The sequence below is a fragment of the Eucalyptus grandis genome, chromosome 3 (genome assembly GCF_016545825.1).
Source record: "Eucalyptus grandis isolate ANBG69807.140 chromosome 3, ASM1654582v1, whole genome shotgun sequence".
Lineage (NCBI taxonomy): Eukaryota > Viridiplantae > Streptophyta > Magnoliopsida > Myrtales > Myrtaceae > Eucalyptus > Eucalyptus grandis.
In genome coordinates this window covers 54,125,841-54,270,019 of record NC_052614.1, presented here as the reverse complement: position 1 = coordinate 54,270,019, position 144,179 = coordinate 54,125,841, and the positions used below count along the sequence as shown (strand labels likewise).

Sequence of the window (144,179 nt, the reverse complement as noted above, 5' to 3'; positions counted from 1 at the left end):
CCAAAACTAACCTATTCAGTCCCATTCCGGGTTTAACTGGGATCAGTGCTCGCCCCTACTATCATGTGCATGTGTGCTCGAGCGGTGGTGACGTTGCCCGTGGGGTGGCCGTTAGATGCCGACGAGCAGCCGGCCGTCCTTGCCCGTTCCTTGGCGCCACCCACCCCAACCCTCCTTCCAGAGAAATGATTGAATATTTTTACAAAATATACTTAACTATCCGGAGAAACCAATTCTTGGATATGGTTCCATGATATAATCACATTTAGGAAAAGCGCCAGTGCGCTTCTTGGGTTGTAATTTTTTATTTTTGTTCGAATCTTGGGTTGTAATAAATAATAGGAAAATCAGTCTAGAAAAGGAACTCACATGATGACCAAAAGGCCTGGCGAGCCGATCGGTCTAAATTGGTTGGCGAGGCCCATGAAAATTTTCTTCATCCGAATTCACTTGGCCCAAAAACATAGGTTTTGAGATCATATCATCTATTTTTCAAAGCGGGAGTGTCATTATTCAATCAACATACTTTAGAGTTGAGCGATTCGTACACTTCCACGCACGCCAATGCCATAGTCTCGATGTTCATTTTGCTCACACACAGCCGTGAATAAATATTTTCTATTGAGAGTGCGTTTAATAGAGCCTTTCCATAAATATTACAATTGTAAAATAGGTTACTGTAGTAATTAGAGATGTCTCATAAAAATCTCATGCATTCAGCACCCACGCAGCGAAAGTACTTACAACAGCTTCCTTTGATAACTTTGAAATGCAGTAACTTTTAAACTTTTTGAAAATTATTGGAATAGGTGCATTAGAAGTTTTAAAATTTATCACAAAAATGCAATTAAATCCTAATATTTCAAATACAATCAAATTCTTCCGTTAATATCATCAATTTGACTAATAGAAAATGATGACGTGATATTTTTAAATTGAACTTCTCTCACCTACGTGGCATTTCTAAAAAGAATTTCAAACCTAAAACGGAAAAGCTAAAAATTATTTTAAATAACACAATTGAAAATAAAGAGAGAGAATGAAGCTTACTTATGGGACAACACTGCCGCCCATCATCGAAGGGGCTAACGAAGGTCACCAGCCATGGCTGAGAGTGTCTAGCCCTCTCCAAGTCAAGGTGAGGCCTCATCGACCCGATGCAAGGGTGCCTAGATCTAGGCAATGCCAGCCCACTCGAGCACCCTTAGGGCCAATGTGGTCATCAGCCCAAGCGAGGGGGCCGGCAACTCTGGCCAAGCTTGAGTGAGGTACCCTAATCTAGGCAATGACAACCCTCACTTGGGGCTGGTGAAGGTCACTAGCCCCTTTAGTAATGGGCAATAAAGGTGGCAACAACCCACCGATGAGCTTGTCATTTTCTTTCTTTATTTTTAGTTTCTTTAAAATAAAATTTTTAGCAGTTCTTTTTTAGTTTTTTAATCTAATTTATTTATGATTTAATAGAATATGCCATGTAGGAGAGAGAAATTAATTTTAAAATGTCACGTAGCATTTTTTTTTTTTTTATCAGTCAAATTGATGATATTAATGAAAGAATTTGATTACACATTTTGAAAGTTTTAAGACTTAACTGCAACTTTGCAACTATTTTTAAAACTTCCGAGACACTTATCCCAAAATTATTTTATTAGGATAAAATACACATACAATCAAGAACATTTCCAATTGCCTCATTACTTTTTCTTTTTAACCTGATAGAAAACTCTGCTATGTTGCAAGGGTGCAACAAAAGCCTTATACATTCTCTTAGTTATATTATTTAAAAGGGAACTCAAGTCCGAGTTGTCAACCTATCTAGTTGGACTCACTTTTATTCAAAAAGTTACGCTAAGGAGTTATGAGCCAAAACTAGGTTTGTCATCTGATTTATTCCTTAAGACATTCTACCATTGGCTTTAATAGCATTTGTTAGGAGTAAGCAGTAGAAATCCTATATCTTTGCCTAAAGAAATTGATAAGAATGAGCTCAAGTCCGAGACTGTCAACACACCCAGTTGGACCCACTTTCTTTGAAAGCTGAGCCAATGAGTTATAGGCAAGTTATGATATATTAACTGTTCCACACATACAAATTATATTATGTGGAATTTCTCTAACAAAAGCCTCATTACCTTTTATTTTCAACCCAATAGAGAACTTTGCTACGGTGGAAGTGCACAATAGACGTCTTATACATTTTCTTGGATAGATCAATAAAAGGAAACTCAAGTCTAAGCCGTCAACCTATCTAGTTGGACGTACCTTCACTCAAAATATTAAGGGTGCTCATGACAAAATTTCTATTTCTCGATTTCTCTGTTTCTCTGTTCCGGAACATGTTTGGAGCAATCCGTTTGGTAACGCAATTTGATTTCTCTATTTAAAAGCAGACTTCTCTTCCGAAACGAGAGAAATTGAAGAAATCGGAAACTGAAATTTTTAATTTCTTAGTTTAAAATAGAAATCGAAACTGAAATCAAACCATATAAAAAAAAAAACCTTGCGCTTTCTTGCTAATTTAATTCACTGATAACCACAACTTCACAAATTACTGCTAATTTTTTTTTCTTATTTTGCTTGTGTTTTTTTTTTCATTTTTTTTTTTTTTTTTTTTGATAACTTCCTCTTTAGGATGAAAGGCAATCGAATGGGTCTCCAATTTTCAAAAACGACCAAAATTCTTAAATGCTTACTTAAAAATAATATGGCTCTTTCCTCCTAGAAAGGGTACGCACATTGCCAATTGAAGAAAAAGTTCTTACGTAATAGATGAATAAAAAACGTGCCTAGAAATTTAACATTGTTTCTTTACGAATTCAAAATTCTTGTAAAATCAAAATAATTAAATTGTTACACAATCTTGAATTTTAATTCAAAGGCAAGAGATTCAAGAGAATCTCTCTCTTTGCTATGCAAGGGCCATTAAAGGTTCATTGAGCAACAATAAAGAAATTATGGATGAGCAACTACACTGATTCAATTCGATAATCAAAATAAACTGACATTCTCCCAATTAGTTCCTAACCATAAACGTTACTTCAAGGTAGAATTCTCACATATTCCTTTACACCATCAATTTTATTTTGTTGATAATATTGTATAATACTAGTCTTTGATAAAATGACAGGATTATATAGGCGCCATTAATGGCACCCATATTCATGCTTCCGTAGTACTTGTCTGAACCTACGCAGGATGAGCTTGTAAACAATATATTAACCGAAGAGAGAAACCAAATAAATACGCTTAGGAAAACCATTGCCAATAAAATGGCAATAGATAATAATATGCCGAAAATTCCATGAAATTGTATTTTCAACTTTTGTAATGTATTAGTATTATTTTGATTATTATTTTGTATTTGAGGATTTCCTATGTTGTTTTAATATTATTTCGACTATTATTTTGTATTTGAGGATGTCCTATGTTGTTATCTAATCAATTTTTATTCCTAGAAATAGAAATTTTATTATGTTATCAAACGGATTTCTGTTTCAGAAATATAAATTTTGAGTTGTTATTAAACAGGTTTCTTTGCTCAGAAACTTGTTCGGGGAATAGAAATTGAGAAATTAATTTATGGCTAGAAATCAATTTCTGTTTTAGAAATTTTGTCATGCACAGCCTAAGCTAATAAGTTATGAGCCTGTCGCGACCTTCCCGAATTTTTTTTGAATGTGAATTACCTAAAGAATACTAATGAATTATTAAGTCCTAAGACTTGGTACGGACCCTCCCAAGTCCTACCAATCGCGACTTGTTAAGAAATTAATCTATTTAAACATGCAATTGTATTCAATTTGGAGCCGCCACTAACCAATTAGGGTTGGTTAGAAACCTAAGTAAAGTATGGGAGAATACTTTACTTTTGCGAACTAGAGATTCAATAGGTCCAGGAACATGATTACGCTAGATTAGTCTAACGCCCTTTCGGTACCTTTTTATTTTAATTTTCAAAAATATTTTGCAGGCAATGTTGATTAATTTTAACTTAAGCTACTAACATACAAATGGTGGTCACGCGGGTACACAATCAATAAAATAACATTCAATAAAAAATGTTAATAAAAATGCATGCTCTAAACATGATTTCTAAATGACATGATACCTAGTTTTTATTATTATGCAATCTTAATCTAAATTTAATATGCATGAATTTTACTTTAATGATATATGAAATGCGATTTATATGGCATAATTTGAACTATCACCATATGTATGCAATCTAATTTATATAATCCTAAATATGCATATGCTACGTGATATGAGATGAATGACATGGTATTTCTACATGCATGCTCTTTTATGATTTTTTTTTATGATGATTTATTTTTTAATGCATATATGCAACCTATACTAAATGATGATATGAAATGAGATGAATTAACCTCTTAACTAACCAAGGAAATGATCTTTTTTTTTTGTTTTTAATTTTTTAATGACATAATGTTTTTTTATTGAAAAGAAAGTAACTTAATTGTACAATGATCATCTTTTAGCATTTTCCTTTTTATTAAAAAAAAAACAATTAAACTATAACTCACATGGCATACATAACATTTTTTGTTCCTCTTTTTTGTTTTACTAAATGAAAATTGACTTAATCTAAAAATATTTAGATGTGTTGCTTTAATATGAAATGTGTATGGACCTAAGTACCTAAGTTCTTGATATGACAATATTCTAATTAAACCTATTATGCAAGTTAATTAATATGTACCTAATATTTTTTGGATTCTTTTTATTGAAATTCGGAAACTTAAAAAAAAAAAAAACTAATTAGACTACCTAAAGTGAATGATATTCTAATCAATTAACTTAAACTATATCTTATCTTAAAAGCTATATAAAAAATCAAGACATGCCAACATTATTTAAAATTAGCCCTAACAAAAATCACACATCTAAAAGTATAATCTAAAAATTGTAATCCTATAAATGCAATTCTAATTTTACTAACCCTAAAAATACAGTCTTAATTTATTAAACCTAAATGCTCTAATGCAATATTTACTTTTTGATTTTTTTTAATCTTTCCAAACAAGTAATTATTTTAGAAGAATGAAGATAAGAATTAAAATAACCGAAAAAATAATTCGTTGTCTCACGGATTAAATTAACAATTATTTTAACTCTATAATGATTTAACAATTGAAATGCTATCAAAATTCCTAAAAATTAAAGTAATTAAAAAAAATGACCCGACATCTTACGGGTCAAATTAATAATTACCATAATTTGGGATAAAATACCTGCAATTAATGGCTATCAGATTTATAAAAGAAAAGCACATCTCAATATTCTAAATAGAACAATAATAACAAAATAAATAAAATGAGATAAAAGTTAGTGAAAAGTAAGAATAAAAATTAAACCACCTAAGGAAGGTGAAAAAAACAGCAACGTGGTAATCCGCTGAATGTCCGGCGAGGGGCGGCGGCGGGCGTCGGAGCTCTGGCGAGGGTGGACCGGCGGCGTTAGCAACCCGGCAGTAGGGGGCGTCGCTCGGACGTGCAGCAGCTCAGCTTCCGGTGGCGTCGCAGGTCAGTCGGAGTGGGGCGTCAAAGGGCCGTGCGACGAGGAGCTCCGGCGGCGAAGCTCGGGGGTCGGCGCTCGGATCTGGGCCGGCTACCGTCAGGGGCCACGAGCAGCGAATGAGGAGGCAGGGGCGGTGAGCCGGCTCGGGATGCGGCTGCTGCAGGGGATCACAGATCTGCTAGCGTCGGGGCTGAGTCGCGACGGCGGGGAGGGGGGCTAGACGCGAGCTCGCGGGAGGAAACCTCAGAGTGGCTGTGCGGCGGTCACAAGCGGTGCGGGGGGTCCTGATTCCGGGTGGATCGCGGACAGGGCAAGGAGAGCTGCGACGTCGCTGGTCGGCACAGCGGTGGTTTCGTCGGACTGGTGGAACGGCTCCTCAGTAGCGAGCACGGCGAAGGAACTCCGGCGCGGGCGGCAGAGCGGTGAAGGCACCGACGGGATCTGGTGGCGAGCGAGTTGCGGAGTCGTGGGGGCAGAAGCGAATGGGGGAAGAAGGTGAACAGTAGGGGTCTTGTCAACTTTTTTTTTCTTTGTTTTGTTTTTTCTTTTCTTTTTTCCTTCCCAAATTCCCAATGACCGGTCACTTCCTCGCTTTCTCCCCCTTTCTCTTTTGACTTTTCTTCTTTTCCCCTCAAAAACTGAAACTCTCTTCCCTGTTTTCTCTCTTTTCACTTTTGAATTTTTTTTTTTCCCTGAACCGAAGCTCCCTTTTCTCTATTTATAGAGAAAAGCTCCAATTTGTTTTTGCAGGTGAGATATTCACTCATCCGCTCAACAAATTAGCAGCTCCAAAATCACACGATTGTCGAACTTTTAAATTTTGAAATTTGGTTCAAATTTTTTTAAAAAAAATTTCCCTCCTCAACCAAATGCTCTATTATTATTTTCTAAAAGATAAATTAAATTTTAAAATAGGTGTCAACAGAGCCAGAATTAGGTTGACCATTTGATTTATTCCTTAAGATATTCCACCATCGACTCTAATACCATTTTTTAAAAGTGTGCGGAAGAAATCCTTGAATAGATCGATAAGAAAGACTCTAAGTCAAAGACTGTCAACACACCTTGGATCTACTTTTTTTCAAAGCTTAAGTTAACGAGTTATGAGCCAACTATCATATATTACCTATTCTAGACACACAAATTATCCGATATAGGATTTCTCTAACAATTTATAGGTGCAAAGCAACCACCTCCAATCTTTTTTGGTTCTAGTGTAGCTACAAAAATACCAAAAAGGTTTTAAAATTTGTTTTTTTTTCCCTCTAATATTTGAGCCATTTGGAGAACAACCTCGGGCAAATAACACATTTGCTATATTTCTCGACAAATCGGTCTTCCTTCGGCATTAATTACGAGGAGTCGGAAACCAGTTAATGCACCAACCGTATACTTTTCAATTGCATCGTGTTCCAGAGGGGGCCGCCAAGAAAAGCCTCCCCCAATCGTTATCCAGATGAGAAAGCAAAACAATTTTTGTTTTGTCTTGGTCAGGGTTCATTTGGCTTGCCTATGTTCTTTGGTCCCGGATCATTAGCATTGAAGAGTGAGTGATAGCGGGGGGACCAAACTAAGGTTTCTCCCCCATGATTTGCATGTAATGACTTATCTTCACCACTTTTCTTCATCGAAACATCGTCATCAACCCCCATCAATTTATTAAGTCTCCGTGTAGCGAACGACATCTAACTCCATCCACATCTCTATAGGTTTGTTTCATCAACTTCCTTAATTGGTAAAAACTTCATAGCAAGGACACCATCTATAGGCTTGATTTGACATGACAAATGCCGAGTGCGAATCCTATCGTCTGCAGCTCATGGTAACTTTGAGAGACATGCTTATCACCAGTACCTGTATATAGAGCACCGCTTGATGTACCATAGTCTTTTTATTTTTTTGGGGTCTGTGATGTACCAGTGTAGAGAGGGTAATTTATGTGTATTCGTAAGAGTCGGTGGTTTGACTACTACATGCATAAGTCAATGCTCAATGGAATCCACCAAAGAGATACATAGTTAAGTTGTGACTCTCATTCAAGAGTTCAATTTCAAAAATTCATTGAACACTCGATGACCCAGGAGATTTAGTTTATGCTGACACTTCTTGGAACAACCTTCAAAGCATGAGTAAATCCCAAGACAACCAACTTTTTATTTCCCTAGACAAAGACCAACAATCCCTAGAGAAGATATAAGTAACAACATCAACTCTCGATTCAAATGACCGTAGAAACAAAACAAAATGCAAAAGACTCAATAAGCACACAGAAGTACTAAAAGACCATTCCCGGATTTTCTGGGAAGCACTTTGTAATTTGAGCATTACTTTCTCTAAATACTCCAAATTGCTTGAAGACGATTTATAGAACCTAGACATATATGGCTTTCCATTCAAATATTATTGGCCTACATTGGAGCACGAAATCAATATGAAAACTCAGAAAAGAATTAACCTTGAAATTCTGCCCATAAAGATGAACTTCACCTCTCTAAACAATTTTTCATTAGGTGTTGAATAAGGTTTAGTCCTCTTTAAATGATCCTTCATCACTCTGGATGATTTCCCCAGATAAAGGTATTTAATTTTTGTTGAGTGTCCCATCAGTATTTAGTTTGGATGATGTTGATATATTATAATTCCACCAATCAAAAGTATGGTTAGAAGAAACTCGTTCCAACTAAAGATGGAGGAAAATATAGTCCCAATCAAACGTCCTTGTATTCAATCCTCAGATGTGGACAAATTGTCACTGGAGCATGAACACATTCTTTATAGTAGGGAGCTAAAGAAATGGTGATAATGTAGGTGAGGATCCTTTACCCCACATGGTATTTGTCATTGAGATGCCAATATGAGTTATATTATAAAAGTTCCTTATTGAAAAATTTGTGTGGTTTGAAATAATTAATATATTTTAGTTGTGATCTGTCAAGACAACAAGGGAAGGCTGTGTGGAATAGAGAATCTTGATCTTAACAACTCCACATGGATGATATTAGTTTGCATAAATTAGTCAAATTCATGTTGGTTATGTTCAAATTCGTATCATGCTTAGGAAAGTTTGATAACTCGTTGTCATGTGTCTATCTAGAAATTTACAAGCTTTTCGAGGAATACTACAAATCAAAACGTCTCATCATTTAGGTATAAGGCCCTCTATATTCCTTTTAATTAGACTATCTTATTAAGATCATAGTGTATAAAGTTCACTTATAGCCACCAAAATGTTGGTAGAACTTGCCATAAGATCTGTGGTGCGGGATTTAATCATTTAATGCACTGAATTTATTTTGTTCGGAAAAATGCATTCTAACCATTTTCAGAGCAATATTCTAGAAAAAAGCGACTGTTATATACTATGTGTTTCATCAACATTGCATTGATGTGGTAGCATCTAACTGCCATCTTGTTATCTGAAAAACCATTAAAAGAAGTTTCAAAATGGTTCTGAGGCCCTCTAGACTCTTTCTCTCCCCTTCCCCCCCCCCCCCCAATTTTTTTTTTTCTTCTTCTTCTTCTTAGATTTCTTCTTCGTTATTTTGTTTTATTATCATTGCTTATGTGGCGCGGATACGGCACTAAATGATCATCATAGATGTAGTTGGCTAGAAATTTGGTCCAGAGATAAGTACATTAATATGTAAAACTGAGAATATTATTTTATAGAGTGATTGAAACCAAATTTCAAAAAATTGATTGCAAATTGCATGAAAGTTTGAAGTGTTGCCTATGATGTTGGAAATTCCGAATTGGTTGGATTTAACGGTATGGATGTGCTTACATGGAAAACATGAATGGCATTAAACCACGTCGCTTACATGATCAGAAAAACAGTGGATAGAGTCAAGAGAGACATAAACCCCGTCCGGTTTTGGTAAGTATGAAACAGTGGGCTCAAATCAAAGGAGTGTAACGCATGCATGCATTACTGTGTGAAGCTGCACGTGAATGCTCACGAGTGCAAACCCTAAAGCGAAATTCTTCGCTTCTCTTTTGAACGCATCGATCGTCCTTCTCTGGTAAGCTTACGGGAGAGATCTGCCGTCTCACAACAAAAAGTGTCTGCAAATTGCAAAGAGAAAATTTACTTGTGGGTGGTGCAATTTGATCATTGAATGTCATACCAAGAAAGCAACCCTCATCTGTTAAAGCGTCCAGATTTTTTTTAGCCTGTAAAGGTTCAAATCCTAAGAGGAAAAAAGAAAGAAAGAGAAGAGACACATGATCAATGTCACATTATCAACTTTCGTGACCATCTTTTCGTCTGTTGATGTTATCTCCCTTGGAGATTCGCTTCACGGGAAGAAGAAAACCTTGTATATAAACCCTTCTTTCTTTACGTAGAAAACTGCATACTAGCAAAGGATCAGCTTCATATAAAAATGGCTGCTCATCGCCATCAATCATAATGAAAGCACAGAGGAACTTTGCTTAACACGAGGACTTGAGAACAAGAAGAAGTTGAGAAAGACTCAAGGAGAAGAAGAGCAAGCCAATAATCCTTCATCATGGTATGTAGCTCTGAGCTGTTGCATTGATTCATTTCTTCCTACTGATTACAATACTGAAATAATCAAAATTTAAAGTAATAAAAGTCGACCAAATGTTGGAAGGGAACTAATAGCTAAAGCTGCGCCCCATTTTAACTAATAGGGCTTGAATTTATATGGATAGACTTACCTTCCCAAGAGGTTGTGTGTAGAATATTTTGTCACTTCATTTGCTTTTTCGTCTAAAACCCATTGCACGTTCGCTGCTTGGGCCAAATTCTGGACTGTACTTGATGATTGATGAAGACGTTTCATACATATTTTAAGAAAAAATTACCCATCACGCTGCTTTACCATCTCTCAGGCATAAGTTCCACGAGAATCAATACTACACACATTGTTGGAGTTTCGAGGTCTGGATTCCAGATGTCAATACCAATTCCTTGTTATTCTGTACTCATGCTCTCCGGATTTGTCTCAGTAAAAACCAAGCTGAATGCGAATTAAAAACCCTACAGAACATGCTTTGAAACCTAATCTTGCTTTACTAAAGCATGTTGATCATGTCCAATGCACATTACGTGTTAAAGTTGTATTGTATATGTGCATTGCCAGTGTGTGTAAACTACATGATATGCATTTTTGTGGATGACTTGTGCATGTTTTACTTGCGATAGCTCCTTGATGTACGCATGATAGAAGGTCCATCGCTTTTTATATTTGCATTTGTGAAGAGTACTTTAGCGTCATTTGTAACAAAAATCCATATATAATTAGAGTCTCTCTCTCTGAGATGTATAAGTGTATATCACGTTAGGCTAAAACATCATAAATGTTACTTTTCCGTTCTCAATGCAGGATGAACAAAGGCTACGAAAGGCAATATCGGATGTGTCAATCCAAATAGACAACTTCTACAGGAGCGAATCAGACTTTACCATGGGAAAGATTGATGAAGTTGAGCAAGTAACTTGTGAATGCTGTGGCCTAAAAGAGGATTGCACTCCAACTTACATATCCCAAATTAAGAATTGTTATTCAGACAAATGGGTTTGTGGCCTTTGCTCAGAAGCAGTCAAAGAAAAGCTGGCACAAGCACCATGCATTGCAATACAAGAAGCTGTGAGCTCTCACAAGGAATTTTGCCAAAAGTTTAACAGCACAACCAGATCAAATCCAAAGCTTTCCTTGACATGTGCCATGAGGAACATTGCAAAAAGAAGCTGGGAAACTAGAAACTCCAGGACTTTGCCTACATCCAAGATCACCCGAAGCACAAGTTGTGTCCCGAGGATCACTCTCAACTAGTAGTTTTCCCTACCAAGATGACTTTAACTGATCGGGCACGCAGAATATCGCTTGACTGCAACATCACAAGAAAAAAAAAAAAAAAAAAAAAAAAAAAAACAGAAATTGCACATGCATACTCGGGAAGAAGAGTTGGGACTACGCTTCATACATGTTCTCTGTATACCTATGTTGTGATTGACCGAAATTCACCATCTGGGAGGAGATGAATATTCAGAAAGTAGGGATGTTGTTTCTTTTTTAGCATTTAGCGGATATCTTAGACCTGTTCAAACTAGATATATTGAGTATATGACTGAAATTATAACAGTTTATTGTTCTGTTGTATCAATAACACTTGATTTCTATACAAGGTTTATTTTTTCTACGTGCTCTTCAAAAGGTTTTGTTTCTGTTAACTACCCTTTGTTTCTTCATACTGGGTACAATCATTAGCTGAAGTCGAACGAAGTTTCGATCAAGTGGATCCAACATTTTATGATGTATCTTAATAGCACTAGCGTAATATATTTTATGATGTATCTTAATAGCTTGAGCTTTTGAGAAATAGATATGATTAGCTACCAGTGGAACCACTTCGTTATCATTTTGTGCTGGAGCTTGGTATATGGCATGCATGATAGAAGCTCGAGGCTGGGGTTGTTCTAGCATTGGCGACGAAGAGAAGTCGATAAAGCTCCCCTTCAAGTACGCAAAGGACATAAAAGAGATCAAGAATTGGTCCCGGCTATATAGACTCTAACCCTTCATTGGACAATTATATTTCCCTTCAAATCTCACAATCTTCTTCAGCTCATGGAACACGTACCAACTAATTGGATTCTTTTTAGTATACTTGCTATTGGGGCGAAATCGGATTAGCGTGTATAGAAAAACAAATCTCGCTAAGAACGCCACTAGTGACATGCCATAGGATGTTAAAAATGAATTAAATTAGTCTTTTGAAAGTTAACTCGAACAATCCCATAAGATCAGTTTAATGGTCAAAAGATCGATATTAATATAGAGATTACTTGCGCAATATGATGAATGAAAAACAATTATTAGACAATAAGGTGGATTTAATTTTTATCAGAAAGTTAAATGGCAAAGCGAAGGGAAAATCAAAACAACCATGACCCTTTACAACAATCACCCGTTAAAAAGAGAAGATGGATGAGCCTATATGGCCATACCCCCATATTGCTTGTGGTCCAAAGGCTTTTCCACTAGGGTTCATCTTTATCCTTGAAACGCAATAATTGCCTCAAAATGGTCCCAAAGTTCTCAGATCCCCATACAAATTCACTGTACCAATTCCTATTTTAACCAAAGGCAAAAACGCTAGCTGGTCCAAAATCTCACATAGCACGTGAGCTCCACACGTGCAGCACTCTTTAAACTCAAAAGATTTCAAAGGCCTGGACCAGCTGGTCCATCCTTTTGGCCACAAAACGGCATGCGAATTAAAAGAGACCCGTTTGATTGGATCACGGTGTCTCAACATTCAACCCAATCTTCTCCCCCATGACAAGGACATTTCCCTTTGAAACCTTTCATGTGATTGCATGCACTTTATGTGAATTTTCATTTTTAGGTTTATTTATAAGCATGGCCATGTTTGAGGGAAATGTTGCTAAAGTATCTTAAACATTAAACCTTGTCAACTTCTTCTGATAACTTAAATTTTTCATGAGAATAACGTGAAGTAGTCCCATAAATTTTCATAAATATGTAGGGCATAGAGGATGGTGGAAATATTGCATCTTACATAGTTAATTGCAAGATTTTTCATGATGAGACTCATACTTGCCACTCTCAAGAAAATCCAACCAAACCGCGCTAATCTCCAATTCTCCATCACGATCAAGCAATTTCAAAAAAGAAAAAGTAACCCAGTTTAAATGTATAAGAAATTGCACTCACACCAATATCTTATTTCTGATGTACTAATGTTGTCAAGCACGTCAGATCGTGCATCTACACGGCATGCTATCCCCCTAACCCTACTAGCCAACAATGCAACGCCATACACACCCTTGATTAAATTAGAGAAGAGGATACGAATCACTTGGAGTGGATTTTTTTTTTAGTGCGTTCTCTCGTATTGGTGAGACAAAATGCCCTCCGGCAGCCGTATCTGCTATTTATATAAATATATGATCGATGAAGATCATACAAGATATTTCGGCACTCTGACAAGGCACGTATTGTGGAAGAGAACATGTGGAATGAAAGCAACTCATTTATGGATGGCTCCATTAAGAACCCAAGTTAACAAGGACTATACTAATTAATCACCATTTTGCTCATTGACTGTACAACTTCCTTTTATTATTATTATTATTATTATTTTGGTATAGTTGGGGGTACTAACAACAATTTGCAAAATTAAATTATCAAATGTGTCAGTGAGAAGTGGGTCATATTTTAGCATTCCATATAAGTTTATTGCCTTGTTTGGAAAAATTGTTTACACTCGCAGTGTATGCTATAATTACTCACTTACTTTGTAGATTGATTCTATAAGCCCAAATTTTGTATCTATAGCTTTTAATGATAAATTGTGCAGGTACAATTTGATTGGTAGTGACTTTACATTATTGGCTTTTTTAATCAGGTCACTAAATATTTGTTAAACAATAGAGTTTTTTAAGGAATGAATTGTTTTGCCACGCCATGGATAGTTAAAAATTGCAATTTTAGGTCAAGTACCTCTTTTCATTACAGATGGACTGTTTTTTTTATTTTTATTTTCCTCGAGATTCTTTCGTGTAAGAATGCCTTCATTCGGTTAACCCCATAAACCTTCAAGTTTCTTACAAATTAGAGTGAGTTTGGAGAGAGAGAGAGAGAGAGAGAGAGAGAGATGGGCTTAATGAGGATGGCCAATATGTGATTCCACATCTCAATCTACGCTTAGAGGAATAATCAGTGTGCATGACACCATAGATTACGCCATGTGATGCACTCAATGCACCAAGATCCACTAATTGTTCCTATCACTGTGGACCCTCAAGCCCGACATTCATAGATCATAGTGCACTTCTAATTCGCTCTTTTTAAAGGGGGTGAACGTGGACATGTAAGGCGGTGCCTGCCATTTTTCTTTTTCTTTGCCAAACTTTCCTTTAATTAATCAACAGGATATCATTACAATATTAACCTCAATGATGGACCTTTATCAATTTATGAGCACGGATCCCCAAAAAGGGAATGAATGAATGAATTCTCCAACCCTTATTTTGAGGGAATTGGTTTGCCCCACGTCAATGGAGGGCTCACTAAGATGGCGATGGGGTACAATATAGAGTGAAAAGTGCAGAATTCTTTAGTATAAGTACAAATGGAGCACTAAACCTAGTTTTGGATGTAGATTCTTTTCACAGCATATTGGCATGAATGGACTTTTTTTTCTAGGGTTACTAAGAGATTCTGTAATCAAGGGGTAATATTATATTCAGGAATCCGGAAGCTGATAAAAGAGAAATTATTCCCCTAAAGTAATAGTTTTTCAAGATAATAAAGGTTCATATTTTCTTTCTCCCGTTTTGTCGCCCTAAAGAAAATTAGGAAAGAATGCTATGTGCCTTCCTACTCAATTCCTTTAAAAGCTTAGCTTACTACTTGAGCATTCTCATTAAGACTTATATACGATATATTTCGCCTCGGATTTTCACAGATGGAATCACAACGCACACCCATACAAGGTAGAGCCACTTAGGGTGTGTAGTTCATCTTGGCCTAATGAAATGGTGTATTGAGATTAGTGACAGTATGCATGATAGGTCTACTGTCCTCCCAAGACAACACCCATGGCAGTTGGTTATCATTTGTAGATGGATGTAAACTATAAAAGTTATACATTTATGTGGACTTCATATACTATGACGCATCAAAGCGATAGAAAACGCAGATTTGAATAATCCACAAACATGCTTATAAAGAGAGAAATATCTTCTGTATCGATAAAAGGTTGATTTACATAAGCAGTGAAGCAATATTCAAAAAAATAGAAATATAAAAAAACTATTCAAATGAGGAAACACATAATTATAAATCCAAATAAGATAAATCTGAGCCTAAATTAACAAATTCTAAATTGAAATAAACAATATCTCCAAGATCCTAAAAATCTTAAAAGATAAGACAATAAAATAAAAATCTCCTTCACAACAATGCTAATCGGCTAAACTTGCATTTGCGTGATTGCTCGTCTTTGGTCACTGACATTTACATCTTTCTTTCAGTAGAAGAGAGGAGAAGGGTGACCAGCGAACATCCCTTTTCAGCGTTTTCATAAAGTTTCACATTTGCTACTAAATGTTTAGATTGAGTCATATCTCTTCAATTTACTCATAAGGGTATGTACCCATCATCCCAGCACGACCAAATGGGTAAGAGGTCCCGAACCCATTCGCTAGCACAAGAATCGCCCACTGGTAATACTAATATCGTACCACTAAGCTAGCACCACCATGGTCACTGGCCTTTACATGGTTTGATATCAAAAAAGCATTTCTGCTAATGACTTACATGAGTACGTCATGATGAGCAACCAAATGGACCTTTTGATCATAGAGAGTAAATTAGGACTTCTCCTTCCTATGAAAGTGTTAATACAATAGGAGTTCCACGTAAGATAAGGTTGAGATATAAGGGTGGAATTAAGACACTAAGTCAGTTTTTAATCGATGTTTTAAGTTCTGAAGCAATTCTTAATCTAGCTAGGCCTTTTTCTTTTTGCCTAGCTAGGTATGTTAGTAATTTTGAACTTGGACTTCTTCTCAACTCTTCTATGAAGATATGCAGACCTCTACTACTATTCGCATCAAATGGTATAAAAAGCAACGATTGATTGTACGCCCCTCAACATGTATCGTGTTATCTTTTATGAATATAGTAAGGAAGAAACATCATAGATCATGGCATTGTCCTATTGATGATATGGCAAAAAAAAAAACATGAGTGAAGGCAGATGCTGTGATGTAAATTTTGCACCGTTGCGGTAAATTTTGGGGATACAAGTATGGTGGTTCGCAACCGATGGGGACAAATTTGGAGATTTGAGTTCAAATATATGTCAGTGAAAAAGGGTACTTGATTTAAGAGGAAGGTCAGTTAAGGTGCACATATTTGAGGTTGTTATTGCAATAAGAGCCTCACAATGGATAATTAATGTGGGGGAAAAGAACTAAAAACAAACTAAACATATTGTACCGATACCAATTCAATTTTAAATCTTTCAATTAGTTCAATTAGTTCTAAAGTTTTTCATATTTATAAATGGAGTCCGTCCAACCAACTTAGGTCAAAAAATTTTGATGTGAACGCTAATTGTTTGACGTGACACTACTACCACTAACATGGACAATTTAAAAAAAAAAAAATTCTTAACATTTTTTCAATTTTTTTTATTTTTACCTTATTTCCCTCCGCTGCTAGTAGCCCTTTGTGATAGTTGGCGGAGGTCGCCGATGAGGGCAAGGGGTAGCATATCCTCCACAGCCACAAGCGAGGGCGGCCAATGAGAGTTGGGCAAGGCTGCCCCTCACTAGATTCGACAAAGGGACCCTTGGCCAACCTTTGCCAAAGGCCAACAAGGGTCAAGAGACTATCATTGACCTCTAGTGAGGGCAACCTCACCCAACTATCATCCAAGGCCAAAGAGGTCGGCAAGGGGCCACCTTTCTAGATTTATCAAATGGACTCACTTAGTGAGGGCAACGTGTTAGGGAAATCCCTTATGATGTTTTGAAGATGACAAAATAAATCAAAGGCTACTAACATGTTTGATGGTTGAGTAATAGACCATGCAGATAATAGAACATGTAAAGGATATTATCAAAGTCGAAGACCGCCGAGACTCAAGACTCAAAGTCCAAGACTGCTAGACTCAAGACTCAAAGTCGAAGGCATCGTCGGACTCAAGACTCATATTGTAAAGTCTGGACCCAGTTGTAAAGTCTCAAGACTCATATCGTAAAGTCTAAAGACTCGAGACTTTACATCCAGTTCGATGAATCGTAACTCAAGCCCAATCATACAACGGCTAGTGATCCGGTTTGGATTCCACATCAAGATTGATTTGATTGAAGACAAGATCTTTCTATACGCTTTACTTATGGAAACCAAGATTTCGTTTGTATGGGCGATCGGAATCAATTTGGGATTTTACCTTTGTCACTCAACGGCTACCAAATCTTCTAAGATACGGAGAGCTGTCCAATGGGTATATTGGAAGACGATTCTCCGGGATCTTGTCCAACGGTAGTTTGGAAGTGGAGGAGTATTTAAGAAGATCATGGACCGATGAGCAAGTAAGAGACGGAGCGTAGAATTTATAATTCCAAAGTCTAAGCGACTTTAGATCATATACTTGTCTCTTGAGAGCTTAAACGTTTGTAATCGTGAGAGAAATACCAAGAGAGTGACTTAGTGAGATAGTGTGATCTACTAAGTGTTTGCACTCGGAGTTGTAATCTCTTGTTGATTGCATAGTGGAATCCAGCCAAGAAGGCTGTTATCGTGGGAGAGTGGACGTAGGCTTGGATTAAGCCGAACCACTATAAATCTCGTGTTCTTATTCTCTTCCCTAACTCCTTTATTTTGTTCATACTAGCACTCTCAATTGGTATCGAGCCAAGTGCTCGGTTTATAAAAGTGTTTTTACTTTTTGAGCTAAAGATTCTTTATGGCTAGTATGTTGGCACCAGGTCTTATGGAAGGGCAAAGCAACACAAGACCACCATATTTCGATGGAAGAAAATACAAGCGAGAATGGCCGAGAAAAGAACAAAAAGAAGAAGATGATGAGCAAGAAAATTTATGCTTGATGGAACATTCGGGAATCGAGTCTCACTCGGACGGAGACTCAGAATCGAGTCCGATTGAAAGCACTCGGGAATCTAATGAGGAAATCAAGGGGGAGAAATCAAATCCAAAAGAAAGGAAAAGAATCGTGATCACCTCAAAAGGCAACAAATTGAGGGGAGCTTTGATCAATTATGGAAAAATCTTTTTGATTGATCGTGATCTTTTTATGGATGGAAGGAAAGGTAATTGTGTCAGAATTTATTCTACAAAATCCGGTTAGTGCATCTCTTATTACCTTTTGTCATTAACAAATCTCATATTGATATTATCATGACAAAAATGGTACGTAAATTTTATGATGCATCCGTGATTTTTATTGGATATTTGCTGATATAATCAAAGCGAGCTATATTGCATATCTTTAATATTCGATAAAAGCTGATTTTCGAAATTGTGATTCATGCAAGATATTTGTTATCATTCTCTACGTGAATCCATTACTATCGCTTTTGATTATGACAAAAGGGGAGAAGATATGAATATGCATGTGTGTTGATTAGTTGATATTATTTATTGCATAATATTGAGCTGCGATTATTTTCTAAATATTATTATGCTCAATCTATTTGTTATCTTCGATATCCTTTGATTTAAATTAATAAAAGCATGTTTACAAATCTGCATATTCGAGAGATTGTTTTGTCATCATCAAAAGGGGAGATTGTTAGGGAAATCCCTTATGATGTTTTGAAGATGACAAAATAAATCAAAGGCTACTAACATGTTTGATGGTTGAGTAATAGACCATGCAGATAATAGAACATGTAAAGGATATTATCAAAGTCAAGACGGACTCAAGACTCAAAGCTGAAGACGGCGCTAGACTCAAGACTCAAAGTCCGAAGACCATCCGACTCAAGACTCATATTGTAAAGTCTACGAGACCCGGATTGTAAAGTCTCAAGACTCATATCGTAAAGTCTAAAGACTCGAGACTTTACATCCAGATTCGATGAATCGTAACTCAAGCCCAATCATACAACGGCTAGTGATCCGGTTTGGATTCCACATCAAGATTGATTTGATTGAAGACAAGATCTTTCTATACGAAGAAGCTTTACTTATGGAAACCAAGATTTCGTTTGTATGGGCGATCGGAATCAATTTGGGATTTTACCTTTGTCACTCAACGGCTACCAAATCTTCTAAGATACGGAGCTGTCCAATGGGTATATTGGAAGACGATTCTCCGGGATCTTTGTCCAACGGTAGTTTGGAAGTGGAGGAGTATTTAAGAAGATCATGGACCGATGAGCAAGTAAGAGACGGAGCGTAGAATTTATAATTCCAAAGTCTAAGCGACTTTAGATCATATACTTGTCTCTTGAGAGCTTAAACGTTTGTAATCGTGAGAGAAATACCAAGAGAGTGACTTAGTGAGATAGTGTGATCTACTAAGTGTTTGCACTCGGAGTTGTAATCTCTTGTTGATTGCATAGTGGAATCCAGCCAAGAAGGCTGTTATCGTGGGAGAGTGGACGTAGGCTTGGATTAAGCCGAACCACTATAAATCTCGTGTTCTTATTCTCTTCCCTAACTCCTTTATTTTGTTCATACTAGCACTCTCACAACGAAGGTGTCTTGACCCTCACCCATGTTGGCATTCACATAAGTGATTTCATCTAAATTGGTCAAATGAACTTAATTAGTATATATATATATAAAGATTTAGAACTAAATTGGTCAAATTGAAATGCTTAATACTAAATAGATACCAATATAATTGGTTTAGAACTTTTTTTGTCCTTTTCTCAATGTGGTGTGCAACCATACCAATTTATAGGGAACTAGACCATATTGCCCTAAAAAACAATCGGCTTCTAGATTTTCAATTATAAATTGTTGGAAGCGATGGATTTCATAAAGCCTAAAAATTTTAACTTTTCTCTTGACTTCTTTTTCTATGCTCTCTCTCTCTCTCTCTCTCTCTCTCTCTCTCTCTCTCTCTCTCTCTCTCCTCGCTCTGTAGCTCACCCTCGCTCATTCTTGACTCATCTTTGCTTGCTCACCTTCATTCTAATTATTTTGTTGCTTATATTATTTTTCTGTCAAAAACTAAACAAAAGAAAAACAAGTTCTCAAATAGACCCTAAAATCGAACCGAAAAAATAAGGTAGGTTACAAGGTTGGTTCAGGGCAAACAAGGTAGGTTCTAGATTCCAAAAACTATGAACCAATTTTAACATGGTAGGTTCCAAGTTTTAGGTCCGGAACCTACCTTGGAACCTACCATCTTGAAACCGATCATCTCTAATTCATGCGTCACAACTATTTAATTTAGTCTAGCAATTATTAATTTGATTGAAGAAAATAATATAATGCTAGCCTCACAAACGAAAAAAAATGAAAATAATCAATATCGAACCAGATACGGACTAATAGCATCATAGACAAGAACTTAAATAAGTGATGCTTTTTGGGGGGGTGATTTTACTATAGCCAACCGCATTGCATTTGAAATATATTAACATGTAAAAGTATCGTTTCTCTACACTTATCAGGTTTTTCTGTATAAGTAACATAAGATTCAATCAAACCTAATCACAAGCCTAGTATCCAAAAGTCAATCTAGATTTAATCCAAGCCATAAGTGCCCAAAAGGCATCCTCCAGCTATGGGTGTACAAAACAATCGAGATTGGCCTAGACTGCTCAAAACCGGACCAAACTTACCAGTTCTGGGCAATTTTCATGGGAAACAGTCCGGTTATCAATTTCAGGTGTAGAATCGCCTACTCGGACCTCTGAGACCGAACTAGTACATATATATAATTTAGTTTTAGCTCTCTCATGCCTTTTAGTAAAAGAAAACCCTAGCCCTTTCAACTCTCTCATCTCATTTCACTCTCCCTCTCGATCCATCAATCGCGTCGCCTCTCATTGAGTCAGCCAAGTTCTCAGTCTCGCCTCCATCCCTCTCTTAAGGCTTCACAGTTGTGGCCTCGCCTCCCTCTCAATTTTGCTCAGACTCACAAGTCCCATTCCTCTCGCAAGTCTCTCGCCTCCCTCCTGTTGCTTGATGTTCGCTTGCTCGTACTTCTCATTGTTGGTTGTCTTCGTTTGGTCAATTGGGAGTTCGTTTAAATTTTAGTTTAAGGTCAGCTCTCATTGCTACTTCGTTGCTCCTTGATTTATATTGTCGATCGTATTGAGCACTAGAAACACAAGAAACAACAAAAGGTGGATTGTATTAAAGCTAATGTTTCAAAGTATAGAAGATAGGGCCAATTTGGCCAACCATTTCAATGTAAACACTTCTCAAAAATCACAAAATCATCCTTGCAATGAAGTAGACTAGAGGTCTAGTTCTCATATAGGTTCATGAAACCACTAGATGGTTCCCATTTTGTGGGACCAATCCTTAGTGGGCGATTCCCGATTTCAAGATGGGAACCGCTCACCCTACTCACCTTAAAACCGATCACCCCTATCTCTAGCTAGTATGGCCAATGCCCTATAGTTATTGGATACAGGCCATCTCAGTTGGATCTGATTTAGCCACCCAGCCTATATATATATTCTTGTTGATGGGCAAGCTTGGGCTATAATTTTAGCCAAATTCGAGAGTCCGATCTAGTCCGCCCATTGATCTCCTCAAGTCCCGATCTCATAGCACATTTTTTTATATATATAATCCTGGAGAACGAGAGTAGATGCCTAATTACTTGGGTACTCATGGACTATCCACTACGTTACAACTTTTTTTCTCGTTTATGTCAAAGTGCTTTGTCGTCCAAAGCTTTGTCCAACTAGGGTATACTTTCCGCAGGTTTTTCACATCTCATGGACTCATTCATGTTATTTATCGTTTGCAGTGTAGAGTGGAAGACTCCGAAAGTCCACTTTATGTGGCACAACAACCCACCTAAGAGAAAAGCTAGCATGTACCTCTATAATACCAACTATGTACCGATATTACGAAATAAAATAATCGTGAGATACATCAGACATTCATTCTATCTAGGAGGACAAAGAGAAACGTTGAGTTCAATTAACTTTTTCTCTTTGGACATTATACTTAGAATTTAGTGGGGGAAAGGCAAAGACTTTTTGCGAGGAGATGTGGGGATTCTGACGGGGATGGGCGTGGAGGTGTAAAACCCTAGAAAATGGAGGATGAAGAAAGCATGCCGGAGTGACAAAGACCACTCACTGCATATTCCTTCGAGAAAGATGATCGGGTAGGTCCCTTCACATGAAGAGAGAGAGATGCGCACGAGAGCACTTTAATTTTTATTCCAAAGTTTCGCCAAGAAAAAGGTTTTTTGGCCCAAAGGCCTTCCACTTTTTTTCTTTTCTTTCTAAAATATGCTTTTCTCTGCTGTGGCAAAATTAGCAAAGACAGGTATGTACATGGCCTGTGTGAAGTTCTGTTTGAAATAGTATCCTTGATGAATGTCGTTTTGCATTCTTAGTTAAGGAAAAAATATTAGTTTGAAGACAAGGCACTTTGAAAATACAAGTGTTTAATTGGATAAAAAGAGCATGTTTTGCATTTAGATAAATGAAAGTTTACACTAGTTGCATATGTATGAAATGACAATCTAAAGAACATTAAACAGACATCGGTCCACCACTGAATCTCGCTGATTATTTAAAATGGGATCAACTCGATTTAATTGACTAATTTGAAAAACATGGTCTTCTTTTACTTTTCTTTTTCCTTTCGTCTCAACTAGCTTTTACTTTTTCTAAGCCTTCTGTGCCCCACCATTATTCTCATCCTCTTTGCCACCCTTCCATCTTCCCTGTCTCTGCCATCTCTCTCTCTCTCTCTCTCTCTCTCTCTCTCTCTCTCTCTCTCTCTCTGAGAGGGAGATTAGAACTGTTTCAGCATGTACAGCGTGGGAAACTGAGGGAGAATCCAAGATAATCATGTAAGTCCAAACAAAAGGGTCTCAAGAAAGATTGCTTTTTTGACATGCAAAGAGAACTTCATACTTACACCTTTGCACTATTCACTTACAAGAAAGCTGCAAGAAAATGTTCTGTAAAGTGGCCTGCGAAAATAATCAGACCCTCAAATCTTTTGTCATCATTTTTCCTTGGTCAAGAGCTCATTATTGGAAACATCCAATGACCGCACGAATCCATGTATTTGCTTCGGTCAAAGAAACAAGAAAACATTCCAGCTAATAAGCTGCCTACTAAAAGAATGAAGTCTGTGTTTTCTGTACTGATTCTCTCCAACCAGCCATTAATTTCTGTAAAGCACTATAGGAAACACCCATTATTTAGATCGTGCCTTCATCAATTATTGCTTGTCCATGCCCCAAAGAAATTGCTCAAAAATGCACATTTTAATTATCAGGGATGAAAAAAAATATAGCCCACATCTTTATGCTATGTAAGTTTTAGGCGATCAAAATACACTTAAGATCGAATGCAAGTCCTTATGCACATCAAAGTGTCGCCAAAAAAAAATTTATCGCGATTATCATTTAAATATAGTATATAACCACCACTAATGGTCGATCCAGTGGCTATAAGCATTGGGAAGAACAGGGGCGGCAGTGTACTCAGGAGGTATGGAATCCAAATCTCAAAATAGAATCAAAAATTTTCAATCAAATTTATGTGTGTCACATTTAGCAAACACTTAATAACATTCGTATATTAGCGGGAAGTTAGTACCACATTTGATTATAGTCAAATCAATTGATTGGAAGAATGTTTCACTGACAAGTTTAAATACTCAATTTTCACAATCATACATCATATTATACTTTCCATCTTAAAAGTTAATGTAGTTTTATCATACGTTGCTTGCAAAAAGAACATGAGTAAAGGCAAGGGCACGCAGGACATGCGCCAAACAAAGGCCCGTAAAAAACGTCGATACTCCTCTCTCTCTCTCTCTCTCTCAAAAACGGGTTGCTCAAAACTTTCTTTTGTCGCTATCCGAAATACGCGATGGTCACGCCAGTCAAAAAGAGCATTCTAGTGAGAACATACATCCGACAAAATCAGAGACTTTTTCCAACATCTGTCCCTGTTTCCCTTTCAACCGTTCGTGTTCAAATAAAACGTAGATTCAAAAGGCAGGTCAAGGTGCAATTTCGCAATTACTCACCAACTCCATGCCCCTTTTTCGAATCCCCCCTCCACCACAAACCCTCGCAATCTATTTAAGCACTCTATTCCTCACTGCTCTTTTTACACCCTACACTATCCACCGTCTCAGTAGTTTTCACCCGCACATAAACATGTCGTCTTCTCCTTCTTCTTCTTCTTCTTCACTCTTTGATCTCTCTGAAGTACTCTTCTCGAGCACACTGTGGTCCAATGACAATTATACTCAGGTGAGTCAAGAGCCTTTGACCTAATCTTATCTTTGAGCCTCAATTTTTCCTTCAGCTTTCGCCCTACGGCAATCATTTGGTGCCACCTATAGTTTTCTATTGACTTGTTACTGTTGTATGTGTTTCGCAGGATTTTAAGTTATGTTGCTTGATGCATTAATTCAAGCTATAGCTATTTGCTTCAATCATTACCCTTTTTTCTTAAACTGAGTTGGAAGAATATAACGGCAATGAGTGGTTCGACTCGACTGTTGTTTAATTAACGTCCTCTCTCTCTCTCTCTCTCTCTCTCTTTGGTCTTTCTTCCTTCATAGCTCAATCTGCAAAAGCTCGCGGATTGCTGCTGATCAGCTGAAAGGACTCTTGGGGTTCTTGAAATAGCCCAGTTCGCAGTTCATCTCTTTACCTGGGTGATTCATACACACCACAAGAGATGGCCAAGAACCGTGCGATTTCAATGTTGCCCATCTTGTCACTAGTCCTCTTCCTCATCTCACATGCTTCGGAGGGATCAGATGAATATGATGATCAAGGGCTTCTCTTGTCCTTTAGGGCCTCCATCGATGACCCACTGAGGTCTCTATCCAACTGGATCAATTCATCAGCTTCTCCTTATTCTTCCACTAGTTTCTGCAAGTGGAGTGGTGTGACCTGCGACAATTCATTGTCTCACGTGGCCAAGGTCAAGCTCTCTGGGAAGAACATGTCTGGCAAGATTGAGGGATCGATCTTTCAGATGGGTCACATACAAGAAATTGATTTCTCCAACAACAAGCTCTCTGGTGAGATCCCCCATAATGTCTTCTCTTGCCACTCCCTTAGGCATCTCAACCTGAGCAACAACAATCTCACTGGCCCGATCCCAAGCGGCTTGATCGCCCACCTGGAGACCTTGGACCTGTCAAACAACATGTTGTCAGGGAAAATCCCTGAAGATATTGGCCTGCTTTTTAGCCTAAAGGTCCTTGATCTCGGAGGCAACGTCCTGACGGGTCGAATCCCCGCGGGTATATCAAATATCTCGTTCTTAGAGGTCTTGACCTTGGCCTCGAACCAACTGGTTGGTGAAATCCCAAGAGAGCTAGGACAACTGAAGAACTTGAAGTGGCTATATTTGGGGTACAACAACCTCTCTGGCCAAATCCCGAGTGAGATTGGTGATTTGTCCTCTCTGAACCATCTTGACCTTGTCACCAACAACCTCACTGGTCCCATCCCATCATCCCTAGGAAACCTCAGTGATCTTGTGTACCTCTTCTTGTATCGGAACAGGCTCGCAGGTCCAATTCCTAGATCCATGTTTGGCCTCCAGAAGCTGATCTCTCTTGACCTGAGTCAAAACTCTCTCTCTAGTGATATCCCTGAGCTCATAATCCACATGCATAGCCTGCAGATTCTCCATCTTTTCTCAAACAACTTCACAGGGAAGATACCCAATGCTTTGTCTTCCTTGCCTAAGCTTCAAGTCCTCCAACTCTGGTCAAATCACCTGTCAGGCCCAATTCCTGAAGGCCTAGGGAAGCAGAACAACCTGAGTGTGCTTGACCTCTCGACTAATTCCCTCACAGGGAAGATCCCAGACAGCATCTGTGGTTCAGGCAATCTCTTCAAGCTCATCCTCTTCTCAAACTCACTTGAAGGAGAGATCCCCAAGTCTTTGAGCTCCTGCAAGAGCCTCCGGCGAGTCCGGCTCCAGAACAACTGCCTCAATGGTGAACTGCCCCCTGGGTTCACGAGACTGCCGCTCGTGTACTTCCTCGATGTATCGAGCAACAACCTGTCAGGCAAGATTGGGGAGCAGAGATGGGACATGCCCTCACTTCAGATGCTAAATTTGGCAAGGAATGGATTTTCAGGGAATTTGCCTGAGGACTTTGGGAGTGAAACTCTTGAGAATCTGGACTTGTCTGAAAATGGGTTCTCAGGGACAATTCCTAGGAGTTATGGGACAATATCAGAGTTGATGCAACTGAATCTGAACAACAACAAGCTCTTCGGCAATATCCCTGAAGAGTTGTCCTCATGCAAGAAGCTTGTAACCCTAGACTTGAGCTCCAACCAACTCAGCGGCCCAATCCCTGCGAGTATCTCCAACATGCCGGTCCTTGGTGACCTCGACCTCTCTGAGAATGGATTGTCCGGCAAGATCCCATCAAACTTAGGGAATGTCCAGTCACTTGTTCAGGTAAATATATCCCACAATCGCTTGCGTGGCAGCTTACCACCCACTGGAGCATTTCTCGCCATCAACCCAAGCGCCGTCGTAGGCAACGACCTGTGCAGCAGTGATGTGGCCACAGGCCTGCCACCATGCAAAGGTGCAAAGGGCTCTGCGCAGTGGTTCCTGGTTGTTTGTTCGCTCGCGGCCTTAATGGCGGCTGCTCTCTCTGCCTTTGCCTTTGTAGCCATTCGACGGAGAAGGCAGTTGGAAACGAAGAGAGTGGAGAGCAAGGATGGCGCGTGGGAAATGCACTGCTTCGACCCTGAGCTCTCAAGGTCGATAACGTTGGACGACGTCTTGAATTCGGCCAAGGAAGAGAACATCATCTCTAGAGGAAAAGAGGGGATCTCCTACCAAGGTAGATCAATCACAAAGGACATGAAATTCTTCATGAAGGAAATTAATGACATCAACATGTTGGACTCGCCGAATGTGAAGATGCAGGTTCTTGAACTTGGGAAGCTTAAGCATCCCAATATAGTGAAGCTCATGGGACTGTGCATCTCACATAAAAATGGCTTCTTCATTTATGAGCACGTTGATGGCAAGAGCTTGAGCGAAGCCCTGCGAGGACTAAGTTGGGAGAGGAGGGGTAAGATTGCAATCGGGGTAGCGAAAGCACTACGCTTCTTGCACCGCGACTGCTCGCCTTACATCGTCGGTGGCGACTTGCGGACGGAGAAGATTATGGTGGACAAGAAGGACGAGGCACGCATGAGGTTGAGCTTTCCCGGGATGCTTTGTACGGACAAGTATAAGTGCTTCGTTTCCTCTGTCCATGTTGCCCCAGGTAAATTTTTTTATGTTCATTTGAGAGTTTTTTGGTTAATTCATTTGGATACGGAATTGTTTGGTAAATTATCGTGAATTTCATCAGTTTACGGTCGCTGGAAAATGCTTGCAAAATTCCAAAACGCAGTGTCGCATGTCGACGTACTATGTGACAGCTTTAGCAAGAGTCGTTTCAGGAGAATTATTCATCACATGACAAAGATTTCACATGCATGGGTCAACATATATCACTATCAAAAGAACGAATCATTGCCACATAATTATTACTCCAAGAAATACAGCCCGCTATACCGGTTTTATCATTAGCTTAGATTAGCTAATAACTAAATATTATCAAGCTTGATTGATATGGTAACTAAGAAAACTCGTGAACTTTTTCTGGATAAAATTTGAAGATTGTGTTTTATCATTTCCTACGCAGAAACTGGAGAAACCAAAGAAATCACTGAGAAGAGTGATATCTATGCCTTTGGTCTCATCCTCATCGAAATGTTGACTGGAAAATCACCGGCCGATGCCGAACTCGGCGTGCACGAGAGCATCGTAGAGTGGGCTCGGTATTGCTACTCAGATTGTCATCTTGACACGTGGACCGATCCCATGATCAAAGGGACTACGTTGCATCGTCCGAACGAGATGGTGGAGACCATGAACTTGGCCCTTCAATGCACCGCAAGCGATCCCTCGGCAAGGCCATGCGCCAGCGATGTATACAGAACCCTAGCATCCGTACTGGGGAAGCGTTCTTGTGTTTCAGCCCTAAAATTTTCTTCACTTGCTTAGTTTTTTTTTTTTTTTTTTTTTTTTGCCTCCATGATTTTGGGTTCCTTTTCTGTTTATCTGCCAAATTATGGAAGATTTCTTCCTTTTCTGTTTTCTATTATTATTATTTTTTTTTTTTGGGGTCCAAAACTAGAGAAAGGGTTTGAGTATAGTCCTTATGACTCAAATGCTTTGTTTGATGGGATGTATTGACATGCACTACTGAGTGTAAAGGTGTAGATAGACTGATGCAATGTAATATTATAGACTATAGGTTTTTCTCTACGTGACGTCGAATTAGGTGTATGTCCATTCTCTCCCCATGGTTCGCTAGTTGTAGCTGAGAAATGATGGTCCGCAAGCTTCATCCCTAGTCTAACTTCTACTTTCTTCTTCCCAAGCCCTAAATAAACAAAGAAAAGGGGAAAAAAGAGAACAAAAAAGAGAGCAGAAGTTCTAAAAGATGGGATAGAGATATAAAAAGAAGAGATGAAGAGTTTTTCATAGCTGAGGACTTAATCATGGCGCTAGAGACAGATTTCTGGCTATGATGGATGAAGAAACTTAGCTCAATAGAGGCAAGATACAAAAGTTTTACATAAGATTTCAAGTCCTGTGGTATTTATTAAAATAACTACACCGAGTACCAAATGATCAAGAATGGCGATGGCCTCCACTAGCCCCTCCGTCCATCATTTACGCGACGGGGGCAGTTGTTTCCTTTACTTGGAGGATTAAGTCGATCATTGAAAGGAAGGGGTTTTAAAGGGTTCATCAGTAGAAGCTATAAACCATCCTCCTTTGTAAGTGGTAATTATGCTATGCAAGCACTTCGCTTGAAAAACTGAGAAGCACAAGTGAGTTTGTTTTATTTGTAAAAAGTCTTTGAAAGTAGAAAGTTACTCATAGATATTATAAAGAAATTCATCCTACTTTAAATAATTATTGGAAGAAATTCATGTTATTTCAAATGGCCTCGCATATTCCTATGCATGTACATATAGGTTTTGAAAGATCTGTCTTCGTTGTTCAATAAAAATCAAATAAAAAGAACAACAAAAGCTAAAATCAACTCTGAAAAACTCTCTCTCTCTCTCTCTCTCTCTCTCTCTCTCTCTCTCTCTCTCTCTCGAGTACTGTAGCCATATATAGAAGAAGAGAAAAGAGACCCTGAGAACATGCTGAATAGTCCTGCGTCAATGGCCTGATGCCCGACACAATACTGGTATTGGAGGGGACCAATGTCTTAAACCCAATGCTTTAATGATATTCCATGTTCCAGTACTGTCGGTCATTCTTTAGAATCTGAAGAAAAAAAAAAGATAGAACACAACAACCAAATGCCCAGCATGAAAAGGCTTTAGCCAGACAGTGAAGAAAATTTTAATTCCTTTTAATGCTTCTGCCTCACATATTTCAAGAAAAATCTTCCTTTTAACAAAGGCTGAGTCCATAACTACAGATGAGTAGCCAAAGGATTTAAATACCTTTTGGTCCTTTCGAGAATTATGTCTTCCATTGGTCGGAGTACTGAAGTATCAAATCATGCTTGCATTCATTTACAAAGTATAGAGAGAGGCGGATATGATAAAATGAGGTGGCTGGCCTGAATGTCTCTACTTACTATTTATGTTCCTTTTGCAAGATTTCCTCAAATTCATGATCAATTTATATAGATAACTTTCTAGATCATTATATAAGCTAATCAATTCCAAGTTTTAGCTTTCAATAATATGTAAGGACTTATTTTTTTTATATTGAACAGCCAACCTTACATGTATATATATGAATTTTCGCAACTTAATGAAGTAACGGATTTTTTACCAAAATGAGTGTATTATTCATTAAGGATCTCTCATTTTGCTTGATTTCTTACAAGAAGAAAATGTCTAAAAAGATTTTTTCTGAATTATTAAAAGAAAAAAAAACGAAGAACCAGAATCTCTTCTAACATTATGGCCGTAGGCTTCTCACTGTCATTATACCATATTGTTTGTAGTTTGTGTCAGCATTGCAGCAGCCATTAGGCAGAGTTAAGGTAAATCTTTGGGGGACAAAAGCCCTCCAAACTACAAGTTGGTATATATATTAACAAGCTTCTGAGACGACAAAGGTGTAAGAAATTAAATATTATTCTAATACTTAAAGGTAGCAGAGTAATGGGCAGGAAAGAAACAGAATATGTCAAAATTCAAACTCTCCACCCATACCTTTGACACCATTCATAACTTTTTACCATTTGACTGTCAAGACACGCACTCAACGTATATAAAGATTAAATCATTTGACATGATGTACTAATGTGAACAAGGCACTAATGGGAATTCCATCATCATAAGGTCAAAAGGACGAGAAACGTTTGAACGTGAGCTTGCCCCTTGAGCCCACAATCTTTAAAGTGGCCCATCTTCTTCCTCTCTTCAAATTCATGATGATAGTCCAATATCCTTTTTCTGTCATAAGGTTTCTTTCTCTTTCCCCTTCCATTCCCTTGTGCAATGATGGCTTTGAAAGAAACCCTTTTTTCTTATTCAAAATCCTCTTTGCCCCATCAGCACATCATGGGGCTTGCATAGTTAGAAGATTCCTCCACTCAAGATCGAAAGCGCCTTGTCTGTGTGAACATGATATTATCGGGCGACACAATGCTTGAACAGCTCATATCTGCTGGCGATCAGATGCCCTAGAGGCTTTCGAGTTGGTTTCATCTTAAAAGCCTCAAGATATCAATTATGGTTCTTGGAGACCATGCAGAAAAGGATCTCGTTCTCTCTTTTGCGACTTTGCTGTGGCTGTGCAGGCTTCAAGAATCAAGAGAGAGCAGTGTGAAAAGTGTTCTTTCTTTCATGATGGCTCGCCAATTTCTCTCCGAGCACTTCTTTCGGGTTGCTTTTTTTAGATCACACTGCAGACATTTTTCATGGATGTTTCTTCAAAGCTGCTGCTTTTTTCCGTCAATGCAGAGAATCATAATTGGTTACACGTGCATCCCAGTCCCATTTTTATATCTTGACATAACCAAACCGCTTTCATAGTTCATGATCATTATATCACTTTGACCACTCATTTAAAAAATTACTTCTTCAGATTGTATTATTTTGCTCAGTCAGGAAGGAGTGTAAGCATCGCATAGACAGCAGCAGCACCGTTATAAAGGTTTAAGTTATCCAGACGAACGGCTCTACGTATCAAGTCCGATTAATGTAAATATCTATAGGGCTTATGGAGTGGATGAATAAGAAAGATTCATGTAGAGAAGAGGAAGTCCAAGGTAGAAAAGTAAGATTGCACAACGCTGTTAATCAAATTCAACCGTTAAGTTAGATGATCATCATTTCAAAGTGGTGACTAGTCAAGCTAGGGAGCATGATTGAGGTGCACTTAGAAGATTGAGAAAGAGGGGCCCAGAAAGTAAAATTTGTCGTTCAAAGTACACGATCTTGGACCAACAGCAAATAAGTACAAACGCAAAGAAATCATTAGATCCCCCCCTAACTTTATTTTCGATGAGCGTGAGTGCATGAGTTATAATCATATTTTATTTATGTGTTCATATATGGACGGTGTTCAGTGTCGCCAAAAAGACTATTGGCAACTTGATTGATATGACACTGTTTTATGGCCTTTGATGAGGTAAGTCTAACAGGCCCTTGAAAGGGAAGTGTATTGACTTGAAAGGCTACAGTGCTTCACTTGATCTCCTGAAAAATTATCAAAAAATTCCTATATTTATTACGCTTAAAGTAATTCAATCATAACTCATTTAATTTGATCAATTTAGTTATAAATCTTTTGACAACATGTCAATATAATTCATCCAGTTAATTTTGATTGAAAATTGCTAACGTGAATGTTAACTATCCTATATGACACAGTCAACGCCAATGTGAAAATTTTTACAATTCAAAAAAAAAAAATTCTTTTCTTTTCTTTGTTTTTATTTTTTTTTCTCCTTCTTTCTCTACCGTTTGTTGGGCCTCTGCGATGCCTAGCGAATGGCAACAAGCAAGGGCTAGTGAGATTTGCCCTCGCTAAATCTAGCGAAGGCCAACCCCCCTCGCTCATCACACGAGGCTTGTCGTCACAGGGGCAAGGTTGCAAGAGGTTGTCAAGGTCACCTAATCGAAATATGGCGAGCCTCGGTTGGTGGGCAAGGTTAGCCCTCACTTGTAGCTAGTTGTTGGGCGTTGAAGGGGCCTAGTGAGTAGTGAAGGAAGAAGGACGAATAGAAAGAAAAAACAAAAATTAAAATTAAAATATATATATATATATATATATATATATATATAAAGTTAAAATTTACACGTCAATTATTTCCAACTAACATTGGCCATATATATTATATTGACAAATTGTTAAAAGGTTTATGACTAAATTAACTAAATAGAAAAGTTTGCAACTAAATAGAAAAGTGGACAACCAAATTGATACAAATACAGTAGATTTAATACTTTATTGATAATTATCCCGTGATCCCTCTCTCTCCAACCTTTATTTTATCTAAATTCAAAAGAAAAATAGAGAGGAAAAGAGGAATGTGGACAATATAGAAGAGACCGAGAAGTCGTTTCATAAGTTTTTCTTTTTATCGTGGTCAATTGATACTGACTTATATCACTTATCATGTGTCAAATCAAATTTGTATTTTGAGTTTGACCAAAAGTAGCCAATTTATGCCAAAAATCAAGAAACATTTAATTAATGAATAGTGCCACCTTGCCACGTACCGTTGCATTATTACCCCGTCATGACACTGGTCGAGAGATGTGATTTATGGATTAGTTTTAGATTTTATTATGGATGTCTTTATCTTTGACGCATTTTTTGCGTGATTTCTCTTTTGTTGCTTGTAATATATTAAATAATTGTAATATATTTCTTGTTCATAGTTTGAACTTTAAACATAATGGTTTCATTGTTTTTGAATATTTTGACATGGCTACTATTTAGGTTAAGAAAATCCGGTTTTCCTCTCTTTACTTGAGACTCCTTTGTCATAGATTTACAAAGCGACTGCGATGATTGATGTATGCAAGACAAAGATACGTGCGTCCACAAAACATTCCAATGGGGGACGGCCAACGGGCCATCCCGGCCCAAACACAACATGGCCCGACCCTCAATGTAAAAGGGACCAAGCAAGCCCAGATTTTAAAAAAGTTATATTCTACAGTATAAAAGTCAGGAAAATTCTAAATAAAGTATTCAAGTGTCATCAATTTCTTAAATAAGGACTTAAAATGGATCATATGTCAAATAAGAATATAAAGTGGCAATGTCAATTTCAAATAAGAGCTTAAAATGACCTTAGCAGCTTTAAATAAGGGTTTGACCTCGGCAATTGTCAACTAGCTAGATATTTCGACTAGTCAAGGGTATTTTCGTCAGAAGATAAATTTAATTTCAATTTTTTTTCTTTTCTTCTCTTTTCTCTCTTATTTTTTCCTTTTCCTTTCTAGCAAGCACCGATGAGGGCTCAACAACCCTCACCACCCGCTGGGTGAGGGCCTTCAAGCCCTCGCTAATTATTGGTGAGGGTCGCCTTGCCCAAGCCCTCGTTGGTCGCAAGCAAAGCAATCCTCACCCAAATCTAGCGAGGGCTAGCCTTACATGAGACTAGCAAAGACGGCTTGCCTGGGGTGTCACCTCTCCGATCGCTAGTGAGGCGACCCTCACCCAAATCCAACAAGTGTCAAAAAGTGGCCTCACCAAGGGTGAGGGTCACCTCACTAAGGTGAGGCCAACCTTTGCCAACAGCTAATTCACCTAGACTTGGTGAGGGTCGCCCTCACCTATGGCCAGTGAGGGCGACCTTACCCAGGGCGAGGGTCGCCTCGCCCAAGCAAGGCCATTCCTCGCCAAATCAAGTGAAAGCAACCCTTACCTAACCCTCTTCATTTGTCGCCGGTGGTTGACCATCGCTCGAGATTGGCCACTAGCGAAGAAGAAAGAGAAAACCAGAAAAAGGGAAACAAAAAAATTAGAGAGAAAAGGAAAAAAAAAATCAAAAAAAAAGGAAAAATGATGAAAATGCCCTTGACCAACTAAAAAGTTAAACCTTTTTTTTAAATCGACATAGCCAATTCATGCCTTATTTAAATAAAAATAATAATTTCATGTCACTAGTTGAGAAAATAATGGCACTTCAAACTCTTATTTATAATAAGGTTTACTTTAAACCTTTTTGTGAGAAAATGAAGACACTTCATATCCTTATTTGAAATTTCCCCAATAAATGTCCCTCCTCTTATTTTCACCTTCATCCATCTCTTACAAATTCTAAAAAATTCTTAATTTCAAACAAATTCCCACTTTGCACATGATTGCCCTCAATTTTTTTTTTTTTTTTAATCTTAAAGTGGATCACAATCACTATCTTACTCAGTTCCTAAATGGCAAGCACCTTCATCTAAGTAAACCCATTAAACGGGTGGGTCGGGTCGAGTTTGGGTCGGGTCATAAATGGTTAGACCCAAATCGACCCATTTAATCCATTTATAACCCATTTATTGCAATGCAAAAAATTTTACCCATACCCGACCCGACCTATACTCGACCCATATCTAACCCACTTAACTAAACTTAAGAAAGTTTATTTCTTATGTATGTATGTATGTATGTGTGTGTGTGTATATATATATATATATATATATATATATATATATATATATATATATATATATATATATATATATATTTTTTTTTTTTTTTTTTAAAATGATGTACCTACACAAAAGGAAAGATCGCTCACGCCACGAGAAATCAAATCGATACTTCATTTACAATAAGAAAGGACAATTACACAAATTTAAAGGACATTTTTTATAATTTTTAAAATAAATATTTTAAAAATTGAATTTTAATTATTTTTCTTTTTAAAAATTAAATTTTTAATTATTTTTATTTTTAAAGAATATAATTTTTAATTTTCTTTTTCTCTTTTCTTTTTTTCTTTTTCGTTCTTCTTCTTCTTTGGCTGGCCACCGGCCATGGCGACAACCAGCGACTAGCCATAGGCGAGCCTTGCGCTCACCGGCATCGGGTGAGCTTGAGGCTCGCTAAATTAGTGAGGCTCGAGCCTTGCCCAACACCAGCGAGTTCGAGTCTCGCCGAGCATCGACGAGGCCTCCACCTCGCTAGATCGGTGAGGCTCGCCTGGCTCATTGTCAGCCATCGCCATGTTGGCCACGGGAAAGAGGAGGAAGAAAGAAAAAGAAAAGAAAATTAAAATAAAAAATAATTATAATTTCAATTTTTATAAATATATATATTTGTAAAGTTAAAGTGAGAAGAGAGATTGTGAGATTTTGGTTAAAAGTGGATTCTAAATCTAACCCATTTAAGGCCCACTTAAGACTCACCTATCTTAAGACTTTGATTGTTAAACCCATTTAACTACTTTTTGTCAAAAAAATAAGTGACCCATATTCATATATGACCCATTTATAATTTAAATGGGTCATATATGGCTTTAAGACCCATTTTTCCACCTCTACGGCCCCATTTGATTCGGCTTTGGGAATGGGTTTTGGGACTCTAAAGTCACTTGGCCAAATGCAAACACGTTCGGTTCGATTTTTTGGGCAACTTTGACAAGATGCAATTGCATCTCCAAAGGATTCTAAGGACCCTTAGTCCAAAGTAAGTCTATAGGTCCTTTGGGAACTTGCATTTTCGAAATGCAAGTTTCGGTTACTATTCATCTTCTTCGGTGGAGAAACCGATCGAAGGCCAACGACCGCTGGCCAAGGGGTCGCACGCGCCGGCGACTGCAGCCTGAGGGTCACTCAACCTCGACAACCGTTACCGAACCTTAGACGACGCTTGGGTCGCACGATTCAAGCCACCGATGGCCTGAATCGACAACCCAAGATCGTGCGACCTCAAGCGGCCGTTGCCTAGGGTCGCCCGACCTCCCAGGTAGCCATTGCCTAGGGTCGCTCAACCTCAGTCGGCTATCACCTGGGTTACGCAACCCCAGGCGATGGTCGCTTGGGTCATGCGACCTCAAGCGATGGCCACCTGGGCCGTCGCCTAGGGTCGCCCAACCTCGACGGCTATCGCCTAGGGTCGCCCAACCCCGACAACCGTCCAAGGGCCAAATTTGGCCATCCGGCAATCCAATAGCCGGACTTCAAAAAAGAAAATACAATTTTTTTTTGTTTTTTTAATTTAATAAAAGTCATTTACAAATGCAAATTTTACCAAACGGTATTTTGGCTAAAGTTGTTTCTCAATGCAAATTTTACCAAACGTTATTTGCATTTCGAAAAATCCCCTTCACCCCAAGGTATTTGCATTTTTGCAAATGCATTCCCCAAAAGCCGAACCAAATGAGCCCTATATCTAAGCTAGCAATAGCCTAAATAGCACTAACATCGACACACGATATAACACGACATAACATGACACGCTAACACGTTGTTTCTAAAAAAATAGAAAATTCGACACGTTGAGATATGTTGTAAATTAAATATATATTTATATATATGCTAAATTATCATATTTATGAAATCAAATCAATTTGATTCAAATTTACAAATAAATAAATAAATAATAAAAAAGAACATAAAATGAATTTACACTAAATATATTAATTCACAATTTGTTAATATCATTGTTTTGATCTAACAAATTCAATTCCATTCCAATAATCCTTAAAAATTTGGAGAAAAAAAAAACAATCCACATTCTAGACTCGTGTGTTAGAGCATATCGGAAGAGGAGAGAAAAAACTTGAGGGGTAAATTGTGTGTAATCGGAAGTGAAAATCGAAAGAAAAGAGAAAACTAGATTTTTCTTCTTTCCCCTTTTATTATTTTTATGACCCTTCATTTAGTACATTTTTTTTAAAATTGACCTATGTATGTCGAAATTACGTATCAAAATTCCAAACTCACATGTAGGACTTTCAGACTCAAGTGTCGAAAAATGTTGAGAGAGTTAACCAGATATAGAATTTTGTGACACGTTTTGACCTAGTGTCAAAAAGTATTGGTGACGTGTCAAAATGTTTGATACAATACAAGCGCTCTCAAAAAGTGTTGGTGTTTTATAGGTAGTGGCACTTTTAAATCCTTTGCTCCCTTGGGATGCAAGGACCTCCCAACGTGCCCGCTCGACTCGAGCAACGATAAGGTTCCTTGACAACAATATCGAGGCACAGTAACTACATGATTATTCGGAAATTCAAGGACGGCGATGGGCCGCCTTCCCTATTAGAGGCGACCCCTATAATAAATGTCGTGGATCTGTGAGACCAAGTTATTCCTCAAGTCCAGAGGCAAGACGGTACCCCTGAGAAGACGCCAAGACAAACATAACGCTCAAATGTCCGGCCCTGGGAGAAGCTCAGCTAGTGCAAAGGGCCACAACGGCAACCCGTTCGAGTAAGACGAGTTGAGAGACCCCTTTATGCATTTTTGGCCATTTCTTAGAGGGTTGGATTAGAGACAACTTCAAAGCCAACTAACATTGGTGGGTTAAAGCGTTTCTACGAATCAGTGGGCTAAAATACAGATCTGTTTTTCATATATATGTTTTCGCTAGGCAGGGCTGAAACACAGTTAAATTTCTCCTTTTATGCTCACTTTATTCACGCTTTTGGAAGCTCTATAAGTCCTTATCATCAGGGATTTCTGGGAGAGAAAAAACGGAACAAACAGATCGATACATTCAAGGATACATTCAAAGAAACCTTGAGGTACGAGATACTCTATGATTAAGAGCGTGAAATTTTGAAAGCTCACCTCAATTTACGTTATTTGATACCACAATGATCGCTTCCATGCGCTCTTCCTTTTTTATGGCTCTCAATCATATTGCAGGCCATTTTAAAATTTACGCCGCGTAATATGCAATTCTCTCTCTCCCACCTCAGGTTAGGGCCTACGAAAGCTGATCCTAGCTAGGATGGGCTTGGACATGATTAGGCTGAAGCCCTTCCTTCGGCCGAATCGTAAGGGCAGGCCAGACCGAGCCTGAGGTCACGCCCTAGTCTCTGTTGCTCGAGTCGGCTTCATTAACTGCAAAACATCGACAAAGCCAAGAAGGCACATAGATAACTTCGTGCTTGAGCAGCCAAGTAAAGGTAATCACTGATTCGGACACACCTAGTCACGATCTCTAAATAAGGAGAACCCAGCGCAGCCAAGTCCAGCCCTACCTATCCTAGCGAATTCATATGCCGGCAAAGCCTACATGAATGGTGGACGGGTGTATCCGGCATGGTGATCAGCTCTAGATCAGAGTTGGTGGATTTCGTCCTCCACCAGCAGTTGCACCTCGTTCACGAGAGCAGGACCATTTTAATCGAGCCCCAGCCCCCAAGGGCCAAGCTCAGGGCAATGCAATATTTCCCTCTAATGAGTGACTGGCTAATTGCATCACTCACAACTTACACATTCAAGACCCTCAAGTATATACATTGAAGGAAGTACTTGTCAAAGCATATTTTCATATCAATTTCTAACCAACAGGTAGAAGTTTAAGTCGACTGGCTGTTACAAATTCATGTGCAGAAGAAAATGGTATGGACTGATGGAGGTTAGCCAAGACTCGTACTATCATGACCTATGCCAAATGCAACATGGATCAGAACCTCAAGACCATAATGGAGTGATGATCGAATCAGCCAATGAGTCAGAGAATTAGTCGTGCATGCCTTCGTTCTTCGGTACATCAAAGCAGGTGCAATTTTCCAGTAATCAAATCAACTGATGCCTTTGGTCCTGCTCAGACTCAGCAACAAATACACAGAGTGACAAAAAGGAAGAAAACAGGCTAGTCTCTGGAATCTTAACTTTTATCAATTCCACATTCTTGATTTTGAAATTTTAATCGTATGGAAAGTGGTCCCAATTGCTTCCTATGCCATATGCTCAGCATAAAAACAGCTTAGAATGCCATGGAAAAAGGAGAGCTTTAAGGATGGAATTGATGAGCATACCAGGTCCTATCGCAAGTAGAGTCCTTGAACCAGCGGCTACCTGAACAACATATGGTGATGAGGACCTGATTCCTATATCATCTTCGATGGAGATAAACTATAATCCAGTATGAAAATTAAGTTGCGAGCAACGCGATGTTATAAGCTTGAAGTAATTAGTTTAACCAACTTCAGAACATCAGAATCACAATAGAGACATGATATGTCCCAAATTAAAGTGCTTTTGCACGACCTTGTATTTGCTTCCTTTCTTCTATCGAGGATAAAAGGAATGGAACAATAATAGGCAACCTTCACTTCTATCGCCTATGTCCAAACTAGCAGATAAATTTGAAGGTATCTAGATTCAGCAACTCAGCTATATTCCTTAAAATGGAGGGCATTAGACTCCCAAAAAACAAGAAAAAACTTCAAGAAAAAATAAGCAAGAAATAAGAAAATCAAAATTCTCAACATAGAAGGGACAAATGCATAACGGTGAACTTGAACAACTCTGCTGGCCCACCATCACTTTCTAAGCAAGATCCTTTATATCAAATACCCTACCTGAGAAAACATCAAAAACTAAAAGGAATGGAAACTATCGAATAATATGACAGCAGTAGTACAATCTTTTGAGTACATCCATATGCTGACCCTGTCTTTCTAAATTTTTTGCAGTTGCCATCATGAAGCAGATTATTAAGAAAGGTTCTTAGATGTGCCATAAGCAAGGACATGCATATGCATACCTGAGTTCTTCCAGCATCAGTGACTACAAAAGTTGGAAGGCCGGTGCTCTCAGCAGCTTCTCTTAGCTGATTCCTGGTGAAGAGCAAACCTCAATATGGAATAGCTCCAGCTTATAAGTGCAGTCATTTCAGTATGAGAGAAAAATTTACCTGCTTACATTTCTTGTTGATTCTTGCATGTACAGACGATCTTGGGCTGCCCGCATTGCTCCCACTGTCTTAAAAGAAACTGATTGCTGCAGAAGAGAATGAATCAATAAACTCAACTCGCTCGCATTGAACAAAAATAGAGTTGTCATTTGGAAGCAATTCTCCACGAAGGAAATTCTTCACAACCAACCTCTGCATCAGTTCCGCATACATCCCCATGGCAGCATCTACAAATTAGTCAGAGAAACAAGAGAAACAACCGTATCAAAGTTTCAATAACATCATCTGAAGGAGCACAAGTCAATTTTTCCAGCATTCTGTGAAATTAAGGTTAACTCACGAGCACATTGAGATGCCACTTTTCCTGGTCCCATCTTCAAATCTTGCCTAACAACCAGAACCTACCACAAGCGTTTCATCCAAATCAGAGCAGACTATGTATAGACCAATCTCCGCGCTAAAATAAGTTCTCCCAGTATCTCCAATTTTCCTTTTCCTTCTTTGACAAACAAAAAAGAAGCAATTCCCTCACCTCCCTCCTTAAAAATAAAGTCAGGAAATTCTTCTAGTGAAATAATATGTTAAGCAGCAATTCTATATCTTTCAAGCTTGGTGACCAGGATGTCAGAATCTCCTTTAATTGACTTCCAGATGTATCGAAGACTTTGATAATCTTTAGCTTTAAGAGACTAAATTACTAGAATTTTTAGCCGAAACAAAAGAGAAGTGTTGCAACAACGGCTGATCACTAGAAAACCCAAATCGTTACCATCTAAAGCTCTTGCAGGCCGCCACTCGAGACCAAAGACACCTCCTTGTGCTTTCCGGGCAAAAGATTTCTCCTTCTAACAGGGTTTTTTCGCAGGCTTTGTCAAATCCACGACCCACCCAAGAATGAAACCAATCACAAGGCCTGGAATGTAATTCTGGGGTCTGAAACTCAATCCCAACCATTCTTCCCCTTGCTTCTGTTGCTGCTCCAACATGACAATTCTATAATCATTAATCACTGTCAGATACACCCAAAAAAATAAAAGAAGAAGAAACAAATTATAACCAAAAAAACGAAAGCTTTGTCCAATCTGCTAAGGATGTGCACGCAACCCAATTCAGTTTTGTCTAAAAAGTTTAATGCTTTTCGCTCCCTTGGAACTAATGAACGCTTGGTTATGAAGAAAGACACCATCTTTTTTGCGGGGACCGGCTCTTACTTTCACCTTCATGGAATTTCACAGGACCAAAAACACTTTGGATGTTTTACCTTTGGCTGAGGCTGAGCAGAAGAGCCCACCAATTGATTCCTCTTGCGAGGCTGTCGACAGTAATCAGCGACGGACAGTCAATGATCAAACCGAAAGTGGAAGAGATCGCAGGTCGAAGGTGAAGAAAGACTGAAGGTTTCTACGTGCCAACAATTCGTTTTTTCGGTTTCTACGTGCCCAGTAGAACTGGCGGGCCGACGGGCTTGGACAGTTCTCTCGAGCCCAATCCCGCCTACCATTACTTTTGAATAAATACAATTTCTCAACATTTTCCCTGATAATGGATGGCTTTCCATTTATATTTTGATATCTCCATAAGATTATATGTTTATGTACGTAAAAATGTATATCGCCCATGTTGGCAAATATCATCCATGCTTTCTCACTAGGCAAGCTTGAAAAGAACGTACAAATCTCGCGGTTTACTGGATTCAAAGATGCCCATCCACTGATTGGATATACATACTTTAAATTAGTACTGATAAATTTCATAATTTGATTGGTAACTTTTCGATTGCTCAATGCAAATTAGTAGAGACGTCAGCTTCAAAGGTCCTTAAGATGTCTAAGTCCGGATCGTGCGACTTAAGAGGCTCGGAAATGCTTTGATCACCTTTTAGTGTACTTGGTTGTGATTAGAAAATTTAATTCCACTCGGTGTTGCTGAATCAATTAACATGCGAATATTTTTCTCCATTTCACAAGCATTTAGTAGGTAGGTGCATCCAAGTTCAAGGACCAGCCATTTAATAAGAGTGAGACTGCAGTTAAACTCAATGTTATAATCACCTACTTCAAGGACCTGACCCTAAGATGATGAATATCATTTCAGGCAAGCAATTAGAATGCTTGGAATTCGGAGCAAAATCAATGTGAAATTCATGATCTTTTTTAACGTTAATAATCACACATAAGATACAACTAGGACAGCAAATTCAAATGTGTCATTTGAACATGAGTTTGAAAATAAAGGCATTCATATTTACTATCACCAAGTAAAATGTCTCTAGTCTTCACATCAAGGATATTCAAAAGCTGCTTTACATACACATCAGTAACAAGCACCTAATCCATACATGTCTTCATCTTATACAGGTAAAATGGCTTAACGCAGAAAATAAATGCTAAAATGGAGTAGGCTAGATAGAAAAGGGCACCAAAAGGATACAATTCTTTTTTTCTTTTTTAATTTAACTTACACAAGAATGAATATTAAAGAATAAGCCAACCCCACCTTCCATAGTAGCCTCCCCCAGGTCAGTCCTCAGTCCTCCCGGTTGAATTGCGCAAAACAGCCACCGCGCCTGAACAAGTGCACTTCATCTCTAACATACAAAGCTACCTTCAGAAAGTAACTCGTCTGCTTGCTCAAGCACGAAGGATGGGACTCGAGCCACGGTCAAGTGAAGCCATGATTGCAGAAATAGAGGCATGCTCTTCGGTCTGCCACCTGTTCAAAGAAAGACCGGGCTTAAACTTCTTGCACTGGACTTTTGGCGACTAGAGTTTCGTTGGAAGATTATAGGTTTTCTTCAGAAACTTGGCAGCTGCTTCATCGTTTCGGTAGCACAGAACACGAAGAATTGTGTTTGGTTCAGTGGGGTTCCACTGCCCTGATGTTGCTGGTAGTGGAAGCCTAGACTTAGCAGAAGACCCATAAGTCTCAAGAGTGGTGCGCCTGAAACGCTCAATAAGAGACTCTGTATCTGTTCGGAAAAGAGGTAGAATGCTTCTTGCAGTGGCAGAAGCCTTATCAATCAATTCAGCAGGTAAACCATCTCCGTTTGCCCAGAACAAGTCCTTCAGAGCTTTGAAATCGTCCTCTATTGTTGGTGACTCCTGCTTAGAGAAAGCACGAGATGGACCTCCAGCAAGCAATACTAACAAGAACCCATCAAAAGAAGCCTTCATAACACATGTTATAATGCGTGTCCGAACTCTTTCATGCACAGTGTCTGCAATGATCATCAAGTATTTCTCCAGCTCTTGAAGGAATGGCTCGATTCTAGAAGATGAAACTTCACCTAGATAAAGACCATCCCAAAGGACATGGCTTAGATCATGGAATACGATTTTGTAGGCAACCGCTTCACAAAGCTGTTGGATACCCTCCGAACAGGCAGGAGGCGAGAGTTCAAATTTCTTCCCTAGACCATTTGAAAAATCCTCTGTATTAGCGGACTCAGAGTTCCTCAGATGGGTGATTACTCTTTTTTCCACTACCTCCAACTCTAGCCATATTAGCTGCAAGGTGTTTACACGAAGACATAGCTGAGAAACTCCAAAAGATTTGTCACCATTCATTGTCGCGACCTGAGAGTTCCTCTTCTGGATACTCGGTGACTTGTCTTTCTTCTTGCCAAATCCTTGAAACTTGGATCCCACACTACATCTGGTTAGTGCTGGCATTGTGGGAACATATGTATTTCTCGATCCTAAGAAAAAATTGAAGACAGTGGTCATGTTATGATATATCCTAATAATAAAGAACAAGTTATTTGTGAACTTGAGGTTGACTGACCACATCCAGATTTTGCCTTGGTTACATAATACTGAAGACATTTGTCAAGGCCAGTCATCAAGTCAGGAAGCAGTGCCGGATGCATCGGTATTGGGAGCTGGAAATATGCATCTAAAGTTTCATCTATTATCCGCAGCACTTCAACAGCAGAAGGAGCCATTTCCTCTTTATTTGCTTGTGGAGTCCATGTCTTCATCATCATCAGAAAGCAAGGAAAAAAATGACATTAGAAGATGAAAAGTGCACGAGAATGAAAGAATGCCAATGTTGAAATTTCAATGTATAGCAGGAACCAATTAGTAGGGGAAAAATCTAATGCATGTATATGAGGTTTAAAATGCTTGTGATAACTCTGCGATAATAAAACACATGATTCTAACAGAGAAATAGACACATATCCATCAACACTTCATTGTTTCCCCTATTCTAGGTGCCAAATGGGAGGGTAGGCAAGGGAGTTAGTTTCATGACTCTTTTACTTTGTAAACTCTATACACACATATATGAGGTTCAAAATCCTTGTGATAATTCTACAATAATAGATCACATGATCCTAACAGTAATTAAACACATCCATCAACACTCCCTGTCTCCCCTTTTACGGGTATCAGAGAGAAGGGTTGGGAAGGGACTTAGGAAAGTTGTGATCACTTTGTAGTTATTATACATTTACGCTTCTAAGAGATTGACAAAACTATCAAATCTAACCACTCAAACGAGATTGAATTCTAAGGCAACGGCTGCACCTTTTCATAGGCCACCAACATGAGATTGACAAAACATATTAAAATGAACCTATATAGAGTAGGAGAAACATTAATGAAGTACTGCTTCACATAGCAACAGCATGTCATATCTTCTACCAAGCAGTGATCTCACAAGATTGCAGCAATATTTAAGTAAGCAGCATCTTGCCATTCAAAGAACATTGTAAAATCAAGATTTATCAATACTGATAGCAGACCTAGCATCCTACAAGATTGATCCAAACCGCAAAGCATACCTCTTGTTGCAAAGTCCTATCTACCCATTCCTTCAATCTGTCTATTCTTGTCTTCATCCATGCTTTAACCAGATTGGCTATTGCAGCCTCAGCCTCAAAAGGAGGCATCTCTCGGATTATTGCCTTCCCACCATCATCACAGTCCACAGAATCTTCAACAGCAATTTGCACCAGATCCTTTTCCAGCTTATCCGCTGCTCTCAGCACCAGAACAGCATCTGGTGTCAACTCAGTTAAACCAGATATGAATTGCTTTAGCTCATTTCCATAACAAGCATGAAGTGTGGCAACCGCAACCCCTGCTGCAAAAGGATGCCACTTCTTCAGTATGGGACTGAAAATCTCCTTCTCATTAACTGCCAGTTCACCCACATCTTTGCAAGGATAGCAAGCACTGGAAGAGGATTAGAATGCCCTTTTGAGGCTCTCCTGCTTGAATCTGCTTTCTCCATTCTCTGCAACAGAATCAACACGATTCATGTCACAGATGCACAAGAATATAGCCCTACAAGTCAAAAGATTATTATAAAGCTATACGAAGATTTTCTTTTGTCCTACTTTTTTTTTAAGCGATCAATATCTATTGCTTCTAAGGGACGGACAATTAGATTCTGTATAACTTCCTCTTATGATTGATACAATAAATTTCGTCGATATCAAACAGCCAGCATCTCAAGCATGTGTGGTAAAAGTATCCTGAACTTAAGTCCAATGTCTCCATGCCATGTCAAGTGACAATATAGTATAGCTTTAGAGCAATGAAAGATGATAGATTTTGATCAAATATCAGCCTTCTATATATTGGACATGCCCTGAAGCAAATTATAATTTATGAAACTTGCCTGAGCAAAAGCAGTGCGCAATGATGACCTAATGTAAGTATCGATCCTGCTGCGAGCTACATCAACTTCTGCTTTCCTCCTCCGGCGATACTCATTTGAAATATCTTCAACTAAAATTCTAGCTGCCACAACACCAAGAGAGACAATACCCTGCATCGCCTCAATGTTACCCCTATCAAATGTGTCATGATAAGCAAGAAGTCTTTTCTCTGCCCAGCCTAATATTGATGTCAATGTAGAGCTCAAAATCTTGGAATACTCCGGATCCTTTGTTGCTTTGGCATCTTTAGCAACTTCAGCAAGCTCAGTATCAGCAGCATAAAGCAAGTCAATTTCCACCTGTCCAGTTGCCACAAAACGGTGAAAAAGAACCCATGTAAAGCAAATATTGTGCAGCATTTGGTTGATTCCAAGGATTCCCCATGTCTTTTTTATCTGCTCCATAAGCTCATCAAATTCCTCGATGATAGAAGTTTCATCATTAACATCAAAGCAAGCTTCTAGAAGCATTTCATACAGTCGAAGATTTAGAGGAATCCCATCTGCCCAGTGACAAGAATCAAGAGACCCATCAACAGTTCTTGCAGCAAGAGAAGTCACAGCGCTACGAAGAACTTGCATAGATTCATTATTCCTCCCTGTTTCTAAGGGCCTATCAAATGCTGCATTAATTATTTGTCGGAGACGCTGTGCAGTCATGTTTGACTTGTCCAGTGGAACACGGGGATATATAAGGAGACCAGCCTCAAGAACTTTTAGGGTTCTCTTCTGCCAGGCATCATATTCTTGTTGATCAGTAAAATCCGAATTTTTGAGCTGCTGCAATAATTCTAACGGTACGACCACTGATTCAATCCGTCGTCCGACCTGCAACAGAAGTAGATGCTTGAATATATGAATTTGTTGCTGGTCACATCAAAATATGGATGGAAAAGAGTTGTCCCATATATCATTTGAAAAATAAGCCCTATAATCATAGATATGGATGTGCACGCATGTCCCTCCCAAGGAAAGGAAATCAAGATGAAAGGGATGGAAATAAATTGTCACCAAGTGACCAGAAATTATGAGCTATTATCATGCCCACAGAATCACACCATAACAGCCAAGCAACGGAAGCTAAACAATTGATCAATTACCAAAGGAGCACATGTGAAGCAAATTATCTTCCAATAAATAAATAAATAAATAAAAAGAGGACAAAGTCAAGACAGACTAGAAGCAAATAAGAAGGTATTTGGTAAACGCCACCACATAGGACAAGAATTTTCAACTCTTATTCGGTTAAACTATCTTCGTTTTTCCTTGAACAGTAGCTAAGCCTACATTACACAAAATAATAATTAGTACCTAAGTAAATGAAAAAGTAAGCAAGAATCTTCAGAGAAAACTGATGAAATACACGAATTCACAGTGAGGAAAAAAAAAACCGTCTTCTAGTTTGTCAAAATAGGATGCTTGCTGGAACCGAATACAGAACCAAGCCCGTCACACCATTCTGTCTTGTGCAAAATCGAGTCTTTCTGCGAAAACTCGATTCCCTTCAAAAGATCAAAGTACAAAAACCATCAAATCAAAATCCATGAACTCTCAAACCGACACTAGATCATCATATTCAATATTCGACAACTACATAAGTAGCATGGAATAGTGACCAACGATCTCCATTACGCCGAATTTGCTAATTCGAGATTATCACTGTGATTTGACCAAATCATACAAAAACCATCAAAATTCCAACCTACCACTAAAGACACCCAACACCAGATCAACCCAATTAAGCACAATCACACTCAAATCAGCCGCTGAAAAACGCAATTTGCACATCATTCATCAACCAGGAGCACACATTTAGAGGAAATCACCGAAATTTCGAAAAACCCAAAATTCACCTGCCCAGCTGATATCCTCAGAAGCGCTCTCCGGACCCTAGAATCCACGCTCTCCGGGACCCTCATCTGGTTCCTCATCAGCTCACCCACGGTCACCGGCTTCTTCGGCTTCCCGGGGCCCGAGCCCGACCCGGGGCTCCTCCTGGAGCCCGAGCCCGAGCCGGGGATTTCAGCCCCAGCGCCTTCTTCATCTTGCTCGCGGCCGCCGAGGTGATCGATCGCTGCAGCGCCGGGGAGCCCGGCGAGTTCGACGCGTTGCCGTGGGCCGCCGCCGGCGAGTCGGAGTGGGCCGCGGCGGCGGCGGCGGAGGCGTGGGCGTTGGCGAGGGGGCTTGGAGGAGGAGGTGCGGCACGCGGCGGCGAAGATCTCGAAGGCGGTGAGGCGGAGGTCGGCGTCGGTGAGGCGGGCGGCGTCGAGCTGACCGAGCGGGGAGGGCAATGCGGCGGCGGGGGCGGCGGCGGCGGAGGGGGCGGGGGCGGAGAGGGGAGGGGCTTGAATGGCTCCCTCTTGGACTGGCCCAGAGAGAGATCTCTGAAGAGGTGAGCCATTGCTGGATGCAGAGAGAGAGAGAGAGAGAAGGAAGGTGGACTATTTACACAGAGCAGAGCAGGTGTAGAGAGAGAAAGAAGGGGGAGGAAGATGGAGATCACGGAGGGCGTTATCGGAATTTCGCCCCTCGATATCAAATTTAGATTATTAGTTTAATTAAAAAAGTTTTTTTTTTTTTTTTTTTTTGGGGGTGGAAGGATAGGACAGATTGACTGATTGAGTCATACAGAAATTTGTTTATGAAGGGCTACCGTAAGAATTATATATATATATATATATCGAGGATGTTCAATTTCTTTTTTATCATTTACTCTCTTTCTCTTCTTCTTTTTTTCCAAATGTTGCGTTGGTCCAGTTTGACTTTTACATCTACAACTATTCAATATTTAATAGAGATATATATAAGACGATACATCAATTTTTGAATTCTTTTAAATTTTAAATAATAATATAGATTTCAGCAAAAGGTTGGTAATTTGATTTTCTCACATCGACTCATGGGAATTACACTTTTTTATTTTATTATTTTTAATTTTCATTAGATTGTTGAAATTGCATCTCTACCGCATTGAATTTTGACGTTTGACGTTGATTGAATGCCTATTTACCAAATAAGCCCCCACATCAATAACTCAAAGCGAACGGCCAAAAAGCAAAACGAGGTTGCTTTCAAGCTTGTCCAACTAATTCGTAAACTATTGATTGATAACTTGCATGAGATTTCTTTTCCGAGTGTAGGAAATTGGGATTTAAAAATAAAATTAAAAAAAGAGTGATTTGAACGGTGTTGATTGATTCCTCCAAGTTATTTTGAATTTTGATTTTGTCAAAATCCCAGTTATATTAATTTCCTTGGTGGTGAAAAGTTCCCACTTCAATTTTCCGTTTCACTCGAGATTAGGTTCCCATTCAATTTTCCATTTCACTTGAACATCGAAACTCATTTAGTACAGTGAAGTGTCGTATCATTAAAGTTACATTTAAATACGAAATAAATTTATAAATGAACTGCCTCACATCATCAAGAAACAAAAGCACCTCTCTTGACCCATTACCACACTGGATTAGGTAATAAATCACAGTCAAACACATCTCTTAATGAATTGCTTAATTTCCCTTAAACTCTTGTCTTTGTCAAGAAGCTGTCATCACCTCTCTCGCCAAGTAATACCTCCCATGAAAAAATTAATTTAATAGTCCCATCATGATGAGAGAGATGGTGCAGCTTCGAATACAAGGAAACAATACCACATTGAACGATTCATCTTCCTATATCCATCAAATTGGCCAAATTTATGGCAAGTGAATATGAAAATCAGGCACGCAATAAATATCCATTGAATATTGAACATCATAAATATTCGATCCAACATTCGTTCAGAAAAGATCATGTTGATCGCCGATATTTGCTCGAAAACGATTAATGATTGTCGAATCAGGAGCAACCAAGTGACTCTTGAATTACAAATTCGGCTAAAAGCGAGATAACACGTAATTTAAGATACCCGAAGAGTCTCTTATTTTTACTTAGGGCAATTACCAAGAATGGCGGTGATAACTGGTAAGGTGAAGAGAATGAGTGAAGTCACCAACTAACTCTCTCATGTGCAAGGACTTTTGGGGGCATCAAGAGTGGAATAAAAGCTGGAAAATCAGGGCTTTAGGCTGGTTTGGCAGTTGTAAAAAAAAAAAAAAACCCATGATTGGTGGGGACCAAAAGGCAAAGAACGCTAGAGCACACTCCATAAATTAATAAAAAATAAAGAATCATTCGAATTTAAATAAAAATTAATTAATGAAATGGAGTTGAAAGAGGGAGAGAGACAGGGATTAATTAAGAGACAAAGGGATGTATCAAAAGGTCAAGAGCCTTCGGCTCTAAGCAAAGCAAGAGGTCAAAGAAAGAAGCAAGAGAAACAGTCAATTTCCAGGGACATCATCAGCTCCTCTTTGATTTTTTTCTATTTTACGTAAAGAAATGGTAAAATCATTATTAAACTCATTCTAATCATTATATAAATATATATATGTATATGTATATTATGTATGCGTCCTATTCTCAGTTCTTGGACGCGACAAAAGAGGATGGGAAGCTTCCCCACTTTCACTGCTTTCACTGTAGTGTCGGCTCTCTTTGGCAAATAAAGTTCGTGGGTTATAGCAAAGGGGGATGGTACAATAAATAAAAAATAAATAAAAAATCCTGAAAACGTACTTCATGGCACATTTTTCTCCAACGAACCTCGTTCCCTAGGACAAATTTATTTTAAATTAATTTTTTCTTCACAGAAACTCTCAAACTTGTATTCACAACACATTTTCCCAACTAATTTTTGTCCTACTTAAAATTCAAACTGATGCTTCAATCCAAATTTGCCATTCATTAAAATGCGTATGCTTGAACACGTGTAAATTTTCTAATTGAATCCATCTTCCTCCACATCACATTATATTTATCTTATAGTTGTTGGGATATTTGATAGAATGCTAAGGATGGGTAAATTTGGGTTGGAGTACTAATTTCCGTGTTTTTGTGAGACAAAAAATAGTTCGAGGTAAATGTATTATAAGGTAGATATTGGAGATTTTGTGAGATAAGAAAATTGATTGAGAAAAATGTATCATGGAGATCCCAATTTGAGATTTTTTTTAGACAAAAATTATCTGTTGGGAAATTGTTTTTAATGAGAGTACGGATTTTGAATATTTAATGATATTAACTTTAAATGATATACTTTTGTTGATATTAGAAAAAGTTCATCATTTTTTTCTTTTCTTTTTTTCCCGATTAGTCAAAACTCTTGCTAAATAAATTTTAAAAGAAAGGGTCTCCCATCCGGAGAACGCCGATAGTTAATCACATGTTAATTTACATGTTCAATGACAATTAAACATTAACAAAACGAAACTTTCCACATATGGACAATTTCTCCATTCTTTCTAAATCTCAAGATGGGTTAATCCACTAAAATACTTCTAGACGAAGAGACTACTATTAATGCTATTAGCCATTATAAAACTACAAAAGAAAATAATAATGCAAGATAAATTAAATTAATTAAGGAACGAGTCCATGCTCAAATTTACTATTATACCACTGCCCATGTGGATGATGCACTCAATGGAATTTTTATATAATTTTTGAAAGCCAGCCGCGAGCCAGCAGGTGTATTATAATACAACAAAATTATATAGATTGACATTATTGGCGTAGATAGTTCTTTGCATTACACTGACAGTCGAATGATTTGGACAGCTGACTTTATTGTGGATTGGCTGTAATTTAATGCTTTGGAGATGGTGAAATCGAAGACAGCGCACACACCCCCACATGGTCGTGTCGTGACGACATTCGTTTTGGCCAAAAGCTCAAGGCGCGTGTCGGTTTTTGCCCCCCGATTTTTCGTTTGATTGTCGTCTTGGGGTTTCTCTCTAGTCGGATAAGAGATGGCGATCCGTGTTCGGACTCAATCGGGTAGTCAGGGGTGCCTCTGCATCCGGTCCATCACAATCGTGCTCGCCCAAATAAGTGCTTGATGGGGGCACGTCATTTTTTGCCCTAATTTTTCATTAATTGTCGTTATGGGCTTTCCCTTTGTCGTACAATAGATGGCGACCCGTGTCTGGACTCAATCCGGCGATCGAGAGCGGTCGTGCAATTGGGGTGCCTCTACATCCGGTCAATTGCAAACCCACTCGCCTAAGTAAGTGCTTGACGTGAGATCCATTTCGAAAGATTGTGCCGGTCCGTGTCAATTAAACTCAAGTTGCTTGTCATTTTTGTCCCGATTTTGTTTAATTGTTGTTTTGAGGTTTCCTCTTTGTTGTATAAGGGATTGCGACCCGTGTTCAGACTTAGTTAGTGATCAAGAGCGGTTGTGCGATCAGAGTGCATCTACATATGGTCCTTTTGCAATCCTACGCACCTAAGTAAGTGCTCTATGTGAGACCCACTCGGCCAGAAGATTGTGCCCAGTCCTTGTCAATTAAATTTGAGAGATAAAGAGGTTTTTTCTTCTTCTTTTTGTGAAAAGTAATTGTAGTGAGCTTTAACCAAAATATACAAATGAACGACACCAAAACTTACGCTCAAAATGAAACAGAGGCAGAATGAGTGGAAGAGTACCGAAAGAAAAAAAAAAAAAAAAACAGAAAAACCAACTAAGGCACAACAACATGACAAGGCCAAAACAACTAAGGCCACAACCAAAACAATGACCAACTAACAAAAAAAGGCCACCAGCCAGACAAACAATGGTAACCCACACCCAAAAGACCCTTGAGAAAGAGCACAGCCACCCTTCATGAATAGCAATCGGCGAAGTTTTCCGTGGCTGAAGCAAAGCGAACCGAGGCAATAGACCACCCAGAAGCAAGTTGACCACTCATGCCACAACCCCAGCGATCAAAAACTCAGCAGTGTCAAGCCATTCAGCCGTAAACCGCACCCACAGGCAGGAACACTAAGGAACAGCAGGAATAGAAGAGAAAATGCAAGGATCAATCTCCCATCTACATTGAAGTCTCATGTTCCTCAAGAGTCCTCCACTTTTTTTAACGTTAAGACCTTGTCCTTAAAAACTTTAATGAGATGGTTTTTCACGGCCTGGAATCGCCAAAGTATGGTCTCTAAATAGAATCTCGTTCCTGTACTTCCAAATGAGGTGGCAAAGAGCACCAAAAGAGAAGCGGGCAATAGAACAATAGAAATCTTTACCGGAAAGAAACTTCATAGCCTAGCGAAGATTCTTTGACCAAGCCCTGTTGCGCCAAGGGAGGTTGCATCTAGCAGCCCAAAAGAAAGCAAGTCTGGCTGTGATGCAACAATCAAAAAACAAATGATTGACGGAATCCAATGTCAGTTTGCAAAAGGCACAGAGCACCTCCCCAATCCTGCCATATGATAAGAGCAAGGCATGGGTGGGAAGACAGTTATTGATAATAAGCCAGATATTGAACTGATATCTCAGAACCATAACATTGTGAGATAAAAAGAGGTTTTATCTCACAATGTTAAAGTGATTGTACCGCATAAGCTCATGTGATCTAATGTTTCATTTGCAAAACCATTTTCATTTGCAAAACCATACCTTAATAAAAATTTCCTCAAGATAATAAATAATTCACATGAGTTAAGCTACCTACATTGCTCATATGTCTAACTTTTGTATTTTTGTATCTTCTTATTCTTCTTTTTTTTTTTGGGGGGGGGGTTGTAGTCAAATGATAAGCTGAGTCAACTTCTTTGTATTAGGTTAAGCCAATAAATAAGATCATAAAGGCAGACCATTAATAACTTGGGGGATTAATAAGGACTTACTTCATACAATTTGAGTAAAAAAGGAGTGTCAAACCATTGCTTAACTTAGAGTCCGCTTGTGTTGAAATAAAACTGTTTTTTGAAAAATTATTTTTGGATGTTTGAGAGATGAAAAACGCTATTTGATTTACTGAAATTTTTTTACATAGATTAAGGGAAAATGGCTTCTCTTTCTGGTGAAAAGGAAATCATTTTTCCTAAATTATTAAAGAAATGAAAACTATGCATTTTCCTTGGAAATGATTTCCGTTGAATATATTTTCCTTTTGAATGAAGTTTTCAGTGAAACATAATATGTTTGTTTCGAGGAAAACTTCATTACAAAGTAAGATACCTTTAAGAATTTTTTTTTAGGAAAATGTTTTTTTTTTTTTGGTGACCCGGGAACCCTCGAACAGCTGGCAATCGGCGGGGTAAACCCGGGGCGAATTGGGCCACCACCACAGATCCAGCCGTAGGTGAGTTACGCAATGGAGACGCGGGGTTTCGAACCCCTCCCCCCTCGGTGGGGGAGAAAGCGCGAAACCATTGTGGCCACCGTAGGCGGTGGTTTTTTAGGAAAATGTTTTTCATTATTTAGGTTAAGAAATTCATTTTCTTAATTTTAAGCATGCATATTTTCTTTAACAGTATATGGTCTTTTGTTTACTCATTATTTTAACAAATCAGACTCGCAAATATCTAGAGGATTTGCGAAAAACCATTTTACTCGAACAAACACACCCCATATTTGTTAAAGTTCAAAACCCTATCGTGTTATTATATGGTTACTCTTGGAATAATGATGTCATTATAATCTAAGTATCAAATAGAAGAGGACCGTGATTAGAACCAACTATGGAAAGGTTGAAGCCTTGCCCTTCATAACCGGTGTCCACAATTCCCATCTTAAAAATGAGCTTATGAATGTCTTTCCTCCAATCACTGAATTTGCCCCATTGGCTATCCCTCCTACATGGGAAGAGGGAGGTGGGGAGTTAGATTCCCCTCTTCTCAAGGGAGTTAGGGGTAGGGGCGTCTAGTTTTAGCCATGGGGTTCGACATATGGCAAAAATCTAAGAGTGAATAGATAATTAGAATAAGATAGACAAAAAAAAAATCTTCCATCATTTTCTAGTACAGTAGCTATCCTACCATTCTTCTTATCCAGCCCCTTAATATTCATAAAATCTCCAATGCACATCCTAAGGCAAGAAGCATTTATTGTGGCCATAGTTCTTAACTAATGCGAGAGTCTTCTTGAAGTTTCAAAGTTCGCATGCACCCCAGTAACTCTGAATTCAACAACATAGCCAAAGCTTTGTATGTAGGTGTCAATGAAACTTGGATCAACGCAAATGACTTCCACTTGTAAGTTAATATTCACCAAAGGACCAATCCTCAACTCAACCCAGTAGGATCAACATAAAGCATATTAGTGAATCTCATTCTCATTCTCACCATTTCCAACATTCTTTTGTTTTTTTTTTGTTACTAGCAAAAAAATGATGCTAGGATGATGTGTTTTGTTGAGATAAAAAAGGTACCAAACAACCAAGGACATCCCCAATCCTTGGCAGTTCCAATAGAGGCCTATTGTGGCCCTTGGGTGGCTATATTAGGCTAGCCACCAAACCCATTTTTGGCAAACATAACATTATATAGGATAGGTATATCAATCAAGTTCTCATTGTCCATCAATTGTAAAGGCTTCTTGTCTCTCCTCCTTTTAGTAGCCCAATATTCTCTAGCCCTCCTTACATACACTTTTCTTTCCACACTTTTACCTTTAAGCTCAACTTCCATATTTCTTCTTTTACAGCCTCCTTCAACAACCCTCTCTAGTTGTCTCAAGGATAGTCTCTGCATAGCTCTGATGAATAAGACAATGGCTCTATCCCCCCTTTCCTCCACTTCCTCCAACCCACCAACTTCCTCCTTAGGTGGGAACTCTACAATATACACTCAATCTACACTCTCTATGCCCCTAAAACTACCAGAAATTTTAGATGAATGACTAGATGAATGGATAGATTCATGAGCAGAAAGGCGAGACACTGAGGCATATACAAGATTTGGAAAGACGAAATGAGTGTGTAGGGATTGATCATAAGAGGAGCGATATTGGAATTGTGTTAAGTTTGTCATAAGGTGAGAGTTTATAGATTGAGTTTCAAGAGGAAGAGAAGAATAAGGAGAATCATAGTGAGAAGAACAACTAGAGTTTGTTTCACTAGAGATATGCTTAAGATTTAAGGGGCTAATAGGAGGGGAACGTTACTTTATGGACACTGAGCATGATGAGATTAATAGGGATAATTGATGTTTAGATTTGAGTTTTCTTTATCAAGAGACTAAAGTCAGAACTAGAAGAGAAAAAATCTCTAGACCCAACATCCTTATTTCTAGGGGTGTGCAACTAGATTGATACTATTCGGGAATTGGATTGAACTGCTCGAAAACCATGTCTAGGAACTGGTTTTCATTTGAACCGGTCTGGGAATTGGTTTTGAGTGAATACTTACCCCAGAATTGGATTGAACCACTTTGTTTTGGAATCAGTTTTGGAACTAATTTTATAAGTCATAAAGCCAAAACCCAAATTTTTTTCTCATAAATTCTAACCTTAACATTCCCTTTGTTCTTTCTCTCTTCATCTTCCTTGCACATCGCCAATCATCATCATCATTGTAGCACTGTTGATCAGTCCTCCCTTAGTCTCTAACTCTCCCAATTCCACCTGTGCTCGTAGTAACCCAAGCTCCTTCTCTCTTGTCGTCACCTCTCTCTCTCTCTCTCTCTCTCTCTCCTTGTAATAACCTTAGCTTGGTAGCTCCACCTCTCTCTTTCTTTTGAGGCTTGCCAACTCCAATTTGTGACTTATCTTTGTGTCGACATGCGTTGCTAGTTAATTCTCCATCGAAAATAAGGTGAGTATTACTATTAGTATCGACCTAACAAGAGAGAGAATTTAGTGGCAATGGATATGGGGATTGTAGAGGAGATGCTGGTGGTGGCAAGTCAGAGAGATGGTACATCGCCCATAGCCTTAAGCATAAATGAAAGCACAGAGATCTCAACCATCTTGTTAATCAATAATCGAGAAAATTGCCAAATAGGAGCTGAGAGAGACGAATTGTCCCTAGCTAAGGGAAACGACTAAATGGAAGTGAGCAATGGTAAGAGGGGACATGAATGGTCACCGAAAGAGTAAAGCAGTGGAGAGGGTGAAGGACGACGACACTTGAGTTACCAATAGAGAACAAGGGAACACAAAGCATATCTTGTGGCAGTAGGAGAGTAGCCCGTCGATGTGAGAGAGATAGGGTGTTCAAGTGGAGATTGGAGAGAGTGATGCAAAGAGTTGAATGAGAACAAACTGAGAGAGATTATACATAATTGAATTTCTAAGGAGAAAGTGCAAAAAAAAAAGATTCTTGGATAGACTTTGGAACTGAACTGACAGAGTAGGTTCCATAATAGGTTCCAAGAAAATAGGGTAGGTTCCGCGGTCCAAAAATTAGGAATCGGTTATAACAAAGTAAGTTCCAAATTCTAGGTTTAGACCTATCCACCTTGAAATTGATTACTCCTACTTAATTCTCCATGGCCTTTTCTTCCATTCCCCCTCCTTCTAACTTTCACCATTCACTTCTACAATTTACCGGTAGGAAATGTGCACATCTAGGGACCAAAACATAGAGTTGAGTCATCCATCAACTTTATAGTTTCGCAACAAGTACTGTCAACATATCCTAATCCATGTACTTTGCATTTGATTCCTTGATACGTAACCGTTGTATTATGTGAGTTGGCGATACATGAGGCTCAATTAGAAACGAATAACTTGTAGTTGAGTTGAATCATCAAATATGGATTCCTTTAGGTTTGCTCACATTGCAATTGAGATTGTCTACATACGTGTCTCTTTCTTGTCCACGTAGCCATATGGTAAAGTATAACTATACTTCGAGTGCCTCAAAATCCAATACAAGAAAGAATCATATGAGAATCTGCCTTTTGTAAGTAGAGTGCCCAGATTCATAGTATGTTATTCGCTCAATCCAACGGAACAGGTCGAATTAGTATCAATGTGTGGCAATTACCATGTTGCCAGATTACTTTTTTCAAACCGCTCACCGGTCAGAAAAGCAAGCCAAGTAAAACAGAAGGGACAGAGAGACAGAAACAAAGAGCAAAGTTTAGCCACGGCTAATAGAAAGGTCCCGGCCCTGAAGCTGCCGGTGCTCTTGGGCACATGGCACCCACAGTTCGCAGAGGAAGTGAAACACATTGCTGCTTATCTTCGTAAGGCCACTAGGAATCCGAAGATGAGCCCCACCGGGGCTGCGCGAGCTACATCCATATGAAAACACTCAGCCGCCGACGCAGAGTTTCACACCAGCAGGGGGACCAAATTTCATCCGGGCGATATGAAAGCAAGCCCACTTTCCCGAATGGAGCATGCACGAAGGGAGGCGGTCCGGAAAAGGGCTCGTGGGCGGTGGCGCCAAAAGGCAGAGCAACTTCCCGCACGCGCCAAAAATGACCAAATCCTTTTTCATCCAAGACGCGACCGATTTCACTTTTTTTTTCCTCTCGACGATGACGATGACGATGACGATCTACCCATTGCGGTAAACACTTTAACCAGGTACGCTGAATCGGAAAGAATAATCCGAGAAATGACGTCGGGGGTTCATCTTTCTAATCACGTACGGCTAAATCAGAAAAGAAAAATCCAATAAATGTTTTTGGTAACTTTTCAAATTACTACGAACGGGAAAGCAAGAGGTAACCCCACCTTCCTTCTTCTGGTATAAGAACCGAGCTCCTGCTCACCCTTGCTGCCATCAAGAATCCAAGAAAGAGCTGGTACAGTGCGGAGAGGAGAAACCCTCCGAGGATGTCCGTGCTGGGTTTCGACGAGTTGAGCCTGATCCTCCAAAGGGTCGCCAGCCCAGACCGGAAGTCGTTCTCCGAAGTCTGCAGGCAGTGGCTGCGGGTGGAGGGCCTGAGCCGGGAGGGGATTAGGGTTCTTGAGCCCGATCTGCTGCGTTGCTTCCTGCCCAGGTTCCCAAACTTGGCGAAGTTCGAGTGCTCCAAGGTGCTCACGGACGCCGAGGCCGATTTCGTGGCGAGGACGTGCCTGAAGATCGAATCTTTGAACCTCAGCCGCAAGCAGCCGCGCGACGCGTCCTGGGATTCCGGCGAGCGCTCGGACGCCGACGATTTGGGGAGCGATGGGCTGTGTGCGCTGGCGGGCGGGTGCCCGAGGTTGTCGGAGGTTCTGTTGAGGAGGAGGAAGAATGTTGAGGACGTGGGGGTTGTGTCACTGGTTGAGCGTGCCAAGAATTTGAGGACCTTGGATTTGGGTTGGTGCAGTTTGATTACTGATCAGTCTCTAGAGGCGATCGGGCGAGCGAATTGTGTTCGCACCTTGAATTTGGAAGGTTGCTCGAAGATTTCGGATGCCGGGTTGGCTTATTTGGCGAGCGGGTCTTTGGCAAGGACTCTGAAGAAGTTGGTTCTTGCGGAATGTGACCAGATTACGGACAGTGGGGCTTCGGTGTTGCAACGGTTCTGCTGTTTGGAGGAGTTGAATATTCGCAGACTGCGGGCCGAGGGTCACTGATAATGGAGGAATTGCAATTGCTGCTATTAAATCCTTGAGGAAGCTAAATTTGGCGTGGCTGATAAATCTATCTGACACCACTCTCTTTGCGGTTGCTGAGAAATGTGAAAATTTGGCGTCCATTGATTTAACTGGCTGTGAGCTGATTAGTGGAGCTGGAATTCGCGCTTTTGAGAATCATTCTTGTTTGGATACTCTAGTTTTGGCTAATTGTTACAGTGTTAATGTGCATGACCTAGAGCAGATGGTGCTTGGATGCCAATCTCTGCAAAATATGGTGCTTCCAAAAGGGTTGATAATGTGGATGCCAGAAGCAATGCGAGAGAACATCTGTAGACTATGTAGTGTTGATTGGAAATGATGGATCATGATTCCGTAGGTTAGCATAGTTGACTTGCTTATTTGCTAGTCCATATCGATGCTGATTTCTTTTTTGAAGTATCTGAGCAAGCAACTGTACCATATGCCAGACTTTTCCTCCTTGTCTGCAATATACCTGCATAAAGTGATACTAAATCTTTCCTATGTTAGTGCCCCCTGTCTTTTTGTGTGCTTGGGATGTATGAATTGTTTTCTGCGGTATAATGAAATGCTCCAAGACTTTGCAGAGTTGACAACTTTGTTGATAAAAGTTTTCGTTGAGCATTACATGGTTGAATTGCTAAAAAAAAAGATTAGCTGTTTGTCTTTTCAGTTACATGAGGAGTTTGAACATATGCCAACTCCTTTTTATTTTTCACCGAATTTCACAGTTTTTCTCTAGGCATGAGGTGGGAATTTTTAAGACTGTTTTTGTAGTATGATCTTAGCCAGTTTAAGAGTTTCTTTCAAAGAGTGTATATTAAATTTGAGGAAGTTCTTCCTTGAGTTTTCAGGGAACTTGTGACATTTCTTTACTTAAGCATTTAGTCATTTCTATCAACCAGATCAAGCATGTTACATCATACTGATTCATTTCATCTCTGATTCAATGGTAGAAACAATGACATAATGATACTGGCGATTGTGTCAGAGAAATTCCTGAGTCTTCGTTGTTCACGGACGTTATCATGCATCTATATCCTTTGAACAATGAAGTCCTAGAAAGCAAATTGGTAAATGTAGAATTTCTGTTTGTCTACCGCTTCAAACAGTTTTTTGATCTCCATGGATGTCCTTATATGTTATTACACGTTGGCTCTTTTGTCCTGTAAAGCTGTTGTAAATTGGTTCTTTCTTATCCTCATTTGATCAGTTCTTGTTTCACCTCTTTCTGGGTTGGCAATTAAATGAAGTAGTTCCTCAGAACACTTCCTAAATTCAAATTAGGAAAGAGCTCAAATCTTTCTTATTGGTAAAGAGAGTTTATGTCGGCAATGTATGAGAGCCTTGCGATTTGTCACTGACATGTGTACGTGCATCATTTTCTATGAACCAAAGCACAAGCAATTGACTCTATACATTTTTCCGATGGAAATAAGTTTTCTTGCCTCTGCTGTGTGATATTGGTACGAGAACTATCGTGATTCATAAATTTCCTTTTACGTGCTCTGTATCGCCTTTAGTTTTTCTAGAGCATCTCAAAATTGCCCCAGGTATAATCAAATTATGATGTACTTTGACATGGATGCCAGTCAGAAGAATCTTCTCTCTTTTTCCTTTTTCTTCTTCTGTTGAATATAACTAGAATGACGCTAGCACCAAAAGTTTTCATATTCAATAAGATGGTTATGATTATGGATCAGTAAGCATTAGGGTTGAGAAATGATTTGTTAATCATTGAAAGGTTGGATGAAAACCAAGAATGGCAATCTCGGTCTGTTGTCCAAGTTTCATTCACATTGTTAACAGTAACCATGATCAAGCCGATTACAGTTGCTTCAATTTATATAATAGTGCTGAAGATGTTGTGGCACCTCCTCCAATCTGAAGTTGGAGTCTGAAGATGGCAGAATTTGACCAATATTCAAGCTGGTCCTGTAATATTATTTCAAGCATGCACTTGAAGGTGCTGGCTTGATTTTATAGTAGCTTTTCATATTGTACTGCAGGCTGATGTACAATTCTTCCTGCTATTCTAGTAATCTCTCATAGATATGAGCTTTTCCTATTAATCTGATACTTTGGCTTTGAAGATGCAATTTATTGCATTCTTTTAAAGGAAATAGAAGTTGGAGCTGAAGGAGAGAATCACTGGACAATTCAATCGAAGCAGCCGGAGGAGAGAAGACTGACTGTAAATAATGGTATGGGTGAGTTAGCATTATTTTGTTTTTCCAGTTCTTTTCAGTTTCCTCTGCCTTTGGTGACTCCTTGCTTTGATTATTGTACTTTAATTGGATTGTCACCTGGACCCTGAGCTGTTGCGACTTTGAATTATCTGCCTTCATCAATTTAATTTGGACTGCCAGGTCAAGCATTGACATACTGGTGAATATGGCACAAGTTGGTGTTGGTAGCCTCAAGCATTTTGTTTTGCTTAAGGATCAGTGAAGGGGATAATTAGCTTAGAGGTCTCTGGATTGAAAAATCTGAGGCACGGTTGAATTAGGCACTTCCTAAATCTAGCGCCCCATCCCCCCCTCACCTTTCCCCCGCTGCTGACTTGACCAACCTCTTAGAGTCAATTTGTCTCCTCTTAAAAGCAGGAAACTTTTCCAGTTGAGACAGTGCCTTGTTTTTTTCAAAGTTACGATCAATTACTTTTTTCCTTTCATTGTATTGCACCATTTTTTACTAGAATATCAACCTGTGCATACTGTTGGGTTTCCAGTGCAGGTAGACGGTTAATAGACTCCAACAACAACAAACTCATGTCTGAATTTTCCTTGAATGAGATGACGCCAATTCGTTGTTCATGGACTGGAAGAGATGAAATCTGCATTTTTTCTGTACCTCCTCGGGATTTTCAGCATCAAATGGAGGATTTTGCAGGTGCAAAACTATTTCTCATATACCCAGTAAAATACTCGAGCCATCAATGCTGGTTTCACGCTTGCTCTGGTGAGGGAAACTGAGGCTAAAAGTTCAAGAGCGGAACTCGGCATAAGCTGGCCCACTTGAAGGTGAGCTCAAACTGCTCCATGTCAAGGCAAAGTCGTTACTGTTCTACAGTGTGGTATCAGCAAAAATAATAACCACAATCATCTCGCAACTATAATCTTGTACGTTGCTTTTTTTCATTTAATCGTTTTGCCTGAGAGAGATCCATTGCGTCTTGTTGGCACCATGACTGTTTCTTCTTTTATAATGTTTTGGGCTTCTTTCTTTGGGTTTATTCAGGGTTTTTCTCCTCTTTCTTTCTTGTCTCAGCGGAATTTTGAGAGTAAATTTGGTTGGTTTAAGGTCACATGGAGATGCTCCATTTCTGCCTTAGCACGCTTCATGCCTCATGCTCGATCCTCCATGTGATTCAGATCTTCGGCACCAAGTAAGTTACAGTATAGTCGAGTCTTTCCTAATTCTTCTGCAATATTATGTTCATGCGAGGGAGATCTTGCAGGTGAAATTTGCTGGAGACAGATGCTAGGAGTTGGCTCTCCATGGCCATGGGTTGAAGAAGATCTCGGAAAGCGATCTTTAAATGTTTGTCATCTTTCCTTCTTCTTTCACGAGAATTGATACTTTTAGAACAAGAATATGAGTCAAGGGATTCAAAGATTTGTATGAACACAGCTCAAATCTGCATCAACATCAGCAAGAATCATTTCCATAGATCTCAAGCTTTACGTGCATAGAACACCGATCACTCCCGCTTCATCCATGATCTTCGCTTCTCAGCCAACGCCCTCATGGAGATCTTTACTTCTTTGGGACCCAGCAACCATGGAAGCCATAAGGAAGGCTACAGGGGAACTTTGCTCCCTTGGCAATCTCCCTAAAAGTGGAGCCATCAAGCAGCAACGCATACCCACCTTCATTTTTTTTTCACTAATAATTGAGATCACCACACCTGCAAACGCAATCCCAGCACACCGTTCTTAGCAAAAGAGAATTGAGAAATTCTTTTTATCGCCAAAGTTTGCAAAATAGGAGTCAACTACAGTGTGGCCCTAGAAAGGCAATTATTCAAGAAAAATCATTTTCCACAATTGTGGGGTGATGGAATATTGTACATTGGTTAGCGAGATATTTCGACCGAGAGATGTTCATGCCATCTCTCACTTCAGAAGATGGAAAGACGTGTTGAATGTTTTGTCCTCGCAGAAGGCAGAACGAGCATGTGTTGCATTTGGATTTTCTAATTTCTTACCATCATCTTCCTCAGTCGCCCCTGGCCTAGCACTGAAGAATGGCTCCAAGGGCACTGCGCCATCTTCGTGCCAATTCTTCGCTTGTTCTCCACTAGATCGACCAGCGGAAACCTCTCACTTCATCAACGTCTCATCAAGAAAATCACTCCAAATCAACTTTCTACTTGCAAGTAAATTAAAGCAACAACTGTATCTCCCTAGCACTCTTACCACATCCTAATTTATGCTACAAAAGCATGAATTTTAGGGAGATGAATATAAACCTTGATGGGGGCGCTGGGGAAATTGCAAGGGCATTGGGCCCCACAAGCATAGACAAATCTGTATCTTTTGCCCGGGAAGGCTGGGCTGATTTTGCTGAAGTCGATGCCTCTCCCATGTTCACTTAGGTCCAATGCTGTCTTCGACTTCCCATGTGGAATGTGGATTCCCATCTGATGGTATGGCGAGCCTCCCAATCCTGCCCAAATCGACCATCATCATCATCATCATCACCATCGCCGCCATATCAAGGCTTACTTGAAAAGGAAAGTAAATATATTGATTCTGCAAAGTGGCCATTAGTGCACCCCTCTTCCTTTCTTAATCAAGCGGGGTTTTGGAAATTGGCCATTAGTTTGAAAAAGAACACTTGGATTCTGCTACAGAATGATTTTGAAGGTGATGGTGCAATTTCTATTTAATTTTTTTTTTTTCTGTTTGTGAGCTATGATTCTAGGGATAATGACACAAATCATTCCTAAACTTGGCCTAATGTATGATCCTTGAACTTTTAATTTATGCAATGTAGTTCTTGAACTTTTGATTTATTCACAATGATCTCTATATTAAATATTTTTATACAATTCAAAGACTACATTGAAAAGTTCAAGAACCGCCACATGTTGAGCTAAAGTCATTGGCCACATTGAATGAATTCAAAATTTAGGGAACACATTACGTATTATATCAAAGTTCATAAATCATCTGTGTCATTTTTCCATGATTTTATGCTCTTTCTTACATTTGCTCACAGTTTCGATTTTTCTTCTATGTATCCAATGTTTCCATTCTTTGTATATTTCAATAAATCGAACAATATAAAGATACCTCAATTTCACGAGTGCGCGTATTCCAAAGCCGTATACGAAAAAAGATGCCTAATTTGGGGAAGTACGTCTTGGCTCGCTCGTCTTCGTCCGTCTCTTCATATGCACTGATCAAGTGAACTGCCACGAACAGAGGAACCTCCACGCTCGTCACCTTTTTCATGCTACGGAAGTAACGGAACAGAAATTCTTGTTACATTGAGTCCGTTTATTTCACGGAAAATAATTAATTAAAAAAATATCTTTCTAAAAATGATTATTTGATTCGGTTGAAATAACTTGTTAATGAAAAATGTTATTATTAGCAACAATGACTTATGTTTAAACATTTTCATAGATAGTGAAAAAAATTATTCATTCATTTTTGTAAGTGATGTAAGTAATTATTTTTTTTTAAAAATATTTTTTAAATTAGTCATTTTTTGTGAAACAAACGGATTCTTATTTATATACAAGAAGAGCATGTTTGGACTGTTAAAATTAGTGAAAATGCTTGTCGATGATAATTGGAAAAGAACACGCTTTCAATAAAAATTGTATAAATCACTGGGATTTGCCTCACTACCCACCCTTCCCACATGAGAATGAGGTAATGGAAAGTTTGAATTCTGCATTTTCGAGAGATTGGGATGGGACGATTTAGCTTTAGGTGTAAGTTTTGATTCTCACGTCTTTTAAGGGATAACGACAAAAAGTCTAGAATGAGTATTAAAGTAAGAGTAGAGTATGACCGATAAAAAAAGTTTACATATTTCTAATAGAAATTCAGTTTTTTCAAAAGCACAACAATGTTCCTAAACTAGCGCCTCCACGGCACTCTTTAAGATTGTGCTACACGAAATGAATTTTGAGAGATAAAGAGAGCTTACGATTTTGCCACTGGCTTTACACATAACATGCGCGAACCCTGTGGATTTTTGTGCCACACGAACCTGTACAATGGATTGGGCTTGGCCTTAAGAATGCTTTTCACACCGTACCTCAAGGGCATCTCTGGCACGACGTAGTGCTCAGTAACGACGAACGAGGGGGACCCAACACTCCACCCTCTCGACCACCTTCCGCTTGGTCGATCCCCGCTCCGTTCTCACCACCAACTACCCGGGTCGATCAGGTCGGGTAACGCCGTCAGAAATTCGGTCTCAGTCACGATTGGATGAGCGAGATTGTAACGGACCCCCTACGGAGTCGGCGTACTCGAGCCTCCCTAAGGTCTCGAGCGTGCTCAGGTCGATCCTTATCGTCCCCTTTCGCATGTCGGCGAGGCAAATCACTCGTCCATCTCCGAGCTTGATGACTCCTATATTGGCATTATCAGTCAGACGCCCAAGAGATCAAGCTAGTAAGTTCGCCAATGTAGAATAGGAAATTGTCTGCCTTAGGGGCCTCGGAGGATTCTGGGTAGATCAGCTTACTATCCTTCATGGCGGCCTTGTCTGCTTCGGATTCGATCTGGCAGTGGCCAGCGGTTAATCTTCCCTTCTCAAACTGCAGCTTCGCCACCATGGCGTAGCCATCAAAGAGGTGGTGGAAGTTGTAGTCTCCGACATGCGTCATACCGGGACCATTTCTTAGATAAATTCCGTTCTACATGTGATTAAACCTACTGATTAAGACTCTCAAACCAATAGAAAACGCCGGACCTGATTCCAATGCATTTGTCATTTATAATAAGTATGCACGAGACTATATTGTCAACAATGATATTGTACTCCTTTCTGTATATAAAAAACCTTTAAACGTTGTATTTCTAATTATTTAATACGGTGGAATAGCTGAAAGAAGAATTTTTAAAGATATAAGACCGCGTGTAATCTTCATCTATTGGTACATTACAAATCACACTCTTTGAAGATTTTGTCTGGAAGGTATCCAGAGGTAGTCAAGATAAATCCCAATAATTTACAGTTCGTGACTTCTTCTTCTTTCCTTTTCTTATGTGCCATGTGAGTTCGCGACTTCTTTGCGAAAATGAAAAAATTTCTCCCCATATACTGTTTTCCAGGTGAAACCTCTTCAATTAAGTCAAAGGAAAATCATTCAAATGTTGAAGTAAATTCCAAAATTAGCACGCTATAAATGAAACTGGTGGATCTGTAATGACCCTATCTGATGAGGGCGGAGAGTGGTCATCAGGGTCAGAGGGTTCAAATAAGGAGTGATTCTTAGCAAATTTCTGTGATGGGCAATGTGATAGGATGAATTGAATTGCACACATAATAGGGGGAAAATGTGTTTGGGATATGTGCGCACGCACGTGAAAATTGGAGTGAATTCATGGAGGCACCTTTTGATGTAACAACAAATTTTGCTTTGAAATTCCAAAGTTAAGCATGCTCAGGGTAAAGCATTTCCAAAATGGGTGACCTTTAGGAAAGTGACAGCCTGTACACCAAAGGGATAATTCATGAGACTTGGTATAGGATGGGCAAAGCGAATAATACATTGAGTGATTAACTTAGGATGTCACATAGTATTAGGCAAAAAAATAGACTAGTGTGAGTGATAGAGTATTTATTTATTAAATTACTTTTTTTTAATAAGTTAAGGTTTTAGAATAGTTGGTAGTGGTTTGGTATCAGAGTCAATTGTAGATTGTAGATTAGTGGCCCCCAATTTAAATTATTCTAGTGTTTGGAAAATATCTTAAGGAATGAATCTAGTTACCAGTGTGGTTTTCAGGGGTGGACTTTGGCCTTAGTTTAAAGCATGGAAATATAAAAATTGGGAGACTAATAACGGTTTGAAAGATTTGAACTCGCGACTTCTCGTAGTTTTACCATTTGAGATTTTATGGAATCGCTATTAATTATTCTAAAAATTTTATTTTTAGATGAATGCATAATTTATTATTTGAATATTTTAACATGTTCTTGTTGTTCTTCCTTCTTGTTTCTTTTCTGGAAGCAAATGAAAATTGAATAAAGCTGCTCTTATTATTCAGCTAGTCTTCAAAACAAACAAAATAATTTCCTTTTTACCCTTTTCTCCCATATGGTAAGACGATAACAAGCAGAATGGACAGGAAATTTAATTGGGGGACGCAAAAGCATATGAATTTTATCTCATGCATGCGAAAACGTGGATGAGAGATTATAAAAAAATCACCCACAAACCCACCAGCCAGAGAGGTATCTCTCCTTCGACGACCAACTCGCCCTCCCGCCGGTTTTGCCGGACGCTTGCCCCGGCGACGTGATTCCGATCACTCACGGCTTCTTCCATTCAACGGTTGAGAAACCGGTGGGACCTGACTCGTAATGTTCCCAATCGTTTCTCGAAGATTGCCTCTCACATTCCTCCCAGATTCTTATTTCCAAGAGAAAACCCATTTTCCAAATGATCAAAGCTTTTGGAAGATGCTTTTATAGGGTGTGAAACATCGTTTGGACTAGCTATAAAGTTTATTGAAGCCATGGTAGAACAAACAGAGAGCAAAACGAGTTGAGGGATGGGGAGAAGAGGGGGTAAGGGGGAGAGAGAGAGAGAGAGAGAGGGAGAGAGATTATTGAATGGACTCTATACGCATTTATTGAAGAGTCAATCTTGAATGGTGCAATACCATTCCACTAGAGGACATGGACTTGCGCTAGGCAAACACACCCACATGTCACGGACAAAAGCTAACCGTGGCATCAATTCAAAGGATTGCCACATTACTGGTCCAAAGGGGTTTCTTAGAAATGTTAGATTGATAAGGGCATTTGATCTCTACCATCAAATTTGTTTGACAATGATTGATGCCTTTAATTGTTGAATAGATTCAACTTCCACCATTGGATTAATGTGATGAGAATCGATATCCACCACCATTAGATCATCTACATCTCTATCATCGGATCGATTAGACACATCCTCTATCATAAGTGTTTCTTGTATAAATATGGTATCCCTTCTCCTCACTTGTACCATCCACTTTCATTTAAACAACATTCTCTCTCTACTTTCTCTTTTAAGGATACCCTTCCTAGAAAGTGAGAGTGAGACTTAATTAAGCCAACCAAAATGATTTGAAGTCCAAGTGCCACATGGTTTGCGATTCATCCCATAACACACAGTTACCTATCTTTTAGGAAAGTTTTCATGGGTAATGCTGACACAACTTAATTCCTCGCCGAGTTGGCGGGGCTCACCCTCGCCGGCCATGGGTGAGGTCGAGCCTCGCCAAATTTGGCAAGGGCAAGCCTCGCCACCTAGGCCTCGAGGGTGGCCTTGCACCGGGCAAGCAAGGCTTGACCCTCGCTGCCTAGTGCGAGGCCGCCCTCGTGGCCACTGGCGAGGTGGCCGGCGAAGTCAACCTTGACCTCGCCGGCCATCACCTTTGGCCAGTCGCTGAGGTCCAGTGACCAGTTGGAGGAAGAAGGGAGAAGAAAAAAAGAAAAAAAATTCAAAAATATTAAAATATTATTAAAATTTGTCAAAGTCAGCGTCAATTAGGTCATGTCAGCTGGCCGGTGTCTAGTTAGCAAAATTGGCCGGAAATGATTGAATTGACACAACATAAAAAGATTTAGGACTAAATCGGTACCAAAAAAAGGTTTAGGACTAAATCAGCACAAAAACAAAAGATTTAAGACTTTTTTGGCACTTTTCCTCATATTCTCATATTGTGTCATAAAACCAAGCTTTGGCTTGGGGTAGTCTATTAACTAAGTGTGCACCTTCATACGCTTGACCCAAAACCATGGTAGAACTTTGTTAGCATAAGGCACATTCCTACATGTCTTTGCTAGATGCAGGTTCTTTCTCTTGGCAACTGCATTTTGTTGTGTTACATCGCCACCTTCCCTGAGGTGAACCACCAAGGGAAAGTTATGGATTACTATGTAGGCACGAATGGTTACTTATCAAAGAGATGGTGCTATCACCTAGAGCGAACTCTCCCAAGCCCTTATAAATCACAACTTGAGATTTTAACCAAATCATTTAAATACGAAATTCAAATTTATTTTGGAGTTGCCACAATTGGTTATGGGTTGATTAGACACCCATGTAAATTATAGGAGTATTTGTTATTTTTGTGAACCAGAGATTTATAGATACGGGAACTTGATTATTATTAATTAATCTGAGGTTATTTCAGTATATTTTTTCTTTATTTAAAATATGTTTTGCAAATAATCTTTATTAAATTTAATTCTAAATCACTAACATGTGATGGTTATTATGCGGGTATGTAAGCTATGTAGCACAGACACTCTCCGGAAGCCTTCGGGTCATATCTGACACTCCGACACGTGTCCGATACGCTCCAACACATCCCAACACGATCCGACACGCGGTCAACGAGTGTCGAAAAATCCAACACGTGGTCAACTCTCTCTGACACGCTCCGACACGTGAGTCCAGAATTCCGACACGCGATTCCGACACGCACATGGTTAATTTTAAAAATTTCTAATACTCGAGAGGTCAAAACATAAATATACACAAAAGAAGTAATAAAATTGCTATAAATATACACGCATGGGGTCAATTTTTTTTTTTTTTCAGTTTTGTTTTTTTTATAATTGTTTTAGTTTTTTTAAAAGTCTTTTACTATGAAAGAAGTAATAAAAAAAATGCTATATATGATAAATAAATAAATTTAAAAATATCATTTCAGCATTTTTCTTTAAACAATGTTTTTTTCCTCTAATTTTTATGTATTAATGTAACAAATTAAAATAATGAATGATATTATTTAATATTTTTCGTGTAAATTAATTCTAGGCTATTATTTATTATTTATTTATGTATTTATATATAAAAACATATTTAATATATAACGTGTCGGAACGTGTCGAAATTCTCTATTTTTAAAAAATGATGTGTCGGCGTGTTGTGTCGTGTCATGTCACGTGTTGCGTGTCCGTGTCGGTGCTACATAGTATGTAAGTAATAAATTAACACTCAAGAAATTGTAAATAATTTGCGAAAAATTAGAGAACTCAGAATAAATTAAGCAAGGTTAAGCAAAGCCTCATTATTGAGCCCGAAGACAGGTCCCCTCGTGAAAAGTATAAACAACAAGAAATTTAACTCATGGATATCTTAAGCACGAAATCTAAACGCGCTCGAAAAACAAAACATGATTAAACTCCTCTATAAAACATGAATGCAGTACAATGTGATCCAGAAAAATTTTACATACAAAGGACTAGTGAAGAGTATAATTAGCTAAGAGGTCTCTTGATTGAAAAATCTGAAGCGCGGTCGAATCGGGCCCTTCCTAAATCTGGCGTTCCATTCTCTCGTCCCTCACCACTATAGACTGACCTCTTAGGGTCCACTTGGCTCCTCTTAAAAGCAGGAAACTATCCAAATGAAACAGTGTCTCAATTTTTTAGTTACTGTCGATTAGTTCTTTCCTTCTGTTATGTTACAGCAGATCGAGTACAATATTACGATGTACGTACTGTTGGGTTCCGGTGCTGGCAGACGATTTGGTTAATGTATTCCAACCTTGAAATCATGTCCGATTTTTCTTTGGATGGGGGCGATGCCGGTTTGGTGTTCGTTGACTAGAAGAGATGAAATCTGCAGTTGCTCGTCACCTCCTCAAGACTCTCAGCGTTAAATGGAGTTTTTTGCAGGTTTGGAACTATTTCTTATATACTTGAATCATAGGCAAGCCATCCATGCTGATTTCACCCTCGCCCTCATGAACAAATCTGAGGCTATAGTCCAAGAGTGGAACTCGGCGTCAGATGGTGAATATCTGCATTAGTAATAACAAGAATTGTCATGCAACTATAATCTTGTATGCTTATATTTTCCTTTTAATCGTATTGCCTGAGAGAGATCCACTGCGTCTTGTTGACCCCATGACTTTCTATTTCTTCTTCTTCTTCTTCTTTTAAAATATGTTTTGAGCTCCTTTCTCTGGTTCATTATGGGTTTCTTCTCCTCTTTCTTTCTTGTCCTGCAGTACGAGAGAGAGAGAGAGAGAGAGAGAGAGAGAGAGAGAGAGAGAGAGAGAGAGAGAGAGAGAGAGTCAGTGTGGTTTAGAGAGTTGGGTTTAAGGTCGTCACAGAGATGATCCGCTTCAGCCTTAGTGAAGGCGCTTTGTGCTACATACTCGATCCTCCATGTGATTTAGGTCTTCGGCACCAAGTAAGTCACGATAAAGTGGAGTCTTTCTTAATTCTTCTGCAATATTATGTTCATGCGAGGAGATCATGCAGGTGAAATTTGCTGGAGATAAGATGCTAGCAGTTGGCTCTTCATGGCCATGGATTGAAGAAGATCTCGGAAAGTGATCTTTAAATGGAGACGATCTGCTTCAGCCTTAGTGAAGATGCTTCGTGCTGCATGCTCGATCCTCCATGTGATTTAGATCTTCGGCACCAAGTAAGTCACGATATAGTGGAGTCTTTCTTAATTCTTCTGCAATATAATTTTCATGCGAGGACATCTTGCAGGTGAAATTGCCGGAGAAAGATGCTAGCAGTTGGCTCTTCATGGCCATGGGTTGAGGACGATCTCGGAAAGTGATCTTTGAATGTTTGTCATCTTTCCTTTTTCACAAGAATCTATACTTTTAGAACAAGAGTCAAGGGTTTCAAAGATTTATTTGAACTTGACATAGTCCGGTTCACGACATAAAGAGGACATGACATATATTAACTCAAAGTCTTGAACCAAAAATACACAACTCAAACCTGCATCAATACTAGCAAGCATCATTTCCATAGGTCTCCAGCTTTGCATACATAAAATGAAGTCATTACTAAGCAAATTCTACTTGAACATATAGAACACCGACCACCACCATTCATCAATGATGTCATCTTATTAACGAATACCCTCATGGAAGATCTTTACTTCTTTGGGATTCCAGCAACCATGGAAACCATAAGGAAGGCCATAAGGGAACTTTGCTCTGGCAATCTCCTCAAAAGTGGAGCCATCAAGCAGCAACGCATACCCACCTCCATTTTTCTCACTAATCATTGAGATCACGACACCTGCAAATGCATCCCCAGCACACGCTTCTTCACAAAAGAGAATTGACAAATTCTTTTTATGGAAAAAGTTTGCAAAATAGGAAGGGTCAACACATTGTGTGGCATTAGAAAGGCAATTATTTCAGAAAAATTATTTTCCATAATTTTGGGGGGGGGTGATGGAATATTGTACATGTGTTAATGGAACATTTCCAGTAAGAGATATTAATGTCACTATAAGAGTTTTTTTTTTTTAATTGAGATTATAATTTATCATTATATGGGATTGATCTAGTAAGGTAAGATATAAAGATTATTATTATGTCTAATATGAGATTGAATAGTGTGGGTCAAGTAAAACAGGTCCCATGACCGAAAGTTTTACAAATAATGCTTAAATCTCTCGTTTAACCCTAAGGACACATATAACCTCACATAAAGAGAGAGTGAGGGGTTGTCTCATTGAAGCTAGTGTTAAGGAGTGCAATGGAGGAGAAGGCTAGAGCTAAGGGGCCATCGTCATTCCATATTAAGAATGATGAACTCCAAAATAGATGCGCAAGTCACTTCCTCTCCATTATTATGTTCTAGGATCCTGGATATAATGATCTTAGGGTGCTGATTTCAAGGCTTATATGTGGTATCTGAGCAACTATAGTCATAGGCTAGAACGTATTGTTTTTGCCTGCTTTCAGAGATTTTATTGCATGAAAATTGATTTTGATTGTATAAACAAAAATAGCTTGTTGAGACGAGCACGCAGTAGAACATTGTTTTTGCACGTGTGGCCACGTGTAGGGTCTCCCATGCACACACTACATCAACATGTGACACGGGTCGACCTGGATTGATTGAGCAACTAGACCCGGGATCCGACCCCTTGAACCGAATTGACCGGGTGACCCGATCCATTGATATAGATTGACCGGGTGGGTCCATTGATTGACCCGACCTGTGATCCGAGTCATTAACTCACCAACCTAGTTCATCATTGTTTTTTTTTTTTTTTTGATCAGAAAAGATCATATATATTGATAAAGAGTCACGAGGGAAATACAAAGAAACCCTGAGCAAGGGCATTTGAGGATATCGAGCATGACTTGGGGAGGAGAGACAAACCAAGCGGAAGAGAGGGATCCGCGGCCATGGGCCTTCGCTGCCCAATCCGCTAGGGTATTAGCCTCCCGACGGCAAAGTGCTGTACACGGATATGAGAGAATCGGCGAAGGAGATCAAAGCACTCGGCGAAGACTCCCACGTCGGCGGGCGACCCGATTTACCTCAAGAATCAGATCGTTAAGAGACAAAATTAACGCCGAGTGGTCGCGGGTCATACTAGCAGGGCTCGCCCAAGAGGAATGGCCTTTGGCGCGATAATCCGATGCGGGGACATCCGAAACGGCGAAAGATGCATTTCCCCGGTAACGTTTTGATTGAGGAAATTTGCTAACCATGAGTCCATTCGGGTAGGGGTATAAGCAAAAATATTGAGTTGTACTTTTGAATGAGTCCAAATGCGTTGAGTCCAAGGGCAATACAAGAAGAGGTGTTCGTTGTTTTGGGAGGCAAAGGAGACCACTGACCGGAGATGGAATGCAGGTTGTCCCGCTTTCCATATCTTTTTCCAAACAAGTTTGGGTGGTTGGTAGGAAGATGGCCACTGGTGTGTAGATTGATGAATAACGTTGTAGCCACTCTTGTGAGAATAGATGCCATCTTGTGTGCCTGTCCATATGAGTTTACTACATCAACACAAAGGTGGAGTCATGACGATATTCCATTCATTTGAAGAGGGGCATATCGACCACCTGGTAACCATCTATCCTCACGGACTTTTATTGAGCAGGTGTGGACTAATAGAACCAGATGGCCAATCCGACCTCTGTCAACATGCCATAAGGATTTGGAAGGAAAGTATAAACCCTTGAACGAAGGATCTTGAAACAATCTCCGGCCTGTTTGAGCCTTGTTAAAGGTGACCTCAAAAGTATCTTTTTTGGCTTTTAAGAGATTGTTTCCATGAATGATTTATTGTTGTTTGTTTGCCACCAAAAGAAATTTTTTGTTCAATGGACCGCAGATTGAGACGGAGATCTTAAATATAGACATAGCATACCGAGGTAGTGATTGAACAACCGATTTTAAAAGAACCTCCTTGCCCCTTTTGAAATGAAAGATTCTTTCCATCCCTCAGGTTTTGCATTAACCCCGTCAAAGAGCCAAGCAAACATATTCTTTGAAGAACCCCAATTGGAAGGTAAACCTAGGTTGAGTTCACTAGCCAAGTTAACTAGAAGAGGTTGAGGCATGATTTCCCCATAAAAGACCTGATTTGTTTTTTTTAATGGCTTGACCAAAGTGGCTAAGCATTATTGATTGAGGATGTTACCGAGATTTTGACATTCGCTAGTTGTACCCTCCACAAAAAGATAGAATCATCGGCGAAAAGTAGATGAGATAAAACAGACACCATCGATTGAGTCTTATACCCCTTAGAGAGCCCATGAGCTTGTAGGATCGTAGACCCCGAGTTTGAAAAGTAGGTAGCAGTTGGTCGTTAAATTTAACAAAGTGCATAATCCAGGAGATCCATTTACCTTTTAATATTCCTGAAACTTTTTCTTGTTTTTGCGATTCGATTTGATGTAGAACCTCCCGAACCTCGAGACGAAGGCACTCTGTTCTTGGGAGATTAGCTTAGGTAGGCAAGTTTTCAGGCGATTTGCTAAGATTTTTGATATGATTTTGTAACTAAAGTTACATAAACTAATCGGACGAAACTGATCTAACCTTTCAGGGTTTGGAGTCTTGGGAATTAGTGAGATGGAGGTCCTGTTGATTTTTGCGGGCAGCACTCCCCGAAGAAAGTGTGGTTGTTTACCTCTTCCCGAGAGCAAAGCATTCATGTCGTTTGTAACTACCGTAGGACTTCGGAAGTATACGGGTCCCTGAAAAATCAAAAGTCATCCGTTTAACAGTTCTCATTGCTGTCTTTCGGGGTACTAATAGTATTTCTTTTGCGTTGGATAGTCGTAGCATGAAAAATCTCATGTTTTTATCCCCACACGCAGCCATTTAATGCGAGACCGCATCACCCAAGAGTGCTCTTCTTCGAGAATTGATATACGGGTTGGTTGGTGCATTGCTGAAGTTGCTGCTGAAGGATAATAAGTTGACGATGGCCCACTTTGAACTTATTACTAGTCCACCGCAACAAGGCAGCCGATGTAGCCCGGAGTTTCTTGGAGATTGTGGCATTTTCGAGAGCGGAAGAAGACCAGGTGTCAGAAACCACCCTGTGGCAATCGGGATCTTGCAGCTAGAAAGATCTTATCTCTTCTTCTTGGCATTTAGTGCTGATTTCAAGGCTTATATGTGGTAGCTTTTCTTTGGTGATAGCAACTATATCCCTTTGACTCATATCCAACAAAGAGGCCAGAACGTATGATGTAAAACCTTTTTGCCTGCTTTCAAGGGAGTCTTTGGCTATTTTAGGTTGCATAGGGGAAAATTGACTTTGATTGTATAAATCTAAAAATAGCTTGTTGAGAGCCGATCTTGAGCATTTGAACTGCTCGGGGCGTCCCAGCAGTTCCTAATATCCTCATTTGTCCATAGGTGGCTTTTTCGGGCAAGAACACCTCAAAGTATGGGTGTATCAAGAGACGCCGAGAGTGATACAGCGCTTAGCCTTTTTGTGGGATTTGGTTTTGTAATCAAGTGTGAATGTTTTGATTTGCCTGTGGAATGTAAATAATCATATTCTTGTGCTGGTGCGGGGTGGGAGGGGAACAAGACCATAGGCTCGTGAGGAATGATGCATTGGAGGGGTTTGTGATGGATCTGGCAGGAGTAAGGGTTGACCTGATGGAGGAGTGTAGGGTCTCCCATGCCCGAAGCCACCACTGCTATCAAATTTAGCATCCTCATAGGGAATATCCTTCATGATGCATAGTGTGAATACAAGAGTGGGGTAAACAGGTCGAGCCTGGATTGATTGAGCAGTTCCACTCGCACAAGATTGGTGACTTATCCTTAGATTCGGGATCTAACGAGGCCCCTTAGAGGGAGGAACCAAAATGCACAATATGTGAAGTCCGTATTCGGGGTCCGGGGTCTAAGGATGACCCAGTATCTAGACGTTGTTTTGCTGCTTCGAGTTAAATTTGATAACACCTTCCTCCCGTGGTGATTCTCTTAGATTGACCAGGGATATTGGTGGGAATTTTCCATTAGAGCTTTTGTCATCCCAGACCCTTAGGACCTGTGATGCAAAGAGCGGCAAGTCGGGTCATTCCGAAGAGAAAACTCGAACCAAGTGAAAAGTCATCCATGCCGGGAAATGCATGGTGTTCAAAAATCAAGTTTTGAGACCAGAAACCAGAGGATGATTAAAGAGAAGAATAAAGATTCGACAGAAGTCTACATCTTCAAGTTCAGGCCATCGTCCGAAATTCCTTCCATTAGCTGAAGGAAATCAAGAAACCCAGAAGCAGAGATGGATAACGAAAACGGAGCTCGACACAAACGAGAGGAAAATTCTGGCTATGATGATTTAGTTCATCATTGTTTGATCTTCACAACAATTACGTTCTAGAATTCTGGCTATGATGATTTTAGGGTGCTGATTTTAAGACTTACAGTCACCTCCCACTTCCGATGATGCAAAGCATGCTGAATGTTTTGTCCTCACATGAGGATTAATGACATGTTGCGATTTGGATTTTCTGAATTCTTACCATCATCTTCCTCTGTCGCCCCAGGCCTTGCAATGAAGAATGGGTCTGACGGCACGACGCCATCTTCATGCCAATTCTTCGCCTTCTTCTCCACTAGATCGACCTACTGAAACCTCTTAAATTCATCAACTTCTCATAAAAAAAAAAAAAAACTTGAAGATCAACTTCTACTTGCAAGTAAATAATGCAACAAAGCGCTGGCACCACATCCTAATTTATGCTACAAAAGCAAGAATTTGAGGGGCATGAATATGGGCGTTGGGGAAATTGCAAGGGCGTTGGGCCCCACAAGCATAGGCAAATCTGTATCTTTTGCCCAAAAAGGCAGGGTTGATATTGCAAATGTCGATGCCTCTCCCATGTTCAATTGGGTCCAATGCTGTCTCCAGCTTCCCATATGGACTTCCATCTAATGGTATTGTGAACCTCCCAATCCTGCCCAAATTGACCATCATCATCATCATCACCATCGCCACCATCATCAAGGCTTACTTGAAAAGGAAAGTAAATATACTGATTCTGCAATTTGGCCTTTAGTTTACATCTCTTCCTTTGTTAGCTAGGTGGTATTTTGCAAATCGGGAGTTTGAAAGAGACCACTTGGTTTCTGCTACAGAATGATTTTTGAAGGTGATGGTGCAATTTGTAATTCTTTTATATGATCGTGAGCGATGATGATTCTATGCTCTTTATTGCATCGGACAGGCTTCTAAAATCATTGTGATGGATATAGTTACTATTTTTTTTTTCCAAATAATGTTTAGTTCGTCTTTAAAAAAATGCTCACAACTTTCCCTTAAAAACTTTGAAAGAAAATTAACAAAATTAAGTCTAATTTCTATAATTATGAAAGAACTATACAAATGATTCTGCATTTTATTATTTGGTTGTTTTCAAAAATATTTCGAGTGAATAAATAAAAGCCAAATATGGTGTGCTATAAAAAAGGAAAGAAAAAGGTAAAGTTGGTACTAAAAACAAAAGAACAACAGGTCAATGAAACTCGTCATATAAAAAAGGAATATATTTTGAAGAAGAACAGGGTTCTTTCTTTTAAAGAACAAAGGGTCATCTTGTGGGTACGTGAACAATAATTACGAAGATAAAAATTTGGCCTGAAATATCCCAATAATCACATATCTAATCGATCACTAAGTTCCTTACATCTGCTCACAGCTTCGATTTTCGTTCTATGTATCTAGTATTTTCATTCTTTATACCATTATCCTTATCTCAAAAATTGAATGAAGACAAATATATGGGCAATTTTAGGCGTGCGCGGATTCTAAAGTAGTATACAGAAAATACACCTAGCATCAGGAAGTACATCTTGGCCGGCGAAGGAGCGAAGGTTTTGGAGCCTGAGCTTCTCGAGGATGGTTGTGTCCCCATAATGCTCGCGACAATCGGCGATCACGGCCACGACTCGCCCATCTTCGTCCGTCTCTTCGTATGCATTGATGAAGTGAAACGTCATGTACAAGGGAACCTCCACACTTGCCACCTTACATGCAGCAGAAGAAAGAACAGAAACTCTTGTCATACTCACTCATTATTTATCTACAAAAAGGGCATGTTTGGTCCGTTAAAATTAGTTAAAACGCATATCAATGATCACTTAAAAAAGAACTATATTCCAGAAAGTTTAGAAATATTCATTTTTTCGAAAGCATGATAATGATTTTAAGTTACTGCCTCTATGGCACTCTTTAACATTTTGTCGCACAGAATGAATTTGAGAGATATAGAAAGCTTACGATTTTGCCGCTGGCTTTACACATAACATGCACGAACCCTTTGGATTCTGGGTGCCACTCAAACGCGTACAGCGGACCGAGCTCGGCCTTTAGGATGTTTTTTACGCTGTACCTCAAGGGCATCTCCGGCACGACGATGTAGTGCTCGGTAATGGCGAACGAATGGACCCAACCGGGTTTGGGGCCACCTTGACACTCCACTCTCCCAATCACCTTCCGCTCATTTGATCCCCGCTCCATCCTCACCACCAAGTACCTTGAGTTGATCAAGTCCGGCAACACCGTTAGAAATTCAGTATCAGTCACGATCGGATGAGCGGATTGTAACTGACCCCCTATGGAGTCGGTGTACTCGAACTTCCCTAAGGTCTCAAGCGTGGTTGGGTCGATGATTATCGACCCTTTTTGTGTCTCCGTGAGGCAAATCACTCGTCCATCTCCGAGCTTGAAGACTCCTGTATTGGCATTATCAGTCAAAGACGCCCCAGAGAACAAGCCAGCAAGTTCGCCGATATAGGATGGGAAATTGTCTGCCTTGGGGACCTCAGAGAATTCTCGGTAGATTAGCTTATTATGCTTCATTGCGGCCTTGTATGCTTCGGATTCGATCTGGCGGTGGCCAGCGATTATTCTTCCATTCTCGAACTGCAGCTTTACCACCATAGCGTAGCCATCAAAGAGGTGGCCGAAGTTGTGGTCTCCGACATGCCATAGACCGGGACCATTCCTTAGATAACTTCCGTTCTACATGTGATTAAATCAACTAATCAGATTCTCTAATCAATTGAAAACGCCGGAGCTAATTCCAATGCATTTGTCCTGGACAATAAAAGTATGCACGAGACTATAGTGTCAATGATAATCTACTTCTTTCAGTGTATAAATATCCTTTAAACGTTGTATTTTTAATTATTTTACACGATGGTAGCTTTTTAATTTTATTTTGTAATCTTTCTTCATTGGTAAATTACAAATCGCACTCTTTGAAGATTAACAGAGATCTCTTGATCATTTCTTCGCCGTTCTTCCCAGTCGTTTCTTTGATTGAAACAAAGAAGATTGGATAAAGCTGCCCTTATATTTAGCCAGACTTTAAACAGACAAATAATTTCTTTTCTTTCCTATTCTGGCACATGGCAAGATGAGAGCAGGCAGAATGGACACGAAATTTGATTAGGGGACGTGAAAAGATATGACTCTTGTCACATGCACGCAAAAACATGACTGAGATTACAGAAAATCGCACACAAACTCACCAGCCAGTGAGGTGTCTCTCCTTCGACTACCAACTCGCCGTGCCACCGGTGTTGCCGGACGCTCGTCCACGCGACGTGATTCTGGTCGCCCAAGGTTTCTTTCCCGAGACGACTGGGACGTCGTTTGCAACGTTCGCGATGGTCGGTTTTCGAAGGTTGCCTCGCGCGTTCATCCTGAACAAATTCTTATTTCTGAGGGGAAACCCATCTTTCAAATGATCAGAGCTCTTGGAAGATGCTTTAATAGAGTGCAAAGCATAGCTTGGACTAGCTAAAGCTTGGACTAGCTATGAGGTTTATCGATGCCATAGTAGAACAAACAGAGAGCAAAAGGAGCTGAGAGAGAGAGAGAGAGAGAGAGAGAGAGAGAGAGAGTTTATTGGATGGCTTATCTAAGAGAAGTGACTGCTAAGACGATATATATTGTGTATGGGTGTGTGAGTATATATATATAATATAGCATTATTGATGCAGGAATCTTGATCGATGGAATTTCATTTCACAAGATCACGTGGAGTTAAAGAAAATATCAGGTGGGTATGACTTTTCATATTAGTAATGAGACAGTTTACTCATTGTGCATCAAGTAGCTAATTGGACACACCTTGTCAGAATTTTTTTGAACTCTTTCCCTTTCGCGAAAGAGGGGAAGACCCTAACCTAGGCTGGTCAGACGAAGATGACAAATCGAAGCCGCTAATAAGGCTTTGGGATGCGACAGCAAAGGCGAAGGTGTAGGTGCAGGCTAAGGCGGAGGCAGAGGCATGCTTGAGATCAGAGGCATAGAGGGTTGTGAAGAGAGGTAGAGAGACAAAGCAAAGTGGAGGAGGGAGCGACAGAGTAGAGTGTGGTGCGTTTTGGTTGTGACAAATGGAGAGAGAGAGAGAGAGAGAGAGAGAGAGAGATTAAAGCGAAGGAGGGAAGGAGAGAGCAGAGCGGTCGTGAAGAGGAGGGACAGTGAGAAAGAAGAGTGAGACAGATTTTGTCAGTAAACGGAGTAAAACGACGAAGAAACAGAGAAAGAGAAAGGGAGGGAGTTCAAAAAATTCTAACAAGGTGGGTCCGACTAGCTATGTGACACGCAATAAGTGGACTGTCTTACCATTGACGTGAAAAGTCAGACCTACTTAATATTTTCTATGTGATCTGCGCTTTATTGGGTGGACACAATATCTTTTAATGCACACAGGGAGGAGGACCTAATACAAGAATCATCTCATGATTTAAACGCAGAAATGAGGAAAGACATTTGCATTAGCTGGCTAGTTTTATGATGACAAGGGCAATGGCACAACCCTAGAGGTACTGACTGTAAAAGGTCACGACATGAGATTTACAGAGGCGCCCCTCAGATCCAGTGGCGGTGGCTGAGAGAGAGAGAGAGAGAGAAATTGGCAGTCGAGATGGAGACGGCCTTGAGGGAATGAACGAGAAGGGTAGGGGGGCTCGGTGGTGGGATAAAGGAAGAGAAGGGCCAACGAGAAAGAGGTAAAGGGAAGTTTTGAAAGATAACTGGGTTTGATCTAGGACGCTTTAGGATACGACAATGTATCACACAATTGTTCAACCATTCATAAAAAATTCTCACTCCCATAATAAAAATTATTTCGATTCCGAGTCCTTGGTGAGACCACCACTCGGAATAGAAAATCTTCTGCTTGAAATCTCAGGTTCTTTTCATCCTACGGGTTCAGAGCACCAGCACGGAGGCTTGAATGGTTTCTTACGTTGTTTGGAATTTGATTAGATACTGTTTTGCTTGGATGGGCTTCGGGTTTGTTGCATCGCAACGTTATTTTCTCGAGCCAGACTCATTGTCCCAATTTCTCTGTAAAAATCATCGCCTCAAAGTTTTGTCAAACCTATCACTGTTATTGTCACGGGAATTAGGATTTCTTTGAATCTTTATTTTTTTTTTTTTCATATTCCATTATCTACAGGGCTTTCTTTTTGTGAGGTCCCATGCCTCGTGTCTTACGCTTGATCCTCCACGTGGGTTAGATTTTGGACACCAAATTTGTCAGGGACAACCCGCTAGAATTTGGCTCTTCATGGCTACGGATTTCCCATGATTTCTTTTTTATGGTTTATTTTGGAGAATATATACATATGTTTAGCATGTAGTGAAGTCAGGACATGCATCATCAGGTGAAATGTCCTTTCGACCTATACTATGTTTCATGGCGAATGAATCCAAATAGGACACATCATCGTTATGATTTCGAAACACACATATGGAACATGTGAACATATTTTAATGGTTTCATAACTCAAAAATCTTGCGAACCTGCACCTAAAATCAAAACTGTTCAAATGTCCAAATTGATTTAAAAAGAATTAATTGGCAATTGTGATTTTTTTTTTTTTTTTGATTTTTTGGCCATAGGTAGTGGTTGGTGAAGATCGCTAGGGCATTTGATCATAGGTAGTGGTAGGTGAAAAGGATGGAATCCCATCTTGTGGTTCGCTGGCAAGGGCCCCATTCAATTTAGGCTGGGCAGCCTCACCTTCATCTCAACATTTTCCCCCTTACTCTGCGATGGTGTTCCTTTAGAGCAAATTTACTGACCGTCCTTGCCGCCGTCGCTGGAGGCCCTTGCCGGTTTGGTTAATGGTTCTCAGTTAACCGATAAAAACCGAACCGATAAAAAGATTTCAATTTTTAATGAGAAGCCCAAGAATTTTTCGTTTATGTCGATCGGTGCTCAGCCTAGCCCAAAGATCAAAAGGGAAAAAAAGACTAATGGAATCCCATCTCTATGTCTCTAGTGCTTCCCTCTTTCCTCTTCAATAAGCTGCAGATACCACTCAAAATCAATCCACCGAATTTGTTGCTCCCTTCAAGCTTTATTTTTGCAAATGACCTTGATTTTAGCGTTTACAAATTGGTGAATCTTTTCCAACACCCCACGGAATTCTATTTCAAATCTATATTCGGCCTTCATTCGTCTCAACTTCAAGATTGACATTGGGGCCCATTATATTGAAACTCTTTTCACACACGGGCTGCCTATTGGATTGCTATAAGGCAAAGAGCCGGACTTAAATGCTACCAGTATGCGAATGCAATATTGGTATTTTGTTATATCATATTCTCTTTAGCTTTTCGACTTTTGGCTTTCTTCTCCTTTGTATAAGTTCCAAGGCATGTGTACTTACGGGAAGCATCTGATTTTCTTAGAAAACCATCACCTGAATTCATGACACAAAGCACCAGCATAGCTGCATACGTTTCTCAGATAGAAAAAGTTTTTTTGCTTCTGTTGTCGGATATCTCCATGAGTACTATCGTCAAGCAGAACTTTGTTCTCGTGCGATCCGTGTTGACTTTATGTTTTTTCTAGAGCATGTCGAAATTGTCCCAGATATAATCGAATTCTGATGTACTTTGACATGGACGTCAGCAAGAAGAATCTTCTCTCTTTTTCCTTTTTGTTCTTATGTTGAATATAATCAGATTTATGTTAGCACCAAAAATTTTCATCTTTATGGTTATGGTTATGGATTAGTGAAGAGGATAATTAGCTAAGAGGTCTCTGGATTGATGAATCGGAAGCATGGTCGAATCAGCACTTCCTAAATCTCTCACTCCATTGTCGCGGCATGAACTTCTCCAAGTGAAACCGTGCCTCGGTTTGTTGTAAGTTATTCTGTCAATCACTTTGTTACTTTCATTATATTGCACCAGTTTGAGCCAAATATGACGACTTGACTATTGTTGGGCTTCGGTGCAGGTAGACATTTTGGTTGATGGACTCCGACATCGAACTCATATCCGATTTCTTCTTGAATGAGAACATGCTGGTTTTGGTTTCCGTAGACTGGAAGATTTTAAATCTGCATTTCTCATCACATAATCTGCATTTTCTCATCCTCCTCAAGATTCTTAGCAATAAAATAGAGGCTTTTGCAGTTGTAGAACTTTTTCTTATATGCCCGCATCGTAGTCAAGCCATCCAATTGACCATTAGCAACAGTGATAACAGCAATTGTCATGCAACTGTAATCTTGTATGCCTCTTTTCATGGATGATCCGGTTCTTCCATAGCGAAGATGCCTTGTGCCTCATTGCTTGATCCTCCATGTGAGTTAAATCTTCGACACTAACCAAGTTACGACATAGCCAACAAAAGAAAAGGACAAAAAACTATAGCGGGCTCTTTCTTAATTCTTCTGCTATAGATGTTTATGCGAGGAGATCTTGCAGGTGACATTTGCTTGAGACAACCTGCTAGTAGTTGGCTCTGCATGGCCAAAGGTGGAGGAGGATCTTGGGGAGTAATCTTTAAATGTTTGTCATACTCCCTTCTTTCACGAGAATCAAATCTTTGAGGACAAGAATATGAGTCAATGATTCCAAGAATATGTTAAAAATCTTCATACGAGGTTTCCACATTCTGTCTGGTTTGTTTAGGTGACGTGAATGAGTTTTAGCTTGCATGTAGTATAGTAGGACATCCTCGTTGTAAAAAAAGAAAATGATAAAATATTAAGCTTAAACCAGGAATAAAGACTTTCCTGCTTCACCTAATCATTCAAATTTTCATTTAACCTTGATAGGAAGAATAACCACAAATTGTTCTCTTTTCCTTTTAAAGTTAATTTTTCCTATATAAATCCAATTTCACATCTGATATAAGCAGGAATTGCAACATTGAAGCTATTAAAATCATCATAGCACTATCAAGAATCATTTCACATATCTTAAGCTTTACATGCATAGAATGAATTTTACTTCTCTCACCACTAGCAATTCTACACAAACATATAGAACACTGACCACCACTACATCCATGGTCTTCATTATACCAGTGAGACTTATTCACCAACATTGTACCCACAGAGGGTAAACTACAAATGAACATATCCAGCATAGGGGAAGGCCCATAAAAATAAACTACATCATTTCTCAAATGCACAATTGTCAATATTAGGAATAGATAAATAACAATGTATCTCAATTTTATAGTGGTTTCAATATTTGAGCTTGAGCTTCAATTAAATTTACTTTCTAATCAAGTTTGGTTGACGTTCTTCTTAGACAATCGAATATAATTGAATTGAATAATTAACGTAATGACAATCGTTGTGATGGGAATGAGCAATTGTGCTATAATGTCATCAATCATTTTAAGTCGACAACTGCTCAACTTACTCCTTTTGGTCTTCGGGGCCTAATAACTCATGAATCATGACTAATAATGGATGATTCCAGTTAATAAATACACCTTAAATAGTCTAACAAGTAAAGTGCAGAGTGTTGAATCTGCTCTAAATTTGATATTTAGGAACAATCTCATTTTTTGTACATAGCAACAATGATAATATTAAATGATTTCACATAAATTAACCCTTTAATATATGTGACTAGTAATCAATCTTTGTCATTTCACCTTTTTATTATTGAGACGTTTTCCTTCTTCATTTAATTTGTTTATTCTTTTTTGTTCGAGTACCTCATTGAATATATTAAAGTGGCTATATTTATCAAATTTTATCAAATTATAGTTTAAAAATATTAGTACTATATAATTTTTTATTATCAGTAATTGAGTTAATTTAGTTTCACGTCATTTTCTATAACTTTTCATCTTTCACTAGTAATTAAGGGAAAAAGAAAGATTTCCTCTAAAAAAAGACGAGATTAAATTGTTGACACCCAAATTTTTGTCGACTTTTTAGGTATCCATTTTATTTTACAAAAATTTAAAAATACAAAAAAATGATGGATAAGATAAAAAAAAAAAAAAAAAAGAGAGATGCCAAAATTTTAATAAAAAATAAAATAAAATAAAATATTAAAAAATAAAAAAGAAAGAAAGGGGAATATAGAAATGAAATCGAGTGGGCTGGTTTCGTCCAGCCCACTTTGGCATTTTCCGCTTTCTAAGCCCCATCCGCCCCCCCAACTAGTCTTGTTCTTTCTTTTTGGGCCCATCTTTTGTTTTTCTTTAGCCCATATTTTTTGTTTCTCTTTAGCCCATCTTTTGTTTTCGAAGCCCACATCAATATTAAAAAGGAAAAAGAGCCCAGCCCACCCTCCTCCCAACCTTGCTCCAACGGGTGCTAGCACGCCTGAGGAAAGGTGAGAAAGACGCGACCGTGACCGTGACCGTGACCGTGAGCAAAGGGGCGCCTGTGACGCGAAGGAAAATAACAGCACCGTGACGTAAGCAAAACCTAGGTGTTCTAGGAGGGGACGACAGACAAGATTCAGAGGGAGGAGTGGGGGAGCGTGAACGACGTTTGGCCTTGGCCATGGAAGACAGAAAAGGAGCTTGGACTGAAGAAAAGACCAGAAAAGATTCGCAGGGCCGGAGGAGGGGCTGAGGAAACCCGGGAAAAAGAAGAGAGACCAGAAGAAGAAATCTGAGGGAGGAAGGTTTGAAGCTCCCTCTGCTCTGGCTCCTCTCGTCGGACCGGAGAGAGCCTCGCACGACCGCCGTGCCCTGCGAACGTAATCCGGCGGCGGTCTCATTCCCGGACCAGGTTGGTCCCTCGCTCCGAATGCCCTGCCTCACCTCTGTTTTTGGCCGAAATAGATACGCCCGAATCGATTGTTAGTTTCGAGGAAATTTGGATGATGCAAAGTTGGTGTTTTGCTAGCAACGGTGTTTTATAGTCTGTATGTATTGTTGCGAAGCTGAGAATCGCGTTGAAATCGACACGGAAAACCATTGTAGAATCTGCATAGCACATGTTCGCTAAAATGCCTATGGAAAAGACCGAATGCTAGTTTGCGATTAAGCTCAAGATCGATTTGTACTTGTTGTGATATTTGTTAAATCATGTCTGATCCTCATATTTTCTCGGTGTTTCTATGTGATTTGACGGAAAATCCTTCTTCGAGTCCAACGGCCTTGCAAATCTCCATGCTGGAAAGCTCTTCGTTGGGGACATCCCCTTGCCGGCAAACCTGGTTCAAGGTCACCCCAGTCAGTTTATATCGAAATTTAAATTTTAACGACCTGATCATTTATTTATTACATAAAAAATTATGAATTTATTTTAAACTCATAAATAAAAATATTGAAATTGAATTGCATAACATGTAGCTTTAGAAGCATTTATTATATAATTTAATTAATATTTTTTATTTATTGCATTATAATTGGACCGGTGGTAGATGGTCTCAAGTAGATGGTCTCAAGTAAATAGTTCTGAACTTAATGGGATTGATTGGACTGAGCCCGCAATGATAAAAATTTGAATCAAGCCCGTAGTCGAAAATTGCGTTGCACTTTGCATGTGTTGATCAAATTTTACGTGGGGTGCTTAGTTTAGAAAAAATAAATTCCATTATCAAAATTCTGGAAGCATGAGCAATCACCAGGGTCGTGTGTGAGACAAGGGAGTATTATTTGGATCTCGAGCTGCTCATCACGTCGCTGACGACACCAGCAAGCCATCTAAAATTTGAGACATCATTGTGTGAAGGTGTCTCTTGCAGGTCTTTCCAGCGAGTTTCCCACAACGAGCAACTTTGGTCGGGTCACATCAAGTTGCGGCAACGTGTTTGGTTCCACGCAATGGAGACCGATCCTCTGAAGTCCTGATTTTTATTATTCCTATAGGCTTTTTGGCGTGTTATCCCACGGTTTCATCACTCATTGCATGCAGAAGACGTCACATTCTTATTCCTTTTGAGACATAGAAGTGGCCTAAGAGCTAGGTCAAAGTCTTCATTGGGGGCTCAGACTCACGAAGAGATTTGTATATCAAGAGTTCTCACCTGATTTTGTGTCTCATTGGTAAAATCACAGTTCAATAGCCGCACTCTTTTACCGCCGTCCTCGCTCGAGTCATTATAAGCCATGCCATGAGCAGTAAAGAAAGTCCAGCCGCGCCTTGCTGTCCTAGTCCGTGCACCGTTCGTCGCTGCTGCCGCCAACCACACTGCCGTGAAGCATCGTCATTTCCAAACCAAAATCCGTTAGGTCCAACTTTGGAAGCAAATATTCGAGCTAGGTAAAAATCTTATCAAATTTAATATTCGAATATTTTGTTTTCTTGTTTGAAATATTGTGACATCGATTCAACTTAGAAATATATTACTGTATCCGAAATTTTCAGTAGCCTTCCCTAATTTCTCAACATGCATATGATTATTGGTCCAATTGCATGCCCGATATATGACTCGTAATTGCACGAATAGTTGCCAATCCGATTTTATGTCCAATGTATGATTTGCGATTTCATGAAAAATTGGCCAATCCAATCTTATACCTCATCGATTTTATTTGTTTATAAATTTAAATAAAATTTAAATAGAAATGGATGATATCTTGGGTGGTGGATTTTATCTTTTGTTTGATTTGATTTTATTCTTATAAATAAAAATCTCAAAAAGATGTAAATAAGATAGAGAAGGTTTTAATAGATAAATTGCATGCTAAGATAGAGTTTATTTAGTTAGAGATATTATCCAATTTAAACTAGGATTCGGTCTAGACTAATCCTTAAATTGAATTGGATAATTTCTAGAACTAGGTAATATATTTAATTATTCTTTTCATTTCGAATTTTCATGAAAAACACAAAAAAGAAATATCACATGCATGTCATGTAGTTTAGGTCACGGCATATTACTATATCATGCATGTGTGTCACGTGGAATTAGGTTGTCCCTTACACATCATTTAGTTATTGCATATTTAGGATCATTTAAACGTGTGACATTAAAATTTTTGCATAAATTTTTGCTCGTCATTAGGTTAGCTCAGAGTGAAATATAATTTGCATGTTAGGTTGTACGTTACATGTCATTTTCACTAGACAATTTTGTGCGTCATTGCAGCATTGCACATATTTTTTTTGGCTTCATTTAATGAGTGATTGCTTGTTAATTAAAAATCATATTTAGAATTGTTGATATGAATTCTAAACTAACACTGCAGCTGTTTTCGTAACTTCAAGGTGAGTAATTCTTCTATTTCCTCACAATTCATTTATTGCTTTGCTTTATTGAGTATTAAATAATGGTTGTACACCTACATGATCATGAGTAATTTAAAATCAATGCAAGTTGTTTGCAATATACTTTTTTTTTAAAAAAATTCAAAGAGAAAATGTACAGCAAATGCGTTAGAGAAATCTAGCGTAATGGTTCATAGGAGTAAAGTAACTTGGGTTTCTAATTGACTCATTAAAGAATAAATTAGTGGTGACTCATAATTAAAAAATCATTTGTAGGTTAAAAAGTTGAACTTTAAGTCGCAAATTGATATGGATTTGGGAGACTTTGAGCTAAGTTTAAACTTAATAATTCATTAGCCAAACTCTAACTAGTACACTTGAGGTTAGGTCATGATGGTTCATCTCTCTGATTTGTAGTGCATTGGTGATTATATGCTTGCTAGAAAGGCTAGGATGGAAGAAATTAATTTGGGGTGGATATTTTCCGTCAATTTTGCTATCGCCAAAGTAAGCGGCCGGAGTTGGTGGTCGTCAGTCAGAGTAGGTGACTGTCGGGTGGTGTTGGTTTGATGGTGATATGTAAGGGTAAGCATGGTTCCAAGGTAGAACGTGGAACTTGAGAACTTGACCTTTCCAGGTTCTAGGTTTCATGGTATATAGGATAGGGTTTCAGGTTCCAAAAAATAAGGAACTTGTTTCAACATATAGGTTCCGGGTTCTTAGTTGGAGGAATTTGGAACTTGGAACTTAAAACAAGTTTTAATATTTTTCTTGATCCATGTCTTCGTGTGTTCTTCCAATATTCCATATTGTTCGATGATGAATGTATGATCTGGAAGTATTAGTCTGAGTTTCCATTTTATAGCTAAGTTTTTTACTTTATTAATGTTCATATTTTAGATCTAAATATAACTTATGATTACTAAATTGTAATATTTCAATAATAACGTAAGTGGGACCTAGATATAATTTGAAACTTATAGGATAGGTTCTAAGTTCTAGGGTATACAATGTAGGTTTCAAATTCCAAAAAATAAAGAACCCGTTCCAACGGGTAGGTTCCAAGTTCCAGATAGAATTTGTAATGATTTTATAACTGCTCACCTACACTATTATCTAGTTAAATTCCTTGCAAAAAATTCATTTTCTTCTGTTGATAGTTTTGTTTATTTTGCATTCTCTTTGATGAATGACAAGCCTATTTATTATTATTACGTTAATTTTCGTTTTGTTTAACAAAAAAAAAAAAAAAATTTGTTGGACCCTAGAATCGATCCCGAAACCTGTGATAGAATAGGTTCTAACGGGTAGATTCCAAGTTCCAAAAAATGAGGAATCTGTACTTGATGGTAGGTTTTAGGTTCTAGGCGAAACTTGTAAAGAACTTAGAACCACTCGTGATATGTATGTCGGTGATGATGGGTAAAGAAGTCGATTCGTCGCTCATAATTCTGGCTCGGTTAAGTTGCAGGAGGAAAAATGATTGTGGAAGAAGAAGGTTCAAGGTTGAAGGAGAAGGGGAAAAAGACAAAACAAGGAAGAAGACAAAAGGAAGAGAATAAAAGAAATTAAGAAAATCATTAATAAAATAAAATAAAATAAAATAAAATAATAGAAAATTTTGGTTTTATAATTCGATGGTGGATCCAAGTAGATGGATCGGATAAATCCTGTCCGAACCTGTTCCGCAAATATAATAATAATAGTATTAATACTAATAATAAAAAAAATGAAAAATTTTGAAAAATAAAAAAATTCAGAAAATGATAAAAAAAATTTAAAATCTTTAGCAAATGATACAAAATTTTAGAAAATTCGGAAAATCATTAAAAAAATAAGAAAATAGAAAATCATTAAAAATCAGAAAATCCAAAAAAATAATAAAAAATAGAAAAATCATGAAAAAATTCAGAAAATTCTAAAAAATCAGAAAATTTTAGAAAAATTGGAAACCCTTTAAAAATATTAAAACCCAAAATTTGAACAAGTCTTTAGGGCTTTATAATAAGGTTCTTTGTTTTGGATTGTCTTTTTCTTTTAGGGACAATAATATTAGGATACTTATGTACTTTCATTTATGATTATACTTGGTTGTGCTTTTTAATATCTTGAATGTTATTTTCTGCTTTAAAATGGTTAGGACAATGCCTAGAATTCTTTAATAGGCGGCCATGGCATTAGTTAGTACATGATCAAGTTAGGTATTGAAAGGGCTTTAGTCTTAGGGCTAACATAAGTCCCCGAATTTAGTCTCTAACTGCGTAAATAATAAGATATCCTCTTGTATCTTTGTTGACACCTAAATTTTCCCATTTTTCATTTAGGATTTAATTGTCTACAGAATTAGGAATTAGTCGTTTAAAAAAAAGCGAAAACAAAACAAACAAAAAAAGAAAACAAAAAAAACAACAAAAAATAGAAAAAAGAAGACATGGAAGGGGCCGGGTCGGATTTCGCCTTGGCCCGGCCCATGCCGCTTTCTCCCTCCTCCATTTTCGGTGAAACCCTAGCAATAGTAGGGGGAGGGGGGATGGAGACAAAGGGGAGAAGACAGCAAGACAAGGGAGGCGGGGAAAAAAGAAAAAGGGACAGAGAGGGAACTGAAGAAGGGAGAGCTGGGCAGAGGGAGAGTGAGCTCGGCAGAGAGAAGAGAGAGAGAACACAGGGGAGAAACGAGGGAGGAAGGAGGAGGGGTCTCCGACGCCGTCCGAGCCTCCTCACGTCGTTGCCGCTCCACCCGAGTCGGCCGCCATCCCGCCAGCAACCGGAGTTCCTCCTCTCCCGCGAGCTCGCGCCCCTGCTTCACCTGCGAGCTCGCGCCGCCGTCCCTGACGATGTCGCCGTCGCTGCACCAAATCTCCGCCGAGTTGTTGTCGCCCACCACCATCTACTACAATGCAGTCCCGACGCCGACCAACCGAGAGAGGAAGGAGATCGAAGGAGGTCTAGACACCCGGATCGAGGGAATCGGGCGAGCGGAATCGATCGAGCTCCGTCGCCCCCCTCTGTCCCTGATGTTGTCCGAGTTGCTACCCTTCGAGCGACGCCGGGGACTCCACCACCATAGTTGCTGTTTTCGCGGTCGCCGGAGCTTCGGACGCTTGTCACCGTTGCAGCCCTCAACTAAGCCGACGCCCAGCCCTGTCGCCGAGCCACCGCACGCCTCCGCCTCTGGTCCAACACGCAACACCAGCCCCCGAGCTACCTCCCCGCTGCCCGACGCCGTCTGTGCCGCTGCCCTCCGAACGCCGCTTCCGCAGCCCGAAGCTGCGACACACTTGCCGTCGTAATTCTCGCCGCCTCAAACCGACGCCGTCCTCGCCGTCGCCCTCTAAGCTCGACGCCGTTCGAGCTCTCGCCGCTCGACGCCGCTCCTCAGCCGCAACCCAACGCAGCCCCTGCAGTGCCTCCGCCCGCGACGCAATCGCCGTCCCTGTTGCTGCTGCTGTCGTCCGCCGCCCATCGCGCCGCAGTCGCCGAGTCGTCGGCGTCCCGAGCATCCTCCTCCGGCGCCGCAAAACAGCGGGGGGTGAGAGGAGGCGAACCGGGTCTTGGCCGAGTCGGGCAAAGGTGAAACGGGTAGGGTTTTTGAACAATTTGGGCTGAGTTTAGGCTTTTTGCTTTTGGGCTTGGGCTATTTTTGCTTGCGGGCTTAGGGATTTAAGAACTTGTGGGCTTAGGGAGTTGTGGGCTTCATTTTTAAATAAAAGAGATTGGGCCCGCTGGTTGGGCCCGATCCGAACCAAAGAAAGGCTCGACCAAGGCCGGTCGGCCGCCCCCTATTTGGACCGAACCCGATCCGCGTTGACCAAGTCGGGTCGAGCCGAACCCGACCCGGTTCACTTTTTTTTTTTTTTTTTTTTAAATAAAAAATTAATTAAAAAAAAAAATTAAAATTAAAAAAAATTAAAAAAATTATTAAAAATATTAAAAAATTAATAAAAAATTTAAAAAAATTTAAAAATTTTGAAAATCCAAAATGATGGGGTTTGGTTAGGAATTGCTATGCTTTGCCTTTCTAGTATAATTAGACTTTTATTTGCTTGTATTTTGATTATATTGTATGCTTAATTTGCATATCTAATTATGTTTAATTGTACGTGTTTAATTTTTGCCGCAATTAAGATCTTAGTAGCTATGGTTGTTACTTTAATGGTTGTGCACTCACATTATCACCTCACATATTAGTGGATTGGTATAAAATCAATCCAAACTGTCTGCCAAATAATTATTTTGTTGAAATGAACAAGATTAGGTACCAAAAGGGCATTAATTGATCAATTAATGTAATCAAGTCCCCGGCCCTAGATTCTCTGGTTGCGTAGGAAGTGAGGTACACTCCCATACCTCACTTGGTTTCTAGCCGACCCCAATAGACTAGTGGCGACTCCTTTTGTACAAAAATTCTAAAGAATATCCCAATGTCACGCGGGGTATGGGCTTGGGAGAGCCCGCGCCTGATCATGAGCCTTAGGCCCGTCCTTTAGGCAATACCCCTAAACCTGTTCCCTCCCCCCGAGGGCAGGTCGCGACAGCTTGACGACTCCATTGGGGACTTGGTTTTGAACCTTAGAGGACTTAGGCCAAAATTAATCTTGTTCAAAAAAAAAATATTTGTTTGGCAGCAAGGATTCCAAGTACGTCCCTAACATTAAATGTTTTAAATGTTTTTGCAGAATGTGAGGTATAAGGGGAAGTGTTTGCTCATATTTGTCTTGCATGGAGGTGTTGGAATGTATGGTTTATTTTTTATATACGGAGTGTTGTTTGCCTATAAATTGTTGTGCATGTATATTTTGTATTGCACTACACCCTAGCACACACAATCTGCCGCCAAACCTGGGCCGCATAGGATCACTTAGGATGGTGTTGAGGTGGATACCACTCCGACTACAAGCATGTAGTACGAGTCGCCCATCTCAACCCCGAAATTTCTTTCTTGATGTCAGAGGTCCCCACCTTGGTTTGCGAGCATGTGACATGGGTTGGTCCTTTGACGAAGCCGGAGTCATGGGTAATACGACCTAGCCACGAGCTTGTTGGTTCAGTCCTGTGATCCCATGGCTCCATTTTGGGCTGTATAAAGTAGAATTCGAACCACATTCCATGTGCATGTCTATGTGATTGAAAAAAAAAAACAGCATGAGACAAATGTCGACACCCATTGTAAGTATCATTTCCCTTTTTATTTGCTCATTTTGTATTGCATTTTCATCTTGAAATTTGTGGAAATCAATCGAATGCCCTTGGTGATGTAAGCTTATGATTGAAAATTTGACAATCACTTTTGACAAGTGAGCATTTGAATGCAAGTTCTAAACATTTTGATTTGACCCTGTTGAATACATGGTTTTGTTTAAATTTCTAGTTATGGGCTCAAAATCATTTCGAAAAAAAAAAAAAACTTTCAAGTTGTGATTTTATGTTGGGGCACAAAAATTGAAATTGCATTTTTTATCAAATTTTCTCATTCTCATGTTTTGGGACTGTAATGCAAATCATTTTGTGTACAAATTCCTTAAAATAGAAATCACTTCATTTTTCTAGGAGTAAAATCACAAATCAATCTTTCAAAAATCAAAGACACTTTTGCATTAGGAAACTTTTGGAATAAAAGTGGACATTCGATTGATGGCCGTGGATTGATAATTTTAATGAAGTCTTCTCTTATGATAAAATCTTAGCGAAATACTAAAGTCTTGTAATAAGGATTGTGGGGCATGTATTGTCGCCTTGATTTTATTATAAGAAGTGACGTCATTAAAATATCATTTTCTCTCATACACATATTGACATTGTTGTCTTTTTTTTTGCAGATGTTGACATGACCATTCGAGAAAGTGAATTCTGATGCTCTTTTTGACAGTCTCTTGTATTTTATCAGTCTTTATTCTTGTTAAGAACCATGTTTTTCTTTTTGAACCTTTATTGCGAATCCAATAGTTGCTTTTGTAAATCGTGCAACTCAAATTTTTAATGATGGAATTCAATTTCATGAAAATCATCATTTAAAAAAAAACAAAAGATAAAAACAAAAACAAAAACAAAAACAAAAAAGAGCAAATTCAAAAGTGTTTTAAGTGAACTTATACGTTTACTTTCCAAAATGAATTTCACGAAAACGTTGCTTAATGCCCTCTCTTCACGTAGTCGTTTTCTTGGGCTCATTGAACTCGAAGAGCAAGCATGCGTTGAGGTTTCGTCGGTACCAATTTTCCATAGAGGCGGAACGAAGTTAAATTCCATTATGAGAAGTTTTGTTATTCGCAAATGCCTTAGATGCCAAAACAACCCATCAATCTCGTTCACTTTACATGATGAGACAAATGAAAGGAGTTGTCAAATATCCAAAAGAGCAAATTCAAAGGAAGAGTAAACTATATCGATTTCAATTATTCATTTTTTATACTGTTTTTGACTTGATTTTCTTTTCATTGTCAAGGAGACATCAAGAGTACCAAGTTTTGTAATGTTTCAACAAATGCAATGGAACATTATTAAGTCATGTTCATCTTAAACAAAGAAGGATTAAAATGAAACGGAGGCGCAATATTATTCCTTCCTCCATGAGAGATACATTGGGATGTTGATCGCTCGACTTTGTAAAGGATGTAACTCGTTCCTAAACTTGATTTCTCTTTAGTATAAAAAATGACATATCATTTTCTTTGGTACATGACAGACTCGAACGGAACATAGGTTTGTCATATAAAGAGTGGGAGAACAACGTTTGATTTAAAGAAAAATCTCTCATTCATCAAAAAGGATGTATCGTTCCTCATTTGAATCTAACTAAGAATGGAGATAACTCGTTTCATCTCTCCTTCTTACAAGGTGATATATAAAAAAAGTTGCACCTTAACCATAGAAGCAGCGCCTTCCACCAAGGAATCAGGAAGACATCAAGCACTTAAAGGCGAATGCAAGGGAATGGTATTGTCGAGTTACCAAATATCCACGAATGTGAATCCAAGAGATGTTAGTGCCCAAAAGATGAAAGCGAATGAAGGGTAATAATGTATCGTTTCCAACATTTCATTCCCTAAAGATTTTTGCACTAACATATTCTTTCACATTCTTTACAGGGTTACGGGTCACCATGCCGCAGGTAAGTACCCTTCTTCTCAATTTTTTTTTTAAAGTAAAAAAAAAAAGAGAAAAAAATGGAGAATTTCCATTACAAAAAAGAATCTTTTGCGCTTTCCTAGAGACAAAAAAAATGAAATGAATAATTGAGAAAAAAAATTACAAACCTTTTGAAGATCCTTTTTATCCCAAAATTGTTTTCTCGTTTTGTGAATTATTCATTTTGAATCAAATTCCCTATGGAGATTGATCTATTCAGATGATCTCAACAGAGTGAGATGGAGACGTTAACCATGCCAAACAAGAAGTGCTTAGGGTGAAGAAAGGCAAGCCCATTTCCAAACACGTCCTTTAAACACTTTTGAGAGTTGAGTGAAAAACAATATTCTCTTAGGACGAAAGATTCATTCGCGTTGAGCACAAAGATTGAAATGACAAAAGCGTTTCATTCATCAATCCCAAGTACCAAGCTGACATCTTGTTACCCTTTTGAGCCGAATAAAGATGATCCTTCAAAGTACCCCTATTGAGAATGACCCTACATTAGGGCAACATAGGAGGTTACGGTCGTGTTGTAAAGCGAAATGTTGAGAAAGATTCTATTTCTTTCACTTGCATCAATCTTCTGGTGATAGCTTCAAATGAATTCTCATTAGATCTCGACTTATCCCAAAGTGAAGAAGAGCATTTCCTTCTCTACCCAAACACGATATCCATTGCTTTAACCAATTTGGCCCCGATTATTCATTTCGAACCCCAAGCGGTGATCATCTCCCTTCAGGGCAAGGCATGAGAATTGACCAAATACAATTGAGAGTCACGAGAAAATGTGAAAAGCATCTCGAAAGTCATAAAAGCTCCAAGAGTTCAAAGAGCAAAAAGTTCTACAAACTAGGGGCATGAAAAGCGGTGTGCTGGTAAAAGCAAGGCCAATACCTGTTAAGAAAAAAAGAAGCCAAAAGCTGCATCTTATGTGGAAAAAAAATTATCAAGGTCCAAGTGCTTGCGCAAAAAAAAAAAAAAAAAAATTCATCACAAGAGCAAAGGACATTAGAGAAAGGAGCAAAGCTCCCATGCATAAAAGATTAGTTAAGGGACTTTCGAGATGCGTTGTATTTCAAAAGCCAAATGATTTGGAAATGTCAAGTGACCTGGTCATGATGTCATGATGATCACCAACTCTTAAAAACCCTCTTGAAAATTTTAAGCCTTTCGAGCCTCTCCTAAGCCAACATTACAACCCTCTTCCGAAGTCTCTTCTGATTGGGATGGTTTGAGTGAAAAGAGAATACCACCAAGAAGCTACTGCTTGAAGGAGTGGAAGTAATTTTATCTTGTCTCATCTTCCAAGCTCTCGACTTGTAAAGCCAATGAAGATAGTGACAGATGTTCCTTTGTTGGCCTCAAAGCAATAATTTCTTTGTGTAAGCCCTAATCGAGCCTATATTGCGGTCCTTTCAAAAGACCTTTTTGATCGATCAGATTGTGCTCATTGCGAATGTTTCCGGAAGCCTTTGACGTAGGTTATGTAAGATACCTTCAGCAACCAATTATCTCCCCACATGAATGGATGGGATCAAGTAGCCCTTTTATTGAGAGTGCGTGAGAAACCATTTCTGACTAAGAAGCTCTAGTTTGGCATGCTTCATGAACATTTTTCTCGAGTCGTAACCGTTCTGATAGTAACTTGTCTCCTAGAGAATTTGATGATTAATGATATATCCATGAGCAAGATGACAATTTTGCGTCACATGAGGTTGATGAACATCGAATGTTTTTCTAAAGCAGTCGGACTTAGCTTGATTATTTTGTTCAATTATTGCTGCAATATTACCAATACATCTCTTGATGACGTCTCTAATGACATTTGCTCAAGTTGTTTGATAGGATTCATCAGTGAAGCCATGCAGTTTTCCAAGGGTTTAGCGGGTGCTTCCATAAAAACCAAAGGTTGATGGTCAGCCTTAAACCATGTCGTCTCCAAAGGCTTATGGTTAACCTTAAACCATATCATCTCCAAGATTGGTGGGTTCATCCGTAAACCACGCTTGTCTGCCTCCTAGTCGAAACCCGTTCATGCACGGTGAGACTATCATACCCGGTCAAAACTCTTTTTACACGATGAGACTTCAGTCATATCATTTCTTATGACCCGGAGAGCTTTGTATCCTGGAGTTTTCATCACTTCTTATGACCCGGAGAGCTTTGTATCCTGGAGTCTTCATCACTTCTTATGACCCGGAGAGCCTCGTATCTTGGAGTCTTCCTCATTTCTCATGATCCGGAGAGCTTTGTATCCGGGAGTCTTCATCACTTCTCATGACCCGGAGAGCTTTGTATCCTGGAGTCTTCATCACTTCTTATGACCCGGAGAGCCTTGTATCCGGAGTCTTCCTCATTTCTCATGACAGGAGAGCTTTGTATCCGGGAGTCTTCATCACTTCTCATGACCCGAAGAGCTTTGTATTCTGGAGTCTTCATCACTTCTTATGACCCGGAGAATTTTGTATCCTGGAGTCTTCATCACTTCTTATGACCCGGAGAGTTTTGTATCCTGGAGTCTTCATCACTTCTTATGACCCGGAGAGCTTTGTATCCTGGAGTCTTCCTCATTTGTCATGACCCGGAGAGCCTTGTATCCTGGAGTCTTCCTCATTTCTCATGACCCGGAGAGCTTTGTATCCTGGAGTCTTCATCACTTCTCATGACTCGGAGAGCTTTGTATCCTGGAGTCTTCATCACTTCTGATGACCCGGAGAGTTTTGTATCCTGGAGTCTTCCTCATTTCTCATGACCCGGAGAGCCTTGTATCCTGGAGTCTTCCTCATTTCTCATGACCCGGAGAGCTTTGTATCTTGGAGTCTTCATCACTTCTTATGACCCGGAGAGCCTTGTATCCTAGAGTCTTCCTCATTTCTCATGACCCGGAGAGCTTTGTATCCTGGAGTCTTCCTCATTTCTCATGACCCGTATCCTGGAGTCTTCCTCCCTTCTCATGACCCGGAGAGCTTTGTATCCTGGAGTCTTCATCACTTCTTATGACCCGGAGAGCTTTGTATCCTGGAGTCTTCATCACTTCTTATGACCCGGCCTTGTATCCTGGAGTCTTCCTCATTTCTCATGACCCGGAGAGCTTTTGTAGCCCGGAGAGCTTTGTAGCCCGGAGTCATTCTTCCTATGACACGGTGTGCTTTGTAGCCCGGAGTCCTTCCTATGACACGGTGAGCTTTGTAGCCCGGAGAGCTTTTGTAGCCCGGAGAGCTTTGTAACCCGGAGTCCTTCTTATGACACGGTGAGATTTGTAGCCCGGAGAGCTTTTGTAGCCCGGAGAGCTTTGTAACCCGGAGTCCTTCTTATGACACGGTGAGATTTGTAGCCCGGAGAGCTTTTGTAGCCCGGAGAGCTTTGTAGCCTGGAGTCCTTCTTCTTATGACACGGTGAGATTTGTAGCCCGGAGAGCTTTTGTAGCTCGGAGAGCTTTGTAGCCCGGAGTCCTTCTTCCTATGACACGGTGAGCATTGTAGCCCGGAGAGCTTTTGTAACTCGGAGAGCTTTGTAGCCTGGAGTCCTTCTTCTTTTGACACGGTGAGCTTTGTAACTCGGAGAGCTTTTGTAGCCCGGAGAGGTTTGTAGCCTGAAGTCCTTTTATGACACATGATGAGCTTTGTAGCCCGGAGAGCTTTGTAGCCCGGAGTCCTTCTTCCTATGATACGGTGTGCTTTATAGCCCGGAGAGCTTTTGTAGCCCGAAGAGCTTTGTAGACCAGAGTCTTTCTTCCTCTTATTGACAAGACGCTCTTTCATAGTTATGAGTTCTTTCCATCAACCTAATACGTGCCTATGCACCTGGGTCTATCGTCAAAATAATTTAGGTGTCTTTTGTCTTTGAAAGAAACTTCTTCGAGCTCCCATTCAAAGAGGGGCAGCTGTTGACACCTAAATTTGCCCATTTTTCATTTAGGATTTAATTGTCTACAGAATTAGGAATTAGTCGTTTAAAAAAAACGAAAAAAAAACAAACAAAAAAAGAAAACAACAAAAACAACAAAAAATAGAAAAAAGAAGACATGGAAGGGGCCGGGCCGGATTTCGCCTTGGCCCGGCCCATGCCGCTTTCTCCCTCCTCCATTTTCGGTGAAACCTTAGCAATAGCAGGGGGGAGGGGGGATGGAGACAAAAGGGAGAAGACAACAAGACAGGGGAGGCGGGGAAAAAAGAAAAAGGGACAGAGAGGGAACTGAAGAAGGGAGAGCTAGGCAGAGGGAGAGTGAGCTCGGCAGAGAGAAGAGAGAGAGAGAACACAGGGGAGAAACGAGGGAGGAAGGAGGAGGGGTCTCCGACGCCGTCCGAGCCTCCTCACGTCGTTGCCGCTCCACCCGAGTCGACCGCCGTCCCGCCAGCAGCCGGAGTTCCTCCTCTCCCGCGAGCTCGCGCCCCTGCTTCACCTGCGAGCTCGCGCCGCCGTCCCCGACGTTGTCGCCGTCGCTGCACCAGATCTCCGCCGAGTCGTTGTCGCCCACCACCATCTGCTACAATGTAGTCCCGACGCTGACCAACCAAGAGAGGAAGGAGATCGGAGGAGGTCTAGACACCCAGATCTGAGGACGAGGGTCGGGCAAGGGCCAGATCTGGAATCGATCGAGCTCCGTCACCCCCCCTTATCCCTGATGTTGTCCGAGTTGCTACCCTTCGAGCGACGCCGGGGACTCCACCACCGTAGTTGCTGTTTTCGCGGTCGTCGGAGATTCGGACGCTTGTCGCCGTTGCAGCCCTCAGCCAAGTCGACGCCCAGCCTTGTCGCCAAGCCACCACACGCATCCGCATCTGGTCCAACACGCAGCACCAGCCCCCGAGCCGCCTCCCGCTGCCCGACGCCGTCTGCGCCGCTGCCCTCCGAATGCCGCTTCTTGCAGCCCAAAGCTGTGACGCTGCCGTTGTAATTCTCGCCGCCTCAAACCGACACCATCCTCGCCGTCGCCCTCTAAGCTCGACGCCGATCGAGCTCCCGCCGCCCGACGCCGTTCCTCAGCCGCAACCCAACGCAGCCCCTGCAGTGCCTCCGCCCACAACGCAATCGCCGTCCCTGTTGCTACTGCTGTCGTCCACTGCCTATTGCGCCGCAGTCGCTGAGTCGTCGGCGTCCCAAGCATCCTCCTCCGGCGCCGCAAAATAGCGGGGGGTGAGAGGAGGCGAATCGGGTCTTGGTCGGGTTGGGCAAAGGTGAAACGGGTAGGGTTTTGAACAATTTGGGCTGAGTTTAGGCTTTTGCTTTTGGGCTTGGGCTGTTTTTTGCTTGCGGGCTTAGGGATTTAAGAACTTGTGGGCTTAGGGAGTTGTGGGCTTCATTTTTAAATAAAAGAGATTGGGCCCGCTGGTTGGGCCCGATCCGAACCAAAGAAAGGCCCGACCAAGGCCGGTCGCCGCCCCTATTTGGACCGAACTCGATCCACGTTGACCGGGTCGGGTCGAGCCGAACCCAACCCAATTCACCTTTTTTAAAAAAAAAAAAAAATTAATTAAAAAAATTTAAAATTCAAAAATATTTTAAAAAAAAAATATTCAAAAAATAAAAAATATTAAAAATATTAAAAAATTAATAAAAAAATTAAAAATTTCGAAAATCAAAAAATGATCGGGTTTGGTTAGGAATTGCTATGTTTTGCCTTTCTAGTATAATTAGACTTTTATTTGCCTGTATTTTGATTATATTGTATGCTTAATTTGCATATCTAATTATGTTTAATTGTAAGTGTTTAATTTTTGCCACAATTAAGATCTTGGTAGCTATGGTTGTTACTTTAATGGTTGTGCACTTACATTATCACCTCATATGTTAGTGGATAGGCATAAAATCAATCTAAACTATCTGCCAAAGAATTATTTTGTTAAAATGAACAAGATTAGGTACCGAAATGGCATTAATTGATCAATTAATGTAATCAAGTTCCCGGCCCTAGATTCTCTGGTTGCGTAGGAAGTGAGGTACACTCCCATACCTCACTTGGTTTCTAGCCGACCCCAATAGGCTAGTGGCGACTCCTTTTGTACAAAAATTCTAAAGAATATCCCAATGTCACGCGAGGTATGGGCTTGGGAGAGCCCGCGCCTGATCATGGGCCTTAGGCCCGTCCTTTAGGCAATACCTCTAAACCTGTTCCCTCCCCCCGAGGGTAGGTCGCGACAATCTTATTAGGTTTATTGCCGACCCCACAGAAAGGCTAATGGTAACTCTTTAATCAAAATTTGCATAAGTTTAATTGATTAAAATTTTGAATGTCCGATGTCTTGCGAGGTATGGGTTTTGGAGAACTCGAATTAATGGAAAGCCATTAGCTCGAAGTTGACAATATTCCTAAACCTAACAGCTCTCCCTTGAGGAGTTAGATCACGACATATATATACTTTTACCCCCGCAAACTTGATATGCAATGTGACATCCCGATTTTCCAATTATATTTTCAATAAATTGAGACGGGCATTTCGTTGGCACGCATATAGTTCTTTTCCTTGAGTCGGCCACTCATGTGAAAGCTAGTCTATCGGGTGAAGCTGTTAAGAGTTTCTAATGCATCAGACTCGAGAATTTGACCAGGAAGCGATCTTTCGACCGAGTTAATCTGCAAGGGTCATTACGGCACAATTAAAATCGATTAGAGATCGGAGATAGGTCGACTCGACAGAGGCATGTGATCAGGTGTGGGTGATTCCACCAGATCGCACAATTCTTGTCGATCGGCACTGGACCGACTTTTCTGTCGATTGGGTACCCTGTGTTCGTATTTGAAACCTTGAGATTTCCCCGACAACCGAAAGTCGCCAATGTTTCAAAGATGTACATTGTGGCTTGAGATGATCAACCACAGGTCAAATGCATGAAAGTTTCTAAAGGCTACCCGGTAGGTTGGGCCGCGCTAGTATCGTGCCAAAGTGAAATTAACCGTAGAATTGATATCGAATTCAGAAATTGGAAGTCTGGGTGTGTCACAAATCGTTTTAGGATCATTAATTCATCTTCGGAAGATTTTTCATGCAAGCCGAGTTTTTCGGCAAATTAATCAAGGTATGGCTAGTTTGGCTCTAGAAATTAGTAGGCCCGCTTTTGGTCGTACTTTTGGGACTTAAGTTGGTTCTATGGACAAGCGAAGATGTGAATTGAAACGTGGTGACATTGGATTAATTTTATGGACTTCAATTTGATTCAATTGGAAGAGGATCAAGTGGAATTGAAGAAGTTGTTGTTCAAAGAATTGGACCCCGGCGGAAATTGCAAGTGAACCCATTGGAAAAGGTTGTGGGGGATTGGGTGAGTGGAGTGTGATGTCACCCATGAGGTCATGTGGTGGGCCAATTTGTTGGATTAAAAGAAAGAGAAAAAGAGAAAAGAAAAAGGGTCCCATCTCTCTCTCTCTTCCTTCTCTCTCCACCCTCTCCCAACCGTGCGACTCCTTCAGCTCTCTCCATCTTCATCTTCTTCTTCGAAAACCCAGCAGATCTGGGAAGACGACAAAGCAGCCATCTAGCTACTGGACCGCCGTCTCGCGCCTCCGCCCTCCGCCGTTCGCCGCCGGATCAGTGATTCGCCCGTCGTGCTCGGTGGCCAGCCCCGCGAGCTTCCTGCTCGTCTCGCGCCCGTCTTGAGTCCAGCAACGTCTCGAGCTTCCCGGCCGCTGTTCCTAGTCGTCCTCCGTCGTGAGCCGTCGTCTCGCCGCCGTGCGGAGCCGGAACCATCGCCCGGACCGCCGAAGCCCGCTTTGCCCGTTTCCGGCAAGCGGAGTCGCCGGTTCTTCTTCTCTGTTCCAGCGGCCATTTCAGATTTGGTGGAGCTCCGCCGGAGCCGTCCAGCCCACCTCTGGCCACCGTGAAGCCCCGCCTAGGTCCGGTTTGGTCTCCTCTGTCCATCTTGGCCCTTGTGCGCCTCAATCGGTGTCGGATCCGCCCTCAACCAGCAACGAGCAAAAGATTGCAGAAATGGGTGTGGCAGCCCATGTTTGGCCCGTTTTGGCCGCCTTCCCGAGCCCGGATGCTCGGCCCGCTTTGAGGAAAGTCGATCCTCGCGTCGTCCCCGTCGTTTTGGTTCGCTCGGCTCGCTAATCCGGTGAGTTTAGCTCACTAAACCTCGCTTAGAGGGTTAATTATGCTTAGGGAGGTTTAGTTTATGTTAAGCATTATTAGGTTGTTAGTTTAGGTTAATTAAGAGTAGACTTGATTAAGGTTGTGGTTTAATTTAAAGTGTGCTTAATTAAGGGTAAGTAGGTTTATTTAAAATAAGCCTTGATTTGACATAAATGAATTTACTTTTGATTTATTTAAATGTCTCGAAATTATTATATAATTTAATAATATATTTTATTCGAAATTAATAAAATATTATTATTAAATTATTTTCGGAATAAATTAAATTATTTATTAAATTCGAAAATTTTGTCGAGACCTTAAATTCTCGAATTTCGTGCCGGTCGTTCTGTGTAGTTGGATTTTGAAATTGATGATTGGATATTATAAATTGAGTGTGGATTTCGAAAACTATGGATATTATTATTTAATTATTTTCGGAATAAATTTAATTATTTATTAAATTCCGAAAATTTTCATTGGGACCTTATTTGCTCGAGAATTTCGTGCCGATCCTTGCTGTGCATTTAGAATTTGAAATTGATGATTGGTTGTGATGAATTGAGTGTGATTGTGATTTATAGGGATTCTTTATGAAATCCTAAGTGTAGAAATTGATGGGAGATCGATTTGTGAAATACCACCTATTAGAGGTCGTGCCCAGAGGCCGTGATAAACCACCTTGGAAAGGTCGTGCCCGATGAGGCCGTGAAAAACCACCTACAAGAGGTCGTGCCCGATGAGGCCGTGAAATACCACCTATTAGAGGTCGTGCCCAGAGAGGCCGTGATAAACCACCTGTGAAAGGTCGTGCCCAGAGAGGCCGTGATAAACCACCTGTGAAAGGTCGTGCCCAGAGAGGCCGTGATAAACCACCTCTGAGAGGTCGTGCCCAGAGAGGCCGTGATAAACCACCTTGGAAAGGTCGTGCCCGATGAGGCCGTGAAAAACCACCTACAAGAGGTCGTGCCCAGTGGGGCCGTGAATTGCCACCTGTTAAAGGTTGCGCCGAGTGGGGCCGTGATGCCACTGATTTAAATTTGCCAAGTAGGGCCGTAGTTGAGAGCAATGATTGATTTGCTAGAATGACATGTAATCGGCCGAGTCGATTGATCGAGAGACGATCCAAGTGGTTGAATTGTTTGATAATGTGATTGTGCCATGGTTGTTTGGTTATCATAATTGCACGTGGTTGGTTTATATAAATTGTGCTAACCTGCAGATAAGGGCTGAGGCGAGGTAAGTCTTCCGTGTGATGTGGCTAGGCCACCCGGGGCGTATTTTCTTTCTAATAGGGGTTTAGGGGGTTGAACTTGCTGAGACATCGTCTCATCCCGGTTGTGGGATTAAAATTTCAGGTCCCTGGTGGACGGAGCGGCCAGATAGCTTTGGTTGGCCTTGAGGAGTTGCAGAGGTGAAGTCATAAGGGTTGGAGAGCGTGTCCTGCTAGTTGGTTGTAGGATAGTTCCCATTTCGTCGAGCTGGTCTATTTTGTAGAAAGTCCAGTGTTGTATTTAAACCCTTTGTGTTTGTAAATGGGTGTTTGGTATTGCGATTGATTGCCTGCTTTTCTATCCCAAGTTAAATGTTGTCAGGGGATTTGTTTCGCTTCCGCATGCGTAAAGAAATTAATGGGTCGGCGACATTACCTGGGAATGTCGCATTTGATCGACCGTAGCGGGATGTGCGCGCGCTCAGGGTTCGGGGCGTGACATGCAATGCATATGCTAAACTAATAATAATAATAATAATAATGACGAAAGGTTACCAGTTATAATAAAATGAAAGGTTATAGGGGTATTTTGTAATAGGTGAAAATTTGGAGGTAATGAAACATTAAGTTTGTATTATGAAGGAATATAAATATGGTTGTTATACTTTTAAATCTATTATAGGAGTGGGAAACAAAATTGGAGTGGAACTTCTGTACATAAGATATCGACTAACATTCATTCAATAAGCATACAACATTAAAAGTATATAAAATATCGACTCCTACATACTTATCTCGACTTTTTGTTGAATGAGACGAAATACTATTTCTTATAAATTCACCTTAATCCATGGTGATGCCTTGACAAAACTCCATAGTTTCTTGAAGATTTTTTCATTAGTTGTAGCATTTATCTAAGATTTGGAATCCTTGGACAAAAAGGAATCTAGGGTTCTATGCTTGGCCTTTGTAGAGATTTTACATGACTTGCAATAATTCTGAATTTTTTTACAGTATAATGATATACACAGTCGTATAAGCAAAGGATACATAATAATGTGAAAATGCCACATATTACAGACCCATTTCAATTCTAATTGATCATCATCTTGAAGAAACACGATCAAACGATCTTTCAAAAAGCAATATATGTTACTCGGGCTAATTACATGTAGAGGATGTCGCTAACCCAATCTCGTCACCCTCGACTCTCTCACCATCACGAGGAGAGAAAAGGGGGAAATGTCGAGTTTAGGGGTACTTGATTATGACAGTTTCCTCACGGCTTGCATTCCAAAAGACATCATCATCTCGTCTTTCGGATTAAGCCTCTTGTGAGTTCTCTCCACGAGATCGTGAGCTCTCCCAAGCTCGTACCCTGTGTGACAACGGAGTGTCGTGATCCATACCCACATAGGCAACACACCTTATAAGAAGGGGTCGGGTGTAGATATCGGATTTAAGAGTACCTTTACCATAGTAGCCCTCTCGATAATACGCCTCGTCCATAAAGATGGCATCACTTCATCCTTTGGGGTACTCTCATATCGAGTATGCTAAACCATGGTGAATTTCATCGAAACTCGTACCTTGTGTGACGGGTTTATTTATATGGTCTAGTTGTTTATGACAACCTAGAAATAAGATGGGGGTTGCCATTGGCCTCATTTTGGAGGTCGGCTAGAAAATCCAATCGAGGGTCGGGAGTGTTCCCTCGATTCCTACGCAACCAAATATCTAGGTTCATGGACTTGGGTTACATTGATATTTCTATTAGCACCATTTCGGTACATAAACAATATGTTGTGTTTGCATTTCTTTTTACATTTTCGGGATTATTAGTCCTAAACTAAGTGATCATGCGTGGTTAGTCATTTTATTATATTATATTTTTAGAAAAACAAGAAAAGAAAGCAATCAATGGAATTGAAATTATAAGACAGTAAGTAAACAATCAAGGAAAGCAATAAATCTACCATACAATCCTAGAAAATATAAATGAGAAACACAATTGAAAAAGATGAGAGAAAGAGATAAAACCCACAACTCGTCGGGTTTTATACAACAAATGGAACCCGAGACATATGTCGGGGAAATGAATAGTACATGATAATGGTCGGAATGGACATCGATCTCCACCGTCTTCGCGCTTTCTCCATCTTCAGGGTCCAAATTTAAGCCTAATCTAAGAAACTTATAACTAGGTGTATATAATAGAAAGAAACAAGCATACATGTCAAAATAATCAAAAACAAGGCATCATGTTGAGATCAATCATTTAAAGGAAATGCAATACAAAAGTCAAATTTTGGGGCCTCGGGATTGGCTTTTGTCTTTCATGCGAGGGTCCCACTAAGACACCTACCCAATCTTTTTCTTTTTTTTGTGACTTATAGCATTTGTTAACCAATTGTATTCTTACATGGCCAATAACGTTTATAAGTCTCATAATTAAGTTATCTATGTGATCCTAAGGTTTTTCCTCGATATCATGTATCGACCCTATCATTTATTTAAAAATCACATGCATTGCAAAAATTTAAACATGCATGCAGGTCTCTTGAACCTTGTTTCACAACCAATCAAGCAAGAAAGTGAACCGTCGATGGGTCACTTATTACTAAGGGCATGTGTCAATCATAAACATAAGCAATTTCTAATTGATGATGGGATTATATGTATGAAGGGTACATGTGATATTTCAAAAAACATATCTTGAAATCATTCATGAAAAGTTTTAAGACAATGTGATGTCTCAGTTATGAAAGTCATTCAATTACCAAGGCTAGCCTAGGGCTCGCATAAATGCACTCACAAGTATTGCAGGCATTTTGAATACAATTCAAACTGTGACTTTCACGATGTCAAAACAGGATTTTAAAAATGTTTGAAAATATTTAGGATTAAGGAAAATCTAGACTATGGAATACATTCATTTGCCTAGGCTAGCCTTGCACTCACAAGCATCGCAGACATTTTGAATATGGTCCAAACCACGATTTTCCCTTAAGCTAAATCAAGTTTTAGAGAAAAACTTTATTTATAAATTATTTTTGAGAAATATTACATGTACTAGAGCATTTTTTGAAAAATGCAATTTGAAAAGACCGATTTTTTAACAATAAAGATCAAAGCATTTAAAACAATTTTCATGGAGATGGCATGGCCTAATTTCATGCACAAACTAACATAAAATGTATAACTAAACAATCACAATCATGTTTATATTTGGAAATTTTAGAACAAGCGCGTAAGGACAACAAAATTGGGCAATACCTAATGATAATTTGGCAATAACAAAAATTTTCTAACATGTATGACATGATGATGAACAACTTTTGTAAAGAAAGTTTTCTTGAATGAGCTACACATGAATTTACAAAAATCAAACAACAAACAATAATATATCAGAAATTTGTCAAAACAATAGAACATTCAGCTAATGTCACGAGGATATGTCCTATCAAAACATGTTTAAAAATTATCAAATTTATACATAACATAACCAACATGATGACAAGCAAGTTTTATTAAGAGACCGAGTTTAGATTTCAAATATAAAAAATGGAATAAAAATATCAAAGATCTGTTCAAACAGGGGTTAGAATAGGGGTTCGAGTTTGATTCCTTATCCAGATTGTGATCCAGTTTTGAAAAAATGGAAAATAGTCCAAACGGTGAGGATTGGCATGAAATCAGCGGCATTAGAAACTTCTGAGTGTGCCATACATCTTTCTAAAAGAGTTTGAGTCCAAACTAGGTCAATTTGATATCTTAAAATCGAGATCTCTAAAAGTGTGATCAATAACTAAGAAAAAACATAATATAAGCATTCATTAGAAAACCTCAAAATCACTCAAAAAATGCACAAACAGTATGAAAAAATCACACAAGACTTAGGATTGGACGTGACGGAAAGTTTGGATAGTCATCTAATCCTAAGTCGGCATGCAAAATGTCATACAATTTAAATGACATTATGAAATAATTCATGATTTCTAATGATATGTTTGAGAATTCTAAGTGTAATGAACACTTTTTATGAGACAATTTAATGTGCAAGATGAAATTCAAATGACATTACTTAAACACGTATGCAAATCTTGCAATATGCGATTCAATCATCAAGAAGGTATTACCATAAGATTTGATCTCTATATGACTCAAACAAGCATGAAAATGTGCACATATGACAATGTTTCATTTCAGCAATAAGTTTACAGAACAAGCATGATTTCAGTCATCCTCAAGATATACATAAATCCTACGAAAAATCTCACATACAAAACATACAATAATAAAGATTTTTTTTATTAAGAGATCGAAACTAAATTAAAATTACATGATTCTTAGAAAAAATGGCAAAACGGACCAATCTATATGTCCAGCACATATTGCTAAAGTATCTTTTACTCTAATGCATACAATTGACTCACTTTGCCAATGTAAAGACCTTCCAAAGCATGCATCAATTGAACATATATTATGTATTTCAACTCTCATGAATGATTTGAGATCAAATAAGTTCATTTATGGATTCAATTTCATCAAAACAAATCTTAGACTAATGTAGGACAAATTGACCTATGCTCAAATCTAAGCAATTTTGACATAGCTAAACATATCTAAAAATTTTGAAAAAAAAAATACAAGACATGTACAACACCTATAAAATAATTTTTTATGAATGAAAGTTGTTCCAGAAATCAACACAAAAATCAGCACAAAAATAGTAAAATCAGTGATCGATATGGAACAAATTGACCTAAACCTAGATCTAAGTAGATCTGACCTAGTTGAACAGATCCAAAAATCATGAAAAAAATTAAAGATGTATGAGACAATTTGAAACAAAATTCATGCAGACAATTTTTTCAAAAAATGATCATGAAAGTCAGCATAAAAATAACAAAACCAGAAAGCGGAACAGAATCAGAACCGAAAAAGACCTAAACTACTGCAGAATCTTTAATCTTTGAAGGTGTTTTTGAAGGATCAAACGACACCCGATTAAGACGTGCGACCTAGCGTTTCGAAGCTCGGGATGTCTATTATCTAATCTTAAATGACTCGAGCTGAAACGAGATCGTTTCAGATCTTGTTTTGGCCAAAATAGTGACCCATGTACAGACCTACAAAATCACAGATTAGGCTTAAAATCATAATCATCATTCAAATCATCAATAAATCATCGCAGCATTCATACTTATCGATTTTAAGCATGTAAAAGCTTCTAAAATTGAATCAAGCCGCCATCGGATTCGAGTTTCGAATCATTACACTCATCGCGATTTTTGTCAAATTTTATCGCGATCAATTGGATCAAGCCGCCAAATCATGATCGGGACTCCAAGAATGTAGATCAAATCACTATGGCTCGGATTGGGATCAATTGAACTACCGGCTTAAGGAAAAAAGGAAGAACCAGTCCAAAGTGGACCGGCCCTGACTCTCTGGCGAAGATCTGGCCACTGATCTAACCTCCTCTATCCACAGGAAGGTCAAAGACCTCTGCTACTACAGATCATCAGTAACTTGAAGGCTTGGGAGCTCCGGCGACCGTTGGTTCAAACTTATAATGAGACTGGTCCAAGAGATGAACCAAACCTAGAGAGAGAAAGTATGCAATCTGTTTGGGTAGGAGTTTAGACGGAGAAAAAAGAGAGAGAGAGAGAGAGAGAGAGAGAGCTGAGAAGAGAGAAAATTTTCGTGCAAAATGAACTCCTCAGCTGAAAACAGAAGATATTTCATTTATAAATTCCCACATTGAGCGATTTTAGCCGTTGGTTTGACCCGATGGCCAAAATCTCAATCCAACGATCAAAAATCCATTTCAAATGCTCCATTATGATCTCAAGGTGTTGAGTAATTAATCTAGTGGGTTTGATTTGTAAAAAACCAAACCAAAATCGGGAATTATGTCGAAATGTCTAATTATGGGTTAATTTGCAATTTGACAAAATTCAAGAACTAATTTGTAAAATTTTGGGAAATTGAAGGTGTAGAAGTGAAATTGGGATTGAAAGAGTTCAAGAACCGGTGGCTGAAGGCCAAGAACCCGCTGGAAATGGCTTGAATCGACTAGTCCCACTGACGGCCGGTCAGACTGGCCGGACCGATTCGGTCCGATTCGGCTGTATTTTGACCGATTCTTGATCGGTTTGTCCAGTTTCTGTTATTTTGTCCACTTGGGACCCTTTTGAGTAAAAAAATTATGCAATTTGATCCCTAAATGACCAAATTAAAAATGAAATTTATCTTCTTTTTTTTATGAAGAAATTGACCAATTAAGATACAATTAAGCTAATCAAACCTTATGAACATGATCTAGGGGTCTTTTATTGACCTAATTGAATGATTATCGTGGAAAAAATGAGTCAAAATCATGGGTGCTTTGAATTGGGCCTACAGGGCTAAAATATTAAAATTTGCAATTCAATTGGCAAAATTGTAAATTAACTAAAATTGAACTCAGTTAGTGTCACAATTGCCTTATCTAATGAGCTACCCATATGTAAGATCACTTACCCTATTCAAATTGACATTGAATTGAAGCGCTCGAGCTTAGGTAAAAATTGAATCTAAGCCTAATATTAAAATTGGAGCTAAATTCATGAAATTAAACCATAGCCATGAATGGGTCAATTCGAATTTTGTCGATTGAAGCTTAATTGATTATTTTTCTAATGCTTGGGAGGATAAAATTCCTCAAATTGATGAGTTCTTATGTGAATTTCCCAAAATTAATTTCAAATTTTGACTTATTTTAAGAAAATGAGTGAAAAACAATAGATTGTTCGTAAGTTATGAATGATCGATTTTGATTCCCTAATTAAGGCTCAAAATGACAATTCGTATTTTGACTCTATAAATCGCGAAATTGAATGCTCAAACAGATTTCAGAAAATCCCTAAACCAAATGTCAAAAAAGGAACTATATCTAATTATGACTAGAATAGAAGTAATTTTATTTTTGGTCGATTTAGAACCTAAAACTGAAAAATTCATAAATAAAGGTTCTTAATCAAATTTTGTGAAATTTTTACACAAAAGTCAAGAATGTATTTGTGCATTTTTTATTTTTTTTTTTTTTTTTTTTGTCAAAGATTTTTCCAAAAGTCAACCATTTAGTTGATTTTTCTTGAAATGTTAATTTTTGGTCAAATCTTTGAATTTTCAAAAATTGATTTAAAAAATGTGAAATTAAAACTAAGTTGAATTTTTTTAAGTTGAATTTTTTTGGGTAAAAAGTCAATTTTTGACTAGGGGTTGACTTTTAGTCAAGGGGTGACCAAAAAGTCAACTGTTTGACTTTTCGGATTTTTCTTGAAAATAAGTTAAAAACTACTTAAAAACAATAGTGCAAAAAGAAGAAGAAGAAGAAAACAAACGATTCTTTTTGGTCTAGAGATAGGGTTCTGTCGCGATCATAAACCTAAATTTCGATTTTTTACATTTTAATGATTTGTCGACTAAAAACCAAATATCAACAAAGGACAAACAAACTAACATTTACTATCACCGATGTTTATCATAGCTATTTATTAAACTTATGTTAACAAAAGCAGCATATAAGAAATTTCCATGTCTTATTCGACAATTAAGCCCCTGCTATAATCTCAATTTCATTTAACTCAATTTTCCTAAATAATGTTTTAATCTCCTTCTTATCTTCTATGTGACCATCTCCATTTATTGTGCGTGTCCCTCATGGATTCCAAGCAGAAAAAACTACATTGCAAAGGATAATAGAATTACAAAGAGTTATGATTCTCCATTTCTTGTATGTACTCATTTTATGCATAAGCCTTACACAACAAATACAACCTTTAGTCATGTGATTGATGGTCTTCTTTCCATTTGCCTTATAAGGCAAAAACTAGTGGGCGACGTTTTTTCCATGTTTGGCAAAGCAACAAAACTAGATCAATTCTTTTCTTCCGATCTCCTCCAACTTCTATTTCATAGCGATCTCCTAAATTTTGAGAACTTTACTATTACACTTCTTGCCGTTCGATGTTATATCTGAAAAAGCTAGTATGAACACCTAAATGGGGTGAATAGGTGTGAACAAAAGTCTTTACAAAGTTTAGTATAAATAATTTGCCTTTAGAAAATCACAGACGAATTCAGACTTTAGCAATTAGATAAAACTTCAAACAAAATAAAGAAGTTTAAACTTAAACAGTTAATTAAAGCTATGAATCAAAATAAAGGAGTTGAGGGAATAGAATAAGAACACAAGATTTATAGTGGTTTTGCTTAGATCAAGTCTACGTCCATTCTTTCGCGTTGACAGCTTACTGGTTGGATTCCACTAAGAGACAAAAGAGATTTTACAGTCTTGCAATCTCGACTTCACAGTAAAGAGTCTCTACTAGTTTCTCACAAAGTCTCACTATGAATTTCTCTCTTTTGTATACAATTTTGAGCTCAGTAAATGAAATAACAAGAAACTATGGAGTTTTAGACTTTGAAATTTTTCTTTCACGCACTATCTCAAACAATTGAAGAGTCCGCCTTAAATACTCCTTCATGCCTTCACGACCGTTGGCACTTTCCAAAGGAATTCTTCAAATCTATCCGTTGGACAGAATCAATCAAGGAGATCTCGAGTTGTTTGAAGATTTTGTAATGAAAGCCCGTCAATCATGTTCGCTCATACAATCAGGATATTGGTTTCCATAAGTAGAACTTTCCAAGTTTACTTGCCTTCCAAAAGATTTGATTATTGGAATTGATTCCAATAAGGATAATCAATCATATAGGTGCTAAATCCAGCCATAAGATCATCCATAAACCATACGAATTGAATCCTTGAAGAAATAAAGATAATCTCGCATTTGGATAAATCTTCATTTTTCAGTCTGAAAACTATTAGTGTGGGTAGACCTTGAATTTAAAGTTCGGCGGTCTTCAGACTTTGAGACTAAAGTTTGGAAGTCTTTAGACTAGACTTTGGAAATGTTTTGTCAACTTCAAAACAGTAAATGAAGTTTCTCCAACAATACCCTGCAATGATGGCTTATTATTTATGTGGACATACTAATTATTGAGCGTTTGCTGCAAAATCACTTGGGCTTAAATATAATTATATTTTTTTCTAACGTAAACTTGTATATTTCAGGAATCTTGTAGGCTTTTGTTGGCAAGTGGAGTTGTTCCATGGATGTCTTTGAAAATACCTTTGGGTCGACGACTTGCAGATTCATTACCAAGATGCTAGCCGTGGAGCTTACTTGCTAGCACTTTCGTTTTTAGTGTTTTTATTTGGAATAAATGCTATCATTAGTTCAGTCAATGACGTTGACTTCCCTGTTTTCTTCCTTCTTGATAAAGCGGTTTAGTTTCAATTTAGTTTCTACATTCGGTTCCCATAGGGTCGAATCATGAGATAGAACAAAAATTTGCGATGGAAGGAATAAAATTCTATTTTGTTATTTTCTTTTGTTACATTCACGAAGGACATTCATGGCCAAATTGTGAAGATATCCTGACAAAGTTTCCTCACGTGATTTTTCTTTTGTGAAAAAAAAATTGCAGAATTATGAAGAAATTTTTTTGGAATGCTTTGGGGAGATGCAATTGCATCTCAAAAGCTCCCTAAAGAGGCACCTCCAAGCTAAGATACGTCTGGAGGTAATTTAAAATGCTACATTTTAGACTGGCATGCTATCGGTGTGCAGTCTGCAATAATACTATCCTATTCCTCCTTCCTTAACTGCCCTCCCCCCTTCTCTCTAGGCTCAGCAATCTCTCTTCAAGTCTACTCTTTCTAATTCGATCAGAGTTTTCGCTTTTATGATATAAAAAAAAATTAAGTGACATTTGGACAATTTGAGGTAAAGATTTTAAGCAGCATTCAGACAATTTAAGTGAACTCACACAATTTTTTATTCTTTTGCAGTTATGATATGGTTTTTAAATGAACCCCATGCTCCTATTATGTACTTTTATTTCGCACCCATCTCCTTTTAATTTTCTACAGGATTCTATAAATGATTTGATGATTAGAGTATTTTAGTATTTTAAGAAGAAATTCAAGATGGTTGTCACCTTGAAATGAATCAAACAGATTCTATCTTTTAAATATATATTTCCCATCCTACTCTCTCTTTTTTTCCTTCTTCTTTATTTATTTATTTATGATTAGGTAATATAACTACATAATCTAATTGAGGATCGACAAACACCAGTATGTAGGGCAAGTATTTGAATAGAAGAGAAGTGAAGGGAGACAAGACATTAAAGTGTTTGATAAATTTGGGCAATTTTCCCTTTTTTCTCGACTTTTTTGGCTCCAAATTTACGTCACTTTGCCAAAACATATTTTGAAGCCAAATAAAATGCAGAATAATTTTTCCACATTCCTACTAATAATCTCTGTTTTTCCCCTTTTTTTTTTATTGACATTTTAGTATAAATTTTTTTATGGGTTAACAAATAGGGAATTTCACTAAGTCAATTCTTAGGAAATCTCGAATCAGACCATTTTATTTACTTCAACAAAGGAAGTATGAGCCTCTTTGATAGAAGAACTTTTCAGTCAAGGAAGGAGTCAGAGTCAGCTTTGGCCTTTGCCTTTTGTCAATGGATGGATTCTATCCCTCAAGATAGCACTACTTTAAATGATCGGACAGAAGAAATTAGTAAGCAATGGAGTAAGTTTGGTTTTGGCATAAAGCTCGTGTATCGAAGTCAAAGTCAAGGGTTGAGTTGAGTTCATTGATCACAGGGAATGAAGAAATTAGTAGTTCAGTTAAAGGCTTCAAGCAAGGTTCGTCATTCTTTCTCACTATCATTTAGAAAGAATCAATATCTTTGTACCGTCGTCCAGCATCAAGAGAATCTAATAACAGGCTTGCTCATGGTAAAGGTGGGAGGAGAGCCGTAGCAGTGAGCGGGGGCAAATGAAATGAAAAATAAATTTCATAACTTTCTTTTCATAGTAATAAAATCCTCAACTGAAATGCCCATACCCTAGTTCGGGTTGTATTGAATGAAACCTCATTTCCAACAATGGCTACTTCCCCATAATATTTGGCATTGGCAGAAGACATGAATTGAATTGAAAAAAGAAGAAGAAGTAAGTCGTAGAAAAAAGACGTAGTATTAGCATCGTTTGTCCTATATGTGCAAATAAAAGTCAGGCAAATTTTTTCTACTCGGAGTAGAGCATAAACCTAAAATAATTGAAAAAAGCCCATTCAGGAACAAGAAAATGATACTGTGATTTGGATTAGATCTCGATGAAACAATACATCAATGAGAATTTTATTTCATAAGTTTAATGGATTTTTTGTGGAGGGAAAGGGGACAAAATGAAAACTCATCTTTCTTGAAAAATGGAAAGAAAAAAAAGACACTTCATTAAGAAATTCAAAAATTAGATTAGAAAAGGGCTCCACACTTTGGGTCTTTATGTTCATAATGATGTCATGCTTACTTTTGGTACTCCGAAGAAACAAATCTTAATCGAACCTATATTTGCCCAATGGATACAATCTGCTCGTGGTAAAACTTCATATGGATTCGATGTGCTTTTATCTTCAACGAATAGGCCAGCATATAATGCAGGTCAAAGCATGTGGTTGCCAGTCTGGAATAGAAATCCATTTAGTAAAATTATTTCATTTTTCTATTTCTAGAATCTCTTCTCTATTAGTCAATTGCTCATCCATTGTCACCGACTGTCGTTCACTGACTGCAGTTCATCGTTTGTTGTCACCACTCTCAGCCACCAACCACCATTGGTTGTCGATCACCTACAGACGCCGTTGTCGCCAGCAATCCCCACCCCTAGCCATTGGCCACCACCACCGGTTGCTAGCCGCAAGCCACTGGATGCCATTTGCCAGTCGTCATTTGCCGTCCATTGGTCGCCAGTCGCCACCGCCGTCCCCTGGCCGCCGCCCCTGGTTGCCGTCGCCATCCACCAATCGTCGAAATGGAGAAATTTTGTATCATTATCAAATGAATTTCTATTTCGAAAATAGAAATTTTGTATCATTATCAAACGCGTATTTTTGCTTATAAACTTATTTAGAAATACAAATAAAAAAATCTATTTTTCTTTCAAAAATCAATTTCTGATGAAAATGGTTATTAGTCGCGCCTTTAAATTTTAATTCTTTTCCACAACTAGTACCTCGGCCCGACAAAAAAGTTTAGAAATCAAAAGAAGTCTACCAATAATAAGGAAAAAAAAAGCAAAAAAAGCATAGAAATCAGTGGAAGGATTGTTGGTTTCAAAAGGATTTAAAAATATCATAATTTGATTTGATGGCAAGAAGGAATAGTGTGTATTTTTCATTGGGGATTTCCTAGAAAATATTGTTGCATCTTTCTACGATTTCATATGAAAGATATTCAGTCCATCCGAATCGAAGTTAAAGAGGGTATTTATACTTGTTGTGTCCTTTATATGGAAATCAAAGGACAAGGGGTTGTTCCCTTGACATGTACTAATGAGAATTTGACTTTGCGTGAAATTGAGCAAAAAGCCGCTGAATGGGCCTATTTCTTGCGGAAAATTCCCCACTGCTACCTCCCATAGGAGTCTGGGCCGTGTCTCAGTCCCAATGTGGCTGATCATCCTCTCGGACTAGCTATTGATCATCACCTTGGTAAGCTATGGCCTCACCAACTAGCTAATTAGACGCGAGCCTCTCCTTAGGCGGATTCCTCCTTTTGCTCCTCAACCTACGGGGTATTAGTAGCCGTTTCCAACTATTGTTCCCCTCCCAAGGGCAGGTTCTTACGCGTCCCGAAAACGTCTAGGTCGAAATATGGCTTTCAAATTAAGTTCTGAATTAGTGGATGCTACCAAATATAGAATGGGAAAACATCTTTTAATGGTTTCGTAACTCAATAAAAACTCGCAAATTTGCACCTAAAGAAAAAATTGTTCAAACGTCCAAATCGATTTAAAAGGCAAAAGAACACCTCAAGTGTCAAAACTTGACATAATGGGACACTTAAATGCCAAAAGTTATGAAAGTAACACTTGAGTGTTACTTTTTTTTGAAGAAATGAGACACTTAAGTGTCACATCCAATGAACCATGTCAGAAATCCTACGTTACAATTTTTTATTAATTTTTTCGCTTACGTAACTTGGCAGAAGGCGACTCAACAAATAAACACAAAAATGACATCATTTTGACACAATTTGAATTTTAATATAAAAATTAATTAAATTAAATTAAAAATCAAAATTTATAATTAAAAAAAAAAAAAAAGAAGTAGGGAGGAGGAAGATGAACAAGCGACGGCGACGAGGCCTATGAGCCATTGTCCTAATCTGGGGTGAGGGTCACAGCCCTCCCCCAAATTTGGTGAGGGTCGCCGGCCCTCACCCAACCACTAGCTAGGGCTCAGCAACCTCAGCCGATTTTCCCCCCCTCGCCTTCCTGGCAACAGTGGAGTGACGGCGGCTTTTCATCTTCCTCCTCCATTCCTTTTTTTTTTAAAAAATTGGTTTTAAATTTAATTAATTAATTTTTACATTAATTATTTACCACGTCGGTATCAAAATGATGTTGTTTTAGCACTATCTAGTCATATTAACGTGCAAAACAACGTCGTTTTGCACTAGGCTCGCTGGAAAATTGCAACGTCAGCATTTTGACCGAATTTTCTCACCATTGGCACTTAACTGATCTAGTTTGCTCTGATTTTTTTTTTTTTATACTTAAGTGTTACTTTTCTAACTTTTGGCACTTAAGTATTCTTTCGTGCCAAGTTTTGACACTCTATGTGTCCTTTTGTCAATTTAAAACAATTAATTAAGCATGTATGCCGTCTTTTTTTCTTGTCGGAAAGAATGTGTACCATGTGACTTGTTCCAATTTTTGTAATGAACTCGTGCTTCCTCAAGCTACTTGATTAAATACATACTAATGGAAATTTGCCACACACTCTGTATAGTTTATTAAGTGACTAGATTTTTTTTCGAAAGTTGCTCTGTCACTTACTTTTTCTTTTTGTTATATCACGACTCAAGTTTGAGCATGTGTACCCCATTGGACTTGATTAGAGGATAACCTATTTTTATTTTCTATATATACATGCATTTACTTAAGGAGTTAGGAGGTTGGTTAGAGGAGAAAACTAAAATGGATATTTTATTCTTTTTCTCGCTTTGTTTTTTCCTTTTCTTTTTATCATTTGGTGGTCGTCGGCCTCTGGCTATAGGTAGTGGCTAGTAAGGGCAAGCGCTAGTGAGGTTTCCCTCGCCAGATCTGGTCAAGCCAACCCTCACCTAGGCCATATCTTGCAAGAGGGGCCCTTGTCGAAGCTTGCCTCTATTTAGGCTAGGATGGCCTCACCCTCAACAGATCTGGCGAGGAGGGTTCCCGTCCGTATCGACCTTTTCCAAGCAATGCCACCTATCATAAAAAGAAAAAGAGAGAAGATGAAAGGAATGCCATTTTTTTGTTTCTATTTATTCTCTTTCTTCCTTTTCAATTTGCTACAAAAATCACTCAAAATCAATCCACCGAATTTATTGCTCCCTTCAATCTTTATTTTTGCAAATAACCGTGATTTTGGCTTTTACAAATTGGTGAATCTTTTCCAATATCCCATGGAATTATTTTTCAGAAAGTTTCGGCCTTCATCAATCTCGCCTTCAAGATTGAGATTATGGTCTATTATATTTGTGACATCTTGAATTTTCGACCCGTCTCGATAAAATGAAATGGGCTTTTCATCGACACGCTTATGATCATTTTTCTATGAGCTAATCACTCACAAGTTAACTAACCCATTAGGTGAAGTTGTTAAGAGATACAATCGTGATAAAATCTCTAAAAGCTACCCGATAGGTTGGATTGTACTAAAATTGCGTCTGGTTGATTTTAACCACGAAATTGAACTCGATTTCGGGAATCGAACATTCGAGCATGTCATGATTTATTTTAGGACCTCGCCTCATCTTTTGTGAAAATTCCATTTAGCCTAGAATTTTGGCAGAAAAATCAATTTCAGCAAATTAGAATTGGTGTTCGGATGGCCACTTTTATGTGAATTTTTGGCCTTCAAAATGGGTGGATATGTGGAGGATTGAAGGGAAAATTATATGGGTTGCTGCCATGACATTTTGGCCATCAAATTGAAGTAACTAGTGAGGAATTGGTGAGGGAAATGCATAAAATTTGTATGGGCAGCCTCCTCAACAATTTTGGCTATCAAATTGAAGTTAATTGTGGAGAATTGAGGAGAAATCAGTCATTGGTTGGAGCCTTGACAATATGGGCAGAAGACGAGTAGAAGATCAGTCATTGCTTTGAGGCACAAAGCACTCAAGTGGAAGATGAGTAGCTGCATGCAATACTTCTTGGCCCCTTGTCCCCCTTTCTCTCTCTTCTTCTTCTTTTTCTATTTTCCCCATGCACGGCCCCCTTCCAGCAGAAGCAACTTCAGCCTTTTTCTTCCTCACTTATTCTCTATTTTCACTCCATTTACGTACTACAACTCAGAGCCAAGCCAGAACTAATCAACCACCAGCCACTAGCCCTTGCACTGCCCAGACTAGCCACACGCGATTTCGGTCCCCCGCGACCAGCCAGCCGAGCGACTGTCTGGACTAGTTCGTGTCGCAGTCGCCTGGCCAACCGCTCGTCGCAGCTGCTGCCGTCCCTGCTTGGCCGATCGCCCGTCGCAACTGCTACTGTCCCCAAGCCAGCTCCTCGCATTCGTCGCTCCAGCCGCTCGTCCCCATCACCGCTTGCCCCTGTCTAATTTAGCCAGCCACCTCGACCCCCTTTACCAGCCCCTTCGTAGAATAGAAGTTCCAATAGCAAGCAGTGAGCTTTTAAGGCTTTTTCAACCTCTTCCGAGCCTCCTTTAGAGTTGTTGTAATCATGGGATCTCACCACCATCGCGCCGCCGTTTCCGTGAGCTCATTTTCTCGCTAATCCAGTGAGTTAACTCCATAATCCTTGATTATATTGTTAATTACACTTATGGGGTTAGATTAGTGTTAATTAGTTTAGTTAAATTAGTATTAAGTGAGATTAGCTTTAAGATGGATTATTATTAATCTAACTTGGTTAGATAACCTTAAGATGTATAAATGTTGATCTAATTGGTTAGATTAGTACTAATGAGGGTGGTTTAATTTGGTTTACTGAATTTCTCCCCCGATTAGTTCACTAGACCCTCGCTGTTTGCTATTTTCGTGGATGGAAATGTGTTCCAATTTTGAGATTACTTCCTTCTTGAGAAATTTTTTAGACATCGTTGCCTATAACATATATTTTATTCAAGATTTTAGAGACTTAAAAGAATGAGATTGTATTTTCGTAATTTGCAAAATAGAATCTTGGATTATACTGGAAACAGTAACCTTTTGGTGTTCAAAGAATTTTTATCAACTCTTAGAGTTCAATTTTTAAAAGATTTTATTCACAAAATTTGTTCATTACATATTTTAGTTTAACATATCAGATTTTAGATCAAACGGACAGGTTTTGGAGCTTGAACCAAGCTGGTTTTGGAAAAATAAACTTTCTGGAAACGGATACAGTTTTTGTAATGGTTTGGCGATTTATTGCTCTCAATATATAAAGATCTGGGTTAACGTTTCTTCATAAAAAAATGTTCTTTTAGGTGTCATTTATAACATATTCAAATTTGAGAATTTTCAGAGCTTGTTTGATTATATTTTTGGAATTAAACTTGGAGACGCGCAAGTGACTCGATTTCTGACGGTTAGGGCCGGTAGTGGTTTTGTGATTGTTTTTGATGTTGTGCTTGTTGGACAATGCATATTTGGTAATTTGGTTGATGTTTGGCATGCTAGAAATTCATGTGTAACATCATGAAATTGATTGCTTAATTGTGCAATTGAGTGCTCGATGGTGATTATTGGATATTATTGCAAAAATTGTTTTTACGGTATTTAATTAGAAAAATACCGGGTATCGGGTTTTAACGCCAAAACTATTTTATGTACCATATAAAATCGTGAGATTTTAAAATGGGAGAGTATCACATTTTATGGTTCAATTTGAATGTGTGACAACGTATAATTATTTTATCGGATATTTTTAATACGAAGAAAATTGGCCAAGTTTATTATTTGAAATTGAAGTATTTGAATGTAAAGCATGATGTTCTTGGCCGTGTATGGATGTGCGTGTGGTCACCTAAGTACCCTGATGCGTTTATGCACGGTAGCGAACAAGTAAAGGGCCTTGTAATCAAGGGCTAAGTATTACATGGCGACTTGAGTCACATGGGAGCCACCTCTAGAGCTTTACACTACTGTCATGTGAAGTCAAAGACTAACTACTACACGATAACGTAATTTCGTGGAAGCTATCTCTAGAACCTTGTACTATTGTTATTCGTAGTCAAGGGTTAAGTGCTACACGATAACGTAATTTCATAGGAGCCACCTCTAGAGCCTTGTACTATTGCTATTTATGATCAAGGCTAAGTGTTACACGATAATGTAACTTCATGGGAGCCATCTCTAGAGCCTTATACTATTGTTATATGTGCTCAAGGGCTAAGTGTTACACAATAAAGTAATTTCGTGGGAATCACCTCTAGAGCCTTGAGTTTAATTATTGAGTGTGAAATAAACCATCAATATGAGATAGCCATGCCTGATTATGGCACAAAATTATGTAGCACGGAACGGAATGTGTCATAATGGTTTGGCTTTATAATTGGGACCCTTATAATTGTTTGAGAATGAATTGATATGTTCCAGTTATTGATTATGTTTGTTGTGTACATATGATATATGAGATGCACTAATATGCAGGAAGGTGTTGAGACGAGGTAAGTCGTGAGTGATGCATGTTTAGGCTGCCTCTAGGTGAATTTTTGTCCTAATCGGGATTTAGGGTGTGAACTCACTGAGATTTATTCTCACCCTATCGTGGTTAACCATTTTTCAAGTCCTTAGGATGGAGAATCCGAAGCCCGAGATGGAAGGGTCGAGGGTGTAGATAGTCCGGTAGTTTCTTTTTGAAACAGACCTCTGTATATAAAATGGGTTTTGTGAAAATTGGTTGTCCTGTTTTTCTATACCATGTTTGATTGTTGTCTGGGGTTTACTAGTTCACTTCCGCGTGTGCATAAAATGAAAGGATTGACGACACGTCCTGAGACATCGCAAATTCTATTGACCATCGAGGAATGTTCGCGCGCTCGAGATTCAGGGCATGACAATATTCAAACTCATTTCACACACGGGCCACCCATTGGATTGCTAATATGCAAAAGAGCTAGACTTAAATGCTATATATATATATATATATATATATATATATATATGTTTTCGACTTTTGGCTTTCTTCTTCTTTGTATAAGTTCCGAGGCATGTGTACTTACTGGAAGCATCTGATTTTCTTAGAAAACAATCACCTGAAGTCCTGAAGCAAAGCACAAGCATAACTGTACACATTTTTTTCAGATGGAAAGAAGCTTTCTTGCTTTTGTTGTGGGATATTTCCATGAGAACTATCATCAAGCATAAGCTTGTTATTGAAAGATCCGTGTTGACCTTTTTTTTTCCTAGAGCATGTCAAAATCGTCCCAGATATGATCAAACTCGGATGTACTGTGACATGGACATCAGCCAGAAGAATCTTCTCTCTCTTTTTCCTTTTTCTTCTTGTTGAATATAATCAGATTGATGTTAGCACCAAATTTTTTATCTTAATGGTTGTGGCTATGGATCAGTGAAGAGGATAATTAGCTAAGAGGTCTCTGGATTGATGAATCTGAAGCATGGTCGAATCAACACTTCCTAAATCTCGTACTCCATCGTCCTGGCCCTGACCACTAGACCGACCTCTTAGGGTCTACTTCCTCTTAAAAGCAGGAACTTTTCCAAATGAAACCGTGCCTCGGTTTGTTGTAAGTTATTCTGTCAATTACTTTGTTACTTTCTTTATATAGCACCCGTTCAAGTCAAATATTAAGACTTGACTATTGTTGGGTTTCGACGCACGTAGACATTTTGGTTGATGGACTCCAACATCGAACTCATGTCCGATTTTTTCCTGAATGAGACTACGCTGGTTTTGGTTTCCATGGACTAGAGGAGATGAAATCTGCATTTTCTCATCACATCCTCAAGATTCTTAGCAATAAAATGGAGACTTTTGCGGATCTAGAACTATTTCTCACATTCATGCATCATAGTCAAGCCATCCAATCGACCATTAGCAACAGTGATAACAGCAATTGTCATGCAACTGTAATCTTGTATGCTTCTTTTCAGGGATGATCTGGTTCTTCCTTAGCAAAGATGACTCGTGCCTTATTGCTTGATCCTCCATTTGAGTTAAATCTTCGATACCAACCAAGTTACGACATAGTCAATAAAAGAAAATAAAATAAAAAAATATAGCGGGCTCTTTCTTAATTCTGCTGCCATATATGTTTAATCGAGGAGATCTTGCAGGTGACATTTGCTAGAGACAATATACTAGTAGTTGGCTCTACATGGCCAAAGGTTGAGGAGGATTTTGGGAAGTAATCTGTAAATATTCGTCATATTCCCTTTTTTCACGAGCATAAAATCTTTGAGGACAAGAATATGAGTTAAGTGTTCAAAGACTATGTCAAAAACCTTCATATGAGGTTCCACATTTTGCCTGGTCTGTTTAGGTAGTACGAATAGGTTTTAGCTTACATGTTAGATAGTCAGGGGTTCCACAATTCGAAAATAATCTATTTAAATAAGAGATCCTCATCAGGAAAAGAAGAAGAAGAAGAAAAAAATGATGAAATATTCAAACTCGAACCGGATAAAAAGACTTCCCTGCTTCACCTAGTCATTCAAATTCTCGTCTAGCCCCGAAGGGAAGAATGACCACTAATAAGTTCTCTCTCTCTCTCTCTCATAATTTATAGGTAGGTTTCGGGAAAATGTCACAAATGGTCTATGAACTTTCATTTAATGTTCAATTTTACCCTTGAACTTTCAATTTGCTTAATTTGGTTCATGAACTTCCATCTAATGTTCAATTTCATCCCTGAGCTTTCAATTTGCTCAATTTGGTCCATGAACTTTCATCTAATGTTCAATTTCATGCATGAGCTTTCGATTTACTCAATTTGGTCCCTAAACTATTAACAAATGTTCCATCTAGTCCTTCCATTTGTTCAAACCATTAAGTGATGACATGGAGCATTAATTGATGACATGGAACTAAGTTGGATTACTAGAATTATGAGTCAATATATATGTTAAAAAAAAGGAAAACAAATTAGGGATCAGCTAGAGATGAGAGCACCAATTACAAAAGCAGAGAGAATAAGTGGTTTTGTATCTCTTTTTTGGATGGTGGCTACAATTTGATATGTTTTAAAGGTAATTTCCATGTGAATATTCCACATGTCCTTTTTTATTTTATATTTAAGAGACTAAAATCCATGTAAGCCAATTCTGTTAATTTTAACTAACGGAATGACAAAATTGGTCAATTTTCAAATAGTCAGGGACTAGATGGAACATTTGTTAATAGTTCATGGACCAAATTAAGCAAATCAAAAGCTCAAGGATGAAATTAAACATTAGATGAAAGTTCATGGACCAAATTGAGCAAATTGAAAGATCAGGGATGAAATTGAATATTAAATGAAAGTTCATGGACCAAATTGAGCAAATCGAAAGTTCAATGATGAAATTGAATATTAGATGAAAGTTCAAGGACCATTTGTGACATTTTCCCTAAGTTTTCCTATATAAATCCAATTTCACATCTAGTATCAGCGGGAATTGCAACATTGAAGCTACTAAAATCATCATAGCACTAGCAAAATTCATTTCACATGTCTTAAGCTTTACATGCATAGAATGAATTCTACTTCATTCACCGCTAAGCAATTCTACACAAACAGATGGAGCACTGACCGCCACAACATCTTTGGTCTTCACTATATCTATGAGACTTGTCCACCAATATTGTACCCACAGAGGTTAAACTACAAACGATCGACCTTGGTGAAACAAAGAAATCGATAGGTTGATCAAATTCTCAACTAAATAACCAATACCCCAGTGCAAGATCTTTATTTTTTTGGGACCCAGCAACCATGGAGACCATAAGGAAGGCCATAGGGGAACTTTGCTCTGGCAATCTCCTCAAAAGTGGAGCCATCAAGCAGCAATGCATACCCATCTCCATTTTTCTCACTAATCATTGAGATCACCACACCTGCAAGAGCAACCCCAGCTCACTATGCTTCACAAAAGAGAATTGGGGAAAATAAAAGAAGGGAAAACATTTTTATGTCAAAATTTTTGCAAAATGGGAGAGTCAACAAAAATGCGAGGGACTAGAAAGGCAATTACTCAAGAAAAATGATTTTCCAGAATTGGGGGTTACATGGAATAATTTTCCTTCTTTTATACAAGTGTAAACTAGATATTTCGAGTGTGAGAGAGATAGCCATGCCACCTCTCACGCCATATGATTTAATTGCATGCTAAATTTTTTATCCTTAAATGAGGCATAATGAGCATATGTTTCGATTTAATTTCCTAATTCTTACCATCATCTTCCTCGGTGGCCCCTGGCCTAGCCACGAAGAATGGTTCTGAGGGCACGGCACCATCCTCGTGCCAATTCTTAGCCTTCTTTTCCACTAGATCAATCTGCCAAAACCCCTCACCTCATCAACTTCTCATCAACAAAATCACTTTAAATCAACTTCCACTTGCTAGTCAATAATGCAACAATTATGTCTCCCCAGTATGGCACCACATCTTAATTGCGCTATAAAAGCATTAGCTTGAGGGACATGGATATTATACCTTGGTAAGGGTGTTGGGGAAATTGCAAGGGCGTTGGGCACCGCAAGCATAGGCAAATCTGTATTTTTTGCCCAAAAAGGCAGGGTTGATGCTGCACATGTCCATGCCTCTCCCATGTTCATCTGGGTCCAATGCTGCCCCCAACTTCCCATACGGACTCCCATCTAATGGTATTATGAACCTCCCGACCCTAAACAAATGTACCATTATCATCATCACAGTCGTTGTTGTCGTTGTCATCGAGGCTTACGTGGAAAAGAAAATAAATATTTAATGGATTGAAGGATCTTGGCCTTTAGTATACCTCTCTTCCTTTGTTAATTAGGTGGGCTTTGAAAATTGGGAGTTTGAAAAAAGAAAAGACCACTTGGTTTCAGCTTGAGAAGTCTTTTGGAGGTGATGGTGCAATTTGAGATTTGTTATTTTAGTGAGCAAGAAATCTGGGCCCGTATAACTTTCTTATGCGTGAGCAATCATTCTATACTCTTTCTTTCATCGAGCAGGCTCTTAGACAATCATTTTGATGGACATAGCTACCAATTTTTGCAACTTTAATGTCAACTTGGAATATACTCATTACTTTCCCTTCCAAATTTAGAAAGCAAAAGTAATAAACATCAGGTTTTAACTTCTATAGTTATGACTACATAAATGATTTTGCATTTTAACATTGTTTGTTTCGGAAAAAAAAAAATTCAAGTTAAATAAATTAATATGCTGCGGAAAGAGCCAAACGAAGGGGGGGAAAAGGTAAAGCCAGTATCAAACACAAAAGAACAAAAGGGCCATTATTGAAACTCATCATATCGAAACAAGAAAGGGGAACAGAAGATTTTAATCACCACAGAGACTCGTCATGATGCCATTCTACTACTTTTCGTATTAATTAAGGATTTGTCTGCCATTATACCATTTAAAAGATAATACAATTTGCTAATATTGATCTGCCATTCTCTCTTAGTGTAACTATCCATATATTAATAATTATTTTCACTTATTTCCATCTATGTAGTAATTAGAAAGTTTGGAGACAACGCCAGTCTTTGCGGGAAGTTATGAAATCAAGAGTGTCAAGGGGGGACGAAAATGACTGCGAAGAAGAAACCCAAGTCTCAGAAAGGGACATAAAATGTATTATTTTGGAAACGACAGAAGTTAAATTGTGCTAACAAAGACTAAATTATTTTTCGATGGCCTCAAATTAAGGGTAATTAACTAATGGAAGAAGAAGACAAAAAGTCGGAACTCATCTCGGGTTTCGTCGGACCTCATATAAGATGCAATCCAAGTAAGTCCAGTTGAAAAAAAAATTAATAGGAGATAAAGTTGCTCACACGGACGATTATTTACGTGCAGGATTTATAGAAAAATTAATTTTTCACTTCTATCTAATGATTGCCTTCTTTGCATTGGTGAATTCAGAATACGCATATATACTAAAGAAAAGAGGGTTCCTTCTTCCGAAGAACTACTATTCTATTTTCTTATGCATTGAAACATATTATGTGTACATGAACAAGTAAAATTTGGCCAGGAAAATCTGAGTGATCACATATCTATTTGACCACTAATTTCCACTTCCCACCTTCCATTTATCTAGCTTTTTCAGTCTCTATGCAATTATCATTATCTCAATAAATTGAACGAAGATGAGTATATGCGGATTCTTAAGCAATATATACGGAAAACACACCTAGCATCGGGAAGTACATCTTGGCCGGCAAAAGAGCGAAGGTTTTGGAGCCTGAGCTTCTCGAGGATGGTCGTGTCCGCGTTATGCTCGCAGCAATCCGCGATCACGGCCACAACTCGCCCATCTTCGTCCGTCTCTTCATACGCGTTGATGAAGTGGAAGGTCACGTACAAAGGAACCTCCACACTTGCCACCTTTTCCGTGCAACCCAAGAGAAAAAAAGCAGACATTCTTGTCAGATTCATCATTTTCACCAACTTATCTATATTGGAAAGCTTATACAAAGAGGGCATGTTATATTGATTATAAGTAGAAAATAACATACTTCTCGGAATTTATATATTTCAAGTAGAAATATTCATATTTTTCAAAAGCATAATAATGATCCTTTGTTAGTGCCTTAGGAGCACTCTTTAAAATTTTCCTACACGAAATGAATCTTGAGGGAAATGGATTTCTTACGATTTTTCCACTGGCTTTGCACATGATATGCATGAACCCTTTGGAGTCCGGATGCCACTCGAACTTGTACAACGGGGTCGGTTCAGCCCTTAGAAGGTTTTGCGCGCAGTACCTCAAGGGCATCTCTGGCACGACGACGTAGTGCTCGGTCACGGGGAATGAGTGGACCCAACCGGGTGCCGGGCCACCCCGGCAATTCACCCTCCCAATCACCTTCCTCTCGTTCGATCCTGGCTCCATCCTCACCACCAAGTAGCCTGGGTTGATCAGGTCAGGCAGCAGCGTAAGGAACTCGGTATCGGTCACGATCGGATGGGCTGAGTGTATCAAACCCCCTAAGGAGTCGGTATACTCGAACTTCCCCAAGGTCTCGAGCGTGGTTGGGTCGATCATTATGGACCCCTTTTGCGTCTCAGTGAGGCAAACCACTCGTCCGTCTCCGAGCCTGATGACGCCCGTGTTGGCGTTGTCAGTCAGCGACGCCCCGGAGAACAAGCTAGCAAGTTCGCCGACATAGGACAGGAAATTGTCTGCCTTAGGAACCTCGGAGAATTCTCGGTAACATACCTTATTGCTCTTCATCGCGGCCTTGTACGCTTCGGATTCGATCTGGCGGTGGCCGGCAACTAACTGCCCGTTCTCAAACTGGAGCTTCACCAACGTGGCGTAGCCGTCGAAGAGGTGCCGGAAGTTGTAGTCTCCGACGTGCCATAGTCCAGGACCGTTCCTCAGATATATTCCGTTCTGCAAATGATTGAATCAACCAATCACATCCCCTAACCAATACAAAACACCGGAGCTAATGCCAAAGCATTTGTCAGGTACGACAGGTATGCATGATACTACAATGTCAATGACATTATAGTCATTTCAGTTTATAAGAAATCTGTAAAAAAATATTTATTTTTACTATGTAAGTTTATTTTTTGTTTTTTGCTATGTAAGTTTCTGGCTTCTGTTCTCCCACACTGACGACGATATTATTGAATCTATAACGTCTGAAAATACAAATCTTTTACGCTTCGGTAAACCTCTCTCTTCTAGTAATCTTCAATTACTTGAACAGCATAGTTTACTAATGAAGTGTATAATTAGAGTAATTTGGGTAGCGCGACATGAAAGAAAACACGGCATATGTATTTGTACTTAGTATTATATGGCTGACTTAAATGAGTGAGGTTAATATTTAATCATGATGGAGGGCGTCCCATTATTTAATTTATCGTTATCGGCTTGAACATAAGAAATTTGAAAAAGCTGCTCTCTCATCTTTGGCTTGACTTCAAACCAACAAAATAAGTTCCTTTTTTTCTTCCCTTTTGCTGCATATGGCGACATGAGAACAAGCAGAATGGAGAAGAGATTTAGTTAGGGGACGTGAAAAGATATGACTCACATGCATGCGCAAACATGACCGAGAGACCACCAAAAAAAAAAAAATATCAAACACAGACTAACCAGCCAGAGAGGTATCTCTCCTTTGACGACCAGCTCGCCCTCCCACCGGTGTTGCCGGACGCTCATCCAGGCGATGTGATTTGGCTGGCTGACAACTTCTTTTCCCAGCGATGGCCGAGAGATGACTGAGGCCTGGCTAGTGACGTTCGCGATGGTGAGTTCTTGAGGGTCGCCCCATGAGTTCCTCCCGGGGAAGTTCTTATTTCCAAAGGAGAACCCGTCTTTCAAATGATCAAAGCTTTTGGAAGATGCCTTGATAGAGTGCGAAACGTAGTTTGGACTGGCTAAGAAGCTTATGGAAGCCATAGTAGAACAAACAAAGAGCAAAAGGAGTTGACGGTTGGGAAGAGAGAGAGAGAGAGATTATCGAATGGCTTATTGAAGAGAAGTGAGTGCTGAGACATATATATGGTGTCTGGGTGGGTGAGGAACTACATATGGAATCTTGATTGGTGGAATACCATTCCACTAGAGGACATGGACTTACCAAATATGATTTCAGGATATAATATATATGCAAACTAGCCAGCCAGCGCAACTACCTCCCTCCACTGTGAGGAACTTTTATATTTATATACATATTGATTCAGTACTTCTGGATTTGTGCCATTGCCCTTCTTATTATAAACTAGCTAGCTAGCGCAATAACCTCCCTCCAGTGGGACGTCAATGAAAGAAGTTGGTTTGTTTTACCTCCTCTTGGGGGCCTTGAAATATTAAAATAGAACATTTCTTTCGGGTTCTATATATCAAGTGTTACTCGGTGCCTTGTATCGAATGGAAGGTATCAAAAATTGAATCTGACATGCATACCTAAGTTTTTCCTTTTGATTGATTATCCAAAACCCTTCTAAATGAAGTATTAGAAGGGCCTTTCATGGAGTTAGATCGAAAATATGATATAGAATAATTCCAATCTTTTTTGTGTTAAGGTGCGAAGAGCTACACTGAGAAGGATTATTTTCACATTAAAAATATGAACTCTGATGCTGTATAATTGAATGTGTGGTTGTTTATTCTAAAAGTTTTAGCCATAGAACAATTCAGAAGACTTGACATGTGATACTAGGGCCCATATATGTAAAAAAACGAGAAAATTGTTCAAAAAATCTTAAATCTATATATGACGATTAATTTAGTCATAAATTCTTCAGTTACACCAATTTAGTCCTACATTTTTTGACGATTTATCAATATAGTCCAATAAAGGTTTCTCAATTGGCTATGGGTGAGTTTTAGAGCTTTTGTATTTGAACTGCCTGCAACCAATTCAGCATGCTCCACTGAAAATTTTTGTAGATAGAGTTTACCAATAAATAAGAAAATAAACGGTGGATTTTGCACAAAAATGGTCATAGAAGTATTTTGTGATTTCAAAAAGAGAAACGTTAAAAGGAATCAGTCTTTCGTTTAAAGCCTTTCCACTGCTGTGAGCAAAGATGATATGAAAGCAGTAGATTAGAACAGATGAGGAAAATGAATCCAAGTGCTGTACCTCAATGACCAATGGTTGGATGAGTTGGCTTGTCTGTCTGTGTGATGACCCTGCCTGTCCTCATTGAATGAATCTTTCGACACACTAGCTCGAGTTAGGTATAAACCCAACGACAATGACCAGAAAATTCCTATCTGGCAAGGCAGGATAAGGGGCATTTAGCTAGACCATGAGGCCTGTTAACATGACAACGTCAGGATTATGCAGAGAAATTCACTTGATTAATGGTCGGTCTCTTGGGCCACTTGTTCATTCCAAATCGCCCAGCAGTTGGATGCAGATGTGTTAAGAGAAATGTATCATTTACGGACGATCTTTTTTGTAGCTCAACATATTCACCACTTCCTCCTAATTTTTCCGTGTAGAAGACAAATTTTTTTCGGGATCACTATGACCTCTTCGCTCTCGTAACCTGTCTCTTTCCCTTGGATTTTTCCAACTCTCTGGAGAACTGCCGCTAACTAGTCATTATCATTTCCTATGCGAGTTGAGTTGAGATTAGAAAGCAAGAAGATAAGCTGCAAGCCTGCAATGGAATAGGGGTTTCCGAGTTCTTTTCAAGATGTCCATTAAAAGCGCCCACTCCATTTGCGCTATGATTAACGTTGCATAATGTAACTACACAAAATAATGTTTCCTGTGAAGATAGAGACAATGCAGAGAGATAACATTAACAAAGCAAAGACGGAAAACTATAGTTTAAAGGCTGGTTGAGAATCTTTTCCCTCCTTGGCAAGTTCCTCAGGTTCTTGATCCCTCTTCAAATGGTATCAAGTTGGTGCAAGATGAAGCATGGGAAGCTGATGGAGAGATCATCAGACCTCAAAGTCCTCGTCATTAGGTCTAGACCAGTTCTTGGCAATCGCTCTGCCTCCACCAAGTTTCTTGAGCGAGAATAGGAGGTTGCGAGATTTAAAGGTGGATAACAGAATTAGGACGATCCTGTTTTCTACATTTCCCAGCAATCCCTGCAAGTTATTGAATCGAATGAAAAAAAGCGAAATACTAGCTGTCTTCACTAGTCCGGAATCAACCCATTAATTTTCAGAACACATTGTGAATCTTAATACGAGCATGTCCTTGCGATCTCTTTATTTAGAAGTACTCTACGGTTGTCAGTCTCTAGATCATACTTTAGCGGCCGTATTTTTTAATGGACTGTTTTGCTGGAAAACCACACAGAAAGCAAACCCTAGACAAAAATTTCTAAGGTAAATTAGCGGATGGTATTGACCTTCTTTTTTACGACTCTTACACTTGGCTATAGTGATTCATCGTAAAATGTACTTAATTATGACGACACGTTGTAATGATGTACGATACAACCAGGATGCTTTAAAAGTGTCCAACCCTGAACTAGTAAAGTTTTGAATAGTCTAATAGAGAAAAATCAACGTACAAACCTTTTTTTTCTATCTCAAGAGAGAAGCTATTCTAGGTACATTCACTTAAAGTCTAAAGATTGATAAAGTATTTTATATAATGATTATGTTAATAATGCTGTGACACTATACACACGCGCATGTCTCCGTGGATTTGAAATTCGATTGCAATATACTATGTAGTAGATCTTCTTTTAGGCTTATGTTATTTGAATCTTTATTCATATAACCATTCCACAAGGAGTTCTAAATTACATCAAGCACCTAACACGACTCTATATAAAATACAGTCGAAAATACTTATGTTATTATGTACATACATCCTCAAAGAAATTATCAAAGCAAAGGCCCGAAAGCAAACCTAAATACATTGGCACGGCCAATTTAGCCATTCAAAGTGGAGGAGACACAATCCTTGGTCCGTCCATTGCTGTTCCAAGGCAATAGTGACGTTCTCCATCGAGAGAATGCTTTTCATGATGAGCTTTATTTAGTCCACCCAAACTTCTTAGTCCCATACCCCTTTTGGAAAGTGGAGTCTCTAATCAATTCTAAATTCCCACTTTAAAAAAATATTCTATTTATTTTGTTATTTATCATTTTTTTAGGGCCACTAAATAGCTTATAGTACCCTTTTGGGTCCACCTTGTCTGCCACATATAGGTCCCCCTTTCTTTTCAAATTGATTTTGTCTAATTTCATTTGTGCGTCCACATAGTGAACGAAAGTCATGGGATGACAAATTTGTCCACTCAAAATTATAGGATTTTCAGATGCTTTTTGCCCCTGCCTTTTCTACTAATACAAGTTGCTTCTATCTACCCGCTTTAACTTCAACCTATTGCAGTCGAATTTTCCCAAGATATCTTAGTTTCAATCTAATTTAGAAGGTACTTCCAAGTAAAAGATACGAAGTCTCACCTTCTCGAGTTCGATTCTTGTCCGAGGCACGTACTCTTCTAGGGTGAGATAACGAGTTTTCTAGTAATGGCACCAATTGGATGGAGAGTTCGGTTTAATCTGATGCCCAAATGCTAATTTAGATTGTTACCCAGTCGCCAAAATAAATCCGTAAGAAGGAAAACAAGATTCATTGACAAAGCATGATTGAGTACTCTTTTGACTATACATTATCGTGGGAGTGGCAAGCAACGTTATTTATTCTAAAAAAAGATTCTTAAAAATGAGGGAAGCGATATCATGAAAACCCAACTTCCATAGTGAAATCTGCTCATAAAACAACATTAAATTCGTCCCATTCATCTCTAAGCGGTCACGTCAGTGACGAACACTACTAAGAAATTGTCCGAAAAAATCAAGACCCTAGTAATTGCTCCGGTCTCTTCATGCCGTCCTTGATTCCCACAAAATACAAAATCAAATGGTTCGGATATGGCGGACAAAATTAGGATTTCCCACAACAAGGCAACACTTTCCTTAATTTAATTTAGGTGTCCGATCCCATGATTAAGAATGTGAATTGTGATGGGAAATGCTGATATGCTGATGCCATTCCTCACGTGTGACCTTTGCCACTTGGGTAATTGGTCATTGGGACGTACATTTCGCAATTTGCTTAGTTTCAACGGGAATGGAGATGGCCAAGAAATTCCAGAGATGTTTACTAGAAGGTCCAGGTCAACAAAGCAGCGAATTGATTTTATTTTATTTCCTTTTTCTTAATTCAAAAGGGTGCTTTGAATTAAAATTCAAAAATTCCAGAAGAGTACAAAATAATTCATGGTTTTCTGGAGATTTGTCCAACCCCTAAATGATGCACTTTGGGACTCAATCCCTATTCACTTCTCCAACTCCCGCTGAACTCTCTCTCTCGAGCTTTTGTCCTAGGTAAGATTAATAAAATTCGATGATGGCGATGATGATATGTTTGAACTGTTTGGCCAAGATTTAACCTTGCTGACTCAATGATGAGACCCTAATGCTCTTTTATTTTAGGGAAACAAAATCAAATCTTTAGGTAGAGGAGTTGGTGAGTGACTCGCAGTTAATTAGCTTCATTACGGAGTGGATATATTCAGAGATTCAATGGGATGAATTACATTACGTAAAACAAAATGAACTTGTACAAAAAGATGAAGATAAAGATGATGATGATGGTGAGGAGTTGGTGGTGATGATGATGATGATGCTGATGAGGAGGAGGAGGAGGAGTTGGCGACATTGTTCGATCTTCGAAATCATGTTCGATTCCTTCTCTAACAAATGCTAGAAGTTCCAAGTTCCAGGGGCACTAGGGCCCTTGTATGATTTTCTTTGATATATTAACGATTTCAAACAAAACATATGACTTAAATCAGGAAGGCTCTTCTAAACTTGGCGAGGTACTATTCCTATTTTTACTTTTCACCTCTGCAAATCTTTACTACGCTTAGAATATGACCTCTATTATTCCAACGCAATGGCGACGTTCTAAAATCTAAAGATTGTGCATAGTGGTGAAAGCCATGAACTACTCTAAATCGAGGTTACCTAGGCAGGGAAAAGGCTTGATCTTAATTGATTTGTGGGGTTTTCGGTTAGAATGTTTCCAGAGCTTCCAGGCAGTAAAGCCTCCTCCTCAATGATCCTAGATAATTTTAAAAAGAAAAAAACTTATCAGAGGTCACTAGCGCACCTTCATGGGGCCAGATTTTGTCATCCTAACATGAAGTTCCATATTATGCGCAGAGATTATAAGAAAGCTTGTCGTATGCATCTAACATAAAGTATAAAAGAATCGCAAATGTTTTTTTTTTTTTTTTTTTCAAAATATCATGCTGGTTAGTAAGCTTTAATCTGCATTTATTTCAGTTTTTTCGATGATCCTTCGACCTCCAAAACCCCTTGAAAAAATGCTAAGATGTTTAGCAAGTAGGGACTAATCTTGAGTGGAATGCTATTTCTAGACATTTTTTCTTGCCATCTTGCCCTCACTATCTCTAGGATTTGTGGCTGGTTGTCGGCACTACCAATGTGTCACACCGTGTCAGCACTGCCAATGCGTGACCCCGGTGGCCACGCCTAGGCTTGCCAGCAACCCTAAGCCTGGCCACCTATGGTCGCCCAACCCTGGCAAGGGCCACTTGCGGTCGCACAACCCTAGACAATGATTGCCAAGGTCACACAACCTCGATGAGGGCCACCTGGGTTTGTGCAACCTCCGCCAACAATTGTCAACATTAAATCTATCTCACTAGCGGCAAATAGTTGATTTTTCAAAAAAAAAAAAAAATTGCAGCCAAGTCCTTGCAATATATTTTTTTAAAACCAAATACTACTTAAATCTAAAGTTGCTTTGCAAAGGAGTTTTTATTAAATGTAGTTTGCATTTTCCCAAAGGGTTTTGACTTTCAGTAGTTACATTACATCCAACCCACCCAAGGAAACTCACTCCCTATTAAATGACAACAAAGGATCAAAGGGAAAAGAAGACCAGAATGAAGCTAGGGTTTCCCCGCGGACATTGCAGAACGTCAGCGTCATCAGCAGAAGCCAAGAGCAAAATGTTAACCCGTCGTAACTCAAATTACGTCCGAAGCAATACTTGTCGCATTTTTGAAGTCAAAACGATTATCCCTAGATTTTCCGGAGGTAAATTTCGCTTTCAAGCGTCTCAAATAGAGCCACGGATTGCCAACTTCGCCCAATAATATATCCTAATCAACACGTAATTGTCGTGGAAAATATTTTTTACAGCTTACAAATTGCGAAAGTTTTCTCGACCTTCACGAAGTGGACAAAGTCGATGCAATCGACTATACGTCCTATTCGAGGGAGAATATGTGCAACAAAATATGCCCATTGAATGTTGTGTTTTGAGTAGACACGTTAAACGGATGGGTTGAATCGAGTTTGGGTCGAGTCATAAATGGTTCGACCCAAATCCACATATTTAACCCATTTATAACTCATTTATTGTAATGCAAATTTTTTGACCCATACCCGATCCATTTAACTAAACCTAAGATAGCTTATTTTTTATTATTTTTTTAAATGATATTGCTAACATACTTTTATGCAACACAAATATAATGGACAATTCTTATAATTTTTTAAAAAATTATTTTTAAAAAGTGAATTTTAATTATTTTTTATTTTTTTAAAAATTTTAATTTTTAATTATTTTTATTTTATTTTTAAGAATATAATTTTTCTTTTTCTTTTTTCTTTTTCTTTTCTTCTTCCTCAATCGGTCATGGCCACAATGATGGCCGGCAACCAGCCACAGCCAAGCCTTGAGCTCGCCAAGCTTGCCTCGACGCCGATGAGCTCGCCCCTCACCGGCATTGGCAAGCTCGAGCTTGCCCTCGCTAGACGTTAGTGAGGCCTCTGTCTCACCAGATCAGCAAGGCTCGAGCCTCGCCTGACACTGGCAACCATGAGCTTGCCCCTCGTCAAATTCAGCAAACTTGAGCTCACCCAACACCTACAAGCTCGAGGCTCGCCACATCATCCGATGCTAGCGAGCTCAAGCCTCGCAGGCGCCAGGTGAGCTCAAGCTTGCCCCTCACCAGATTCGGCAAGCTTGAGCTCGCCCGATGTCAGCGAACTCAAGGCTCGCTAGATCGATGAGGCTCGAGCCTCGCTTGGCCAGTTGCCGGCCGTCGCTATGCCAGCCCACCGGCTAAGGGAGGAGGAAGAAGGGAAAAAAATTGAAATATAAAAAATAATTATAATTTCGATTTTTATCAAAAAATATTTTTGTAAAGTTAAAAAGTGAAGAGAGAGATTGTAAGGCTTTAGATGAAAATGGGTTTTGAGTCCAACCCATTTAAGACTCACTTGAGACTCATAATATATCTTAAGTCTTCAATTGTTAAACTCATTTAACTAGTTTTTTCAAAAAAAAATAAGTGACTCATATATGACCTATTTACGATTTAAATAGGTCATTATGGATTTAAGACCCATTTTGCCACCTCTAGTTTCGAGAGCGTTTTTGCTAGAGTTGTAATAATAGTCCATGGAGCCATTTGTCTCTTTGGCTGTTGGGATCCTTGGACTTATTTGTACAGGGCATTTTGTCTTAATTCGTTAAGCCAGACGCTAATCCTAGGAGAGACATGACTGCAAGCACATTGGGATGGTGATTGTCTCCTTCCCGATGATCAATGGGCTGTTTGTACACAGCTTTTTTATTTCCAATGGGCAAAGGGGAGTCTTGGCAAATGGAATTGAAATCAAACCGAAGTTGCTTTCCCTTGTCTAGACTCGTTTTATTGGATTGATTCGGTCGTGTTTCGTTAATTACAATCATGCGAAAGAGATATATATTACAGCATTATTGTTGCTGTTGTGATTAGTCACCTTTGCTATACTATGCATCTATTATGTCTCAACATTATGTTATTATTTTCTCATTTTTTTAATGTAACGCATATGCTATTAACAAAAACGGTTCTGGCCCAAAAAGCTGAAAAACAAACAAGAAGGCAAAAGAAAACAGAATGGGCTCCGGACGGGAGGGCATCAAATGAATCTATAATAAGACATTGAGAACGTAGGAAAGCATCCTAGAAAAATGTCCCAAGGGCATTCAAAAGATTCTGTGGCAGATTTATTATTCAATGACAGAATATTCACCTCCTTAGCAGCATTCTAACATTAATAGAATCGGTATGGAATGATTTATAACCTTTTTTGGGGCTGCTAGTTTTTTCTTTTCTGCTGCTTCATTTTCGATTTAAGTGTAGCTTTTTCACTTTTTTCCCTCTTGATTGTGATCGACATTTTGATAATACAGTGTTCGACGTTACGAGTATTTTCCAACCAAGAAGGAAATAGACACCACAACAGAAGTTGGGATGACTCCGTATATAAATGCTAAAATCAATGGATAGGATTTTGAAAATTTGGAGAGTTGGAGAATTAAGGGCAATGAAGTCACGAGTGTATCGTCAATGTGAAAGCAAAAACATTCATCATAAGTGTTTAGTGTAATCAATTAACACGGAGTTTCACTAATTAATTAGTCATATCAACGAGTGTCTTGAAGTACTAATAAGCAACCACTGGGGGTTCGCCCCAGTGGCCACCCTTCCAACATGGAAGGGGGAGGTGCGGGGTTCAAATCCCCACCTCCTCAGGGGGAGATGGGGGTAGGGACGCGTAAGTTTCGAGAGTGGGTTGCGACTCCCATGCCCCGCAAGAGGCGGGACACAAGTCTGCGAGTGAGTATAGAGTAGAATTAGAGTAGGATGACAAAAAAAAAAAAAAAGTACTAATAAGCAATTATTCAATTTTCGAAATATTGATAATGAATATAATGCATTAGAAACCTTTTTTATTTTTGTTACCTAACAACATTTCAAAGTTGAATTGAACGTGTATCATATTGTATTTAGATTAGGCTAATAATACAAATGGTCTCTAAGTTTTAGCCTAATGTGTAATGTAATCCCTAAACTTGTAATTTGTTCAATTTGGTTCCTGAACTTTATTTCAATATGCAATATCATTCTCGAACTTTTAATTTGTTCAATGTGTTCTCTATATTTTTTGTTTATATTTAACCTAGTCTCTAAACTATATGAAAATTTTTAATATTGTTTTCGAATTTGAATTAATAGAAATACAATATTGAACATTTTCATATAACCTCAAGACTAAATTGAATCTGTACTATAAGTTTATGTATTATATCGAACAAATTTAAAATTTATGGACCATAAAGTGGGCTAAACTTCAGGACCACATTAAATAAATTAAAATTTTAGATATCACATTACATATTAGATCAAAGTTTAAATAACATTTGTGTCATTTTACCTTCAAAATTCGATATTCTGTAAATGAAATGTGTTTAGGCTTCGGAGTGCTCTTTTCTTGGTGACTTTTGCTTGATTCAGCTCCTTAGAGCAGGGGTGGTCCAAACATTTGAGACTAGGCATTGTCTGGGAGACAAATGAACCAGTAAGTAATAGCTAAGGGTTTTAGATGATTTCTGTGTACTCTGATATGATAACCATCACTTGATAATTAATTGCTGGTGAATCATATTTCTTGGCCCCTTTTGTCATTTACCGCATATAAGAGCATTTTTTTTTTAATTTTATTTGTGAGTTTAGTGAAGATAAATTAACTTTATTTTCTTTATTTATTTATTTATTTATTTATTTTTGTATCTTGTTAGAGGAAGATTATTGAATGTCCGCATAGAACAGACATGTACAAGAAGACACCTTTAACCTTTCTTTAAATGTCTCATTCGCTCTTAATTCACCAATGCCTTTCCAGGTCAATTTTCTCGGATGATGATGTTTCTAATTAAATTCGTGTCCCTTTATCCGACTTGCTAGTGTGTCCAATCTTTTATTGGATTTTACTAACTGCACTAGAAGTTTACTCACGCAATCCCGCGAATTATCGTGCAAAAATATAATTAAAAATGGAGCGTAGGCCTTTTTGAGATAACTACAATGTTAAAATATTATCGTGCAAAAAAATAATTAAAAATGGAGCATAGACCCTTTTGACATAACTACAATATTATTTCAACCTATCATGATTCATATAAGGTAGACACAAACAATATTATTAAAGTACAAAGGAATTAGTCAGTATAAATAAAGATTAATTTTTATACTATCTCTGTGATGCATGCAAATGACATATAAAACCTTTTGTCTGCGAACTAATACAAGATTAATTTTTGTTTCTGGTTTATAATCAAATAAAAATATTTCCTAAATGCAAAATAGTTACATTTTAACTAGTAAACTAATGTAAAAAAAAAAAAAACTACTAAACTAAAGAAGAGAGAGGAGAAGGATGAGTTGCAATAAACAAGTTCGTATATGCTTTCCTACTTCAGTGAAGAAATCACCGAAACCTTTTCTTGCAATCGGAGAGTCCAATTCTAATAATCAACGATCCTACGTGGTACACTTAGAGGCAACAATCAGAAGAGACTTTATTATGACAAATTTATATAAATATATATATTTTTAAAATGTTGATAATAATTAAAGTGCGTGTAAGAAAGTACTATATCTTTTTTTTTTTTTCTGTAGAGCGATGTTAAATAAAAAAAATGTATCAAAAATGATTTATTAAAAGATGGTTGTAAATTACTCATCTTCCTCTTCCCTTTCTCTTCACTATTTATTTATTCTAGTCGTTACTCTTTTATGTTAAAAAGTAATTTTATCTTTACCGTAGATGTATTTGTAAATTATATAAAAATCTCGGTCACGATGCTATGTCTGCTAATTTATTTGTTTTAACTTCTGCCAACTAATTAATTTCATCTCATAATTGTTGTAATTTAATAATACCTTTTATATTAAAGATTCCAATCAAGAATAGTTTTAACACGATTGACCACTAGATAAACATTGGGGCCGATTGCGAGTTCTGCAATTCAGAAGTGGGTCGAAATATTGAGGCTGCACCAATATAAATCTAGGTTAAAAGAAAATGACTATGGGCTTATTTCATTTTCTTCTTCGGTGGGTCGGACCAAACTTAAATAGGCGAAAATCCAAAATTGGAAATTTCAGTATGGGCTTTCCGCAGTCCAGCATAGCGTGATAGATTTGATAGTGGCCCTTGTGATTCATGTGAAATTGCGGAGATAATCCGGTGCCGTTAGGAGGTCCGATGCACCATGGATAATAGACGAGAAGGAAGATAAATAATTGGGGATATGGATGGGTATATATCGGCATTTTCTGAAGGATTGATGACACGAATGGTCCCTGAATTTTTGCTAAATGTGCAATGTGGTCCTTAAACTTTAACTGCATGCGTAAGGTTGTCTCTGAATTTTTAATTTATTAAATGTGTTGTTTGGATTGTATAAAAATGTTCAATATTATCTTTCCATTAATTCAAGTTCAAGGATAACATTAAACATTTTCATATAACCTAAAGATTAAATTGAACATTACCAGAAGTCCAAGGATCATGTTATACAAATTAAAGGTTCATTAAACATTATGCTAAAGCTCAAGAATTGTATTGAACAAATTTGAAATTTAGAGATTACATTGCACATTGGACCAAAGTTCAAAAAACGTTTGTGTCATTTACCCTTTTCTAAAAAGTACACAAGAAAAATTCAGTATTACCTGATGGTGTTCAAAACTTTGTGTTTTTATGAGTTTACATGAACTGTACCATAATCGAAAATAGATTTTATGATGAATCAAGACAACTTAAAGTGCAAGAATTTTATTAGTATGTCGTTTTAATAATTGACTTGTATTAGAAACAGGAGGGATACTATATTCATTTATTGGATAATAGTTTGGTCCACCGCCTGTGTGAAAAATTCTTACAAATTCACCATTCAATTTTTTTTTGGTCGATGAATTCCCCATTCAATTAGTAAAATACATATTTGAAGTTAGTTTGGTGATCGATTTCTTCGACATGTCAACAAATCCAATGGTGAGTGTAAATAGTTTCTTACATAGGCAGTGGGCCTAATAAAAATCCATACTTTTTAGCGTGGATATGGTGCAATAAATGCACCTTTTCAATTTTCGATAATGATATAAATGGTTTTTTGACTTTGGCCAAATGTTCTTGTGGTCCTTGAATTTTAATTTTTGTCCAATGTGATCTCTAAATTTTAGACCAACATTTAATGTGGTCATTGAACTTAAATTTTGTTTAATGTGATCTGCAAACTTTTAATACATATGCGATTTAGTCCCTGGATATATGAAAATGTTCAATGTTGTTATTCAATTAATTTAAATTCAAGGATTATGTTGAACGGTTTCATATGGTTTGGGAATTAAATTGAACAAACAAAACTAAAATAATTGTCTTATTAATTGACCAATGAAAAGGCATGAAAAAAATTGAAAACTAAAGTATATTTATCTGAGCATAACAAATCACGCGTCTTATACATGTATAACTCGTCTCCCCTCCCAAGAAAAGACTATTTTTGCGTAAATTTAGCAAACCTTGCGGGAGACATAAATGGAAGCGGTGCTTCTTATGAATCTCATAGAGCTAAACCTAAAAGTGGTCCTCGACTAGAAGGACTTTATGTGAAAGCACAAGTACTTTATTAACCAAGGTCATAGGATTGATACATATTTAGCATAACCTCATGGAGCTAAACTGGAAGCAATCCATTTATGAATCCCTTGATTTAGGAAAATTCTATTTGCGGTGATTGAACTTTAGCAAAATTGGCAATCGAACATTGTACTTTCATTTTAAACGCCAAAAGCACTGAATTTTCAGATCGACACAAGTTGACTGAAATCTAACCAAATTTTGTTAAACTGTTGACGTGCATGTGACCGATATCCATGCACCACGACCTCCCATCCGGGTGCGCCATCACTAGTTCACCAGAAAATTGGCCGAACTTTGATCAAAGTGCATCAATTGGAAAAGTAAGAATATTAGTGTATTTGTAAGTCGAAATCAAAGTTCACTATCCTGATTGCAAATTCTACTGAAAGTTACCTATTCATGTAATCTTAACGTAAATGACTCACCCATGACCA

At 38.9% G+C, this 144,179-nt stretch overlaps 5 protein-coding genes, 1 non-coding gene and 1 pseudogene across 7 annotated transcripts; 2 read left to right on the top strand and 5 right to left on the bottom strand.

The window, feature by feature from the left end:
• The first annotated feature begins 24,366 nt into the window (after nucleotides 1-24,366).
• On the top strand, nucleotides 24,367-28,576 carry LOC104437784 (probably inactive leucine-rich repeat receptor-like protein kinase At2g25790). Of its 2 annotated transcripts, none has more exons than XM_010050814.3 (3): nucleotides 24,367-24,495; nucleotides 24,810-27,506; nucleotides 27,930-28,576. In XM_010050814.3, the coding sequence occupies exons 2-3, from the start codon at nucleotides 24,929-24,931 to the stop codon at nucleotides 28,289-28,291; spliced, it is 2,940 nt and encodes a 979-aa protein (XP_010049116.2). In that variant the 5' UTR covers nucleotides 24,367-24,495; nucleotides 24,810-24,928; the 3' UTR covers nucleotides 28,292-28,576. The 2 variants fall into 2 exon arrangements, with proteins under 2 accessions (XP_010049116.2, XP_010049117.2); XM_010050815.3 differs by having other exon boundaries at nucleotides 24,626-27,506.
• A 10,146-nt stretch (nucleotides 28,577-38,722) lies between these two features.
• LOC104437783 lies at nucleotides 38,723-41,336 on the bottom strand. Its single transcript, XR_005549345.1, has 7 exons — nucleotides 40,869-41,336; nucleotides 40,440-40,500; nucleotides 40,290-40,326; nucleotides 40,108-40,185; nucleotides 39,950-40,022; nucleotides 39,219-39,258; nucleotides 38,723-39,000 (listed from the first exon to the last, which is right to left on the bottom strand). It is a non-coding gene; the product is annotated as a peptidyl-tRNA hydrolase 2, mitochondrial (transcript).
• Nucleotides 41,337-42,320: 984 nt separating this feature from the next.
• On the bottom strand, nucleotides 42,321-48,182 carry LOC104437782 (protein unc-13 homolog). The gene is given in 9 exon segments (XM_010050808.3): nucleotides 42,321-43,796; nucleotides 43,883-44,072; nucleotides 44,886-45,265; nucleotides 45,268-45,340; nucleotides 45,728-46,594; nucleotides 47,620-47,777; nucleotides 47,780-47,945; nucleotides 47,947-48,114; nucleotides 48,117-48,182. Coding segments are annotated over 9 exon segments (2,988 nt in total). The 5' UTR covers nucleotides 48,168-48,182; the 3' UTR covers nucleotides 42,321-42,861.
• Nucleotides 48,183-58,373: 10,191 nt separating this feature from the next.
• Nucleotides 58,374-59,463, top strand: LOC104439928 (F-box/LRR-repeat protein 4). Its single transcript, XM_039309791.1, has 2 exons — nucleotides 58,374-59,007; nucleotides 59,081-59,463. The coding sequence occupies exons 1-2, from the start codon at nucleotides 58,374-58,376 to the stop codon at nucleotides 59,461-59,463; spliced, it is 1,017 nt and encodes a 338-aa protein (XP_039165725.1).
• Nucleotides 59,464-62,882: 3,419 nt separating this feature from the next.
• Nucleotides 62,883-67,647, bottom strand: LOC104439927 (annotated as a pseudogene).
• Nucleotides 67,648-72,198: 4,551 nt separating this feature from the next.
• LOC104439926 (carotenoid cleavage dioxygenase 8 homolog B, chloroplastic) lies at nucleotides 72,199-91,905 on the bottom strand. The gene is made up of 7 exons (XM_039309790.1): nucleotides 91,825-91,905; nucleotides 80,103-80,276; nucleotides 78,847-79,590; nucleotides 78,400-78,593; nucleotides 77,335-77,524; nucleotides 77,090-77,192; nucleotides 72,199-72,371 (listed from the first exon to the last, which is right to left on the bottom strand). The coding sequence occupies exons 1-7, from the start codon at nucleotides 91,903-91,905 to the stop codon at nucleotides 72,199-72,201; spliced, it is 1,659 nt and encodes a 552-aa protein (XP_039165724.1).
• Nucleotides 91,906-126,191: 34,286 nt separating this feature from the next.
• Nucleotides 126,192-131,188, bottom strand: LOC104437781 (carotenoid cleavage dioxygenase 8 homolog B, chloroplastic). The gene is made up of 6 exons (XM_010050807.3): nucleotides 130,828-131,188; nucleotides 129,370-130,113; nucleotides 128,908-129,101; nucleotides 127,215-127,404; nucleotides 126,953-127,055; nucleotides 126,192-126,615 (listed from the first exon to the last, which is right to left on the bottom strand). The coding sequence occupies exons 1-6, from the start codon at nucleotides 131,131-131,133 to the stop codon at nucleotides 126,470-126,472; spliced, it is 1,683 nt and encodes a 560-aa protein (XP_010049109.2). The 5' UTR covers nucleotides 131,134-131,188; the 3' UTR covers nucleotides 126,192-126,469.
• Nucleotides 131,189-144,179: the final 12,991 nt, after the last annotated feature.

Coding starts and splice junctions, on each gene's coding strand:
- LOC104439928 (XM_039309791.1), top strand. CDS start 58,374: ATGTCCGTGCTGGGTTTCGACGAGTTGAGCCTGATCCTCCAAAGGGTC. Junction 59,008..59,080: donor GAAGTTGGTTCTTGCGGAAT/GTGACCAGATTA, acceptor GAATATTCGCAG/ACTGCGGGCCGAGGGTCACT.
- LOC104437784 (XM_010050814.3), top strand. CDS start 24,929: ATGGCCAAGAACCGTGCGATTTCAATGTTGCCCATCTTGTCACTAGTC. Junction 27,507..27,929: donor CTCTGTCCATGTTGCCCCAG/GTAAATTTTTTT, acceptor TTTCCTACGCAG/AAACTGGAGAAACCAAAGAA.
- LOC104439926 (XM_039309790.1), bottom strand. CDS start 91,905: ATGGTGGTGGGCGACAACAACTCGGCGGAGATTTGGTGCAGCGACGGC. Junction 77,193..77,334: donor TCCCCAACGCCCATATTCAT/GCCCCTCAAATT, acceptor AGGTTTCAGTAG/GTCGATCTAGTGGAGAAGAA. Junction 72,372..77,089: donor GGCGACAGAGGAAGATGATG/GTAAGAATTCAG, acceptor ATGCATTTGCAG/GTGTCGTGATCTCAATGATT.
- LOC104437781 (XM_010050807.3), bottom strand. CDS start 131,133: ATGGCTTCCATAAGCTTCTTAGCCAGTCCAAACTACGTTTCGCACTCT. Junction 130,114..130,827: donor GAGAGATACCTCTCTGGCTG/GTTAGTCTGTGT, acceptor AATCATTTGCAG/AACGGAATATATCTGAGGAA. Junction 129,102..129,369: donor GCAAAGCCAGTGGAAAAATC/GTAAGAAATCCA, acceptor TGCACGGAAAAG/GTGGCAAGTGTGGAGGTTCC.